Source organism: Cynocephalus volans, chromosome 1 (genome assembly GCF_027409185.1).
Source record: "Cynocephalus volans isolate mCynVol1 chromosome 1, mCynVol1.pri, whole genome shotgun sequence".
Taxonomy (NCBI): domain Eukaryota; kingdom Metazoa; phylum Chordata; class Mammalia; order Dermoptera; family Cynocephalidae; genus Cynocephalus; species Cynocephalus volans.
The window spans coordinates 226,231,830-226,376,008 of NC_084460.1; the positions used below are offsets into that span (position 1 = coordinate 226,231,830).

Here is a 144,179-nt window from a genome sequence, read left to right on the forward strand (position 1 = left end):
ACTCGGTAGAGTGCTGCGCGGGGAGCGCAGCGACGCTCCCGCCGCGGGTTCGGATCCTATATAGGAATGACCAGTGCACTCACTGGCTGACTGCCGGTCACGAAAAAACGACAAAAAAAAAAAAAAAAAAAAAGAAAGTAAATTATCTTATATCTCCTCGCAAAATGAAGGACAGGTAGAATGGGGAAATGGAAAAATTTATTTTATGACTTTTTTTTTTCACATGCATTTAACCACTTCACATAATTAAATGTGCAGACATTTAACCAGAAACATATGAATAGAAATTTAGTGATTGCTTAGTAAGAACATTTTATGTTTTCCACACCATGAAAATTGCCAGCCACAATTTTCGACAACCTGCTGACTACTCCACAGGTAATGCAACAGGATGTTGAAGGAGGCTTGTCCTATTGTCATGGAAATTCTGCTGAAGCTCCAATAGTGAGAAGAGGACATTCACCTTCTGAAAAAAAAAAAAAATACTAAATCTATGCTAGACTTAAATAAAAGATGAAACTATTTAGTAATGTTCAATGACCCCCTTTATGCTTATAGAGAGTAGAAAGTAGATTAGAAAGGGGGTTGAAAAGGATCATTAAGATAGAGAGTACTGGGCCATTCATTTCCTTTCCCCAACCTGTAAAGAACAGAAAGAAACTGCTCCCTGTCCACAAAGATTGAAGTGTCTGCCAGTCAGACAGGCATTTAATTTCCCGTCTGAATATTTGCTAACCTATGGTGACTTTGGAGAACCAGAAGTGAGTGAGGTGATAAGATGTTTGGAGGGTCTGTAACATGTCCTAGGGAGATTGGGACCATAGAAGAACAAATAAATTGACATCTGTCTCCTGCTTGGAAATTTTGAAGGCAGCTACCTGGATGGAGTGTCAGAAGTGGGCAGGGTGAGGAGACAATTCAGCTGTGAGGTCAGCCTGTCCTTCCAGCAGTCGGTGTGGTTAGAAAGTCTAAGTCTCCTTAGACTAAGTGATCACTACTTACAGTAGTCTGGGTTAAGAGGCTGCAAAATAAATGTCTCATGGGGTTTGCCCAGGGTCAGAAAGGAAAGAGGGTCAGGCAGAGCTCATTGCTGCACCAGGGAATGTGGGCAGGCTCCAAACAAACTGAAAGTTTGCCATACTATGACCCTAATCTCCTGGCAAAATCATCACATGTTCTGGGCTGGTGCAGATGACCATTTGTCAAAGGGCTTTAAAAATTCCAGACTTCTAGTATGAATTCATAGGGAATCATGGATGATTCTATTTAAGTCTTAAAAAAAAAATCTATCATGACCTGTGCTGCAGAAACAAATTTATGCTTTAAAAAAGCACCAAAAATCATGTGTTAGAGCATTCTGGCAAATTGTGTACTATCAATATTCTATGCCTGATATGGCTCTAAAGGCTGAGCAGTGAAAAGAGGAAAATATGAGCAAGAAAGTCTTAAGTCACTTTTTAAAATAAAATAAAAACTTGATTAAATGATAACAAACAGAGATATTTTGAGTAAGAACTTGGCTTTTTGGAAACAAAAAGCACAGACATTGAGGGGGCTCCTAAAGAGTAGTATGATAATTTTGGCAATACTCCCAAATTGGTAGCCTGTCACCACTAAAAGACAAGGACCCAGCAGAAGTGGCCATCCTCACTTATCCACTGACAGTGCAAAGATTAGGATTTACGCCAGGGTTAATCAAAATGTTACAGCTGATTTTCTCTCCTTTCTAAAAATAAACCTCCTGATTTAATACAGTGAATCCACTGAGTAAATGAAAAGACAACCCAAATTTGACATTTTTGAACCAAAATTAAATGAAAGCAATACTCCTGAAGCTAAAGTGATATTCAGTTTCAAATCTGAAACCAGGAAGATAGAGATCAAAATGTATGTTGTTTGTACAAGGTGGAAAATTTTTAAATTTAAGGAAATGATTTAATCATGTGATGAAATACTTCTTTATAAAGCACATGCCTTCTAATACTTTTACAAAACTTATTGTTCCTTTTCTAGACACAATTCTTCCAAGTTTAGATCCTTCTCAAATTTTCCAATTCCCATCTTCTTGTTTTCAAAATATTTTGAGTTCATTTGAACTACTATGAATAACCTTTTAAAAATACTACCTGGAGTATCCAACTGAAAAATCTACAAATAATCTTGAAATTAACCTTAAATCCAACAATTTGGGAAAATTAAGTTTCTTTTCTCTCCCAGGGTCTGGCAGGATATGCTGGGCAGGACTGGGTTGAGGGTGGCAGGACAGGCAACTAAGGGATGATTGTTTTTCTACCATCATGTCCAAGTGACAAAAGCAAAAGTCAAAAAAATAAAAAATAGTTTGCATCTGTGAAGTACCACCTACATCTGCCTACACATTTTTATGACGCAGATTGGGAACGCTAGGCAGAGGGGGCTGGGGTTCATAGCATGAATCCCATTGGCAGGGATGTATTTTAGTGGGTGGAATTATGCCTTTCCGGTAAACAACATTTGGGTTCACCACAGGGAAGATTTGGAAAGAGAGAGGCTGCTCACAAGGAAACGCTGACACTTGGGAAGAAAGCACTGAGGAAATGTAGCAGGACAAAATCCCCTTTAACTATTGATTATGGCTTCTCCAGCATGAGGTTTTTCTGCTCATTGCTGTCTTGATATTGATAATGCCAAGACCAAAAAATAATAGGCTCATTCCTTCAAATAACTATCACTATACTTTAATATTCTTTTGAAAAAAAGACACAAAAAAACTTCCAGAGAATTTTAAAGACATTTGGGATAAAATCTTCCCACACATTCAGTTGGATTAAGACTCATTCCACTTCTGAGTCTGTCTAAACTTTTGGATTTGGCGAGGTGAGTCAGCTAACACTTGCTCTTGAACCTTATTTCAGTCCTTGCAGTGTATAGTAGATATGAATTCAGTTTGCATCTTTCAGTTGCCCACTTATACAGCAACCTTGTTAAATTAGCTTATAAATTGCAGTAATTATCTATAGATGCCTCAGGATTCATTATGTATGCAGTCACATCTTCTTAAATATCATGACAATTGTATTTATTTCTTCCAAATTCTCATAGCCTCTTTTTCTTGGTTTACTGCATCAGTTTAGTTCTACAACACAGTATTGAAAAGAAGTGGTGGGGCCGAGCCCGTGGCGCACTCGGTAGAGTGCTGCGCTGGGAGCGCGGCGACGCTCCCGCCCCGGGTTCGGATCCTATATAGGAATGACCGGTGCACTCACTGGCTGAGTGCCGGTCACGAAAAAATGACAAAAAAAAAAAAAAGAAAAGAAAAGAAGTGGTGAATTTTTTAGCCATATTATTCCAGTCCCCAAATCAAAAGAAAAGCTTTCAGTATTTCCCATTAAGTAAGATATTTCTGGATGTTTTTGTAGATACTCTATCAAATTAATAGTTTCTTTCTATTCGTAGTTTGCTAGGACTTTTGATCATGAATTGGAATTGAATTCTAGCCCAAGCTAGATCAAAATGATGTATTTGTTCTTAAAATATTTGATAGAACTCATCAAAGATTACAAGTGGGTTGGAAGAATTCTTTACAAAAAGATTGGAGTTTATTTGTTTAGTTAGTTTAGTTTGGTTTGGTTCAGGTTTATTTTTAATTCAGCATTGAATATCTTTAATAGCAAAAGATATGGACTATTCATAGTCTTATTCATCTCATACTGATATTATCATTTCTATTAATATTTCTTATTTCTTTTTGCATCAGTTTTGGAAAGTTTTGATTTTTTATGAATTTATCAACCTTATCTAAATTTTCAAATGTATTACTCTATAATTGTTCATAATATTCTTTTTTTTTCTTTTTTTTTTCTGAAGGGTCCATAACAATACTTTTTAAACTTTTAAAAATACTTTTTGAAATTTATTATATTGTTTATCTGTGCCACCTTATTTTTTTCTTGATCATTCTTACCAGACATTTATAGTTTTAGTCCGTTTCTGTTGCTTATAACAACATACCTGGAACTGGACGATTTATAAAGAAAACAAAGTTTATTGCTTACAGTTTCTGAAACTGGGAAGTCCAAAGTCCATCTGGTGGTAGTGACAGTGACCCAGAGGTCTCACATTGCAAGACAGTGGAAGCAGAGTGAGCAGATAGAGACAGTTCCTTATGCACTGTCCTTGTAAAGCCCGGAACCACGCCCATGACCACCATTTTTAATCTATTCATTAAGGCATGGTCCTACAATCTAATCACCTCTTCAAGGCCTCACCTTTCAATTACCATAATAGGATTTCCCATCCTCAACATTTACAATGAAGTTAAGCTTCAATGAGGTTGGGGGGGGGGGACATCCAGTCTACAGCACTTACCTATCCTATTTGCTTCTCAAATTTATCTCTTTTATATGCTTATTAGAATTTTGGATTTATCAACCTCTATTTTTATGAGCATTTTCTATAACAATATTTTCTGCTATTATTTAATTATTTGTTGCCTTCTACTTTCATTGGGATTCATTTGGTGTTTTTAGTGTTGTGAGTTTGATGTTTACTTCATTGATTTTCATTGAATTTTTTCCATTCTTCTTTTCTATCTATTTCAAACTACAAATTTCTTTCTAAACATGATTTTAGCTGTACCTCAAAAGTTTTGATGTGTAGTATTTTTATTATCATTATTTATACATTTTCTATTTTTATTGATTTTTTTCTTTGACTCATGGGTTACTTGGAAATATGCTTCTTAAGCTTCAAATATATGGGGATTTTCTGGTTATCTTTTCGTGACTGACATCTTGCTCAACTGCATTGTAATTTGATAACATAATCTATATGAAAATACTTCAAATAGTGGAAAAATGGAATTAAAAGATAATATGAGCTGGCCAATTAGCTCACTTGGGAGAACATGGTGCTGATAGCACCAGGCTACAGGTTCAAATCCCCTTACATGCCAGCTTCCAACTAGGAAGCTTCTGCACAGCAATGTAAACAATCAACAGAGTGAGGAGACAACCTGCCAAATGGGAGAAAATATTTGCAAACTATTTATTGGACAAGACATTAATATCCAGAATATATGAGGCACTCAAATAATTTAACAGCAAAAAACCAAAAAATCCAGTTAAAAAATGGGCAAATTATCTGAATAGACATTTGCCAAAAGAAGATATATAAATGTCCAACAAATATTTGAAAAAATGCTTATCACTAATCATCAGGGAAATGCAAACCAAAACAACAATGAGATACCATCCCATCTCAATTAGGATGTTCTTTATTTCTTTCTTTTGCCTAATTGCTTAGGCTAGGACTTCCAGTACTATGTCAAATAAGGATGGCAAAACTGGGTGTCCTTGTCTTGTTCTAGTTCTTGAGAAAAAGCTTTCAACTATTTCCCATTCAGTATGACATTAGCTGTGGGTTTGACATATGTGGTCTTTATTGTGTTGAGGCACATTCCTTCCATACTTAGTTTGTTGAGAGTTTTTATCATAAAGGGATGTTGAATTTTATTAAATAATTTTTATGCATTTATTGAGATGATTGTATGTTTTTTTCCCTTCATTCAGTTTACATGATGTATCACTTTTATTGATTTGTGTATGTTGAACCTTCCTTGCATCCCTGGGATGAAACCCACTTGATCATAGTGGGGTCTTTTTGATGTGCTGTTGGATTTGGCTTACTAGTATTTTGTTGTGGATTTTTGCATCTATGTTCATCAGGGATATTGGCCTCTGGTTTTCTTTGTTTGTAGCGTTTTTGTCTGATTTTGGAATCAAGGTAATGTTGGCCTCATAGAATGTGGTTAGAAGAAACACATCCTCTTTGATTTTTTGGAATAGTTCAAGAAGTTGGGGTTCATTCCTTAAATGTTTAATAGAATTCAGCAGTGAAGACATATGGTCCTGAATTTTCTTTGTTGTGAAATTTTTTTTTTTTACTATTCAATATTATTAATTATTATTGGTCTGTTCAGGTTTTCTATTTCTCTCTGGTTCAATCTTGATGGATTGCATGCATTCATAAATTTATACATTTCTTCTAGGTTTTCCCGTTTGTTGGCATGAAGTTGTTACAATAGTCTCTAATGATCTTTCATATTTCTGTGTAATGTCTTCATTTTCATTTCTTATTTTACTTATTTGGGTCTTTTCTCTTTTTTCTTAGTTCAGCTATTGTTGTCTTGATTTTGTTTATCTTTCCAAAAAAAATGTTTTGTTTGATTGATCTTTTATACATTTTTTAGTCTCTTTTTTATTTCTGCTCTGATCTTTATTTTTTCTTTTCTTCTAGTTATTTTGGAATTGATTTGTTCTTGCTTTTCTAGTTTATTGAGGTGCATCATTAGGTTGTTTACCTGAAACCTTTATATTTTTTGTTGTAGGCATTTATTGCTATACACTTCCCTATTATTACTGCTTTTGCTGTACCCATAGATATTGGAATTTTGTGGTTTTATTTTCATTTTTTTTCAAAAATTTTTTAAATTTCCTGTTTAATTTCTTCATTGACCCATTAGTTGCTCTGGAGCATGTTGTTAATTTCCATGAATTTGTATAGTTTTCAAAATTCTTCTTGTTAATAATATCTAGTTTTATTCTCCTGTGGTCAGAAAAGACTCTTGATATGATTTTGATTTTTTAAAATGTGTTTGGATTTGTTTTGTGGCCTAACATATGGTCTATCCTGGAAAATGTTGCATGTGCCCATGCCCATGAGAAGAATGTATATTCTGCAATTGTTGGATAAAATGTTCTATAAATATCTGTTAGGTCCACATGGTCTACAGTGCAGTTTAAATCCAATGTTTTGTTGTTGTTGATTACTTGTCTAAGTGATCTACCCAATACTGAGAGAAAGGTGTCAAAATCCTCAACTATTATTGTATTGGAGTCTCTCTTTCCTTTTAAATCTAAGAATATTTGCTTTATATTATTGGGGTGCTACAGTGTTGGGTGCACATACATTTATAATTATATTCTTTTGCTGAATTGATCCCTTTATCATTATATAATGACATTCTTTGACTCTTTTTACTGTTTTTGACTTAAAGTCTACTTTATCTGTGTAAGTATAGCTGTTCCTGCTCACTTTTGTTTCCATTCATGTGGAATAACTCTCCATTCCTTCACTTTCAGTCTATGTGTATTGATAGTTTAGGACTTACTTCTGTTATTTTGTTGATAGTTTTCTAGTTGTTTTGTGTATCCCTTGTTCCTTTCTTTCTCTCTTATTGTTTATCTTCATAGTTTCATGGTTTTTTGTAGCAATAAAATTTGATTCCCTTCCCTTTCTCATTTGTGCATTTTCTCTACCAGTGAGTTTTATACTTTCACATATTTTCACGATGATAGTTATCATCCCTTCTCATTCTGATGTAGGACTCTCTTAAACATTCCTTGTAAGGCCAGTCTAGTGGTCATGAATTCCCTCAGTTTTTGCTTGTCTGTGAAAGACTTTGTTTTGCCTTCATTTCTGAAGGATAGCTTCGCTGGGTATATATTCTTGGCTGGCAGGTTTTTGTTGTTGTTGTTGTTGTTGTTTTTCTTTCAGCACTTTAAATATGTGAATATGGTACTATTCTAACCTGGCCTCAAGAGGTTCTACTGAGAAATCTGTTTGTGCAATAAGGATTCCCTTACATTTGACTTGAAGTATTTCTCTTAGTCTTTTAAGAATCTCTCTCTGTCTTGCACTTTTGACAGCTTGATTATAATGTGTCTTGGAGAGGACCTTTCTGGGTTGAATCTATTTGGGGACCTTTCAGCTTCCTAAACCTGGATGTCTTATCTCTCCCAAGACTTGGGGAGGTTTTGGCTAATTCATTAAATAGGTTTTCTATGCCTCTTCCCATCTCTTCTCTTTTTGGAACTTCCATAATGCAAAAATTTTTTTGTTTAATGGTGTTCCATATATTTATAGGCTTTTTAAATTTTCTTTTTCTTTTTCTTTTTTTCCTTTCTCCTGCTTTTTCTTTTCCTTTCTTTTCATTTTTGTCTGGGTTATTTCAGAAGACCTGTATTCAAGTTCAGAAATTCTTTCTTCTACTTGATCTATTCTGTTAAAGCTTTTGATTGTATTTTTTATTTTATTCATTGAATTATTCAGCTCCAAGATTTCTGTTGGTTTCTTTTTTATAATATCTATCTCTTTATTGAATTTCTCATTCAGATTATGAATTGTTTTCCTGATTTTATCACATAGTCTATTAATATTTTCTTGTATATCTCTGAGTTTCCTTAAGATCATTACTTTGAATTCTTTTTTAGGCATTTCATAAATTTTCCCCTTTGGGTTCTGTTACTGAAGAATTATTATATTTCTTTTTAGATGTCATATATCCTGTTTTTTATGCTTGTTGTGTGCCTACATTGATATCTGTGCATCTGGTGTAATAGGGTGCTTTAACTTTGGTTCTGTGTGAGTGTAGTAGTCTCTGTGTGATGTCTTTGGCAATAATCATCATCAGTGGTGTCTGTGAATGCCTCAGTTGCATAAACTGCAGGTGTTTGTGAAGACAATGGCACAGCCTTGCTGGAGTTGGGGGCCACCAGTTGGGTAAGTTCCCAGGCTTTGGGGGATGTTCACTGAGCTCAGTAGCTCTGCTGGTCAAAAGGGTGGGGTTGCTAGTACCAATGGGTGCCTGGCAGGTCAGTTCCTGCTCCCTGGGGAATACACACAACACACAGCCACTCCATTGGTTGAGAGGATAGGGTCTCTGGTGTTGTTGGATGCCAAATGAGCCAGTCCCCACAGCCTGGGGAGTGCATGTTTTAACTTCTGTGGTCTTGTGAGCAGCCTCCTCGTTATGTTAGACTGCCTGTTCCTTGTGGTTGAGGGTGCTGCATGGACTCAGGTAACATAGTCATGACTATTTCACTGAGTCTGCCTGAAATCATTGCATTGCAGTGTTTTGTGTGAGTGTGGTTGGTTGTGGTGGAGCCCCAAGGATGTGGAAATGCAGGGGCTATTGGCTCCCAGGCAGGATGCACTCTAGCAATGATTCTTTTCTCAAAATGGTACTGTGCTGTAGTAGCATGGGTCCTGGGGGGAGGGGGGACAAGGTGAGTTCCTTTTCTGGAGCAATAGCCAGATGAACTCCAGGAAGCTCCTTAGCTCCTTATACTGGGTTCAGGGCTTATGAAGACTGTAGGACTCTTCTTTAGCTAAGATTGCAGGTGACTGAAGTGGCAATAGGGGCTTCTGGGGATCTCCTGTTTACCTCTTTCCTGCAATGGGGAGTTTCTCTTGGCTCCTACTCAATCCCCAGAAGGACTATTCTTTAACAGAAGGAGTGGAATTATGATGATGCCAATTAGTAAATAATAGATGCCTATAAAGTAAATTATTGAACATTTACTACATTACTAGTAATGTGTTGTATCCTTTACATTCATTATTTCTTCTTCTCAACAATCCAAAGACAACTTCCCAAAGTCATTCAATTGCAAAGTGTCACAGCCAGAATTCAAATCCAAATCATTTGACATCATAGTTCATGTTCTATGTATGAACATGAGGAGCAGGAAAGTGGCTAGTTTTTGGAATTAACATTTGTTCTAAAGCTTTTAAATTTTCACTAGTATTCTGTATTTCTTTTTATAATTAAATTCATAAATTCAGTCCACTCAATGTTTGCTTAATTGGATCTCAGTTAAGCAAGTGATAACTAGACCTCTGCATTCTGTATGCTGATGTCTAAACCTTGGGCAATAGGTATATGCTAGAGGATGATGCATTGGAAGCCATGGTTCATAAAGCCAGGACAAAATTCTTGGAAAAAAGAGTAATGTTAAGCCCTGTGGACAATTCACAATTAAGGATGACAAGGAAGCCCTTGAACAGAGAGTAAGAGAAAGGTGAGTTCAGACACAAGCCATCTCTCTTCGGTGGTTCCCCTAAGCATGCTGATGCCCAGTTTCCTTAATATTTATTTAGTTATTTTTATTATGTCTGCTTTCTCCACTGTTAACCAACTTCTGGATAACCAGGATATCCCACGATTTTATCACTGTAGCAGTCACACAGATACGTAGGCACACAGAATGAATTAGAAAAAAGAAAAGGAAGGAAAATTGTGCAGATACTAGAAGATTGTAAAAAGTTTCCTGCTGTAAAATTCCTCTCTTCTTGAGTGGTGGAGTGCACAGGGTCTAGAGGTTTAAAGCTGGCTTCAATACAACATGTAGGACATCCTGACATCAAGTGTTGGCTATTTCTATATCAAAATGAAATAAGATCTCTTAAAAAGAAAGAAAAATGTGCACATTTCTGCCAATTATAAAGATTTCTAAATTAAATTTCCAATAGTACAAGGTTACTATGTCACTATCTTTCTATTTAAAAAAATTATCTGGGGGATAGGTAAAGGTGGAAGAATCTCTTAGAAATAAAAACAGCCTGTTATTTGGCACAGGTCGGTTGGAGAGCTGATCATACACACTGCTTCACAAGGAGTTCCCAAGACAATTCTCTGTACTTTTAAACTTTGTGCTCTTCACATGAACCTTGAAAATTATTTCTATTAGCCTGGCCAAACATTCCCACTGCAAGCACTATAGACTGGGTTTTTCTATAAATACACAAATTCCTGGCTATTTGAACATCATTTCCTTCCTCGAGAAGATAGTCATTTTTGCACGAACACGTTGATTAGTTTAGTACATACCCCTCTAACTTCAAAATAGCATAAAGTCTATATTTTCAACACAGAAAAATGAGGAGTTTCTCTCTTTTTTTGATTTTAAGTTTTATTTTGTCGATATACATTGTGGCTGATTATTGCTCCCCATCACCAAAACCTCCCTCCCTTCTCCCTCCCCCCCTCCCCCCAACAATGTCCTTTCTGTTTGCTTGTCGTATCAACTTCAAGTAGTTGTGGTTGTTAAATCTTCTTCCCCACCGCCGGTTTTTTTGTGTGTGTGTGTGTTTGTGTGTGTGTGTGTGTGTGTGTGTGTGTGTGTGTGTGTGTGTGTGTGTGAATTTATATATTAATTTTTAGCTCTCACCAATAAGTGAGAACATGTGGTATTTCTCTTTCTGTGCCTGACTTGTTTCACTTAATATAATTCTCTCAAGGTCCATCCATGTTGTTGCAAATGGCAGTATTTCATTCGTTTTTATAGCTGAGTAGTATTCATTGTGTAGATGTACCACATTTTCTGTATCGACTCATCTGATGATGGACATTTGGGCTGGTTCCAACTCTTGGCTATTGTAAAGAGTGCTGCGATGAACATTGGGGAACAGGTATACCTTCGACTTGATTTCCATTCCTCTGGGTATATTCCCAACAGTGGGATAGCTGGGTCGTATGGTAGATCTATCTGCAATTGTTTGAGGAACCTCCATACCATTTTCCATAGAGGCTGCACCATTTTGCAGTGTATGAGAGTTCCTTTTTCTCCGCAACCTCACCAGCATTTATCGTTCACAGTCTTTTGGATTTTAGCCATCCTAACTGGAGTTAGATGGTCTCTCAATGTGGTTTTGATTTGCATTTCCCGGATGCTGAATGATGTTGAGCATTTTTTCAGATGTCTGTTGGCCATTTGTATATCTTCCTTAGAGAAATGCCTACTTAGTTCTTTTGCCCATTTTATAATTGGGTTGCTTGTTTTCTTCTTGTAAAGTTGTTTGAGTTCCTTATATATTCTGGATATTAATCCTTTGTCAGATATATATTTTGCAAATATTTTCTCCCACTCTGTTGGTTGTCTTTTAACTCTGTTAATTGTTTCTTTTGCTGTGCAGAAGCTTTTTAGTTTGATATAATCCCATTTGTTTATTTTCCCTTTGGTTGCCCGTGCTTTTGGGGTCGTATTCATGAAGTCTGTGTCCAGTCCTATTTCCTGAAGTGTTTCTCCTATGTTTTCTTTAAGAAGTTTTATTGTTTCAGGGTGTATATTTAAATCCTTAATCCATTTTGAGTTGATTTTAGTATACAGTGAGAGGTATGGATCTAGTTTCATTCTCCTGCATATGGATATCCAGTTATCCCAGCACCATTTGCTGAAGAGGCAGTCCCTTCCCCAGTGAATAGGCTTGGTGCCTTTGTCAAAGATCAGATGGCAGTAAGTGTGTGGGTTGATTTCTGGATTCTCTATTCTATTCCATTGGTCAGTGTGTCTGTTTTTATGCCAGTACCATACTGTTTTGGTTATTATAGCTTTGTAGTATAGCTTAAAGTCAGGTAGTGTTATGCCTCCAGCTTTATTTTTTTTGCTCAGCATTGATTTGGCTATTCGTGGTCTTTTATTGTTCCATATAAATGTCTGGACAGTTCTTTCCATTTCTGAGAAAAATGTCTTTGGAATTTTGATGGGGATTGCATTGAATTTGTATATCACTTTGGGTAGTATGGACATTTTCACTATGTTGATTCTTCCAATCCAAGAGCATGGGATATCTTTCCATCTTCTTGTATTCTCTCTAATTTCTCTTAGCAGTGGTTTGTAGTTCTCATTATAGAGATTTTTCACCTCCTTGGTTAACTCAATTCCTAGGTATTTTATTTTTTTGGTGGCTATTGTAAACAGGCAGGCTTTCTTGATTTCTCATTCCGCATGTTCACTATTGGAGAAAAGAAATGCTACTGATTTTTGTGTGTTGATTTTGTATCCTGCTACTGTGCTGAAATCATTTATCAATTCCAAGAGTTTTTTTGTAGAGGTTTTAGGCTGTTCAATATATAGGATCATGTCATCTGCAAACAGGGACAGTTGACTTCATCTTTTCCAATCTGGATGCCGTTTATTTCCTTCTCTTCTCTGATTGCTCTGGCTAGTACTTCCAACACTATGTTGAATAGGAGCGGTGAGAGTGGGCATCCTTGTCTAGTTCCTGTTCTTAAAGGAAAAGCTTTCAGCTTTTCCCCATTCAGGATGATATTGGCAGTGGGTTTGGCATATATGGCTTTAATTATGTTGAGATACTTTCCCTCTATACCTAACTTATAGAGGGTCTTTGTCATGAATAAGTGCTGAACTTTAGCAAATGCTTTTTCAGCATCTATAGAGATGATCATACGGTCCTTGTGTTTGAGTTTATTAATATGGTGTATCACATTTATTGATTTGCGTATGTTGAACCAACCTTGCATCCCTGGGATGAATCCCACTTGATCGTGATGAATAATTTTTCGTATGTGTTGCTGTATTCTGTTTGCTAGTATTTTAGTGAGGATTTTTGCATCTATATTCATCAAGGATATCGGCCTGTAGTTTTCTTTTTTGGTTATATCTTTACCTGGTTTTGGTATCAGGATGATGTTTGCTTCATAGAATGAGTTTGGGAGATTTGCGTCCGTTTCAATCTTCTGGATTAGTTTGTAAAGAATCGGTGTCAATTCCTCTTTGAATGTTTGGTAAAATTCTGCTGTGAATCCATCTGGTCCTGGGCTTTTCTTTGTTGGGAGCCTTCTGATAACAGCTTCAATCTCCTTTATTGTTATTGGTCTGTTCAAATTTTCTACGTCTTCATGATTCAGTTTTGGGAGCTTGTGTGTGTCCAGAAATTTATCCATTTCCTCCAGATTTTCAAATTTATTGGCGTATAGTTGTTTATAGTAGTCTCAAATGATTCCTTGTATTTCAGATGAATCAGTTGTAATATAGCCTTTTTCATTTCTAATTTTGGTTATTTGAGTCTTCTCTCTTCTTTTTTTTTTTGTTAGCCATGCTAATGGTTTGTCAATTTTATTTATCTTTTCAAAAAACCACCTTTTTGATTCGTTGATCTTTTGAATTGTTTTTTGGTTTTCAATTTCATTCAGTTCTGCTCTGATCTTAATGATTTCTTTCCTTCTGCTAACTTTAGGTTTGGATTGTTCTTGTTTTTCTAGTTCTTTAAGGTGAAGTGTTAGGTTGTTCTCTTGCCATCTTTCCATTCTTCTGAAGTGAGCATTTACTGCGATAAATTTTCCCCTCAATACTGCTTTTGCAGTATTCCACAGGTTTTGGTATGATGTATCATTGTTTTCATTAGTTTCAATAAATTTTTTGATTTCCTGCTTGATTTCTTCTTGGACCCATATGTCATTAAGTAGAATGCTGTTTAATTTCCATGTGTTTGTATAGTTTCCAGAGTTTCGTTTGTTATTAATTTCTAGTTTTAATCCATTGTGGTCTGAGAAGATACATGGGATAATTCCAATTTTTTAAAATTTATTGAGACTTGATTTGTGACCTAATATGTGATCTATCCTGGAGTATGATCCATGTGCTGATAAGAAGAATGAATATTCTGAGGTTGTTGGGTGGAATGTTCTGTAGATATCTGCCAATTCCAATTGGTCTAGACTCTTGTTTAGATCTTGTGTTTCTCTACTGATTGTTTGCCTAGATGATCTGTCTAATATTGACAGTGGGGTGTTCAGGTTCCCTGCTATTATGGTATTAGTGTCTATTTCCTTCTTTAGGTCTAATAGAGTTTGTTTTATAAATCTGGCTGCTCCAACATTGGGTGCGTACATATTTATGATTGTTATGTCTTCTTGATGGATCAATCCTTTTATCATTAAGTAGTGTCCCTCATTGTCTCTTTTTATGGTTTTTAGTTTAAAGTCTATTTTGTCAGATATAAGAATAGCTACTCCAGCTCGTTTTTCTTTTCTGTTTGCATGGTAAATCTTTTTCCATCCTTTCACTCTTAGTCTGTGTGAATCTTTATGGGTGAGTTGGGTCTCTTGTAGGCAGCATATAGTTGGGTCCTCCTTTTTGATCCAGTCAGCCAGTCTGTGTTTTTTGATTGGAGAATTTAAGCCTTTTATATTAAGAGTTGGTATTGAAAGGTGTTGATTTATTCCTAGCATTTTATTGGTTGTTTGGTTGTCTTAGGTGTCTTTTGTTCCTTGCTTTCTGATTTACTGTTTGGTTTCTGTGTTTGTTGGTTCCTTAGGTTGTAGATAGCATTTTTCTTTGTTTGTTTTCTCTTCATGGATGCCATTTTTATTATACCAGTGGGTTTTGATTTTTCTTGGGTTTTTATGGCAGTGGTAGTTATTTTTCAGGAACCAACCCCAGACCTCCCTTGAGGATTCCTTGTAAGGGTGGTCGTGTGGTAGTGAACTCCCGCAGTTTTTGTTTGTCTGAGAAATATACTATTTGCCCTTCATTTGAGAAGGATAGCCTTGCAGGGTAGAGTATTCTTGGCTGGCAATCTTTGTCTTTTAGTATTTTGAAAATATCATCCCATTCCTTTCTAGCTTTTAGGGTTTGTGATGAGAAGTCTGATGTTAGCCTGATTGGGGCTCCCTTATAGGTGATTGGACGCTTCTCTCTTGCAGCTTTTAAGATTCTCTCTTTGTCTCTGAGTTTTGCCAATTTGACTATGACATGTCTTGGAGAAGGTCTTTTTGGGTTGAATATGTTTGGAGATCGTTGAGCTTCCTGGATCTGAAGATCTGTGATTTTTCCTATACCTGGGAAGTTTTCTGCCACTATTTTGTTGAATATGTTTTCAATGCAATCTCCTTTTTCCTCCCCTTCTGGAATACCCATGACTTGGATATTTGAGCGCTTGAGGTTGTCTGATATCTCTCTCAGATTTTCTTCAATGTCCTTGATTCTTTTTTCTTTCTTTTTGTCTGCTTGTGTTAGTTCAAACAGCCCATCTTCAAGTTCAGAGGTTCTCTCTTCAACTTCGACAAGCCTGCTGGTTAAACTCTCCGTTGTGTTTTTTATTTCGCTGAATAACTTCTTCAGTTCACCAAGTTCTGCTACAGTTTTTTCAGGACATTGATTTCCTCGTACATTTCCTCTTTCAGATCCTGTATACTTTTCCTCATTTCATCATGATATCTAGCTGAGTTTTCCTGTATCTCATTCAGTTTCCTTAGAATTATCACTCGAAATTCCTTGTCAGTTATTTCAATGGCTTCTTGTTCTATAGGATCTAGAGTTTGAAATTTATTAACTTTTGGTGGTGTACTTTCTTGATTTTTTGTATTTCTGGTATCTTTTTTTTTGGTGTTTATTCATTGTTGCAGGGGGTTTCACAGACCACCGGTTTGAGACTAATGACTAACTAGGATGTTGCTGTGGTTGCCAATTTCATATGGCTCCCTCCGTGACTGCTCAGTTGGCCTCTAGTGCCTTGTGTGTGTGGTTGCCTCGGGTCTTGGGCTTCTCTGGGGAGCCACCTTTCTGGTCAGCTTGGACTCTGCTGGGCTGGTGGATCACGTACCACAGGGTGTGTGATCTCTGTTGAGCTTTCACTTCCTGTGCAGGACTTCTCCCTGTTCCTTGTGCTCTGGCCCAGGCTGTTGGAACGTGCAGTGGCGACCCCACCAGGTGTGTGGTTTCTGTCGAGTCTCCACCTCCCAGGTCGCACTTCTCCCCACTCTGTGCGCACTGTGCTGGGCTGGGGCGTGTCTTCTGTGCCCCTCTTCTGTCAGCTGGGCCTTCAAGACCCTGCTCGGCACCGCCTCGCCCAGGACGTCTACCAGGTTTCTGCTAGGCACAGACAACTGGTTGCTCTGGATGCCTTTGTAGCACTGTGTAGATCTTTCTCGGGTCTTGTTCACCTTTGTATCCCCCTGGCATAGACCGAATCTAGCGCCCACCTGCAGCCTGCTCTCCGGCAGGTTCAAGTGGACCTGGGAACTCTCCTACCACACTATTCCCAACCAGAAATTGGTTAGGCTTTTTTCCGAACTGGCGGCTGCAGAGATGGTATCTGCCTCCCAGTAACAGGAAGTTTACTGGGGGCCAGAGTCCAGGGTGTGGTGGAGTGACAGTCGGCCCGCCCGTACTTTTTTGCCCTCCCAACACTGGCCAGGGACGCCCCCCGCCACCAGCCCCACCAGAGAACCGCGGAGGGAGTGGGAGGGGAGGCCGGCCCGTAGGCTCCGGAAAGCCCCGCGCTGGGCCAAGCAAGTGGGAAGGCTCAGTGACGGCCGAGCCAGGCGGAGCTGCCCGCACCTGAGAAAATGGAGGCAGCCCCGGGGCGGTGAGTGGCCTGGTGATGCAGGTGGGAGCTGGGTGGGCGTCAGCCCCCCGAACAGAACTGGGCCAGGGGTCACTCACAGGGCTGTGCCAGGTTGGGCGCTCACTCTGCCTCTAGTTTGCCGCCTTTCCCATTCTCGGCCGCTGCCACCTCAGGCTGTTCAGTCGTGGCGCGGCTCGGGCGCTCCCAGGAATCTTCTTTAATGCCAGCCTGAAACCTCAAATCCTGAATAGGGCAGCTGGCCGCCTTCAGCGCGGCCCCGGCCTCTGAGATCCTGTCTGCATCCACAGCAGCCCTGGCGCCGTGTTCCCTGTTTCGAGACTCGCTTTTGCAGCTAAGAAACAGTTCTTTTCCTGCTCCACACTTCAAAGCTGTTGCCTGCACGATAGCACGTAATCCATCATAGTGAAATTGCTCATCTGTAATGAGTGCTTGAGAACAGTGTAGAGGGCTGAATGGTGGCCCCAAAGATATTGGTTCCTAAACCCTGGAACCTTGAATGTTATGATTCTGGGACAGCTGCATCTGGCACGGGCCTCAGGCTGCTTCTACTCATGGCAGAAAATGGCAGGCAGCCAGCGGGTACAAGCAGATCACATGGTGACAGGAAGCAAGAGAGAGAAGCAAGAGAGCGAGGAGTTTCTGATTTAAGTGTTTAGATACTCTTCAAAGTTGTCACAATACAGAATGGGACAAATTATACTGTGTTGCCAGAAAGCTCCTATAGCTATAGCTAATGATTGAGAAGAAATCAAATTGGTGATCTAATATTTTATGTAACACAAAAGGAACAAGGGAAAAAACGAAAAATTTGAAAGGCTTATAATCTTTGGTGGTTATGCTGATACAGTGCATACATTTTCTGAGTGCAAGGAGGGTCATGGTCTTCAAAAGGATTAAAAACTAATATAGGTAACTTTTAATCTACATGTACAATTCACTTTTGCTATGAGTGAGAGCATGTAATCAGGACAAAATTATCGAAGCACAAATAGTCACAGCACTCTTCACCCACTCAACTCCACCCTCTAAGACTCAGTGCTGAGACTGGCCTTAAGTCAAGAACAAGAAGATCTCATGTTATTCTAGTTAATATGGACAATGTTATTGTGGTTTGTGAGAGAGAACGTTGACATTTACGTTACCAAGAGGAGACAGTGGAAAAGCACATGTTAAGGAAGTACAGAGTAATAGTCAACCCAAGCCAGACAAATATTGTGTGCTTGCATATGGGCAAAACTGCAGTATCACACAATTCCACGGGCACCATTCTCATAAAATAATGGTGCCTGCCAGAATCATGCAATGCATTTCCCCTAAGAACTTTGCCTAGTAACGATTTATGAAATCATGATCAAGACAGTAAATGCTACATCGGAAAGGAAAAAGAGTTTGAATGGTGACAAAGTTAAGAGTTCAACAATCATCCTTAATGTTGTAGACATATTAGAACATTGTTAGACTGAAGTAGGAATTGCGTATTTGTCCAGTGCTATTGTGCCTTTTGTGATTCATTTAAGCAGAACACTGGAATTTCTAGCAGGCTTTGAAATTAAAAAGAATAAGAACAATTGAGTTTTAACAAATAAATTTTTTGGTGTGGCAAAATCAATGACATCCTCAGACTGTGTGATTTAAGAAGAGGCCAAAGACTCTTCTGCTCACAGTGTCACCCAGGTCAGCCTACTTTGATACCACTGCATCCACAGAAGCCTATCTTCAGTTTAAACATTAAAGGATCACTTGATAGTAAAGGTACTGCTTTTTTCCTATTCTTTTTTCCAATGACCTTGCTTCAAAAAAAAAAAAAGAAAGAAAGAAAAGAAAATTTTTGAAAATGATTTACAAATATACATGAAATACTGGGAAAAAATAAAAAACATAAATTGGATGGGGTGTAGCCAAGAAAAGTGAGGCAATGGGAATATAACGGTGAAGATGTTAAGTATGATAATCCTCTTCTCGGGGAAGGTCAATATACTGAGCCAAGATAAGCCACTAGTATCTGAGAGTCAATCAATTAGTCAAATAATCTAACTAGTCATTAAGGTTTACAGGGCAGGAGGCTGGCCAATTAGCTTACAGCACAACCTTATAGTCACAGGCTTGGGTCCCTGTACCAGCAAGCCAGAAAAAAAAAAAAAATGGTGTAATGTACAGGGCAATTTCAGCTGGGAGGTATAATGGAAGGTTGAGGTAGATGGGAAAACAGTCATAACAGTCATCTCAAATGAGAAATCACAGGGGGAGAGTCTTGAGACACAGGAAAACATCAGAAGCGTTCTTAATTCCTAAATTTAATGTAACAATTAGGAGAAGCAAGCTAGATAGCAAAACAGAGACAAGGTTTGGTGGGTGAGGAGGCCCCAGAATCATTTGCAGAATAAGCTCTGGTTTTTGATCACATTATGTAATTTTATTACAAGCTCTTTGTCCTTCCATCAAAAACTCCACTCCTAAGGAGTTTGTGCTCTACATGGAACACAATAATGCTCTGTAGCATCAGTGTGGCCATAATGTATGGGGTTTCGTTGGGGAGCACAGTCAAGGCAAGGAAAAAAGAACCTGCAAAAGAGAATCTGTAATTAAAAACCCAAGTGATGTAGGCTTCTGAAGAGTTTAGCTCACTAACATACTGAGGCAACTGATACATTTCTCCCTGCTACTGCTGAATGTTTACACTCTTCTTCTGTTAGTATCCTGTAAAAACAATCTAATGACCAGGTTCTTGGTTATTCTTCCTGGTTTATTTACTGCTGCAGGCACTACTTTATAGTGTCATGATTACAAACAAATGACAGTACTTTAACAAAATTTGTTTACCAACAATTTCAACATCAAGATAATAATAACTTCCATTAATTGCTACCTAGCATTTCATAAGCATTCCTATGTACCAGACACAGAGATAGTGATTTACCCTCTTCATCCCCAAGTTTCACAACTCTAACAAATAGGCATTAAAATTCACAATTTACATGTGAGGAAACAGAAGATCAATCAAGATACTAGGGTGTCTTACTCACATAAAAAAAAAAAAAACTGGTGGAGCTGAGATTTGAGTTTGAAATTTGGTGACCTCAAATCCTACTTTTTATTATGCCCGGCTGTCTCCCTATAGAGAACTACTTTTCATACCTGTGGATCTCTGTGTTTTTGCTTCTTTGCTAAAAATTAAGAATGGGTGAGTACATATACTTTTTATGTAATTAAACCTTTAATGCACAACAAAAATAACAAACAGAATAATAAAAACAAAAGAAAATAATGCAAATTATAACCAGGTCATTAATGTGTAAACTAGTGAATCAAGAACACTTCAGGCAAACCAGTAGAACTCTGACTAGTCCAATCATACAGCCATGAAGAGACTATTTGTTGGTTTTCCTTTCTAGGATGGACTACTTCAGAGGCAGACAAATGAAAATCAGTAAAAGAAATTCCTCATAAATTCAAAATCTGGTAACCCCCCATTCTGGTAACCCCTCATTCGAGTTGGGTGTGAGATATACATGAGAAAAAAAATTCAGTTCAAGTTTTGGTTTTGTAGACCCTGATTTATTATTACTGTTTTTGTGGTGGTGGTGGTTGTTTTATAATCCCAATTTAATCCCAAAAATATTTTTCTGAGCACTTAACAGAATATTTTTTAGAGCAGTTTTAAATTCACAACAAAATTGAGTAGAAAATACAGAGAGTTCTCATATACTCCCTGACCATAAAAACACACAGTCTCCCCTATTACCAACATCCTACATCAGAGTGGTATACTAAGTGCTCATATTTGAATAAATTATAAGATGTCTCTATCCTTCCCATGGAACTTGTGAGTACCAATTCTAATTCCCTAAAAACTAGAGAAAGGATATAGAAAGTCACATATAGGTAACATGTAAGATGAATTCAAATAGCATATTCCCAGCCTTTTCAGAAACATCACAATCACAGCTGACACATGCTGAATGTGCTTTATATGTCTGCACTTTTCCAAGCACTTGACTTGTATGAAGTCCTTTAATCCTCAGAACAAATGTTGAAAAATAGATGAGTATAGATATTTTAATAAACTATAAGATGTCTCCCCTCTTGATGGAATTTGTGGCATCCAGTACATGCAGGTTATCTGTGCCAGAGGTTGATCAACAGATGCTTCCATGAAAGGCAGCCTTTCTCAATATATATTTACAAAAAAATACAATAAGCATGTCATGGGGAATGATATGGTTCAGTCCACATATTGCTTGTGTACTTGTGGTCAAATGGGAAAGGAAAATTATTTAAACAGATGGGATAAAATCAATTGGAAATACTGTTCATCATACCACAGCACACTTTAATATGAAGAATCTTGACTCTGTTTTCATAAAATAAATTAAAAATGAAAAGTAAAAAAGCTAATGTCAGGAATTTTTTTCTAAAAGCAATTTCTATGCAATTACAATGTTTTAACAGATTCCAATTAATCAAATGTGCCTTCTTGAACTGTCTTATGATAGAATGATCCTTAAAGTTTGTGACTACGACCTTGGGATATGCAAAATCTTAAAATGCCTTTTGAGTTAGCCTGTAAAAAGGTAAAATAATATTCAGTATCAGTGTAGAATTAAAAATGATCTGTTGTATGAATCACCACCTTTTCAAGCATAAGGAATTAAAGAGAAAACTTTTTCAAAATCCCATAATCCCCCACATGTTGTAGATGTATATGTTGTATTCACTTATTGAGCAAATATATAGTGACAAAACTGTTAGGACTTATACTCTATCAGTTACAACCACATCTGTGTGCCTGTGTGTGTGTGTGTGCATTTGCATGTGCATGTGTGTTTGCGTGTGCATGTGTGGATTACGGAGATGATCAGGTATATACTTGCATATGTGAGAGGTGGAGAAAGAAAGATTAATTTTCTCTTGCCAATGCCTAGTGCACGTGTGTCCGTTACCACAGCAGTTTCGTAAAAGGGGTCATTTAAGCTTCATTTAAGGGGTCTTTAGGCCACATTTTTGTAAATACTGGTTCATTATGTTCTAGTTCCCTAAAAACAAGTTAAATTATATAGAAACTCTTGTATAATCACCATGTAAGATGAATCCAAGTAGCCCATTCCCAGTCATTTTGGAAAAATTAAAATTGTAGCTGACACTTGTTGAATGTGCTTTGTGTCTGTGCTTTTCTAAGCACGTGACTTGTATTAGTTCATTTAATTCTCACAATAACACTGTGAGTTGGGTTCTCTTATCACTCTCCCTATTAAGATGAGAGAAAAAAATTTTAAAAGGTTAAAATACTTGTCCAAGATCAGAAAGCTAAAAGTGGCAGAACCGAAATTCAAACCCAGATAGTCTGTCTCCGTCACCTGGTGTTCCTCAGTGGAGCTCTATTGTCTTTTAGGGTGGCAAAATGCTTGACTGAATGGGACATTGCAGGACATTGGGCATTCCATCCCTTCTCCCACTAAATGCCAGTAGCAGTCCCCACAGCCCCCAGGCATTGTGACGACTGAAAGTAGTTCCCGACCCTCAGCATTTCCAAACATCTGCTTGGGAGAGAAATTGTCCAGGTTGAAAATGCTGCAACTTTTATTCTTCAGGCTATACCACAGTTCACTGAGAGCCTACACACACACACACATCCACACGCACACACACACACGCACACACACACACACACTCCACTATACATATGTGCATTTACATACTCATACATAGCCAGGATTTGACATGAAAATAAAAGTTAACTGAGTTACTTTTTAACATTTTTCTTCCTCATTGCTTTCTTGACAAATATTGCCTTCACGTCATCTCCTATGTCTAGAGGGCACATAGATGAAGAAAAAAATAGAAAAAAGAACAGAAAACACAAAAATTAAGGGTGAGAAAAAGAAGAGGGGAGAATAGATATCAAATAGAAGACAGAAAAAAAATAGCTGTCTATAGGACCTATTGAGATAGGAGTTAGCTGTTCCTAAGTCACTGAATAAAAGTAGTCAAAAAACCAAAACCATTATCTAACTTGCCTTGCCTCAAAACTTGCTTATGTATTTTTGAGAACCATTGAATTTCAGAATGAGGATGGCCCAGGTAATGCTGTAGTCCAAACTGCCACCAAATGGAAGAATGCCCCCTACAGTTTTTGTGACAGATGGCCATTCAGTTTCTGTTCTATGTCATTTCCAGGAGCAGGCAGGTCATTAACTTCTTCTAGAAGAAATCCACATAGTACTAATTGTTTGAAAGCCATTCTCATTTAGAACAGAAATCTGCTATGCCTCAGTCTCAGTTCTACCCTCTGGAACCATATGGAATGAGTTAAATCCTTCTTCCACATGATATCCCTCCAAAATTTTGAAGCAGTTATTATATTACTTCTGAGTCCCTTCTTACTCCAAATAAATGTGTGCAAATCATGTGACCTGCCCTCCAAAAACCTGCATACCTGGCAGTATGGCCAGTGTCCTCAAAAGCCCTGTTTTATTTCTTCCTCAGTAGTAATTTTTTTCTCGCAGAGCTCAAAATCAGCACATCTGGTGTGTATTTGTGTGGGTGTGCTCTGTGAATTCTACATATACATATGTGTATAAATATGAATATGTGCACACAAACATAAATGACACATGGAGTGTGCGCATTTGTGTATAAGTATACACACACATATGTGTGCACGCGTGTAAAATATACACGTCATTCATCCTTCCTTCTATCCCAAGTGCTCCTTCTTTGTATGGCTCCACTCCAGCACCAATCCATGGCAAGAATTCACATATTTCTAAGCTTCTTTCATTCCTCTGCATTCGAGCTCTAGTTATGTTTCTCAGCTCAACCAGGAGGAGTGAACACTTGCACGTTCCTGTCGCCTGTGTGTCCAGCCCTGGGGAGGTAATCCTCAGCTTCCAAGAGTAAAGAAAACACTCAGGCACTGCACATCAGAAGAGCTGAATGATATGTGATAATGCAAACGAAATTCCGAACCTGTGGTTCTGCAAGCCTGACATTAATCTGCACCCATTTTTCTCTTCCTCTCTTAGTTTTATTTCCAATTAGGTATTGCTTCTCCCTTTCCGGTTAGTTATCACTTGCCCATTTCCTATCCTATTTTCACAGGGGAGAAACAAAAACCTTTCTTTGATATTGCAAGAAACGTCCAAAGGGCCCTGAGTTCAAGTCTCTTTCATTTCTTTCCTTGTAATCTGAGTTTCACGGTTCAGTACTTTAGCAAACCTCACATGGAAGGGTGGTTTCCAGGTCATGATAACGTAATTGAAACCAAAGTCATTGTCATCATTTCATCCCACAGGAAGTTATTTTGAACTCTCTCCTGGGGGCAGGAATTGAGTGGGTGAGGGGCAGGGCAGGGGCCGGGGGAGGTAGGAAATAGCACCTAGCTCTTTTTGAACGACTTTCATTTCATTCCACGTCTTCACAGCACATGAAAAGTGCCCTCAAACGCCCTCCACAGCGCCTGTTCTCTGTTCCTCCCACCACGCTTCTTTTCCTACTCCTTCTTGCCTCTTTTCTTTTTTCTGCTAAAATAGAGGTCATAAAGAGAGTAGGTTAGTTCCAGGGTAGGACGGATGGGAAGAGGAAAAAGCATCAAGACTGCCCACATGACCTGTTCTGAAGGCATTTGTGGTGTAGCACCTGGGAGCCCACAGGAGCAGCACTGACCGGGGCAGAGGGAGCTCCTGGGGCTGGGGGTGATCGGGACTGAGCATTGGGCACCGCACTCACTTCACTCTGCAGGACAACTTTGGTCTGGCCAAGCTCTAAAGAGACTCACACAGGTCTTTGTTTTCTTATCTCAAGCCATACATGCAAATCACTGGAACTTTTAAATGAGTGATGTCAGAGAGCAGCTGAATATTAATCCAGTTTCTGCCAAAAGAGTCAGAGCAAGATTTTTATATCATTACTAATAGATTTTCCAAGGGCAAAATTCTAACAGGCCTGAGGTCATTAAAGAATGTCTCTCTCCACCCGTAAAACAAATTTAAAAACTCTAATACCTACTTCCTATCCTTGCTTGCAGAATTTCTGCTTGTGCTGAGAGATCTGGCAATTCCACTTCTCACAAGAAGCATTCCATGACGTCGCCCCCTTTCCACACCTGTCAGAAAGCACCACTCCATATCTATACTCCCAACACCTTTGGTCACTCCGTCTTGTGAATGCTGTGGGACTGTCCATGTACCAACTTTGTTCTATTGGCACTCAGTGTGTTTTCCCCTGGATTAGACACACCGGCTTAAATACCAGCAAGATGCTCAAAGCTCTCTGACCATCCTTCCTCTTGATCTGAGTTAGCAGAATTTCTTTCTCCTCATAACAGCTGAATCCAAACTTTAGCAAGCACATCAACCCCCATTATTGTTAAATAGAATTTATAGAAGGCCATTGATTTGGATTGAGCTCCTGCGGTAGGCTCCAACAAAACAAATCAAAATGGAGTCACTCATGCTAACATTCCAGGACACCAAAATAAAACTAAGTTGTTTTTCTGACCTTTTGAGAAATCAGGAGAGGGAGAAATAAGAGCCAAATCCCCAAACAGGCCAGTTTGAGTAGGCATGATAAAGAGTCTCCTCTGTTGTGACCCTGCAAGGAAAGTAACCTGAAGCTGATTCATCTGCTTTCTGTACTATGCTGCTTTTTTGTTCCTGCCCAAGCTACCTCATAAAAACCAACTATTCTGCAATGCCCGTCGAAGCACCGTTTCTAAAGTTTTGGAGGAGACGCTGCCCCAATTCATGAGTTGCTGAAAAAAGCCAATTAGATCTTCAAACTAAATTTGCTATAATTTTGTCTTTTGACACCACTCTCTCCCAATTCTTCACTGATTGCAATTGATCTACCTTGTCCTTCTCTTACTCTGAATTTCCCTTCTTTCCATCTTCACTCACCTTCATCTGCCTTGCAACAGGTGCAGTTTTAAGACAAAGGTGACCCTAGTCTTTTTCTAAAATGAAGTTAATAATCTACCTGTGCTTGTAAGCCCATTTCCTGTCTCCTCTGGAACCTCACTTTTATCTGATAAGGCTCTATCCACCCTTTATCTTCAGTCTTACTACCTCTATGCCTTATTCCTCAGAAACATTCAGGTCTTCTCCATCCTCAAATAAAAGGTAATTTCATCAAGCTACTAACTTACCCCTTTTATTTCTCTATGTATAAAGGAAATTTACAACGAAAGTCTTTATGAAAGACATTATCTATTTATCTTTAAAAATCCATTTATTGATAAGATTTACTTGTAAGAAAATTTTACTATAAAATTCCATATTTATGAAAGGTGTTACAGGATAGTGCATTCATCTTTCTCAGTGAGGTGCTGTTGCCCTCAAGGGGGTAAAAATTGGTTTTGGGGGGGGATAATCTTAAATATTCCAATGGTTTGTGGCTCCCCAGAGCTCAATCCTACTCAACAAGATAGTATTTCTTAGTTTCTTAAGTTTCTTTATCCTTTGAGAGAATTTTAATTTAATTTAATATTTTTCCTGGGGAATGGCGTTTAATAATAAGAAAGAGTTAGAGAAACACTGGTGTAGTGGATTCAGACTATGTGGGTTCACAACCAGAATCTGCCAAGATGACGTGTACATTGGCAGGTTGCTTAACCTCATTGTGTCTCAGTTTTCTTATCTACAGAATGAAGACATTTGCACCTACTTCACAAAGTTGATTTAAAAAAAGAAAGACTACACGTGGTCATATATGTAATGTTATGAATGTTAACTCACTCAACCAATTCAATCACATACAGAATATATTTGCTATAAAATCTGGCCCCTGCCCATCTCTCCAAATTCATCTCTTTGCACTCTTGTGACTGCTTGCTCCAGTCCTGCCACACTCACATTCTTACTGTTCCCTGAAATACCAGGCTTGTTTTCAATTCAGGGTCTTGGCTCTCTTTATTTTCTCCCTCCAGAATCTCTTCCCCCAAATTTTCCCATGGCTCACTTTATCACTTGATTCAGGTTTCTACTTAGATGTCACCTCTTCAAAGAGACTGGCCTGATTTATACCCTCATGTTCCTTACCTTATTCCCTTTTATTTCTCTTTCCAGCAGGCATCACTACCTGAAATTACACATTTTTTTAAACTTGGTTATTTAATTATGTATCCCCCACTAGAGTGTGAACTACAGGAGAGTGTGAACTACAGGAGAGTGGAACCATCTCTGATTTAGCTACTGTTGTATTACCAGTGCCTAAAACATTGTAGAAAACAATATTTTTTGAGTCCCAAACCCTAAGGATATAGTAATGAATAAAATAAGTGAAGTCCTTACCTTCATGGAACCTAAAATCTAGTGAGTGGTCAAACATAAAACCAGTAAACACATGATTAATTATAATAGCTAATCCACATTCTTAAAATAAAAGCCCATATTTCTTCTATTTACTTTCTGACTCTTTTTATCCTCACAACTCTTGTTAATGACTCACTTAACACTATTTACAAAAAATTAACTCAAAATGGATTAGTAACCTAAATATAAAAGTTAAAACCATAAAACTCTTGGAAAACACAGGAGTAAATCTTCATGATCCTACTTTTACCAATGGATTCTTAGATAAGACAACAAAAGCACAGAAAACAAAAGGAAAAAATAGATAAATTAAACTTTTTTCACAATTAAAAACTTTTGGGTATCAGAGAATATTGTCAAGAAAGTGAAAAGAAAGGACAATCTATAGAATGGGAAAAATATATGCAAATCATATATCTGATAAGGGTGCAGTATCCAGAATATATAAAGAACTCTTACAATTCAAAAACAAAAAGACTATCTAATTTTAAAAATGGACAAAAGACTTGAATAGACATTTCTCTAAAGAAGATGTGCAAAAAAAGGCCAACAAGCGCATGAAAAGATGCTCAATATCAGTAGTCATTAGGGAAATACAATTTAAAACCACAATGAGATACCACTTCACACCCACTATGATGGCTATAATTTTTTTAAAATGGAAAATAATAAATATTGGTGAGTATGTGAAGAAACTGGAAGCCTCATACATTGCTGGTGGGAATGTAAAATGGTTCAGCCACTGTGGCAACAATTTGGCAGTCCTTCAAAACATTAAACATAGAATTACCTTCTGACTAGCAATTCTCCTAAGTATATACCCGAAAGAATTGAAAACAGGTACTCAAACCAATATGTGTACAAGAATATTTATAGAAGCACTATTTGAAGCAGCCAAAAGATGGAAACAATCCAAATGTCCATCAGCAGATGAACAGATAAATAAATTGTGGCATTCACATACAATGGAATATTATTCAGCCACAAAAAGGAATGAGGTAACAATACATGCTATAAAGTGGATGAATCTTGAAAACATTATGCTGTGTAAAAGAAACCAGACACAAAATGTCATGTATTGTATAATTCTGTTTATATTTAATATTTAGAATAGGTAAATCCATTGAAACAGAAAGCAGATTGGGTTGTCAGGGGTTGGGGGAAAGAGAGCATGAGAAATGACTTGTTAGTGATTATAGGGTTTTTCGGGGGTGATGAAAACTTTCAAAACTAGGTAGAGGTATTGATAGTACAATATTGTGAATGTATTAAATGGCACTGAATTGTTCACTTTAAAATACTTAATTTTATGCTATCTAAATTTTATGTCAATAAAAAAATAAATTCACTTAAAGGTCACCAATGAACTCTTAACTAGCATATGTAAAGGACTATTTTTAGAATATATTTTGTTTTAAGTTTTAGAAATATCTGATTCTGTAAACCATCTTCCACTTGCTTCTGCCTGGAATTTTATATTCTTCTCTTCTAATCTTTCTCCCCTCTCTAACCGTTCTTTCTCTGTCCTTTTCTTAGGATGCACTTTTTCTACCCTTTTCATATGAATTTACCAGCATTTTTCTCAGCCTTTTTCTTGTCATGTGCTCTAGGAAGCATTGAATTACCTGAGTAATCTTATGTATGCAATATCAAACAGATGCTTATGAATCCACTTAAGCCTCAAAAGCCCTGGCCTCTTTTCTAAAATCTGAGCCAATTTATTTTTTTGGCACAGGATATTTTAATCAAATATCCTATTGGCACATCAAACTCAATATGGCCATAAGCAAAGTCATCGTCATCCCCCCCACCCCCAGACTTAGTTCTCCTCCAGGCTCCCTTATCTCAGCAAAAGCTAATGTTTCTCAAAGTATGATCTCCAGACTAGCAGCAACAGCCTCTCTAGGGAACGTGAAAAAGCAAATTTCTATTCTCCATTCTAGATCTACTCAACCAGAAACTTTGAGAGTGGGACATGCAAAAATCGGAAAACCATTGGATAAAAGCATAATATTCACCTAGTCACCCAAGTAAAAATCTTGAGTTTGTTCTATACCCCATGTCTCAGTCACTGAGAAATTATAATTGATCATCAAATGCTCCTAAGCTTCAAGTTTTCCCCACTCTCTCCACTCTCACTTTCCTTGCACTACTAATGCCCTTACCATGGTTCTTGGAAAGGATCTCTGGCACAATCTTGACCCTGTACCTGGGGCCTGGAGTCCCCTCCCCAACCCTGCCTCACAAATACCATACTTTACAAAGATTTTCTTCAAACAAGACTGTACTTAAAGTCTATAGGCCTTGTTATAAATGATATGCAACTCAGTTAAATACAACAAATTGAGTGTAGAGGCAGTGTTACACAGTTGAACACTAAGTTCGTGATTGGCTTCTGCTTAAATGATTTAAAAGAATTGGCGGGTACTTTGAGTCTGGGCACAAATTGTCAGTCGTGCAACCAGGGGGCCCATACAGGAAGTACACAATGGCCTGCTCCTCCAAACAGCCTGAGGTAATGCAACAGAACCTGAGATTCTGACCATGTGGAAACCCCCTGACAGAACTGCAGCTCCTTCTTAGGAGCAAAGAAGTAGGGACCTAATTTCTTGGAGACCTACAAGCTATAACAACGACTCCACCTGAAGTCATTTTTCCTGCCTGAAGTGGTAAAAAACTATAACACCAAGCTCATTTTCTTGATCAGGCATTATTTTTATTCTTCCTGAATGCTTTCTAAAAACAGCCATATTGAGGTATACATACAATGAACTTCACGTTTTTAAGCTGTACAATTTGATAAATTTTCACATTGTATATACCTATGACAACTTCACTGGAATCAAAATAATAAACATATCTATCATCCCTAAAACTTCCTTTGTGCTCTAAATGATAAGAAGACAAATCCATTAACAAATGGGCAAGAAAAAAATCAAACAGACTCTTCACCAAAGAATGTAGACAGATGGCAAATTAGCACATGAAAATCTGCTCCAATCACTCATCATTAGAGACATGTAAATTCAAACTACAAATAGATACCACTATATACCCACAAGAATGGCTAAAAGAATGAAATTCTGTCATTTGCAGCAACATGGATAACTTAGAGAAAATTACGTTAAGTGAAATAAGCCAGCACAGAAAGAGAAATACCGCATGTCCTCACTTGTAAGTGCGAGCTAAAAAAATAAACAAACAAGTAAAAAAAGAAAGACACAAAAATCACAATAATACACTGAAGTTTCAAAAGGAGAGAACAGAACTAAAGTCACCAGAGGTGGGAAAGGGGGATGGAGGGTAAGGGAGGAACAGATAAAGGGCCACGAAAAATGATTACGATGTATATTGTTCAATGTTCTAATTATTCTGCTTTGAGCATCACATATTTCACATGGGTATTGATATTCAATGTGGTACCCCACAGATATGTACAACCAACTATTTCAATTTTTTAAAAAGGCAAAAATTAGAAGCCAAGTATTGGTGAAAATGTGGAGAACTGAACTCTTATACACCATTGGTGAGAACATAGAGTGGTACAAGCACTTTGGAAACTACCCTGGCAATTTCTTAGACCTATAAAGAGAGGAGGTGGCATTTATGTTTGTGCTTTATGCGTATTCTGAGAGCCCGTGTCTTTAACAAAGGTCCACTCTTTCAGTAGGAAATGGCTCTGCTTTCAGTCTTCTCTCTTGACTTAGAAAAATAGCTCTCAAACAGACTAACTCCTACAATTAAAGTCTCGATTTTACTCCACGTGTGATTAGACTGATTGAAAGAAGGGCGATGAATAGGGACATTCATCTGAACATCCCTCCTTGAAAAGCTTCTATTCCATGAAAAATAAAAGACCAAAAACTTGATCTATGGCCCTTCATAAGCCAGGCCCAGTGAACAATCTGTGCCTCACTGCTTGCCAATCCACCATAAAATCTAGTCATATCATACAAATCACAACTATTCTTCCACATCATTCTCACACCTTCCTCCCTCAGTGTTTTGAGCTGGCTCCTCCCTCTGCCTAGACTGCTCTTCCTAAATTCCCTTTCTCCATCCATAAGGTAAATTTATACTCAGGCACCACTGCCAGGAAGCCTTCTCAAGGCGCCCTACCCACCCCAAATTAGTTGTTTCACTCTTACAATTTTAATTTTATTCATTCATTCATTCATTCATTCATTCATTCATTTATGTGGACTTAAAACATCAGAAATTTATTTTCTCACAGCTCTGGAGGGCTGGGGTATGAAATCTGTATCACTAGGTAAAACTCAGCACTGACGCTGGGTAGCAGCATCAGGGCTGCCCTTTCTCTGGAGGCTGTACGGGAGAATCTGTTCCTTGCCTTTTCCAGTGTCTGGTAGCTGCCGACTTTCCTGGGTTTGTGACTGTATCACTCCAAACTTCAAGGCGAGTATCACAGAATCTCTTCCTGCTTCATCTTCACATTGCTGTCCCCTCCATGGGTATGTCAAATCTCACTCTCTGTTCTCTTAAGGACACAGGTGATTGGATTTAAAGCCCACCCAGATATTCCAGGATAATCTCTCCATCTCAAGATTCTTAATCATATCTGTAAAGACTTTGTCATATCAAATCACATTCACAGGCTCCAGGGATTAGGACGTGGGTATTATCTGAGGGGCCATTTTTCAGTCTACCACAGGATGCTTAGAAAGAAAAAAAAATTATGATGATAAGGGATTTGGCAAGAGGTAATTTGATGAAGAATAATATAACTGACAGAATCACCACAACCTTTGAAAATGAGAGAGTTGATAAGAAGGAAATAAAAAGGAAGTTATAAAAAAGGAAGCGAAATATTTCATTTGTAGTCTAGGGAGGCAGACTCCATAACCCGTAGTTAAGAGCACAGACACTGGGACCCAAATGTTTGATTAAAATCTGGCTCTACCATTTACTGGCTGTGTAACTTGGGGAAAGTTATGTGTCTTCTCTGTGCCCCAGTGTCCTCATCTTTGTTATTTTTAAATATTAATATGTTTGCCCCTGCCACTAAACCAGGGAGCCTCAACATATGGTTTGTCATCCAGTTCTATCAGAATCATTCTACGCTAGTTAAAAAGCCATATTCCTGGGGCCTACACCCAACCTCACAATCTCTAAGGGGAAACATGAGAATCTGCATTTTAACAAACCTTGTCCATGAAATTCTTGATGCATAAACAAATTGAAAATAACTACACTAAACTATGGGCTTCCGCTTCTCTGTTTTCCCCGAGCTTAGCACAGAACCTAGCCTAGTATGTGGTCGGTACTCAATCAAATATTTGTTAAATATATGCATAGTTACATAATCTGCATATATTTCAAACCCAAGATGTTTAAATTTGAACTTCTCTTTTCTCTCAAACTATCATTGTTCCCCCTGCCTTTCTTGTCTGAGTTATTGAAGCCCTTATCAGAGTCACCCTAAGATATTTTCTCTCTTTTTTTGTCCCCAAATCTATAATTAACCAATATTAATAACTGCTAACTTAGGATATGAGTTGTTAGTCTTGGGCTCATTGGCAGTTTGTCCTCATCACTTTCTTTGTTCTAATAACTAGCACAGTTCTTTGTCCAAGGAAGACACTCAATTAATGTTTTAAATTTATTATTTTTTTCCTAATGAAACTAAAATATTTAAAAAATGAAAATTGGTTAGGGACTTGTAAAGCACAAGTGTTGGCTCGGCTCCACTCCTGAAAAAAAATCCATGAAACCTGAGGTCTAAGCACAATATACCGTCTTTCGAGGGTAGAGGCCTGTTTTCTTTAAATTCAGGCTTAACTGATTATGATTTATCACTAATATGGGGGACATTTCAAAAACAGATGTCTACGGGGGGAACACAGCAATTCCAATTCTCTGGGTCTTAGAGGGAAGGCCATTTCTTAGCCAGCTGTCAAATATGATACAAAGGAGACATACACCGACGCGTAAATGGCTGCCAGAAGTTGTATTCATCCATCTTCATTGGAAGAACTGGTTAAAGTAAAATAATAAAATGAAATACAAATTTCCATTTGTATTTTTACTCTATTTGTGAATTTTGTAATAGCTCCAGCCTTTCACATGATGATTTTTCAACATTTTCTCTTTTTTGTGGATTTGTTTTATGGGATGGTGTTTACCTATTGATTAAAATTTGTCTCTTCATCTCTTAAAAAAAAGAGGTAGGGGAAGGGGGAGAGAAAATTTTGGGAAAAAATGATCACATTAAAATAAGAAAAAATGGTTTTTAATATTTATTTGTTTTTCCCATTTAAATTTCCCAAATGAATAGTATCTCCATTCTATAATGTCTTGAACTAGAATCCTCATATTAAATCTAAATTGGAATTAATTCTTCTGCATGTGAATATCCAGTTTTCCAAACACCATTTATTAAAGAGATTATCCTATTTACTTTGTGTGTTCTTGGCACGTTTGTCAAAGATGAATTAACTATAAATGTGTAGATTTATTTCTGGGCTCTCTATTTTGTTCCATTGGTCTTTATTCATCTATATGTCTGTTTTCTTGGCAGTATTATAATATTTGACAACTATAGCTTTGTAGTATATTTTGAAATCAGGTAGTGTGATACGTCTAAGTTTTGTTCTTCTTTCAAGATTGCTTTGGCTACTCAAGGTCTTTTGTGGTTCTGCACAAATTTTACGATTTTTTTTCTATTTCCGTGAAAAATGCCGTTGGAATTTTGATAGGGATTACATTAAACCTGTACATCAGTTTGAGTAGTGTGGACATTTTAACAATATTAATTCTTCCAATTCATGAAAAGAGTATCTTTTCATTTCTTTGTATCTTTCAGTTTCTTTCATCAGTGTTTTATAGTTTTCAGTGTATAGATTGTTTACTTCCTTGGTTAAATTTATTCTGAAGTATTTTCTGATGCTATTGTAAATAGGATTGTTTGCTTAATTTCTCTTTAGGATAAAATCAACTCAAAATTTATTAAAGACTTAAACATAAGACCTAAAACTGTAAAACTAACTACTAGGAAAAAAATAGGAGAAAACCTTCTTGACATTGGCCTACGCAATGATTTTTTTTTATATGACCCCCAAAACACAGGCAGTAAATGCAACTATAGACAAATGAGATTGCAGCAAACTAAAAAGCTTCTGCACAGCTAAAGAAACAACAGAATGAGGAGACAAGCTATGAAATGTGAAAAACTATTTGCAATTCGTACATCTGATAAGGTGTTAATATCCAAAATATATAGCCATGTTTACTGAGCTTCTACTAATTAAAAAAGAATTCAAACAACTCAAATAACCCAATTAAAATTGAAAATAAATAACTCAATTGAAAAATGGGCAAAGGATCTGAATAGACATTTCTTAAGAAGATATATGAATGGCAATCGGGTATATTAAAAAAATGTTCAACATCACTAATCCTCAAGGAAATGCAAATTAAAACAACAATATCACCTCACACCTCACACCTGTTTGAATGGCTATGATAAATTTAAAAAAAAAAAAAGATAACAAGTGTTTGCAAGTATGTGGAGAAAAGGGAACCCTTGTACACTGTTGTTGAGACTGTAAATTAGTACTGCCATTATGGAAAAGAGTAGGGAAGTTCCTCACAAAATTAAAAATAGAATTACCATATGATCCAGCGTCACATTTCTGGATATATATTCAAAAGAAATGAAATCAGTATCTGAAAGAGATATTTGCACTCCCATGTTCCTTGCAGCATTATTCACAATAGCCTAGAGAAGAAATCAACCTAAGTGTCCATCAATGGATGAATGGATAAAGAAAATGCAGTGTGCATGTGTGTATATGGGTGTGTATAACAGAATATTATCCAGCCTCAGAAAAAAGACAATCCTGTCATTTGTAAAAACATGGAGGAACCTGGAGGAATTATACTAAGTGAAATAAGCCAGGAACAGAAAAACAAGTACTACATGATCTCATTTATATGAGGAATCTAGGGACATTAAACTCCTAGAAAAAGAGTAGAATTAGTGATTGTCAGGAGCTTGTTGGGGGGAAGTGGTGAGGGGAAATGGGAAGATGTTGGTCAAAGAGTACAAAGTTTCAGTAATGCAAGATCAATAAGTTCTGGAGAGCTAATGTACAGTATGATGACTACAGTTAATAATAATATTGTATACTTTAAACTTGCTAAGAGAGTAGATCTTAAGTGTTCTCACCACACACAAAAAGGTAACTATGTAAGGTGATAAACATGATAATTAATTTCACTGAGGTAATCATTTTATAATGTATATCAAGACATCACGTTTTACACCTTAAATACATAAAATTTTTATTTGTCAACTACAGCTCAATAAAGCTGGGAAAAAAATTACTGATACATCTATAGATGATCATTATTTTTTTTAAAATAATGATAATATATTTTCCCTTATAGATTATTCTTTATAGTTAGGGTTGATCAGTTGAGTAGATATCATAAAAGAAAACAGGTATTAGTTATTCAGAATATGCTCACTTAAACAAAGAAATATTCAAATACCCTGACAGAGTAATTCTAGATGCAAAGTCAGAAAATGGAACTAGCACTTTTAAGATCCTGTATTCCCGATGGAGAGGTTTAAGGCTAGAAATAAAACCAGTTTATTGAGCATCTACTAATGAACAAGGAGAATGATTCAAAAGTATTTGCCATGGGAGTAGAACACGGATACAGATTCCACTTATTACATGTGAGCTGTCCTGCTAAAAGTTTATGATATAGTCTGTGAAAACTAAATGTTGAGAATTAAATGAAATAATTAATGTGAAGTGGCTAGTCTAGTGGCAGATACTCAGTAAATTCTCAATAAATGCCTGCTATTAAAATGATTATCCTGATAGTAACCGAGTAGAGGTCGGGTCCTCCTACTATTATACTCATATCATAGATGAAAAAACTAAAATGTATTTTTAAATTTTTACTATACAGCTAAAGTCAGATTGATAATTGTAATGACCCCTCTAAAAGACTCTCGAAGATCATTTCAAAACTCCAGATTTTCAGACTGACATCCACTCCAGCTAAGCATATGCAAATTCTTGAGAATTTTGACCAATTAAGCTACCTGCATTTGATCATTTGGGATGACAAGCCATCCTCTCCAACTGTGAAGTACCTTAAATAACCAACCCACTTATATACTTATTTTCTGCTGGTAATATGGAAGTTAATACAACTAAAATAAAAAACAGTGTCATTTACGCATATAAAGGTTATCTGTGGGGCAATGTGTGTATTGGAAAGCTATAATTTCCTAATTTCCTTGTTTTCTATTCCTTTCTATCCATGCTTTGTCATTGGTCTAAGTATGAAACATCAAATGTGTCCAGAAAAAAGGTAAAAAAGAGGAAAGAGGTATAGTTGGTGGAGGCCACTAGAAGTTGTTACTGGGTCCCTGAAGATACAAAATGTTGAGTTTGTGCTATTTCTAATAGCCAACTTCTGCCATCCTTACAGATTCACATAAATTCACCAAGGGAAAAGACTGGGAAGAGAGTGGGAAGGGATCTTTACATGAGCTCTTTCATTTGTGACATACTTAGGAACATATGGCTAATAGTGGCCAACTCAGTACTTTAGATCAGGTCTGACTATCAGTGCATGCGCCTTCTCTCGGGGATTGGGTCAATGTTTCTTTACTCCCTTTTGTACTCTTCATGTCTCATTCTGAATTTTATGTCAACTAGGCTACGGACAAGGCTGGAGTTAAAACGTTGATTTGCTCATGGTAGAGAAGCCAAGACTCTCCTTTAATTTTCTTAACATTTCTCACTTCTGTTGCGAGTAATCTGTGTTTTGATTAGAAAGAACAAACCAGAGAAAAAGAAAGAAATCATTGTTCTTGGATCAAATGAATATGGAAGAGTAAGGCTATATTTCAAGTAGTGTTTTAAAGATGTCAGGCATAGTAAGGATGTAACAAGTGTTGACTTTTCTAAAAGGAGTTTGAGTAATTCCAGCTGCCATCTGGGGTGCAAATGTGGTTGAACAAGACTTGAATCTTGTAGAGTAAAATATTTTCAAAGCATTCTATTTTACTGTTTAAAACAATTGTAATTACAATGCAAACCATTTATCCATGATACTAAAAACAAAAACATTCTTGCTTTATTTTGGAATGTGGATCATAAATAGTTGTGCTGTTTTATGTTGATGGTGTTCTACTAAGGGGAGTTTTAAGATCATCGGGGCAGAGACAATGTCATCTACTTCATGTTTTTGGCACATAGTGAGTTCTCAGTGAACAATTGTCATTGATTGAATCCATAATAAAAGGAAATAAGAAAGGCGAGAATAAAATAAAATACTCAGATATACTTCTTTCTCCATTGCCAGAATCATATTAGTAACCAGTCTTTTATTTGATTTTTGGGAAGAGCTAGTGCATTGCCTCCCATGTATACCCCATCCTCCTATCACAGCAAAGTATTAGCAACAATATTAATGGCAATGGCTATCATTTATAGGGTACATTCAACATAACAAGAACTTTAAATCATATTCTCTAATCTTCACATTAACCTGCAAGGCAGAAAATATTTCTTCTTTTTATTGCTCAGTAACCACATAAAGTTAACTAACCTGCAAGGTCATACAGCTAGAGATGCAGTACTGTGCGATATTTAAGCACATGGACCAAGGTGTCATACAGTCATGTGTCCAAAATCCAACTCCTTCGTTCTGTACTGTAAGTTGCTTTACCTCTCTAAGCTTTCATTTTATGACTACAAAAGTAAGAATTATGATTTTATTATGATTTTATTTTTTCCATTGCATAATTATGAGGATTGAGTGAGATATTCAATGGAAAGAGCTTAGCAAAGTGCTTGAGACAGATTGGAGATACACACACACATACACACACAGGCTAACAACAGAGTTTCTGTTTCCAGTCACGACGGTTCTCAAAAACTTGTGCTTCTCCTAAGGCACTATGCTCTGTCTTCACTTCTATGCTTTTGCTATTTTATTTGGCTTTCACCATCCAAATAGTATTTCTCCATACTGGCTCACACAATACAGAGACTGAGAAGTCCTGTGATATGTTGTCTACAAGCTGGAAAACCAAAGAAGTGGGTAGCATGGCTCAGTCCAAGTCCAAAGTCTTCAGAGCCAGGGGACCCAATGTTGTAACCCTCAGTCCAAGACTGGAGGCCAGAGAAACTGAGGGGCTGCTAGTACAAGTCCTGGAGTTTAAAGGCCAGAGAACCTGAAGTTCTGATGTCCAAGGGCAAGAGAAGGGTGTCCCTGTGCCAGAAGAAAGAGAGAATTCACCTTTCCTCTGCCTTTTTGTTCTGTCTGGGCCTTCACCTAATTGGATGGCACCCATACACTTGGGTAAGGGAAGATCTTCCCCACTCAATCCACTTATCCAAATGCCAATCTCTTCCAGAGACACCCTCATAGACATTCCTAGAAATAATGCTTTACTTGCTGTCTGGGCATCCCTTAACCCAATCAAGTTGACACCTAAAATTAACCAACACATGGGCAATATTTGAAAATTAAAAACTTGATGTTGCGGCATTTCACTCTAGACCAGTGTTTCTCAATTTTGGCTGCATATTAGAGAGATCTGGTAAGCTTTTTAAAAACATAATAACAGACCAGTCATCATCTCTGCCTCCTTCTCCATCAATTAATCATGGTTTAATGGGACTTATTCATCCTAGTGATTCCAGTGTAAAGTCTGTGTGGGAACCACAGTTCTATAAGTCTACCAGCATCACTCGAAATCTGGACCAAGTCCTGGCACAATCCTCAAACTGTTTATTTCTGGTCCATGATGAAATAAGTACTGAAACTGAGAGTAAGTATGTCTTAATCCATTTGGGCTGCTATAACAAAATACCATAGACTGAGTGGCTTACAAAAAACAGAAATTTATTCTCACAGGTCTGGGGCTGGGAATTCCAAGACCAACACACTGGTAGATTCTGTGTCTGGTAAAGGCCCATTTCCTAGTTTATAGATGGCACCTTCTCACTGTGTCCCCACTTCATGGAAGGGGCAAGGCAGCTCTCTGGGACTTCTTTTACAAGGGCACTAATCACATTCATGAGGTTCCACCTTCATAATCTAATCACCTTCGAATGCTCCACCTCCCAATTACATCACATTTGTGATTGGGTTTCAACATATAAATTTGGGGGGTGGGGAGACACAAACATTCAGAACATAACAAAGTGTTTAGAAACTTTTATAGCAATATTACAAATTAAGTTTATGTCTATTGAATCTAACAATAAAAACAGATAGACTCATGGAAAAAAAGTAGTTGACTTACAAAGAAATATTTTGATACCGCCCTCAAGAAAAACTTCTGAATAACTAAACATCCACTTCTGGTCACGAGGATATTCCAGGCCCCTTCCTTAAGCTGTTATCTCTTAGAGCCGACACATTGAAGTCAGTGACTACTTGCTCAGTGTGAACACTTGGAGCACCTGGTTACAACAGGGTTAATGAGCAAGAGTTAGGTAGGTGGGGTTACAAACCAGGAACACATGCCCTCCAAGTTAGATAGCTTTTTTTCTGTTTAATTGCCCTTAACACATACACTCTCACATAACACGGAAGGTGAGAGCTGAATGAAGTTTTCTGGGTAATGGCTTGAAATGTTTTCCTTATGAGAAGTGGTGTTAAGTTACAGCGTTCAGACCGACCAAGAACTGGGAGGAGAGAAGCAGCAGCCCCAACGTCCCCGACCTTGTCTTGGGCTTGTAGGAGGGTGGACAAGGGCTCCCGGAGACAAGTGAGATGTTGAACTGTCCAGTGGCTGGAATCGACTGCTCCTGGAGTGAACTAAGGTCGGTGTTTACCAAGGTTTACCCAGGGCCAGATGAGCAGGCACAGATGCTCTGCTGTGAAATGCCACGCAGGCAGAGACTGACAAGCAGTAGGAGCTGAGCTTTCCCCTTGGACTGCTGTTTCCTGCTGTGTTCAGGGGAGGGGGGCACGTTCTGGCAACTCTGCTGCTGCTGCTGCTGCTGCTGCATTTCAGCTCTCTCTCCACTCAAGGTAAGCAGGCTCAAAGGGAGGGCAGGCTGCAAGAGAAACCTTTGTACCATGAACAAGATCCGAAAGTTTTTCCGAGGAAGTGGGCGAGTCTTAGCATTTATATTTGTAGCTTCTGTCATCTGGCTGCTCTTTGACATGGCAGCTCTCCGCCTCTCATTCAGTGAGATCAACACTCGGATCTTCAAGGAAGACATCGTGAGGAGGGAGAAGATAGGATTCAGGGTGCAGCCAGACCAAATGAAGATCCTTTACAACAGCATGAAAGAGATGAAGCCTCCACTGAGGGGACATGGGAAGAGGACATGGGGCAAAGAGAACTTTAGAAAGACTGAGGAGAGTGTGCTCAAGGTTGAGGATGAGTTAGACCAAAACCAGAGGGAAAGAAAAATGCAGAACGCCCCAGCAAAGGGCAAGGTTGTGCCTTTGTGGCATCCTGCACATCTGCAGACCCTCCCCGTGACTCCCACCAAGCAGAAGACAGAAGACAGAGACATTAAACCTGAAGTCTCTTCTCGCCGGGTGACACCAAGGCAAACACCAGCTCAGGAGGCTCAGAAAACCCCGTTCGTAGCAGCAAGAGGAACTCCATTGGTCAAAATATCAGTACATACAGGACCTGCCAGTATAAAACAGCAGGCCCTGAAGAGTCATAGTCTCAGCAGTGACACATCAAAACAAGCAGCTGAAAGGGACCAGAATGTGACAATCAGTCTTAGTACTGACAGATCAAAGCAGCAATCACAGGCAATAGCAAATGAAAGGACATACCCTGCCAACCCACCACTGCCAAAGTCTGGGGAAGCCATAGCCTTAAAAAAACCTGAGTCTCAGAGCAAAGAACTAAATGCAAATGAACACCAAGCCAATAAGGGTCTTCCTTTTTCCACGTTTATTGCCTCTTCAAATCGCTTGAAGAAGCAATCGATTAGTGAGACACGGTTAGAAGGCTTGCCAAAGGATGATGAAGCTAAAGTGCCTCATGAGAAGAAATTCAATTTCTCTGAAAGCCATGTGGTGATTGTAACCAAGGAAGAGCTAAAGACAGACACCCGAGAGGTCCCCAATTCTAAAACCAAAACTGTATTTCCTGAAGTATTGGGTGAAAGTGAAGGTAAACATATTTCCAGGCATGGAAGTAAAACATCTTTCTCTTCACCTGCTCTGCAGAGAGCAACAGAGTCTCACACCAACCAAGCTTTAGCTGTGGGGCTAAAGCCAGCAAGAATCAACTTCACTGCCAGGGCCCAGCCTACAGAACGCAACCAAAGTCATAGAAAAGTCCTTTTACCTGAACACCATGGAATGCACCATGTGTTAAGAATTGATGTGACACTTTCTCCAAGGGATCCCAAAGCCCCAGGTCAGCTTGGACGTCCTATAGTTGTTCCCCCTGAAAAGGAGAAGGAGGCAAACAGAAGATGGAAAGAAGGAAACTTCAATGTCTACCTTAGCGATTTGATCCCAGTGGACAGAGCCATTGAAGACACAAGACCTGCTGGGTAAGATCCATTTCTCTTCTTTTTCCTCAGTTCCAAATGTTTTGGCTCTTATGTAGAGAGGATTTATTTCTATGTAATTTTGTGTGGTTTTTGGTTACCTAGAGAATTAAAGCAACGTTAATCATTAGATACCATCTAAATATTCTACCGTCTACACAGAAAAATTCTGATGTCAGCATATGCACTGTGTTCTCTTTCCATACTTATTTCTCTGAGACTTTGTCCTGATCCCTCTTAGATCATGTTTCATTTCTGTTCCTCTGGTGAACGTGATTCATAATAAAGAATATACGAAAATTAGAGCTTAAAGTGTAATTACATTATAACAGTGACAATGAAGTAAATTCCCAATTTTGTAGCTTTTTAGCATTAGCAAGTTTGTTGGGAATATATTTGAGAAAAGAGTGCAGAGAAGGGGTCTTCTAGGCCTTCTTGCAATCATATTTTAACCAGCATGATTCTGCCTAACAGTAAGTAATGATAACTATAATAGCAGGGGAAGAAGTGACTTTCTCCCTAAAATTCAATATCCTTTGTAAGTGGGGTTTGTAGACATTTCCAGAGTTCAGTTTTGCAGGAATAATAACGTTTGAAAAAGTAAATCAGTCAATAATAGCAACCACCTGCAGAAGATACAAGAGCATAATAATAATTACTCAAATGTGTAGAGTTTTGCCATTTACGAAGAGCCTGCATACACATTCATGAACTTCGTAAGAGCCCTAAAGAGAGATAGTAGGTGTTATGGTTCAGATTAACAGGTGAGAATGCACAGAAATTATGTCACTTTGCCAAGTCTGTCCAATGAGCCTTCATGAAGCAGTTCTTCAAAAAATTTAATTTCTGTAACTGCATCACCAAAAGGGAGATCAAATCACAGATATTTGATCTGACTCAAATAAAGTTGGGTTTCAGGCTCTTTTTGGCCCACTCATAAGTGAGGGTACTTTGTAGCCATATGTTCACTATCCATTAATTGATAATACACTCCAAGTATTCCTTGATGTTCAATTCCCTGAGCCAAACAATGTTTGCCTGGAAGCTGGAATTAGGGAATGTCAACATTGAGACTTAGCATATGTCATATGTAAACAATGGCCTTCTTTGGCCTCTGTAGAGAATTCTTCTTTGTGATCTAAGTAGGCAGGGTTACATTTTAGTCGGTGTAACTAGGAGGAAGGCAGATACAGAAAAATCTTTTTTCATGTTAGTAGGAGGAGCCTCTTCATTGTGATGTCAGCAACAATGAGGCCACTTTCAATCTCAGCCATTGGTGAATGGCTATCAGCCATGCCCTAACTGCCTGCTTAGGCAGAACACTGTGTCATTCATGTTCCTCACCCTTGAGGAGAACATGAAAGTACTCAAAGATGAGGAAACTGAGGCCCTGGGAAGTTAAATTGTCTGTGATCATGGAGCTACTAGTAGTAAAGAAATGATTAAAATCTGTGCTCAAAATTATACTGTGCTATGTCCCATCTCTTTCTAATTACCCCCAAAAAGGATTCTAAAGATTACGTTGGACCAGCCCCAATCTGAAATCCCATATATCACAGGGTCACGTATGCCAGCTCCGAACACAAAATGTGGGGGAATGGAGAAGTTGTTAAAGCAGCATCATTTTAGCATGCTCTTGGTGGCCAGGCTATGGAGTCTGGGGAATAATCGGACACAGCACAGAAGCACAGGCTACAGTTCAAAAAATAGAGAAAGGACAAGTGTGTGAGGGCCAAAGGCAAGTAATAATGATGTTATCATCAATGTAATTTTACTGAAGATTCAATGGTTCCCAGTGCTTGTTAGTTTCCATAATTTGGCCTGTGGAAGTTAAGCATTGCAGCCTGGGAAAGTTGCAGTCAGGCTCTGTCTTCTGAAGGAGGCTGTCTCAACTGCCAGAGAAACTGACACGTGTGTCTGAGACATGAGTAAGACAGCATGTGGCCAGGCCCCCTCCCTCTTATCACACAACCCACCTTAGCCAAATAAAGGCGTGCTCTCGCAAGCTGCCTGGCTACGGCTCTGCTCTACCAACCAGCTGAAGGAGACAGTATAGCCCCCAGGGATCCTATGTCTGGGACCCCCAAAGTATTTACAGCCCCTTGGTGCCACTCTTCCTTGAAAGAGGATAAATCATTTTGAAAAAGGATAAATCATTTTAAATCATTTTTTCTTTTACCAAAACACTCTGACTATAAATACATGCAAATTATGCATTTATATGGATAAAGTTTGGAAGAAAATACAAATAAAAAAAACTTGATTCATTGGGTTGGCAAGATTTGGAGTAAAATTTCTTTTTTTTAACTTTGACTTTATTTTCAGCCTTGTTCAAAAAGTATTTGAAATGGCTTACAAAAATACATGCAATAAGATTTTTTTAAGGTAATAAATCTTGACATTCATGATAAGGGGAAGATTGTTATAAAATATAATAAGAAAGTGGGGGAGATGTATAAGAACACAAGAGGGCTGGCCATAAAATTAGCTATAGTTGCAGCCTACCACAACCTTTAATTTCAAGAGTTTGGGGACATATCTCCCTTAGCGCTCTTTGCATTGCCAAAAAATCCACCATTATAGATTAATTAACACAGTAAATAGCATATTATAACTATCATTAAATATAGATTGAACAGAAAAAAAAGATAAAAACCATAGATTTGCTATATTCATTTAAATTCGATTCCCCTCAGTAGAGATAACTAGTTACTAGTTAATATCTTCTTAAGGATGAATTAACTGATATGCTAGGATGAGGTTAGCATTCAGAAGTAGAACAGACAGGCAGGACTCCCAGAACAGCTTCCCCTACTCTAGTTCTAAAATCAGACTCTTTTTTTTTTTTTTTTTTTTTTTTTTTTTTGCTCTTCCCTCCTTTCCCTCTTAATGGTCCCAAAGAACCATTTCTAAGATGCTGGGATGCTGTCTCACAGCCTTTTCCAAAAGCATAAGAACTCCTGTCTGTCATCAGCATTACTCACACTGTCCTTTCTAGCATTACCTGTGTTTCTCTCCCTTGCTGTGTAGCTCCAGCACTCTGCCCATGACATTTTCTCCAAGGGGGGCTCTCAGCATAGAGAAATCTAGTCTCATGACCCTTTCCCACACGTTATTGTCATTACCACCCATGTTTTCCTTAATGAGTCCCTTTTCACAGCCTCCCTCCCTCCTCGCCTTGCATGGACTCACTGTTTTCTCTTCACATCCTAAGAGAACATTGCTCAAAGTGCAACTATAGAGTACCTCCACCTGGACCATGACATGGCTGTGACCTCTAAATTCCAGTGACCCATAATGTATGCAGCCCTCCTTGTTACTGAAATACTCTCTGTGGTGTGCTCTTCACTAACTGGACCCTTGGGCATCTGTTTTGCCTTCTTAGTAAAACTGTAGGCTTCTGAAAGAAACCGTCCTAAATTTTATTTTGTACTCCCTTAGCAGTAAGCACGGTGCTGTGCCTTCAAAAGGTACAGGTTTACACAATATGGATTTAAAAGTTATGTTTCTTTGAAGTAATTTTTGAAAACTGATACTACTTTAAAAAATAAATGAGAGGTAGCAATTCAAATGAAGCTTGCAATAGTTTTTTAAATAAATTAATAATGACTTTCTAATTTTTTATTTTGAATATTTGGGATATATTGGCATATATATTCTTAGCATATATATCTAGTTTAAGGTAAATATATCCTAACACTATGATCTATTTATTAATTCGTGTGTATTTGTTAGTTCATATTTTTGTTGTTTTGGTTCTTAATTTTGATGTCTAGAGTTTCAAAGGAGAAAAATCTCCTTTCTTTTTCGGCCTATAAAATATAAAATGCTTTTTTAGCAGTCATTTTAAAGTTCGATATTTAATCTTTTTTTACATAAAAAGTCTTTGTAGTTCTCACTCTTATTATTGAAGTTTGTTTTCCTCAGCAATAATCAATGCACACAGGTTTTGCTGAAACATGGTTTTATCTACTAAAAATGCAGGGCAATTTTACTTGCAAAAGTCTGTCTTTTGGCCTGCAGCTATCGTTAAGATGGAACTCCAAAAATGAATTCATTTTAAGAGTGCACTTCCTGAATCTGAATTTAGAGGAAAATGACTCAAAGGAATGTTTGCTGCCAGCATTTAGTTTCTCAAGTACAATAAGAATTATGGCATGCTGGTCTACCACTGCTGTGTCGTCATAACGTTACTGGGTCACTTAATTTAAAGCTTTGCTCTTCCTGCCAAGCTCTGGCAAGCCCCTTGATGAAGCAATTAAAATGTGTCTTTATTCCCTTAGTCTAGAGCTGGAACTGTGAACCAATAATTTGATTTCTTCCTGCACAGTTAAAGAGAGTTTTCTTTTCGTATATATAAAAAGCAAAAGATAGTGCTGTACATATGCCACAAACCAGTCTAAATTACTGAGGGGAAAGGAAAACCTTCTAGAACTTTAATTTTGACCCTAGTAGGGGCACAAACCATAACTAATGAGTTACTGGAGGAGGAAGAGAAAGTGGAGGAAGAGAAGCTAAGAGAGAGAAAATAAACTCACAACGTATCCTCCCAAACTTGGAGCTTCAAAAAGTTTATCAGGCTGAGGGAAAAGAGGAACAGTAAAGTTACATGAAATTCAAAGTTTTTACTTTTACATGAGATGAATCTTTTAATGGATGAAATGAGAGTGCATTTGTGATTAATAGTGATTGAAGAACATTATCTAAAATTGCCTGGAGAAGCTATGAGATCCCCCTATGAAACCAATCATGAGCAGGAAAGAAAAATTTCACAAGACAGATTCTAAAAGGTTATTAACTGTTTTCACTTGCACAGGAGAAGGCAACGCAGTGGTGCCTTTGGAATGGTGTGTGTGTTCACATGTGTGCATACCTGTGCATTTGTGAGAGTGTGTGTGTTTGTGTGTCAGGCCACAGTGCTCTTATTTCGCTGAAGAGTCCTGTAGGAGAGCAGAAAACAGAAGGGAAATTTCGTCTAACAGGTGCAGGCTAGACAGTAACATTACAAAGGTTAAATATGGCTAAGAGAAAATTATTGAGCTTTTGTATACTTTTATTTATCACACTCTCCCCATAACTAGGGGAATAACAAAGAGAAAGATGATCAGAGAGGAATGTAAAACACATTTCTGCTACTAACGCAAAGAGAAGAAAACAGTTAAACAGTGCCTAATTATAATGTAAAACTGAGAAATGTTAAAGCAAATCAGTTACTTTTCCTCGTAAATACTGTCAAAGACACAGAAATACTCCTGAGAGAGAGTAATTAGTAAATGTAGGAATCAGAACCTGTTTACACTGCTTTTTCACACATATAACCCAGGACCCTATTTAACCATCAGCCTAATTTTATCAAATTCTTGCTGCAATATTGCCGTAGGTACTATTGCCCCAGAAAATAACTTCTGTTGGGCTTTTCTGGCTGACCCATTCTGAACAGAGACTCTCAAATGAGGTGAACAACTATTTTTGCTCAAGGGTCAGAAAATTCAGGGAAAATAGCAACGTTTAGAAACTCTGTTGTGTTGTTTGCTTTCAAAACGAAAAAAGCTTTTTAAAGTCCCCTGTAAAAAAATCTATATTATTCCAAACACAAGTGCCTTCCAAATTATCCCTGCTTCTAAAATGTGGGTATATGGGCATGTGGGAGAAGTAGCAATATGGAAAAACTAAGTATTTACAAAGGCCTCTTCACATGCATTTGTGAGACTGTATGTGTTTGTGTGTCAGGCCACAGTGCTCTTATTTCGCTGAAGAGTCCTGTAGGAGAGCAGAAAACAGAAGGGAAAATTCGTCTAACAGGTGCAGGCTAGACAGTAACATTACAAAGGTTAAATAAGAAACAATTCCTCATACATACTATTATCATCCCAGTTTTACCTATAGAGAAACTGAGACTTACAGAGGAATCTGTTTCAGATTGTGGCAGATAATTCAGACTGCAGCAGCTGATTTCATTCCATGTGATATTTGCTTATTTCCTCTCTAGAGCCGGCACACCACGCCCAGGCAGCTGGAACCTTTCATTCTTCATGTAGGTCATTTCATTTGATCCTTATGACAGCCAAGCCAGGTTGACAATGTGTTATACCTCCTTATCAACAGATGAAGGAAAAAACATGGGGAAAGGTAAAAGAAACTGCCTGAGGGCACACAGCTCACAAGTGGCAGGGTTGGGACCCAACCCTTAGTCTTCTGATTCTTCCTCACTGAGTGATACGTGTAATTCTGCTGCACCAGGTTGGTTCTCTCCCCAGATCCAGCTACCTCCCATCACAGAGGCCATCATCATCTCCACCTCTCCTTGGCTTGCCAAGGCTCTCTGCATAAAGGAAAATTCCACCCTCTTAACACTGACATAGTTGAATTAAGTTTCTAATATGTGGAACTTTGGGAGACACATTGAACCCATATCTCTAGAACTTCCAGTATGAAGTTGAGTAGGAATGGTGAGAAGGGGCCTTCTTGTCTTGTTCCTCATCTTAGCAGGAAAGCATCTAGTTTTTCACTATTATATATGATGTTAGCTGGAGGTTTTTTGTAGATGTTCTTTACCAAGCTGAAGAAGTTCCCCTCTATTCCTGGTTTGTTTAGAATTTTTATCATTATCATGAATGGTTTGGATTTTGTCTAATGCTTTTTCTGTCTGTTAATATGATCATATGCTCATATAAGAAGAAAACTTTAATACACACCTAAAGTTATAAAAGTAGGTTAAATAAATGGAAAGACATTCCTTGTTCTTGCAAAGTACAAGTGAACATCATAAAGATGTCATTTCTCTAAATCTGTAAATTTAAAGCAATCCTAATAAATATACCAACATGTTTTTTACAGAAAAAAAAAAGGAAAAAGAAAATCCATCCCTTGCTGAGTCTCATAAGGAAAAAAAAAGTGCTTATTTATATTCCGGGCAGTGGTGTATGTGTGTGTGTGTGTGTATTTTTGCATGTATGCAGATTTTGTGTGTGTGTATTTTTATTCTAACTTATTCTCATAGCAACACTATGAACAAAAAAAAATCTTTCAAATGTTTTACAGATGAGAAAAATGAGGCTATAAAAGAACAAATGATATATCTGCTGTCCCATCAAGCAAATAGCAAATTTGGGATTCAAAAGAAAATTTCCCAACTTCATGTCCTAGTGCTCTTTCCACAGGCTACAGCTCCTCCTTCCTTCGTTTCCTTATAATCATAGGACTTTGGCAGAAATCAAACTCCTCTCTTCCTTATACGTAATTCAGAGGTGCATGAGGGAAATTAGTTTTGTATAACATGCACCTAATAAGAGAGAGAATTTATAGGAAATCCTTTTCTACAGCACTAAGCAAAGGTGATTCTTTAAAACTGCCCCACAACCACAGCCCAGCAGTGAACAAATATCCCTGGGCTGCTACCACGCAGTATAGCATCCAAGCATGGTGCCTGCCTTCAAAGCAAGGCAAGCAAAATGTTCTGCAGAAGCACAGCATGTGACTGGAGGAAAGAAGGGAAAGGCCAGACCCGGCCCGGGAAAGGGCAGCAAAATTTGAGCTGCAACCTGAAAGTGGAGAGAGTTACAGAAGTGGGGAAAGGGGGCAAACAGAATGATCCATTGAGAAACTGAGGGAAATCTCACATGGGTGGAGGAGAGTGAAGAGGATGTAAATGAGGCCATAGATGTAAGGAGAGTCCAGATCTCTCAGGACCCTCTTAAGGTTCTTCTAAGAGCCAGTGGTAAAATGTCAAAAGACTTAAAGCCATAGAAAGAACAATTTAATTTGCCTTTTCTCAGGGCTCTTATGACCCAGAGAAAAACATTTATGGGTAAATGTGGCTAAAATTGCATAAAAAATCACAGAATGTTAATACTAGGTGAAGATTCAAAAGTGATCTAATCTAGTCCCTTATGTTACAGAGGAGTCTAAGGAGGAAGTGACTTGCCCAAGGTCATACACAGCAGGAGAGACAGAACTACTGTGAAGGTCCCAACGTCCACCCAGTGCTATTTCTGCCACATCACACACCTCTTGCACTTTTCCCTGCCCTCCCAATGTCACTCTGACAGCTGCCTGCTCAAAATAGACGATCGAAAAAGTAGGGAATGTTGATGCTAGTGGTTTATATTTCTAAGCCTGAGTCCAGTCGCTTTGACGGATATGTGGTTACTTCAGCAATCACAGCTTCAGTTGGCTAAGGCTTCTGCCGTAGAGGTGATGAGTATGACAAATTTTCTAAATTAGTAGCCATGTGATTCTGACTAAATGTCAGGGATAGTCTCACCTAGAAAGAACAAAACATAAAAGTAAAATTTTTATGTCACCATACCCTCTTATCAGTGAGAGGAAAAGAAACCCCAGTAATTCTAAGGTCTTAGAGAAAAGAATGTAAGTTCCAGGCAGAGCTCCTCAACTAGATGCTCGATTCTCCTCTCGATGCGCCTGAAGATATCAGAGCTTGGGGAGCGAAGGCCCCTGAAGGCTCACATCAAGGCAGTAGTTGAAGTGCAAATAGAAGCTGAGAAAACATTCTCCTCAACCTTGTGTTCAAACCTGTGAAGACTGAGACTTGACCCAGATAGTACACTTTGACGGTATTGGAATAAAATGAAAAATTCATAAAATTGAAAGAATGTTATCACTCCCTCAATCTTTTTATTTAAAACCTTTGTTTGATAGGCTACATTTAAATCAGGTTTGTGGCTGAGAATTCAGCACACAGAAGCCAAGGGAGTGAAACACATCACTTTCTGAGTCTCTTGATAAATGACTGAGCACTTGATAGATTCAGATAAAAGGACTGCCTAGGAAAAGGGCAGTGTACCCAGTCAAAATATGTGTGTATGCATTGGTTTCCACTTGGGTGTTTTATCACGAAGCTTGCAAAGTATTTTTATATCTGTTATATCATCAAATTTTCACAGCCATTCTGTGACAAAGGCATTGTAATCTTCATCCTAAAAGTGAGGAAACTGAGGTTCTGTAAGGTTAAGTGACTTGTCCATGGTCATGGAGCCAATGAGTGCCATAATGGACTCCAGAAACTTAGTCTTGCATCATCTTTGTCAAGTCCAGAGCCTTTTTCTCCTATCACAGTAGTGTATCAGCTATGTGCAGGAGGGTGAAATTCCCCACGTTAGAGCCCCCATTTGTTTGTAGTACTTGAATTGGCTACAGTAACGTAAGCCTAGACTTCCCCCAAACAAAACAGACTGCATTAATTTTTAAGTATAGCATGGGGCTTAAAAACTCCAAATACCTTACTTGTGCAATGAATGGCCATATACAATAAAAATATGACTTAACGTCAAAAAAGCTTACAAACCCAGAAATGTCTTGCATTTAAATTAGACTTGAATTTAGCTGCAATTCCTCTCCTCACAAGAAAGCAGAAATCAGGTTTCCAATGGGAAAACTGGAATAAAGGAAATTTTCTCAATTGGGTCAGTGTAGGTTAACTTGAAATGGTTTTTATAACCTATGGAAACTAGAGGACTGTCAGTATGTGATATTGGTGCAAGAGCTAATAATGCTGAAAGCCTTACGAACTGGTTTGACCCACTGTGCCTTTGAACAAACCAAGCATGTTGGTTTTGCTAGACCCCTGGAAACATGTTTGATCTGTTCAGTAATGTAGGATCAGGCTCAAAAATAGATGTTAGAGTGGCCTCACATCTCAGCACCCAAACCAAGGTACTCTCTGAGACTTTGTGTTTGAAACTTCTGGCATCTCCTTCTGTGCCAGAGGTTTTAAATACAAAGTTTCAGAGTGTGCCATTTAAAACTGCCTTTTACCAGGTATTAATATGATCTCTACCATATAATCTTCCATAGGGTCCTCTTAAACACGTGATTCCTTAAACACATTCAAAATATATGCTTGTCAGGGCTTGGCAGGTGTACTACTCATTTGTTGGGATATTAGCATCTAGTGGAATCCTTCATGATCTACCTATGTGGGTTTCTACTGGTAAAATTAAGGCACCATGACACATTGTGGGGAATGGAAGATTAGATTTCTGATGATTGCAGGTGCCTTCCCCAAATCTCTGAGAGCTCTCCCAGCCTCCAATATCAGACTGCCTAGCTTTACAACACTTTTGGAACTTCTTTCTAAAACAGACCAAAAATCTACTGATTTATAATAAAAGAAGAAGAGTCTGTACAAGTCTGAGTAGTTAACTCTTCCCAAATTGTTTCCGTTTGTCACTGGGTATTTTTAAAGCCAACCAAATTTTAAACATAAAGCAACTCTCAGGACATCACAGCTAGGCTTTTTGGTTCATGTAGAATTTGCGCAACTGACCCTTGCTTTTTGGAAATGATTTATTTTTTTCTGCACCAAATGTTGTGATGAATATTTATTTTGAAGTGTGCATTACCCATTCATTTACATTATACTTGTAAAATTATAGATGATGAAGTCACAAGAAGTCCCGGTTGTCTTCTGTACTCTCCCTTTCACTAAGGCCGTTAAACTCCTTTTAGCTTTACTTCCTCTTTCCCCAACCCAAAGTCTATGATGGGACATTTAACCAATTTACACCAGTCCCCTCAAAATCCTCTACCACTTTTCTCTTTACCACATTTGTTTGGGTGACCCCTAGACTTGGATTCATCTAACAATTTTCTTTATCTCCTCCTACACCCATGCTGCCAGGCACTGGTGGAGCAAATCACACCTTGTCTTTTGACAAAATTTTGGCATCTCCTACTTCAGGCGAGTGCTCAGTGCTCTGCAGAAATTCTTTTATGTGTGGCTGGCGAGCACTCTGTCCCATTGCCCACAGAGTCTGTCCCAAGTATTCTTCATTCTCCTCAAACCTCTTACCTCCATTAGTAGATAACCTTCCTCCAGCATGAACTACAAGTTTTTTCAGCTTCTCATCCCATATGCATATACTTACCTCTACACACTGCCACCTTTTCTTCTTCCTGTCTCAAAAGGAAATATCTCTTCTTTTACTATTTAAGCTTTAAATTTAAGCTCCATTCCATCTCCATTTATTCATCCATTCATTCAATACATATTTATAAAATATTTATTTTGTACAACTGTGCTAGAAGCCTGTGGTACTGTAGTAAGCAAGGCAGACTTCCTCTGCCCTCAGGAAATTGTGAATGCCGAAAATAAGGAAATAAAATTGATAAATAAATGCTATGACAGAAACACAGGTGACTATGATGAAGAATAGTAGAATAGCTACATTTTGGTGGTCAGAGAAGGCTTTTCTGTGGAGGCAATATATAAGATAAGACCTAAACAGAAGAAGCCAGCCATGAAGGTGTAGGAAGGGTAGCAATAGTAAGTAGTAGATGTTAAGAGAAAAACAAAAGCTAGAAGTTTAATGTCCTTCAAGGAACTGAAAGAGGGCCACAGTGGATAGGTGGGGTGTGTGAGGGGAGAGTGGAATGACAAGCATTTGGAAAGATAGGCAGGGGGACTTCAGCTATGGTAAAGAATTTGGATTTTTTTTTTTTTTTTTTTTTACTTTGCCTCATAGGAATTGACTGAAGGATTTTAAACAAAAGAGTAGTATGGATGTGGCGAAGAGTGGAAATAGAGAATCCTGTTAGTAGACTCTAGCAATAATCCTGGGGGAAGGTGGTGGAAGCTCAAGAACTGGAGGTGGCACTGTGGAGGGCTAAAGAAGCTGGAGTGGAGATATATTTTGGCAATACAATGGACAGAAGTTGATAGATTGGTTTTACTTATGGTCAGGAAAGAGGGTCAAGTCTAGAACAGTGTCCATATTTCTGCAGCAAGGTGGGTGATGATGCCATTAATTAAGAGGGGAAATGCAGAGGAAATGGGTGGGCTATGTGGGGGAATGTCAAGATTTCCATTGCAGACACGTTTATTATGTGTAAGAAGCTGTGAGACACACAGTGGAGATGTCAGATAGCTGGGTGCATATATGAGTCTGGCATTCAGAGGAGATATCTGACTTGGATATAAATTTGGAAGATATTATCACACGTAAAACTGTGGGCATGGATGGGATCATACAGTGACATAGTACATAGAAGAAAACAAAGCCCAAGACCCAGCTCTGAGAATGGTCTGTTCATAGATTAAGAAGGGGAGGGGAAAGCTTAGAAGGAGACTGAAGCCAGTGATGGGTGAAAAACAGGAGAGTGCAGTGTCTCATGCGACTAAAAAATAAAGCAACAGGAGAGTGACTGAAGGAGGCTAGGCTTCTCAGCTGCATCAACTGCCCCTGTAAGGCTGACTAATTCAAGGAGACTTTGCTTCAATTGAAAATCCTATCAATCTTTGATTTTTTCAACCCTCAGCTCTATCTGTACCTGCCTCCAGACTCATAATGTGATTCTCTCCCTTTCTGCTCAGGAGAGAGAGGGGAAACGGGGATGATGAATTTGTCCTGCATCCTATGGGCTAGTCTCCTATTTTTTAACTTTTTACGTTTTCTTCCAAAGTAGTCTACAAAATTCTCCCCACTCCCTCATCTACCTTTTCGTCTTTAATTCATCATACTTCAGCCCCACCCCTTCCCTCCTTGAAGATCTTTGGTTCCATCACTCTGGTCTTTAATGTTCACCACCAGAGATTCTGAGAATTGGAGTCTTACTTTACAGATTTTTTTTTCTTTGTGGAAGAAATTTCAGAGTTTAAAACTTGTCTAGTTATAAAATTGTCCTTCAATTGTCGGAATTGTTGGAAATTATGCAATCAAATATGACAATTTTTATTTAATTCTTGGAAATCCGTCATTTCATATTTTTCTTCTCTTTTGGTATCCCCAAGTAACACTTTCATGGAGTTCAATGCATAAATTCCTAAACTTCAAAGATGTTCCAAATGAAGTTAAAAAAAAAAAAAAAAAGTATGACTACTTTAACAATTCTGTAAATTCAAAGTAAACCTACCTTTTGTTGGAAGGAAGGGAGGGCACCCACCCATTCAAAGAGATAATAGATGTGTCATTTCTCTGTCTCTCTCCCTCTCAGAAATATCATATTTCTTACTTTAACTTATTAAGCCATTGTGGCAGGCTGAAAGAAATGTTCCTCCCAAGATATATTTACCTCCTAATTCCCAGACCTGTGCCTATTATCTTACGTGGCAAAGAATGAATATTACTTTATGTGGCAAAATATGTGACTAAGTTAAGGATCTTGAGAGGAGGAACGTCTTCTGAATTACCTAGATAGGCCCTAAATGCCCTAAATTTAGGGCTGGGCAGGCCCTAAATCACACGCACCCTTATAAAAGAGAGCCAGACATGGTGTTCATACACAGAGACACAGAGGAGTCTGTGATGTGAAGACAGAGGAAGAGACTGGAGTGATGCTGCCACAAGTCAGGAAATGACAGCAGAAGCTGGAAAAGGCAGGAAGCAGAATCTCCCCAAGAGCTTCTACAGAGAGTGTGGCCCTATTGATACCTTGATTTTGGTCTTCTGGCCTCCAGAACTGTGAGAGAGAATGTTTCTGTTGTTTTAAGCCACCAAGTTTGTGGTAATTTGTATGGCAGCCACAGGAAATTAATACAGATTTTGGTATCAGGAAGTGGGGTGCTGCTGTAACAAATATCTAAAAATACGGAAGTGTTATTCAAGTAATATCTAATAAATTAAATAATGGATAGAAGCTCAAAGAATTTTCAGAAGCATGATAGAAAACACCTAGATTGTCTTCAAGAGCTTATTGGTAGAAATGTGGATATTATAGATGCAGGCTTAGAAGGCAGTAGAGAAGTCTGCTATCATCTTTGAGAGTACATATATTGTTGTAAACAGAATGTTGGTAAAAATAAGAACATTTTAAGTGCTTCTTGTGAAGGCCAAAAAGGAAATACAGAGCACATTACTGCGAACCAGAGAAAAGGTGATCATGTTACGTAGTGGCAGCAAGTTTGGCTAAATTGTGTCCTACAGTCACATGAAAATTAGCAACACTTGCAAGTGATAAACTTGGATATTTAGCTAAGGAGAGTACCAAGCAAAGTGTTGAAGGTGTGCCCTGGTATCTGCTTTCTGTTCATAGTAAAATGTGAGAGGAAAGAAATAAATTGAGGAAGTAACTGTTAAGCAGAATTTTGGGTAATGTCTTATAGCAGCCATCAGAAAGTAAAACAGCCTTTAAATAAAGTCAGGAATATCTCATAATATTCAGAAAATCCAATGCATTGATCCTTTGTGTAGAATAAGATTAGTTTAGGTAGCCTCCTATTTCATGGTAACATTAGGTACCTGGTCACTAGATCCAGATATCTGATCAAATTGTGTTATTTTTATGTTATATCACTTGAGAATTTAGAACATGTTCCTATCAGCACTCGTTTATTTTTTTAAGATTAGCTACAAATAATAGGAGAATAAATTAACTTTGTGTTAGAGCTCAAGTTCTCAAACTGGCATATTGACAACTTGTTAATCATTTTTTTGTTTGGGTTTTTTGTTTTTTGTTTGTTTGTTTGTTTGTGTATTTTTTAAGACACATATTCTCAAGCCCTATGCAAACCTTCCAAATTAATTTTCTGGTCTGATTAGATATGTATGTTTTCGTAAGGCTTTATTGGTTAGTATAACCTACTATTTTAAGGAACCACTGAAATTACAGAACTTAGCTGGATTTGTCTACCATTTCTTAAGTACCTGCTACATGTCATATATATACTTGGTGAGTTTTATATAATATTTATATTTAATCTTACAAGTGGATTTTTAATCTCTGCTTTGTAGTTGGCAAATTGAGGTTCAAAGAAGTTATATGGCTTCTCCAAGCCAGTAATTAGAGGAACTGATATTTGACCACATATCTGATACCAAAACCCATGTTCTTAGTACAGAAAAACCAGCATTGGAATGAAAACTATATTTGTTCACTTTCTCATATACATGCTTTTTAGGTGAATAATATGCGGTAAGCCACTTAACTCCTATAGCTTCAGTTTGCTCTGTTTAAAGAAATGTATAATATTATATGTCTCAAGCAGTTGTTGCTAAGATTAAGTTAAATTGTGTACATAATAGTATTTTGCCATCTATAAATAAAGTGCCATGCAAACTTGGTTTGTTTTACTATAGTTTTTACTCTTATCTATTTCTTATTTATGGAATAATCAAAGTGTAGCCATGTTATTTGGCAGAAGCACCAGCTCCACAAAATGCCACATCTACTGCCAGCTGCTCATATTCTTATGGACTTAAGACTTCCTGCATGTTTACTTCTGGAGCCAGATTAGAGTGGAGTTTGAGTCCCAGCTCTGTCATTTCCTAACAATATAGTCATGGACTAGTCTCTCTATGATTTCAGTTATTCATCTATAAAAAAGGAAAGAGATGCTGGTGGTTTGAGGTTTCAACTGAAATATGAAGAGTGATTATAATATGTATTTATGGGGCCGAGCCCGTGGCGCACTCGGGAGAGTGCGGCGCTGGGAGCGCAGCGACGCTCCCGCTGCGGGTTCGGATCCTATATAGGACTGGCCGGTGCACTCACTGGCTGAGTGCTGGTCACAAAAAAGACAAAAAAAAAAAATAATAATAATAATATATATTTATGACCATCATCATCGATTTTTTTTATATAACTAAAAATAGCTGTATTAGCAGGATGGTAAATACTCTTTGTGAGTTTCCACTGGGCACTGCTTTGTGAAGAGTAACACAGGCAGGAGATGGAAGAATGTCAGCAGTGAGGCAGTGTGAACTGCAGAGCCTGGAAAAAACTCAAGACCAGTTGCAACTTACCTACACTGACTCCCACAGTAGCCTTGTTCTCATTTCTATGCCCCCAAAATGATTTCTATGACAGCTACTCCTTGAGTCTCAGCAAGAAACCCCCATTCATATAGGGAAGCTGAAGAAAGTTTAATTATTTGGCATATATTATGCTATAAACACATTCACATGCAGAGTGGGAGAAAGAATATATCCTTTGTCACTTGGCAGATGGCCAAGTTGGAAGGGCAATCATAAACCACTTGGTAACTTTAAGTTAAAATGCTCTCCTTTAGTATATAATCTAATACTGATAACAGAAGCTACCATTTAGTGAATTCCTGTGTCAAGAACTGTGCTAGACATTTTATGTGCATTACCACTAGGCTATAAAACTCTATTAAGTACTATCACCTCATTTTTCATATAAGGAAACTGAGGCTCAGAGTGACTAAGGAAAGTATTAACAGTTAAAGATCTGAGAGATATTGGTGGTAGAATTCAAAATATTGTCTAATCACCTGTAAAGCCCATGTCCTTCCCACAGCAGAGTGATGCCACCACAGAAAGTTCTCATGTCTTTCATTGTAAGTTCCTTTACAGCAATTAACATTACTGGTTATTGTTCTTCTGCTCTTTTATTTTGCATGTACCCCTCACCAAGAAAAGGCACATGATAAAATCATATGATAGTCATTGATATATAAATGGATGATAGAGAGATAGATAAATGTCAGCATGTGTGTGTGTGTGTGTGTGTGTGTGCGCACAATTCCACTATGACTTTTAAAATGATCTTACAGATTTTGTTTAAATATCTCTTGTGCTCTGCTTATATTCTGGCCTAGGTGTGCAGAGCAGCTAGTTCACAATAACCTCCCAACCACCAGTGTCATCATGTGCTTTGTGGATGAAGTGTGGTCCACTCTCCTGAGGTCTGTTCATAGTGTCCTCAACCGCTCTCCTCCACATCTCATCAAGGAGATTCTGCTGGTGGATGACTTCAGCACCAAAGGTAAGAAAACCACTCAGGCTTCCTCCTGAAAAGTCAAAGTTTGGTATGAGACAATAGCAGTTTAGATGGCAAAATTGCAGCTTGACTTGATTGCACAAACATTTTAGAAATGCTAAATTGTTGTTCTATGCAGAGCCTTAGAGACATACATCTAAGCATCTATGGGATATTAAAAGTCATCCAGGACTCTATTCAGCTAGCTAGTCTCAGGCTTCCCCTCAGAGGAGCTGTCTGTGACTCCTACCATGGAGAAGAGATTTTCTAACTACAGCTCCTTGGAGATGGGCACTTTGAAGTGTCAGAGTCCAGAAGATGTTCTCTACAATTGCACAAATCCTTTTTATGGAATCTGATAAGTAAATGCCCCACAATTAATAGGATACCTTCTTGTAACTAGAATTAGAGTTATACTCTATGGAAAGCCAAGAAATGGAAGTCCTATGGCTTCTTCCTCAAGAGCAAGGCATACTATGTTCAGTTAAGTTTGGAGAAAACAAGTTGCCAGTGGTACCAGACACACATGGTTCCAACAGAGTTCAAAAGCAAAATCTACCATGGGCTTTAAGTTTGTTTTTGTTTATTACAGCAAAAAATCTCACTCTGGGTTGTCAAATAACTTGTGTATGTAGATGGTCTCACAGGTCCTCTGACTACACATTTTGAATTCCTAAAATGCAACCCATTTCAGAAATTTAGAAAATAGCAAAGAAATGGCAACATTAACCAAACAGCTTAGCCTTGGTCTGTGACCACTGTGATATGAGCCAGTTTCTTTAGCCTCAGAATTCCTATCATAATCCCACCAAGCTCAAGAAGCAGTGAGATGCCAGAGGAAAGAAAACTGGTTGAAAAATTTAAGAAGTGGCCTTAAAAGCATAAACAGAAATAGTATTCAATTACTAAGCATATAAAAGTCCCTTTATGCAGGGCAGATCCAGATTTTGTGGGACCTGAAGCTTATGCACTTTGCAGGGTCCTCTCTAAGAAAAAGAACACAAAATTAGTAGGAAAGTGAGCAGCAAAAGTATTTCTGGAAGCCGTTCCTACCTGGGATAGCTGTCAATAGCTTAATTATACACAGAAGTGACTGTAAACCACATAAGTATACCCTGTAAAAGCCCCAGAATGTTCCTTTAGCTGGATCCCTCTATAGCCATTGAAAAAGAGAGGAAAGGTATTTAGAGGAGATGTTAAAGAAGGAAATGATCATGATCTTAACCAACTACAGTTACACTAGCTTTCTTTTGCAAATTTTACAATTTGCACACACTGCTTAGCCTCTCCCCTGGGTGTTGGAGGAGGTCTTTGCAAGGGGTGGGGGTTGGGGAGGCATTGTGCAGAAGTCTAAGCTTCATTTCTTTTAAGGTAAATCTGCCCCTGCCTTGACAAATACTCAGAAAAGATGAGCCTTCCAATTTTGTAACAATGAAAAGAAGGATTTGGGGTTTGAAAAATCAGACAGCTTAGAATATTGAATCCAAATATAATCCTTTCAATAAAAAGGCCCGCTGAATAAATTTAGTGGCCATAGTAATGCCGTTAGAATTTGACACAGGGGTTGGGGAGGGACTTCTGCTACTATCCAGAGCTAGTTAATTAAAGTATTTCCCTGTTTATCCTTACTCTGATATAGACTATCTAAAAGATAATTTGGATAAATACATGTCTCAGTTTCCAAAAGTTCGGATTCTTCACCTCAAAGAGAGACACGGCTTAATAAGAGCCAGGCTGGCAGGAGCACAGAACGCAACAGGTAAGATGCTACTCATGTTTTGTTTTGGTTGCATTTTCATTTTAATTTAAAATGTTTTTCAAACAAAAACAAATTTGAGAAAATAGTACAGTAAACACCCATCTATCCATCACTTAATTCCATCAGTGTTTAACCTTTTGCAATATGTGCCTTGTCACACCCATACACGGACACGTTTATATGCCCACATTTGTTTTCTGAATCTGAAATTTACAGACATCATGACACTGCACTCCTAAGTACTTCAGCAGGCATCTCTGTAGTTGGTTAACAACTTTCGTATCTAAATATCACCTAATATATGCTCTTTTTGAATGTTCTCATTGCTCCCCACATGTTGTGTGTGTGTGAGTGTTTTTAAATTCAGTATCTAATTTGCACTACATTTGATTTGGTCTCCTTAGTCTCTCAATCTAGAATAGTCAACTCCACACACTTTGTTTACATGCTACAGTGATTGGGGGGGGGGGGGTTTGTTGTTGTTTCTGTTCATTTTTGGAGAGTGCAGGCTATATGTTTGGTACAACTGACTGTGTTCTGAAATTTTCTGTTTCTCATGTTTCCTATGGGATAAATGTTTTTAGCATGAATACTACATAGAATTCTACTGCATAGGTGATAGGAATTGTGTTCTTCTTATTACTTTGTATCAAGAGGCACATAGTGTCAGGTTGCCCATCTGTTGATGATATTAACTTTGAGAACTTGGTTAAAATGTTGACAGCTAGATCTTTCCTTTGGGAGTAAGAAGTAACTTTGGGGGTGGTATTTTGATCCATGATAATATTTTGTTTCCTCACAACACTTCACCCAATGACTTAGCATTCATTGATGATCTTTGCTTGAATCAATTATTACACTGGGGGCTACAAAAAAGTTTTTCTGAAATTCCTTCTTTTTTTAGCTGGCATTCATTTGTAATGAAGAACTATCTCTATCTCCCTCTTTCTTCCCTTCCCCTCGTCCCCTTTCATCCCCCATTACTATGGATTTGTGGCTTTAAAATTTAATGAGTATATGAGTATTATCACCATTATTCTTTTTGGTGCTCAAATTGTCCCAGATTTTACCACTAGGAGCCCCTTCAAGCCTGTGCCTTTTTGACGTGACCCCATCAGTACTTGATAACTTCACAATCTTTTAATTCTTAAATACTCACCCCTCTCTTCCATGACCTTTGTCTGTTCTTTCTATAGCACTTTATGTCTTCCCAAAGAGTAATATGCCTTCTTTTCCTCTCCTCTTTTTAGTGTGCGGGCATTGGTGAGTAAATGGGAGGAGGTAGATCTTTTCTGTCTATGAGTATACTAAAAATAACATCAAATATTTGGATTAATTTTTACATTTTTTTCTATGGAAGGATCTGTGCTCTGTAATAATAGTTGACCCTATATACCAGGTACCATTCTAAACACATTCTATGCTAACTGATTTACTCCTTGCAATGCACTTTACAGATGAGAACATAGAGGCTCAGTGAAGTTATAACTTTCCTGAATTCCCTCAGCTAGTCAGTGGTAAAGCCGGCATTGGCATCCAAACACCCTGGCTTCAAAGTCTGCCCTCTTATCTGCTACACTTTGCTGCCCTAGACATTTAGCCACCACTCTGCCGCTGCTAGCCCTGGTATTGCAGAACTCCACCAGCTTACACTGAAGCATGTTCGGATGGTGAGTTATCGGCTCACCTGTGTTTTGCTTCCTTGTAACTAGACCCCAGCTTTGAAGCTCTTCTTATCTCATTGGTTTGCTAACAAATTTCTTCTCTTTGTAATGAAAATTTAAAGTGAGCAACAAAAACATCAAACCAAAATTAACATTGCAGTGACAGCTACGATTCTTAATGAGAGACTGCATTTGGAAAAATTAAATGGCACTCCACGCTTAAGTTCCTTTGGAAAGTAATTATCTACCAATAAAGCAAAAATAGGAGTCAAGAAATATTTCAAATAGGTAACTTTTGAGCTGAGAGCTGGGTGTAAAATAAGAGGGGTCTTCAAAACGTTCATGGGATGATATGTGTTATCTTCCAATTCCAATAACTTTTTGAAGTACCCTCATATTCCCAGGCAAATGGAACAAGAAGTGCAAATGTCCTAATGCAAAAATGAACTTGGCATATTCAAGGTAAAAAAAGAAGTCCATTATGTCTGATGGGTACTGACCATGGGGGAAGAGTAGTAGAAGAATCATTTGTGAAGAAAGGCAAAAGCAGGCTTTCATAAAGGAGTGTAGGCATTATTCTTGATATAATATGAAGCCAGTCAGGGCCATTAAACAGGAGAGTAAAAATGTCTGATTGATATTTTGAAAGCTCGGATGTCTCGTTAGCTCACTTGGTTAGTGCTGATAACACCAAGGTCAAAGGTTTGGATTCCTGTACCAGCCAGCTGCGTGTGTGTGTGTGTGTGTGTGTGTGTGTGTGTGTAAGGTCACCCTGGCCACTCTGTGGAGAGTGGATATTAGGGAGTGAGAGAGGAAGTAGGGAGGCTATTTAGAAATCTAATATAGTTGTCCAGGAACCAGGCAGGTACCAGGGCAGACGGAAGAAGTTGTCAGATTCATAACTGTGGACATGAAGCTTATAGGACTTGCCATCAAGATATGAAGAGAGTAAGAATGGGAGAAATCGAAAACAAACCCTAGGATTGGAATCTGAACAACTCAGTGCGTGGTGGGGCCATAGTCAGAGGAGCAGGTTTGGAATCACAATTGAGTTCAGATTTTGTCCATGTAAGTTTGAGATGAAAATTAGACATTCACATGCAGAAAGTTGATGAATACAGAACTGAAAACGTGTTGCTTAAAAAAAAATTTTCTCTTCCTGTACAATGCACAAAATATGCTAGTAATGACCTCCAGAATATTCTAAACCATTAGACAACATGGGGGGTTGTCTCCAGATGGGGTGTAATGAACTTGATTAAAAGTAGTTGCAACTGCTCACTCAAGGGCTTGCAGTTTATTTCAACAAAATAATTTCTTTAACAAATCCAAATGTAAAATTTTAAATTTATTTCTCAGTCATTCATTAATACCCTTGAGAACATTAGTTCAGTTTTAGTGCAGAAATATTCAAACTATTTTAATGAGGACTCATGTTAAGATACAAGTTTTCACAACCCAGTACATATGTAATTACACATAGAACTACAATAGACATTTTGTCAAATAACATGTGCAGTGGATTCTAATATCTTTTCTATATTATTTATTCTTTAGTTTCTGGCCAATTTCATTAAACTGGTTTAATGATTCACTAAGGGGTGACAACTCTCAGTTTAAAAAACGCCAGTTAGGTGTATCTTAATTGCTTGCCACTACCTAATAGAGAGATGCTTCTCAAACTCTCTGAAAAGGATTTTTTTTTCTTAATTTCCAATTTTCTGTGATTCTACCCCTTCATAAATTATAATACAAATAAATTACCTAAAAGAGAAATAAAAAAATAGATACATAACAGATACATTTTTATTACATGTAGCATATATATGCATATGGCATATGTATATACATATAAATAAAAGCCGTAAATAAATAATAATTTCATAAACCCTATGGAAAATTGCTATAAAGCTTTAAAAAATTTCTGTTCCTATCTCGCTATAGATGGCAGGGTCTGTGGCCCACGCTTTTAGCAGCATTAGTCGGGGGTTGATAACAGTTTAGAAAGAAGCAGAAAGGTGTGTCTAGATGGGATTAGCAACAGCCTTGCCTAAGCATACATCATTCACCCTGAAGTCCACCTGACTTCTATGGGGAATTTAGAGGGATTCAGAATCCTATTTTAGCATTAGCCGAGAATGTAATTCACCAAGCTGGCTGGTGAGTCCTCTCAAACTCTCCTGTGCATTTCCAGCCCTCACAAGCAGAGATCGGCAGGAGACTGCTAAGGGCAGGAAGAGATCAGCAAAGACACCAGGCAGAAATGTTCTCTAGAATGTTTTAGCCAAGCCAACAGACTGAAGATAAGAATCTGAGTCCAGAATTTAAATCTGACAGGCCTTGACAGATATTGTTCCCTAAAGACTTATCCTTTAGTATTCAAATAAAAGGGAGGCAACAGACAAAGAGATGGGCAAGTCTGAAATCCAAGAGCACGCAGAAATAGAGGTCAAGTGGCCCATTGTGATCCCAGGGTACTATCAGCGTCTGTGAACTTCTGAAAGAGTCATCTACAAAATATTAAGGGGCCAAAAAGTAAGCTCTCTTACCATGAGCAATGTCCACTATGCATGCAGGTTTCTGGGTATGTTAGGTTCTTCATCTGAATCTGACTCAGACAAAAAGATCAGGTCCAATTAGTTGCTTGCTGTTAATGAGGAGATTGAAAAGACCAAGTAGGATTTCAAAATTTGATGAGTAGGCCAGGGGCTATGGATCTCTAAAAATCATTCACTATATGAAAGCATGCATCGGGCAGGTTCACTACTGAGTATTGAAGTAAAGATCAAATTCTGATTTCCTTCATGACATGGTATTTAGCAAAATTCTTGACATTACTATGAGCTTTCCAAAGACTCAGTGGCTAATTTTAAGTAACTGGACAACAAGTGACATCTAACTCCTGGACAACTCCAAGGCCTCTTGAAAAGCAGCGGTGGACATTTTTTTGTAAATTTCTACAATTTGTTTCTGCTGTAGGTAAAACAAGTGGTTTTCTTAGCATCATTTACAAGTCATTGTGTAAAATTAAAATGCAAGCCAGGTCCACATCCCTCAAGGAATCCTAAACATAACACTCTAGCACTCCGTGGTGCTGGCAGCAATATACCATGCTGATTGAATAAATATAAGTGGGAGTCAATATTCAACAAAGAGCCAAAGCTGTTTGGCACACTGAGCAGCTTCAAGCTGACCGAAAAAATTAAACAAACAAACAAACAAAAGTTACAATTAAACCCATCTGCAAACTGTTGCTTTGCCTCCCACGGACTTGTCACCCTTTTCTCCTGGGTGACAGAGCCGCCAAAGATTACTCAAAGCCCATCTCTTCTGAGCAGTCAGATGCCCCAGAAAGGGGTTAATATCCCATAACCCTCAAGCATGAGGCATTTCTTCCATTTGGAAAATTAACCACAAATTGGGGTTCTCTTCCTGCATTTATTCTCCAGACCAGCAAGTTATAGGAAGAGACATCAGTGGGGTTTTGCTAAGCACCATTTAACAAGTTTTATCAATAGAAGCTGGTAACATGCAATTTAGTCGATCCACTAACAAAAGCTTGATCTAGCAAACATTCCTTCTCCCTCCAGCAGCTTTTTAGTAACTTTCCATATCAATTTAGTGACCTGTCTGTCTTTGAACCAGCAGCCTTGCTGTGTTATGATTCTTATCTTACAACACAGACTAAATAGCCTGTGGAAAATTTCCTGTTTTTTGTAAGGTCAATATTTGAAACCACAACACTTTGGAAAACCAGGCCCTGTGAAGTACATTTGCTTTATGAATCCTCTACAGCAAACAATCCAGTGTTACTGGGATCTACTCTTAGGAAACATAAAATCCTGCCAGGTTACAATCCAGATTGGGTTAATTATCCTGAGCTTGAGCTTAAACATTATTTGAAAAAATAGGACATAACATTAACCATTTATTAAGAATTTAGGTATCAGGTAGATCTTAGAAATATCCCCATAAAATAAAATCAAAGTTAAGTAACATAGGAAAAGCAGAGTTGGGAAGTTGCATGTAACTTCTATCCTATGCTTGTTTCACTGTGCCTCTCAGCCTCTCATGATCAGGAATAGTGTGTACAATATCCATGGATAATATCCACCACAATTAGAAATCCCACCAAGAGTCAGCTACACAGAGATCTTCCTGTTTTCTTACCTAACACACTACTAACATCTTATTTTAAAATAGGATGTCTGAAAGTAGAGCAATGGCATTCATGCATTGAAGGATTCTCCTCTTTCCCCAAATAAATCAGTATAAAATTCCATACTGTGTTTTGGGCAGATGCTGCTTCCCTCAGGTCCTGGCAACAGTCGATGAGAATCTTTGTGAGGATCTGGGCCAGGTGGGAAGTTTATGTGGGTTTGGGGACCCATCCTGCTGCCCCTGGGGGCAGAGGAAGTTGATTCAGGACCCTTTGGCCTTTTAAACCTGCTATGGGGATAAGGATAGGTGGTGTGGTAGATACTGCTCTTTCAACTCTGAGTCTGAATGGACCATGAGCAGGAATGGTGAGAGAAAGGAGACTGTCTTTAGCACATTCTATACCAGTAGCCAAATAGGCCTTTGCAGACCATGCATACGTGCCCTACACACCTAGATGACCCTGTGAGCCTTCCTGCAACAGGGGAGAGGGCTGTGCAAGAGAATACCTTTAGGGGACAATGATCTTTTACTATCAAACAAGATAAAATGCCCTGAAAATAGGACTCCCCCAGCATGATCAGGATATACAAGTGCTATCTCCAAGAGTAGGAGACTTCAGGGAGGGGCTTCTGCCAAGCACAGCTGGTTCTGTCTAGAGAGACCTCTCAAGAACACTCCCCACCAAGACCTTGGCTAAGGTCAGACCCTTTACCATCATGCAAAAAAATTCCATTGCTGACCAGGCAATTAATGTGATACTGAGTTCTGTTAACTGAGAAGTAGTTTACAGTGACCATCAAGATGGTGGAATATATGGTCCCCAATGTCACTCTGTCCCACAATGGAAAAATTTACAACTATTAAAAAGCAAAGACTGCCAACCTGGAACCTCTAGGGTTCAGGGGAAGAAGAGGAGAAACCCACAAAATTCGTGAAGGTGGGAGAAGCTGTGGCAAGAGGAAGAAGAAACAGCTCTAACAGTTTCAAGCCCCGGCCACTTCAGGGCTGGTCCTGTGAGAGGTAGGAAGAAGCTGCAGCACATGGTGCAGAAGCCAGCAAAAGCTGCAGCTAAGGCCTTTGCATGAAGCTGCCTGGAATCTGCAGGGGAGAAGAGGGCCTCAGAATGTACCGTGCCAGCCCTCAGGCTAGGAAGACCACTGGGAGGGTACTGTGGACCCACATAGCAGCAAGGGCCACAGCTGACCAAAGGAACCACCCAGAGGCCAGTAAGCCATCACAAGGGACCTGCACAAGGCCCACCCCATGGGAAGCATTTGGAATGCAGAAGGAAGGCTGGCCCTCCAGGAGAACATTAGGGTGCAGTGTGGGCAGTGATCTTCCTTCTGATCTGCCTTCTGATCTGCACAGGCCCACTCAGTGGAGAGTGGTCAGGGAGATAAAATGGCAGGGGGCACAGTTTGCTGTAAAGACTCAGTCCCAGGGCAGAATTTCCACATAGATCAGGTGTTTCTGACCTCACAAGACCTGGAAATGATTAAAAGGCCAACAATTAAAATCTGGTCTGAACAAAAAAGCCTTTCCCAAAGAATCAGCTGCAAAACAGCAGTTTAGCAGAACCATAGAACTCAAGTTCTGGTTCCCACAGGAAATTCCCCCATTTTTGGAATTAAGCAAAACCACAGCCAGTGACAAAGCTCTAATATTAACCAGTAAATGTCTAATGCCACCAAAGAACACCTATAAAACCTAGAAGAGGCATCAGTCTCCTCAAATTCCCAGGCAGTTATATAAAGACACAAAGATTGAGAAAGAACAGAGAAATAAGTTACCAACAAATGAAGCACCAGCAATAGACCCAGAGAAACAGAGGATTTATGAAATGTGTGACAGAGAATTCAGAATAACCCTCTTAAGGATGTTCAAGGAGTCAGAAGAAAATACAGATAAAAAATTATATGATATCTAGAAAACAATCCAGGAGAAGAGTAAGAATCTTGACAAAGGAATTGAATCAATTTTTAAAAAATAGAAATTCTAGAAATAAAAAATACACTATCTAAACTGAAAAACTCAATAGAAAGCTCTAACAGTAGACTTTAACAGAAGAAAGAATTAATGTGCTTGAAGACAGAACATATGAAATTACCAGATCAGAGAAGCAAAAGGAAAAATGAATAAGAAAAAATGAAACAGAAATACAGCAAGTATGGGACTCTCTCAAGTGAAATAGCCTTTGCATAATTGCATATCTGAAGGAGAAAAAAGGAAGAGATATAGAAAGCATATTCAAGAAAATAATGGCTGAAACTTTCGCAACTATGGAGAAAGATGACAGCATCCAGGTACAGGAAAATCTGAGGTCACCAATCAAATTCAATCTAAGGAGGAATACCCCAAGGTACACCATAATCAAATTATCAAAAACCAAAGACAAAGAAAGAATACTGAAAGTAGCAAGAGAAAGGAAATACATAACATTCAGTGGAGCCTCAATACATCTATCAGTGGATTTCTCAGTAGAACCCTGCAGGCCAGAAGGGAATGGGATGACATATTCAGGGTGCTGAAGGGAAAAGACCAGCAGCCAATAATTCTGTATCCAGCAAAACTAGCCTTCAAATATGAAAGAGAAATAAAGTCTTTCCTAGACAGACAAAAGCTAAGAGAATTTATCAATGCTAGATCTGCATTATGAGAAATGCTAAAGGAAGTTCTTTAATCTGAAAAAAAGACAACACTAAGGAACAGCAAGAAAAAACTTGAAGGTACATAATTTTTTAGTAAAATAAATTCACAGAAAACCTCAGAATGCTCCAATGTCATAAGGGTGAAGAATAAACCACTTACATCCTTAGTATGAAGAATAAAGAACACCAACATATACAATGACCATATAAGAGATATGTCATATTAAAAGATGTAACTTGAAACAACAAATTGTCAAAAAGTGTGTGGGGGGGATGATGCCAAAGTGTAGAGTTGGTTTTGTTTTGTTTTGTTTTTTCTTAGATATCAATGTAAAGTTATTATTAGTCTTAAATAATCTGTTATAACTTTAGCATGTTCTATTATAAACCTCATGGTAACCATAATACAAAAACGTATAAGACATACTAAAAATAAATAGCAAGAAATCAAAATACACTGCTAGAAAAAACCACTCAATCACAAAGGAAGACAATGAGATTGGAAAAAAAGAAAAAAAGTATCAATAAAACAACCAGAAAAAAAAAATGGCAGTAACAAGTCCCTAGATATCAATAATAACTCTAAATGTTGACTGAGTAAATGTGCCAATTAAATGACACAGAGTGGCTCAATGGATTATAAAACAAGAAACAACAGTATGCTGCCTACAAGAAACTCATTTCACCTATATAAAACACATGCCATCTGAAAGTGAAGGGATGGAAAAAAGATACTTTATGGAAATGGGAACTAGAAGAGCAGAAGTAGCTCTGCTTGTATCAGATAAAATAGACTTCAAGAAAGGAAATTTTAAAAAGATAAGAAAGGCCATTAAATAATGATAAGGGGACCAATTCAACAAGAGAATTTAACAATTCTATATGTATATGGGCCCAACTCTGGAGCACCCAGTTACATAAAGGAATTACTATTAGACCTAATGGAAGAAAAAGACTGCAATGCAATAATAGCTGGGGACTTTAATGTCCCACTTTGAGCAGAGGACAGATTATCCAGACAGAAAATAAACTAGGAAACATCAAAAGTAATCTCTACTCTAGGCCAATTGGATGTAACAGACATATATAGAGCATTTTATCCAACTGCTGCATAATGCACATTCTTCTCAGTAGCATATGGAAAATTGTCGAGAACAGGCTATATGTCAGGTCACAAGATAAGTCTCAACAAATTTTTAAAAGTTGAAATGATATCAGCTACTTTGTCTGACCACAATGGAATGAAACTAGAAATCAGCAACAAAGGAGATACTAAAAACCACACAAATGCATGGAAATTAAACAACATGCTCCTGAACGATGAATAGGTCAAAGAGTAAATCAAAAAGGAAATCTTAAAAATTTTTGAGACAAATGAAAATGAAAACATAACTGGAACCTATGGGATACAGCAAAAGCAGTTCTAAGAGGGAAATTTATAGTAATAAATGCCTACATCAAAAAAGAAGAAATACTTCAAATAAACAACCCAACATTACACCTGAAGAAGCTGGAAAAACAAGAACAAACCAAACCCAAAATCGGGAGAAGGAGAGAAATAAAATCAGAGCAGAAATAAACCAATTAGAGATTTTAAGAAATACAAAAGATGGATAAAACAAAGAGATTTTTTTTTCAAAAAGTTAAGCAAAATCAATAAACTGCTAGCTAGACTAATGAAGAAAAAAAGAGAGAAGACTCATAGAAATAAAATCAGTAATGAAAAAAGGAGACATTACTAATGATAACAGAAATACAAAGGATCATAAGAGACTACTATAAACAACTTATGTGAACAAACTGGAAAACCTAGAAGAAATGCATAAATTCCTGGACACATACACATTGAACCATGAAGAACCAGAAAATTTAAACAGACCAATAACAAGTAATGAGATTGAAGAAGTAATAAAAAGTCTCCCAACAAGAAAACTCCAGGACCAGATGGCTTCCCTGCCAAATTCTACAGAACATTTAAAGAAGAACTACCACCAATTCTTCTCAAACTCTCAAAAAGTGAAGAGGAGGAAATACTTCCAAACTCATTCTATGAGGCCAACATTAACCTCATACCAAAACCAGGAAAGGACACAACAAACAAAAGAAAACTAGAGATCAAAAACACAGGTGAGAAGAGCCCCAGTAAAATACTAGCAAACAGAATCCAACAACACTTTAAAAAGATCATTCATCATGATCAAGTGGGAATCATCCCAGGGATGCAAGGATGGTTCAACATATGCAGATCAATAAATGTGATACATCACATCAGCAGAAGGCAGGGGGAAAAAAATGATCATTTCAATAGATGCAGAAAAAGCATTTGAAAACTTCCAACACTGCTTCATGATAAAACCACTCAACAAATTACATATAGAAGGAATGTACCTCAACACAATAAAGGCCATATATGACAAACCCACAGCTAAGATCATGCTGAATGGAAAAAAACAGAGGCTTTCCCTCTAATACATGGAACAAGACAAGTATGCCCATTATACCCACTCTTATTTAACACAGTACTGGAAGTGCTAGCCAGCACAATATGGAAAGAGAAAGCAATAAAGGGCATCCAAATTGGAAAGTAGGAAGTCAAACTAAGCCTATTTGCAGATGACATAATCATATACATAGAAAAGCCTAAAGACTCCACCAAAAAATTTCTAGAACTAATAAATGAATTCAGTAAAGTGGCAGGATACAAAATCAACACACAAAAAACAGTAGCCTTCCAATATGCCAATAATGAAATAGGTGAAGAAGAAATGGAGAAAGTAATGCCATTCACAATAGCTACCAAAAAATGAAATAGCTATGAGTAAATTTAACCAAGGAGGTGAAAGATCTCTACAATGAGAACTAAAACTTTGGTGAAAAAATATTGAAGACAGAAATGAAAAGACATCCCATGTTCTTGGGTGGGAAGAATTAACATCATCAAAATGTCTATTTTATCCAAAGCAATATACACATTCAACACAGTCCTTATCAAAAAAACCAATGACATTCTTCACAGAAATATTAAAAACAATCTTAAAATTTGTATGGAACCACAAAAGACCCCATATAGCTAAAGCAATCTTGAACAAAAAGAACAAAGTTTTTTCCAGTCTGGATGCCCTTTATTGCTTTCTCTTACCTGATTGTTCTGATTAGTACTAGCAATGCTATGTTAAATAGGAGTAGTGACAGTGAGCACCCTTGTCTTGTTCCTGTTCCTAAAAAGTTCTTTCAGCTTTTCCCTATTCAAGATGATATTGGTGGCAGGTATGTCATATGTGGCCTTTATTGTGTTGAGATATTTTTCTTCCATACCTAATTTGCTGAGAATTTTTAATCATAAAATGATGATGAGTTTGGTTGAATATTTTTTTCTGTATCTATTGAGATAATCATATGGTTTTTGCCCTTGATTTTGTTGATGTGGTGTATCATATTTATTGACTTGAGTATGCTGAACCATCCTTACATCTCTGGGATGAATCCCACTTAATCATGCCTTATAAATTTTGATGTGTTGCTGTATTCTGTCTGCTAATATTTTGTTGAGGATTTTTGTAACTATGTTCATCAAAGACAGCAGATATCTCTGTTTGCAGATGGCATGATCCTATATATATATAGAAAAACCTAAAGACTTTATAAAAATCTCTTAGACCTGATAAATTATTTCAGTAAAGTAGCAGGATACAAAATCAACATGCAAAAAACAGTAGCATTTTTATACTCCAGTAGAAAATTAGCAGAAAAAAGAAATCAAAAAAGCAAACTCATTCACAATAGTGCCCAAAAATAAAATACCTAGGAATAAATTTAACCAAGGAGGTGGAAGATCTCTGCAATGAGAACTACAAATCACTGCTGAAAGAAATGAAAGAGAACATGAAAAGTTGGAAAGACATCCTATGCTCTTGGATTAGAAGAATTAACATTGTGACAATGTCCATACTACCCAAAGGGATCTACAGATTCACTGTAATCCCCATCAACATACCAATGACATTCTTCACAGAAATAGAAAAAAGAATCCTAATATCCATATGGAACAGCAAAAGACGCTGAACAGCCAAAGCAATCCTGAGCAAAAAATAATAATAAAGCCAGAGGCATTACACTACCTGACTTCAAATTATACTACAAAGCTATAGTAACCAAAACAGTATGGTACTGGCATAAAAACACTCAAACCAATGGAACAAAATAGAGAACTCAGAAATCACCACATACGTATGGCCAACTGATCTTTGACAAAGGCACCAAGATCATATACCCTGAGGAAAAGACTGTGTCTTCAATAAACAATGCTGGGAAAACTGGACATCCATATGTAGAAGAATGAAACCAGACCTGTACCTCTTGCCATATGCCAAAACCAACTCAAATGGATTAAAGGCATAAATATATGACCTGAAGCTGTAAAACTCCTAAAAGAAAACATAAGGGAAACACTTCAGGAAGTAGGATTGGGCAAAGACTTTATGAATAAGACCCTAAAAGCACAGGCAACAAAAGAAAAAAATGCACAAATGGCATCATATCAAACTAAAAAGTTTCTGTACAGCAAAAGAAATAATTAACACAGGGAAAAGACAAACTACAGAATGGGAGAAAATATTTACAAACTACACATCCTACAAGGGATTAATATCCAGACTATACAAGGAACTCAAACAATTTAACAACAACAACAAAAAAAAACAAGCAACCCATTTAAAAAGTGGGAAAAGTTGCTGAATAGGCATTTCTCAAAGACAGATACACAAATGACCAACAAACACATGAAAAAATGCTCAACATCACCAAGCACTGGGAAATGCAAGTCAAAACCACACTGAGATATCATCTCACCCCAGTTAGACTGGCTATTATCAAAAAGACAGAGAATAACAAATGCTGGTGAGGATGTAGAGAAAGGGGAATCTTCCTACACTGCTGGTGAGAACTGTAAATTAGTGCAGCTATTATGGAAAACTGTATGGAGGTTCCTCAAACAGCTACAGATAGATCTGCCATACGATCCGGCAGTGCCACTGCTGGGTATATACCCAAAAGAATGGACATCATCATGTCAAAGGGCTACCTATATTTCCATGTTTATTGCAACTCTATTTATAGTAGCCAAGAGTTGGAATCGACCTAAATGTTCATTGACAGACGACTGGATAAGGAAAACATGGTATATGTACACAATGGAATACTACTCTGCCATAAAAAAGAATGAAATTTTGCCATTTGCAGCAACATGGATGAACTTAAGAGAAAATCACATTAAGTGAAATATGCCAGGCACAGAAAGAGAAATACCACACATCCTCACTCATAAGTGGGAGCTAAAAAATAAAACAAATACCTTTTTAAAAGGAAGAAAGAAAGATGCAACGGTCACAATAATACATTGAACTTTCAAAAGGAGAAAATAGAACTGAGGCTACTGGGGTGGAAAAATGGAGGGAGAGTAGCAAGAAATTGGTAAAGGGCCACAAAAATGATTACATTGTGTAATGCTGAATATACCAATTATCCTGATTTGAACGCAACATATTGCACACATGTATTGATATTCAACACTGTACCCCACAGATATGTACAAACGTTTCAATAGAAAATAATTAATTAATTAGAAAAGAACAAAGTTGAAGGTATCATAGTTCCTGTCTTCAAAATATGCTATAAATATATTGAAAAGCTTCTGCACAGCAAGGGACACTATCAACAAAGGAACATAGTCTATAGAATGAGCTACCTATTTTCTAATACCACACTGCCACTTATTAGCTGTACAACCTTGGAAAAATAACATAAGTTCTTTGTTCTCTTCCAGCCTCTTTCTGATACTGTTGCTGGTGCTTTTGTAGTCTTGCTCAAAAAAGTGCTGCCCACTCCCATTTTGAGTAATGTTTCTCCTGTGTTCTGTTCTAGTAGTTTCATAGTTTGGGGTCTACTCTGCTGCTCTGGTCCATCACCCAGTGAAATTCCATGGGTAAAAAATGGAACATTGGAGGAGCCAGGGCTTTCCTCAGCTTCTCAATGGTATTATAGGATTGTTAAGAGCTAAGCTGAGCAGCCAGGTATTGCAACAGTCAATTAAAACAATAAGCCAAAATGAAAAGAACAGTCAATTCTTATCTCTTACTGCAACAGTATCAGAAAGAGGCTGGAAGAGAAAGCCCTGGCTCCTCCGGTGTTCCATTTCTTACCCATGGAATGTCACATTGGGGGATAGATCAGAGCAGAGCAGAGTAGACAGATCACCTCACTGCCTGCTGAAGGAGTCCAGAACAAAGGGTTCCTTCTGTTTCATGGCCTCGGTGACCAGGGTGAGAAAGAGGTGAATGGCTAGGGGCAGGAAATTTATCATCTTATGCATTTTTTAAGTGTACAGTTTGATAGTGTTTAGTTCGTTTACATTGTTGTACAATCTCCAGAACTTTTTCATCTTGCAAAAATAAAACTCTATACCTATTAAACAACTCCCTTTTCCATATTTCCCTCTCCTGTAATTCTTTTAACAGTACCTCTTAGTCCTTCTTGTTCCTCCACTTCAATTTCTTTTCACCCCCAATATGTGAAAAGATTTTTCCTCTTCGTCATTCCTAAGGCCAAACTTGTAATTTCAAAGTCTCTCTTCTGAAAAGCAAAGTCCCACATCCGCCATCCCCATAGTTAATGGGACCTGCCCCCTTTAGAATGACTTTAGCAACTACCTTTAATACGAAGTATTCCCTTTAGAGTCTCATTACCCACTTTAAGTGGCTTATCAATTTTTTCCCAACATAAATTATGCTTGCCCCACATGACTCCTAGGATCAAAATTTCTTCCATTTTATTATAGAATAAAATTATAGGGACCAGGAATTCAATAAGAAGAAAAAACTACTGCCTTTACAACCACATTTCTGAAGCAATCCTCAACACCTTTGAACATGAAGTACACACACTCAGTACATCATGTTTTTGATTGATTGATTGACTGATTGATTTGGCTCTCTAGGTGATGTGTTGACATTCTTAGATTCTCACGTGGAATGTAATGTTGGTTGGTTGGAACCTCTTCTGGAAAGAGTTTATTTAAGTAGAAAGAAAGTGGCCTGTCCAGTAATTGAAGTCATCAATGACAAGGATATGAGGTAACATTGCCATATTCCACCAGATAATTCTAAGTGCACCTTTAACCACAGCAGCAGAAAGTGCTAATCATACTCCTAATATGCACATTTTTGAAAACCTAAGAAATACACAGTTTATCCACTTAAATAAATGGAGATATCTTGGGATCAGAGTTTGTCAATCCAATGATATATTTGGAGCGCGTTGGTGGTATAGTGGTGAGCATAGCTGCCTTCCAATGATCTGTTTGGTCTATAAATTTTTAACTCTAAATACCAATAAATCCTAATACTCACTATCTAGCTCTTTCCCCTTTGGATTCACCTGAACCCCAAAATATTTATTTTCCTCAAGTTTAGTTTTTCTTTTTGTGCAGAACATATATGTGCTCCTAAGTTGTTGTTATATTGTTTACTCAAAAATGGCTAGGATATTATTAAAAGAAAAGTATATGTTAAACACAAGCAATCCAATTAGTCACTAATGCAAATTGTGCTCATAAACTCTCTTGAACTATTATTATGATGATCTAAAATCATCTGCATGAGCACTTGTTTCATTCATTTGCATAAGTCATGAAGCCAAGTTGACAAAGTATGTAAAGATGTATATAATCTTAGGTAGCACTTTCTTTTTCCCTGGATTAGTTACATGACAGTGGACAACTTTCAAAGAGGAATCTTTACATGGCCCATGAACTTTGGTTGGAGAACAATTCCTCCAGATGTCGTTGCAAAAAGCAGAATTAAAGAAACTGATATAATAAGGTAAGTATGTGAAATTTAAGATGAAAAATTAGGATGTGTCTTTTTTGTAAAAGCATAGAAAACAATTCCACAAAACAGCTCTATCTTGTCATTCTTATACAATATCAAGAATTACAGCTCTAGCCAATAGATTACCAAAGCAAACACAATTTCCCTGAGAAATTAGTTTCCTACTATCAAAACTCATTTTTAAATGGTCAATTGCACCCTATTCAGCCCTGAACCCAGAAAAATTCACTAATGCTATTCCAGTTCCCTAGGATTTACAACCTAAGAAACACAAACTAATTGAATGGGCTGTATAAATACTATCTATACACACATGAAGTAGACTTATGTTTAATATAGTATTAAAGTAAACATAAGTAAAAATTAAAAGTAAATAATAGTAATAGAAATATTATTATAATAGATATGATTAGGATTTTTGTTAACAGTGTAATCCTGCCCCCTCCATGGGAAAAAAATGAATTAAGAAATAGACACAGAAGCTGGATGTGAATTAAAATTTGGGCTTTATTACTAGAGAAGTTGGATTGAAGAACACAACTTCGACCTGAAGCCAACATGGGAGCCTCCTATTACTTCCCCAGAGTCTAGACGTGCATCACAGACACTCAGTCAGCCATAGGCAGGGCAGCAGGAGTGCTGAAGCATTCCTTGTTGCAGAGAGAACTTGAGCAGACACAAGCTAGCAATCCCCAGGAGAAAGCCAAGGGCAGACTGCATAGCGGCATGCTTTCTCCAAACTTACCCTTCAATAAATCATTCCTCTTCCCTTGCCAGGTGTGACACCTTCAAATTAATACCCCCAGAGAGTGAAGAGGGTCTTCTACTATTTAGTAAGCACTGTGTGCCAGGCATTTAAACCTCCATAACTCTAGGAGGGAAGTGGTCATATTCACCTTACAGAGATGAGGAAATTGAGATCTTATAAAGTTAAGTAATTTTCCCAGGGTTACAACAGCTAATAGAAGAAAAATTTGGTATTCAAACCCAGCTCTGCCTAAATGTAACACCCTTGTGCTAATCCCACACCTAAAGAACTTCTCTGCGTTTTTTAGATTCCCATTTTGAGGGTCAATATAGTGGTTGAGCTCAGATCCCATTCAACATAATGTTAGGAACAGAATGTGTTCTGGATAGTCTGGTAAGGACAACTGGGGTACAGATAGAAGGTGTGCAGAAGTGGTGGAGGAGGGGAGAGAGGTGTGAATCACCTCACTTTGAGGTCACTGTGTACCCTAAACACAAAGCAGGCTCTCCACAGAAACGACTTTCAGCTGGCTCAGTGGTGACCACCATGAGAAGTAAATACTGCCTTGTCTACCTACTGACTAAAATATAGTTTCTAGCCTCCATGATCAGTAATAGCAGTGAAGATTCTGGAGTCAGACTCTTCTGGTTTGAATCTCAATACACTACTTACTAGTGGATGAACACAGAGTTTACTTAACCACCTTGAGTCTCTGTTTCCTCGTTTTCACATGAAGACTAATAGAAGCAGCTACCACTTAAATTGTTTTTAGAATTATATCAGCTAATATATAACATGCTTACCATATAGCAAGCTGTCAGTAAAGTCTGTCTCTGGCTGAGAGGCAGGAGAGTGGAGTGTGAGTGCATCAAGTCAAGGCAGACCACCTAAGTGTGAAGCCCAGATGTGTCATATACTTGTCTGCTGTCCTTAGGAAAGTTTCTTACATTTCCCATGCTGCAGTTTCTCAGTGATGGTACATACATGCAGGATTTTTGTGAAGTCTGAATTAATGCTTATATAATACTTACAACAGTGCCCTGAAGAAGTGTTGTTAAAAATAACATCCCTAGAGAGTTTGTGTCAGAGTACAATGGACAAATAAGAATTCTAGTTCTAGGCCACATCTTTGCTGACCCTAGTCAAACTCTGCTGCCATGAACAAGGGACTCATCACTTAAGCTATTTGTGACTCAATCCTAGGACCTCCCTGTACTTGGGAGCTGTTCCAAAATGCCTCCTAACTCCAACACAAATGTACAGGGGACCAATCCTAAAAGTTGAGCTCCCATGAGATACAAGTTTACAAGCAAATTTTTCTTTTTGTAGGTGCCCCGTCATGGCAGGTGGATTATTTTCTATCGATAAAAATTACTTTTTTGATCTTGGAACTTATGACCCTGGCCTTGATGTTTGGGGTGGAGAAAACATGGAGCTATCATTCAAGGTATTACCAAGTGTTTCTCAAATTTTTGTTACAATTAAGAGTTTGTCATTTTAAAATAGTTTCATTTTACTAATACAATCACATATGTGACTGCTACTGGGAGGAAATTTCACAGAAATTTTAGAGTCTTTGGATTAATTTTTTTTATATCCCAGATTGAATTTGGAAGAATCAATCACTGTCATTAAATTTATTAGAGTTTCCTACTATTTCACAACACCATTTCTGCATCTAAATATGGGGGAAATGACTTTCTGCCATTCTGTGTAAATGCTATGGGATTCGTACTTGATGCAAAATAACTCTCCTGTAACATCTCTCTAATTGTTGAAAGTAACAGAATTTTTCAGTAATAGGTTATCATGGAGATTACAAATGACAGAAATACAAAAATGTACCTGTACAGCAGGCCACTAACAAGCCAAGTTTGTCCCCTCATGCAGCTCCTTTGGACACTCTGTACGATCATTTATGCAATCATTTACTGAGATCTAAGAAAGCCTTAGCACCAGCAATAGTAGACAACATCCAAAAAACGACTGCTCCCTTATGGGGTTGGGTGGTCTGTATTAACTGTAGTGTAACTTTGGAGCTCCTGATCAAGAAGAGTGGCTTTTGAGTTGTGCACCACAAGCCTTATGGGTCTCCCCAGGATGAGAGAAGGGGAAGGTGAACAAATGGACATCTCTGCTCCTTTCCCTGATTCAACCAAAACAGGGAGTCATATTGCATATTTTATACATTGGGATTCTGTGAAGATTTCTTTAGGAAAAAAAAAAGATTTACACTGCAGCTCAAGAAAGAAAAAAAATAATATTTTATTAATCCTAAAATGATCCACAGCAATATGCAAAAATTAATAAACCGGCAGAGTTTACTTTACTATTACAGAAGTGTTTTCAGCATGGAGAGCGCTACTCAAACGGAGGGAAACAAAGTTGCCAGGTGCTTTCACGCTATTGTTCACTGCCTGTGATTTGTGGACAGTCATTTGATAATTGATGTTTATCATTAAATTGTTTCAGGTGTGGATGTGTGGCGGCGAAATTGAGATTATTCCCTGTTCCCGAGTGGGCCACATATTCAGAAATGACAATCCATATTCCTTCCCCAAAGACCGGATGAAGACAGTGGAGCAGAACTTGGTGCGGGTTGCTGAGGTCTGGCTTGATGAGTATAAGGAGCTATTCTATGGCCATGGGGATCACCTCATAGACCAAGGGCTAGATGTCGGCAACCTCACTCAACAAAGGGAACTTCGGAAGCAACTGAAATGCAAAAGTTTCAAATGGTACTTGGAGAATGTCTTTCCCGACTTAAAGGCTCCCATTGTGAGAGCTAATGGTGTGGTAAGTCCAAACGGTAATTTAAAATGTTACTCTGTAAAAGCAAAACACCAAAACTCTTTCAAAAATATGTAGGAAAGGATGAATTACTACATTATAAAGAAACACCAAGTACGAATGCCAATGGCACAAAGCATGGTTGAGAATTAAACATAGGTAAACTTGAGGAAGATTACCAGGGTGGTCATGTTCATTGATTAATTCAATAGATACCTATTACGTATCAATAGACCGGGCAGTATTTCAGATTGGATCACAGAGTGATAATAAAATAGTCTTGATCCCTTCCTTATGGAGCTTAATGTTGAATAGGGAAGAAAGAAACAAATAAGCAAGTAAAGAGTAAATACAAAATAAATTTCTCTCATTTAGGGAACATGCCACAAGTGTCCCCTAAATAAAATCCATAAAGAAATCCTCTTGGAAAAAGAGACTTTGAAACCTGGGCCTGAAACACAAAATGTCAGCCAAGCTCTTAAGAAGAAAGTGCTAGGCAGAAGATGCAGTGAGTGCAAAACCTAAGACAGGTCAAAGTTTGAGGCATTCAGGAACTGAGAAGAACGTGGACACTGTTGTCAGGGTGTGAAGGAGGGAGCAGTGGCACCAGATGAAGGTCAACAGGGAGGCAAGAGTCAGATCAGAGGTCCTTGTAGGCAGAGCAGGAACGGTCTGTCTTCATTCCCTCCCTCCCTCCCTTTCTTCCTTCCTTCTTTCAGTCTTCTAAGTGTAATTGGAAGTTTTGAGCATGGTTAAGCAATGGGATGGCATGATTTAATTAGGATTTTTTAAGACTTCAAACAGGGGTTAAAAATACCAGAAATTGTCAGAGAATAGCAGATAAAATTCCAGGGCCCAAGAGAAGGTACCAAAAGAGAGGCCAACCCAGATAGGTTGAATAGAGCACAAAGCTAAGAAAAAATCGAGGAAGAGCAGAAACTGGAGGAAAGCCATTTCAAGCACATTCTAGAAGTGAAGCTTCATTTGAAGAGGATGGTAAGACGTGAGAACATTTACCAAAGAATGGGTTCAGGGTGATGAGTCAAGCCTTCACCCAGAGCTCTTCCCCAGCTGTGTTTATTTCGAATCTCTTTTATTATATTTCTAATTTAATTTTTACGTATAAATATTCCCAGTGTTCTTTTGTTTTCTTTTAGAGATTCCTTTTTCCTTATTCAGGAAGGTCTCAAACTTGACCATCAGTAAGCCTGCTCTTTTAGGCCAAGTATTTTCAGTTCTTCCTAGAAGTAGGTTGTACAAACCAACCACTCTCTCTGCCTGGCAAATCTGGTAACAAGGACTTAATAAAGTCATTCCCCTTGACAATGTTGTAGATATCCAGGAAGGAAGAGAAAGACAGGAAACTAGTCCACAAATTTGTCTGTTTTTATTTAAATTCCACTAAGTATATGTGATCTGTTTACAAATAACATAATATATTATCAAATTGCCATTTTAATAGGTCAAAATAGAATAGCGACTACTGCAGTTGTCTCAACTTAATACTTTACCTTAGGTCACTCATTAGAAAGAACAGCATGAATTTATATACACTGTTCAAATAATATGTCTAATATATTTCTAAAATGAATTTGCATTTTTAAATTCCATCTACTGAACAGAAAAGAAAGGAATTCTTACCACAGTAATTTTTTCCTGTGCTAACACCACAGAATCTCAGCAAGAGCACTACTAAGCTTTGACCACCAGAGGGAACTAAAAAACTACCTTTTGTCTCCATTGTGATGCTAATTTGTATTTCCCAAGAATTTTTTGCAGAACTCTCCTAATGAAACTGCTTTCTGCCTCTGCCTGAACTATAATATATCAAAATACAGCAAATATTTTTAAGAGATTTTAACCAATGCATTTCTTCTGTTTTTCTCACAATTTGCTTCCTTCCTCAGACAAATTTCAATAAAGATATGTCATTTGCTCCCTTCTGAAGCAATCAGTAGGAAGTGTTACACCAAAAAAAAAAAAAAAAAAGGTGGCTCTTTCTCTACATAACTCGGAATATGATTAGCAAGACCATTATTTTGGATAAACAATCTTGCCAAAAGAATTAACTCCACAACTTCTTTTTGTTACTTGCTTCGTGTTTTCTCAGCTTTCAATCTACAAACTTAGGAATTTAAATCCAGTGAGTTTTTGTTTTATTTTTTAAGAGAACAAATAATTTATTATTGAACCAAAAATATTTAAAAATAATAAAAGAACCTCGCCAATGATGTGTTCTTACATTGGATTAAACTATTAGCAAACAGCCTAATGTTTAACAATTCTGTAATAAACTATGAGAAATTCTCACCTTCTAAATTGGAAAATGAAATAATTGAACATGGATAACTTATAATTTATGCACTGCCTGATTTTTAAAGAAAGTTAAAATGGTTTACAATAAAAGCATGAAAACAATTCTTTAAAAATAAAACAAAAAAGTTAAAAACCATTTATAATGAACTAAAGAATAACACTTTCTTAGTACTTTATAGACCATTTCTCTATGAAGAAAAGTAGTTTCCCCAGTAATTTCTGATAAAAAGTATGGGAAACAGGTTTTCAAATGAAGAGAGGGAGGAGGATGTAAGAGACTAAAAAGTTTTCTGTTTTCTTCCAATGCTTGGAGGAAAGGATTGTACAAAATAAATACAAAGAAATCGATTAAACTGAGGGTTCCCAAACACTGTCTGAGCAGTGTTAATTGTGCTGCCGTCGGGTTCTATAATCAAATAAATAGGGAAACTCTATGTTCTGAGCAGCAAGCTGAACATTAACACCCTGAGGATTCTGAGTTCTAGAGTTAGAACAACCTGTTCTGCCGGATTGAAACCAGAGTTTTCCAAACTCGTCTGAAGATAGGATATTTTCTGCATGATCCACAAATACAGATGCTTATGTTTATCTCTGCTAAGGTTCAGAGAACAATTGAGGCATGATTTCCTTGCATTAAACTCCAGGATTACTCTGCCTTCCTGCGTTTCTATTCACTCTCCTCCCTGAAGTTTCTGGTAGTTGAATCCTCTGGGGCTGTGACTGCTCACATTCGTTAATGGTGGATTGTCTCCTCCCATATTTATCATTTTTAATTGTGAATAGAGCTTTTTTCTGAGGATTTTTGATGGAGATTTAATCTTTCTAGAATTGCTTTGTGTTTTTCCTATGCCAGGCATCTCAAAAGTTTCCAACCTGGTACTATTTCTAATGTTTGTTTCTAGGCCTTGAAGATCTGTGAAGGTTTCTATCCAGGGTGTTATGTAACTTTTCATCTCAAACCCAAATGAAGGTTGGCATAAAGTTTCAGATTCAGGCAGAATCTAGCTTCCCTGTTGTCTCCCTGTGCTACTGGTAAACTACTTTCCTAGTACAACATTCCACTAAGGGTCTAATTCTTTAGTTTTCCATCTTTATGTGGAAGACCTCAGTTCCAACTCTCTGGCTTTTTCGTGCCCAAGTTTTTCTTCCGTCCTTACAAAGGGTTAAGTCCCTTGCTGACCAACATTTGCAATTTTCCCTCTTGTTTTTAGTTTTCTCCTGCATTTTCTGGTCCCCAAAGTTGCCCCTTACTTTCTTACAAGCTAAGCTATGCATGTAAAAGTGAGGACTGACACATCCAGCACCCTGTTATGAAGTCTGTAACTGAGCTACACAGCCTGCACCCAGAGTTAGAGCTCTTTCTTAGGACCATAGAACAGGAAGGAACACAAATAGTGTCCGTGACAACAAAGACCTCACCACCTCCCAGCTTGGGAAGCTTTCCTGGGACATATAACGTAGATTCAACTCTGCACAGCTCTTCTGGAAATCTGATAAGCCTACAGTGCCCTTTAACCCACTATCTCGTTAGCCCTGCCCACGATGTCAAAGAGGGCAAGGAAATCAACATTATTCTGCATTACATGGTGACTTATGGAAAGCTACCTCCATGTTTGACCCTGTAAATCCATTAAAAACCTGGGGACCTGCCAGAAAGTGCCTTTACGCTTGGCTCTGTATTAGCTTCTGTGATTTTCCTGTAATGAATTGTAGCTTGCTTGAGTCATTAGGAAGATTCTGACAGGGAATCAGTTGGAATCTGCTGTCCTTTGAAGATCTCAATTTATCAGTGATTCAGTGCCTAAGCAGACAAATAGCTTAGAGGGGTCAGCTAGGAAACACAGCCGTAACCCTTGGTTTGATTAAATTGCAAGTATGTGCATTCATTGCCTTTGAATATATGCATCAGATAAACCTAAGACAAGAAAATAACTACTTTCCATGCCACCTTTTATTCATTCACTATTCAGAATTCCAGGCAAGGGTTATTTAAAAGCTTCTGTTTGTTGGCTCTGTGGCTGAGTCACAGGCCTATATTGACAGATTGAAGCTATACTTTAGCAAGATTACATTATGTCTCTGTTAGAGATAGCGAACAATAAAATCATATAGTGCTAAGTAATGCTAATCTATTAAATTAACTATTTTTTAACCTTATTATAGTTTTATATTCTGTGTTTTCTGAATGTGTCTGAATGTTTTGTCTCACTTTAAAATATGTTTTTTCTTAACTCATATTTTATATTTTGCTTCCTAGCTTATTAATGTGGCCTTGGGTAAATGCGTTTCCATTGAAAACACCACAGCCATTCTGGAAGACTGTAATGGGAGCAGCGAGGTATGTTAGCTAGGGTTTTCTATCTCATGATAGTTGATAGGTGCAGCTCATGATTCATTCACTGCTCACTAGAGAAATTAATCTTTGCCCAATAGAAACACGTAACTAATCTCTAAATTTCTATGTAATCATAAGGCCAATGATAAGACAGTCAACCACTAAATGCAAAGACAGTGATTGAAAAAGTAAAGTTATGTTGAAGTCAACCCACTGGATCCCATCCTGGCCCCATCGTCACTTGCAAATGTATGTTAACTTTTGCAAATTATTTAACCTTTGGGACCCTGTGGTACTGATAGTAGTGCCTACCTCTAGAATTGGTGTGAAGCTGGAATTAGGTAAAATAGATGAAGCATGTAGAAGAATACCTAATGCTCACTGCTCTGAAAACATTTGCTGTGATAATAATAAAGTTAAAAATGTGAAAAATACATAACATATAAAGATAAAATAATGAAGAAAATAGAAGACATATTTCTACAGAAGTCAATGGAAGCAATTTTATTCTCTGATTCCATCCCCTCTTTTCCCCATTCTCCTGCATCTTAAGGGACTAATGGAAATCACATAATCCATGATCCATGGTGGAAAACCCTATAGTAAAATTCCCCAAAGCACAAAGTAGGGCCAGGAAGAACAGAACAGGAACTCCTTCCACAGTACTGGAGGTGAGCTCTGAGTGACCACATCTCCCTCTCCAACATATGTTCCCTAACAGTTCCACATTCTGTGCAGTTATTTGGTTTAGATGCAAATAGGACTCACAGGAACATTGATTCATGAGTAGAAATCAGCACCGCCCCCCCCTCCCAATTGCATATTACTGTTTGGTAGAGAACTTACTTTGTTATGATAATCTAAGCTTGCCAAGTCTTATTTCTTTGCTTTGATTTAGAGACATTGCTTACATTTTTGAGCATATCTCTACCTCTTAATTCAAAACTGCTACTGGAAGAAAAGTCATCTCTCTTGGTATAATTCAGCTATGAGTTGTAAACTTGAATCCAAGGGAACTCTTTTTTAATTAGGAGAAAGAGGAGGCACAGGTGAAGAGTGTCAAAAAATCAACTGAACGAAGTAACTTGTACTTATTAACAATTCCAAGAAAAAATAAATTCATAAATTATAAAACAAAACCACAATTAGCTCAAATTATATGAAAGAAAAGTTATTAAAGAATGCAATCCTTCAAGATATCATTGTAGGGATTTTTTGTGTGTGTGCTTGAGAAACCAGTATTTAATCTGAAAATTCTAGTTCTGTTCTTGACAACCATTGAATCTTTGTAGGGGATACCAGAGGCAAATGTATGAATTATGCAGCCTCTGCTGTCCACAAAGCCCCATCTCCTTTTTCATCTTGTTGCTTATTTTTAGCTTCTGCCTCTTCTGGTTTGTTTGCATAATAAAAAGCAAAGAAACATAAAGGAAGTTAACTTGTTTTTGTAAAGAAATTTAATATACACAGTTTTGTAACAAATGCTTGCTAAAAACATTTTAAGTAAAGCAGCTTCTAAGGGGCCGTACAAAGGTCACGCGGGCCTGAGCACGCTAAGCATTCCAGGGAGGGAATGACCCCCACCCGGTTCCAGGAACTGACTAGTTCCTTATCTAAAAGCCACCTGGCCAGACCCCAGGGAAGATAAACAATTGAGAAATGCGCTGTTCCTTATCGGGGTGCCAGCCAGCCTGCTAAAGCCTACCTGTAAATCTAAAGGCGCCACAGATCTATCGGGGTACCAGCCTGCTAAAGCCTACCCCTGAATCTAAAGGCGCCACAGATAACCAACAACTCATCCTGTCACAAAGATCTGTTCAGAAAAACTGTATAAAAGATGCTTGTACTGTAAACTCGGGGTCACTTCTGTCCAGGAGACTAAGTGACCCCAGCATGCTGGAATAAAGTCCCTCTTGCTTGATTGCACGGGTCTCAGTCTCATGGTCTTTGTGAAGTGAGCCATCCTGGAGTGTGTGTGGGATTTGTGCATGGAGCATAGGTCTTACAGTTTCTGGCAGAAATAATGAGGCTTAATTTCAAGCTAGTGACTACAACATTCATTCAAATAAGCTCAGAAGGAATAAAACCCTTGGACTGAAACATCAAACTTTATCCCTTACCTTACTTGAAAAGTTTCCTTAGTTATTAACTTTTAAATTAGTTTAGATGTCCCTTTTCAAGGAAATATCTAGCTTCTCTTTTTAGCAACATAATCTCCTCACATATAAAAGTACTTCAAAAAGTTTATAGAAGGATTCATATTATCTTTTAATTCTATTCATCCATGAACTTTTTGCGGTACCCTTGTATACTGTCATATGCCCATGCGCCTCAAATTTTAATGTGAACACAAATCACCTGGAGAGTTTGTTACAATGCAGATTCTAATTCAGTAGGTCCATGGTGAGGCTGAGATTCAGCATTTCTACTAACTCCCAGGTGATGCTGCTGTTAATCCAGGAGCTACCCTTTGAGTGGAAAGATCCAACGCAATGACTTTAATTTGTCCTGATAGTAAGTCACTATTACATTATAAATGATTCATTAGATAAAAAAGTTAAGATAAATTTTACCAGCAGCCTTTTTTTCCCCAAATATTTTTATATTAGTACAAAACAGCAAATTTCCCATCTAGAGCTTTAGAGTAAATTGACCAGGTGGATAATACTAGGCTGTAAACAACTGGAGAAAATATTTTTAAGGATTGCAAACATGGTTCCTATAGGGGCCATGGGAAAGCATCTTCCTCACCCGTGAAGTTTCTCTAAAAATCACTGACAAGTTCAGATTAATAGGAATAAAAAGTATAACAAATTTTGTTTTAACGTGCATAGTACAGGAGAATCACAGAATGATTGCCCAATAACCAAGTGTGGTTACAGTTGCTTACATACCACTTTTCATATAGAAAGAGGAGATGGGGGTGTAGGAGTAAATGATTCTTAGGGGGATGCAACAAGCCTGGAGAACACATAATGGCCTGGGACAAAGTCTATCTGGCCCTCAGAGCAGACAATGACTGGTAAATGGTTCTCATCAAAATACTGAATGGGATTAAAATAGAAAACAATGGTCTGACAAAATTAGTCCAGGTATATTGATAGAATTCAGTCTGTCTTCCTGTGATATGAGTTAACTTAATAAAAACTCAGGGAAAGGACCAGAGGTAATTGTCTTCTTCTTTGGTGGGTCCAGACTTTAGGCAGATAAGGGAACAGCTTTATCCTTTGTTTTAGGGAGTCACAGAGGACTAAGAGATTGGGGTGGGGTAGGGTGGGGTGGCAGGGAAGGCTAGAGAGACTTTGAGGCTGCTTCTTTACTCCAGCAGGTCAAAGCCCTATATTTTGGGGTAGAAAGATTCTGAGCTGCAGTATTTCATTACCTTAATTTTAGACACCGGCAACTCCCCAAAACTGGATTTCTTCAAGAGTAATCAGCTCCTATGGACTGGGGGATGCTAACACGGCAGCCACCTGATGATTCTTTGTGCTATCAGCAGAGAAAGATTTTAACCTTTTCTACAATAGAAAAAAGCCTCTAGAAGTCCAGTTGTCTAGACAGTCTTAAACAAGGAAGCATAATAATTTCCACCAAAGAAATTTAGGGCTGTGACTGGGATCTCCCTATAGCCACCCATAGCTTGGGGCCTTAATAATGTGGTGGTTTGAATATTATAACACTTGCAAGCACCAGGGTTTTCTGGAATTCAGAACACCTAAAATGCCATCCACATGCAGATATGTACTGATTGTACTAAATAATTCTTATTATTGCAACTAACATTTATTGAGAGCTTACTGTATGCCAAGCACTTGACAGTAATTACTTCTACCTTCTGAGATAGATAATATTGCTATCCAACTTAAAAATGAGAAAAATGAGATTGGACAAGGTAAATAATATCCGCATACTGTCGGAATTTCAAGTGGTAATAATGGGACTTGAATATAAACCATCAGATCAGAGAGCTTTTATTCTTAACCATTGCTGACAAAAATGTTTGCCAAAGCCCCTACCTGTGTTTGCTGCCTGAAGTGACCTTCTCTTTATTCATTTCCCCCACAGCTTCAACAATTTAATTACACCTGGCTAAGACTTATTAGACATGGAGAATGGTGTTTAGCTCCCATTCCTGAGAAAGGGGTCCTGAGGCTGCACCCTTGTGATAACAGAAACAAAGGGCTGAAATGGCTTCATAAATCAACATCGGTCTTTCGTCCAGAACTGGTAAGCAAAATATTTATACCTCTTCTTTACCACAAATTCAGCTTTCACTCAAATGGGACGTAAAACCCTCATTATCAGTTTCCTCAATCAGAAGCTTTAAATGTGTTTGTGATAATAGAGGCAGTGTAAAAGTTCACCCAGAGAGATAAACAGATATTTTTTTGTAAATTATCAAGACCTTTTTTTTTCTTTTACAAAATTTATTTCAAATGAGTTATTTTAAATAGAAGTTGCCAGGTTCTTATGTTATATTGCTATTGTCATCTCTGTTTCTAAAAGTCAATTGCTTCAGTCCATCAACATGCCAAAAGTCAGGCTTGTAGACTAGAATTGGGTCTCACTGGTCACCAGAAAAGCTTACGGGGAGATTACATGGCGAAAGGAGAGCAGTGTGCTTCCTACAAGCCCTGCACTTTAGAATGAATCTGGGTCCTCATTCTGCCTCCTTTCTATGCACAGAGACTTTTTCTCCTTTCCTGTGGTTCCCCACAGACCGGGGCTCTTGGGCATGTACTAGAGCCAGCTCTCACCAGCTCACAGGAGCTGACTGTGTGCATCTCTTGTCAACTTTACATTCAGTGATACTACATTGGCAGCAATGATGGGAGCATTTATACCACAGAAATCAGCCGATGCTGCTAGATTGGGGGCTGTTTTTCCACTGGTTCTGTTGTTCATATTTACCAGAAGACCCCTGTTCTATCATATTCATTTTCAAAGCCTCCTCAATTTCTCCTGATTATATTTTAACAGGATACAAAGTCATAAACTTTGGTGTAAGATCTTGGGGTGGCTTGAATAATCTCAGAACTGCCCTCTCAAAATTTTTACCAAATCACCAGCAGGTAGCCACCAAATCCACTGAATGCTTTGGGTATATGGAGACCATCATTTTGCCCAGGGCTGGCCCCAAAGTAAGCATCATTTTTCTTGAGGTGCTTTCATTTCTTTGATGTCACAGCCAGTGACTAATCTCTTCACAACATTTTTCTGCCTGCTCAGAGCTTAGATTAGGGCCTCGGCAACACACTCCCCAATCTTCCTCCCATTGGATCTTCTCTATTTTATTTCAATTCCTTATGGACAATTTGCTTTCTCTTTTCTTAACCCTGTGCCAAAGGAGGAAAGGATCAAGGGAGAGAGGACTAGAAGGAGGGAGGGAGAGAGGGAGAGAAAGACAGAGAGAGACAGAGAATGAGAACTAAAACACATTCTTCATCTCCAGAAGTGAATCTTGGAAAACATTTCAGGCTGGTGAGAAAACATTCAGGAACACGTCTTCCTAAATGGTAAAGAAGGTAATTTAATTAAGATAGCAAAAATCAGAAAGTTGTCCCCCTACAGTGTTTGTACCTATGATGTTGTGACATGCTCCGTAGCTGCCTTCTGCTTGGGTTCCTCTTTTGACGGTGCTAGATGTCATGGAGATGAGTAGCTTGGTGGTTGGCTTTCTTCTTTTTTCAACTTTTTGATACTTTTATACTAAACCTCCTAAATTCCCCAAGGCAAGTAAGTTTTAAAGAACAAGAGAAGCGGCGAACAAGACTATGAATGGCAGAAGCAGGTAGCTCCTTTGAGAAAGAAATAGGAGTTAGAAGCTTCATAGAGGGAGGAAGTGTAATAGTGAGTTTGACCCTGGATACCAATCAGTTGTTAAAATTATACACTTCTAAATCTGCCTTTAAAAGATGCTCTCTAGGTCAGCCCTTCTCAAATGCTCTGGATTTTGGCCACCTTGAAGGAAATAGTCTCACAGGTGGCTTCTAGGAATTTGAGCATGGAATGCCCCTCTACCACGGGTTCCCGCTTCCTTAGGTTGGGGGACAAATAATTTAGTTACTTCTTAACAATTCACTTCTAGAAAACTCAGAATGATTTTTTTCTCAAGGCCAGCAACTTTACAAGACCTTGAGCATACTCAAGCATCATATTTCCAAAGTCCTGCAAGGATGACAATATTTTAGTAGAAGCATCATTAAAATGAATTATTATGAAAGACAACCCTGTTTGATAATTTTTTAAAATATTCCAAAACAACATATGTATAATTAAGATTATCTTTGTGGTAGTCATAAATGATTGAGAAGATTTATAAGTAAAAATATATAAAGCCATGAGTAATTTCTAAGTAGGTTATCTACCATTTTCAGGATATTCAATAAATATTAAGCAGTAATAGAACCTCTGAAATACCTCTAACTCTTTTCTAATGACATCTGAATTCTGGATATCGGGCATTATGTACTATCAGAGATTACAGTGTGGAGCTCATAGATAAAATACATAATTTCTAGCATTTTGCAATCCAAATGTACATTCTAAGATGAACTTAAGAAATTAATTTACTTTTGGTCATGGCATGTGTTTTTTCTTTAACATCAATGAGGTAGCCAACATTCATCAAATGCAATAAATGTTTTTCAAAAATCGTTTTCTTTAAATAGTATACTTATCAGCCATATCGTCAGAAAATCCATTGTTCACTTCCTGGGGAATTAAAAGTCTTTTAGCTTGGAGAAGTATAATAAAAGTTTGAGACAGAGACAAACTTAATACTTTTCAAAGCCTGTGTTTATGTTGTTTACGTAGTTCAGGAGAATTACTAAGGAATCAAGAATATAATTGCCTAACTTTTTGTTATTGGTTTCCATTTTTCATATCTCAGTTGTCAAATTCAGTCTGTGGCTCATTCCTAGTTCCTCTTTCTCTCCAGGTGAATCACATTGTTTTTGAAAACTATCATCAGTTGTTATGCTTGGAAGGAAACTTTTCCCAGAAGATCTTGAAAGTAGCTGCTTGTGACCCAATAAAGCCATATCAAAAGTGGAAATTTGAAAAATATTATGAAGCTTGAAGAGGAACTGATGTTTTTATTTAGTGAGCTCATTAGATACTGTGAAAGTAACCGCAAACTTGCTGACTGTATTTCTCAGTGGTAGTTTAAATTTTCAATTTTAATAGCATTTGAACGGAAGATTTTTTTAAGTCACAATATTTGAAATACCAAAAGATAACTCAGGGAAACAGTCCAACATCAGCCTGGAGTCATTCTTTAGCATTGGGTGGTCTTTTGATTGCTCGATTCTGTGCTGGAACTCATTTTGCAAGTTTCCCAATCAAGCTAACACCAGAAATGAAGACAGAAGTACTTGGGGAAGCACAATGATACTCCTGATGACTGTGTTTGATAATAATCAGCTCTCTTGACACACAAGTACACATAATCAATCAGAACTTGGTCCTTTATTTGCTATTTTTTTAATCAAACAAAAACTGCTTGAGTTCCTATGGCTAGAAGACCGCAGATGACCGTAGCTATCGCTGTGGTGAAATCCCTCCAGACTACATGCATGTTTACCTAATAGTCTGAAATCATATTAATGACCCTACTTGATGGTAGCGTTTTGATCTAGATTATTGCATAATCTTTTACCCCAATGTGAGTCAGTGAAAAAATTTTTAAATGAGGAAGAAGAGTCCTTCAAATGCTTATATAATTCTAGATATAGACATTGTTTTAGCTCATTTTGTGCTTTTAAAACTGCACTTAAAAATGATTATACCAATAACTTTCTAGACTTATGTGGATATTAAAAAAAAGGCAAAGAAAAAGAGGCATAATATACCATAGTAACCAAAAATGCATTTAATCATTGAACACACTCTAATGCAGAACCAAAAGAGAGGAGTTGAAATAAATAAAGCAGAAACAAAGCATTGAAAAATATTAAGATTCTGTTATATGAAAATAATAAAACACTACTTTAGATTTAGCAGCATTCACAGGGATGAAGTACGCTAAAATGGGTCTAAAAGATTTCAAACTAGAAATAAAGTGAATGATACATAATGAAGGAAGAGGAGAATAAGGTAAGGAACTCTTAGGAGGAGGGTCAAAAAAATAATTTTCCTAAACATTGGCCAAAGAAGAAAGCATATCTGCTACCTCCACAGGGGAAAAAGAATAAAGCCCTCAGTGTTGACCCAATAACATTGACAAATTTGGGGAAAAGTTAATATTTCTTTGCTTCAAATTGAACCTCCAATCTTAAGTATACCGATACTTAAGCAAATCAGAAGAGATCTTAGAAATCAGGGTATACTTTACATTCATTTTGGTAAGAAAATTAATGCCTCAGAGACAAACTACGTGGCTAAAAATTCCAGGCCAGTTAGTGAGAAAATCAATATTAGAATTCAGATCTCCAGAGACAGGGCTTATTCTACTACTTCAAGCCTTTGCCTAAACAAATCTGTTCCACAGCATTCCAAAAAAGAGATACATAAACCTCTTTGTTGAGGTTGGGTCCCTGGAGGATAGCCAAATAAATATACGAATGTATATTTTTAGTTTAAAAAATAAAAGACTGTTTAGTTGAGATGATGGTAAAACTGAGCATCTTTAATTCTGACTTCCTATTTATCACTTAATTTTAACTCGCAACTATTTACACAAAAGCAACTATAACTAAGAATGGGAAAGGGAAACATTTTGCACATTTGTAACATATTTAATATGTTTTATTCAAAATAGTTGACCATTGCAAATCAGATAAGAGAATGTCTAGAAAATGAGATAATTCTTTTCAAAACAGAGCCATATGGGAGGGAAAAAAGGCACGTCAATTGCCGAAGGAATAATTGTGTTACTGACCAAACCGAGTGTGCTAGGTGCCTCCTGTAACTAATTCTTCATGTAAATGAAAAATGTGGAAAGGTTTTTCCTACAGTCTATATATTGTTTTTTAAGTTCAAAAACAGTTTCCACAAAGAAAAGTCACCTGTTCAGAAAAAGGTTTTGTAAAGACTTACCTTGGGATATACCAGCCGAAGAAAGTTGAATGTTAATCTCAAAAGAACCTTCTACAGTCTGCTCAGTGTACATTCCTCCTGACTTTACCTTGACATACTTATTATATAAAGATATATTTGAATCTATATTGTCACTATAACAAAGGACTGTTTTTGAACATTATATATTTGTTCTTGGGTAGAATTTTAAAAAGCACTTTTACCATGTACTTGCTCAATTACTCTAAAATGTGAGGAACTAATCACTGGTTGGTAATCTGTATGAGCCTAGCCTTAAGAACACTGACTAATTGTGAAATCTACTACCAATATTTTCTTAAGCATTGCCCTCTAAATTTTGTTTTCAGAAGACTGGAATAAATGTATAAATGCTACTGGATCTACTGGTACATCTAATGATAAATCCTTAGATGGGAAGATAGATTAGGGCCCTAATCAGCTCTGAATTCTTCAATAGGAGGCTGTGTTATTGGGAGATTCAGAATTTTTCCTGGATTGGCTTAAGTTACTGTCTTTTCTTAGAAAAGTGTCTATGCATCTTGTTACCTTGAACATAAGGGCAGTGTTGATAATATTTAATAGGACTCATTGGATCAAAAAACTAACTTACCAAATGATCTAAGTGCTTCTGAGCCTTTGAGTTTGCACAGTTCCTTTCTCTCTTTCAACAATTACCCAGAGCTTTTACCCTATTCTCCCATAAAATGACACAGCTGTTGTTGGTACAACCATGTGTTATCACCAGCATCAGACGTGTTCAGTTCTGCTTGCTCACGTTCAATTGGCGGTCATTCACAGGGCTGCAAAACACCACGTGTCATGATCACAATGTGTTGTTAGCTTCACCACACTGGTTTGGAAAAATTCACTTAGATATTAAAACACCTTGCTTCTAGCATTCCCTTAGGGATTATAGAGGAGCATAGATTCCATGTACAATGTAATGAATTTGATATTTCCAGTCAAACCTGATTTCATGAATGATTTTCAAGGGGTTCTTGTACAAGAGAGTGGGATTGACACACATCAGATAGTACCATCTTTATTTATTCTAACATCTCTAATTCAGAGCTCAAGAATAATATTATATTATTAATATAATACCTTATATTAAGATATAATTTCTTTATATCTTGGGTATAACTTTTATTCAATGTCTTGGATAAAGACAAGAAAATTACAAGAGGTAAAGGGAAAAGAGAGAGTAACTAATTATCTCTGAGTACTTCCTATGTGCTAGGCACTGTATATGCCTCAGTTCACTGATGTGTGTGACTCCATGAGGTGCGTCTCATTCTTCCCGTTGTACAGACCAGGAGGATGATTCCCCAACATTATCCCACTAATAAGAGATAAAACCAAGTTTCCATTATATCTGGCTCAAAAAAAAGGAGTTTATTTCACTACACCATGCTGCCATAATTCTTTTTTTTTTTTTTTTTTCATTTTAGTAGCACATTCAGCTCAGGTGAGCTCAGTTAGAATCCCTTGGTTGCAGATTATTGAAGCCACAGATGACAGAATGAGGTAGAGTCAAACTTCTTTGCTCTTGGATGTTGTATAGACAGGAAATAGACGCTGGGACTGTCTCTGTTAAACAACTGGTGTATAGGTGCGAGGGTAGCTACTCCCACAGGTTTTTCTGTGATCTAGATCCTTGACTTCGTGCAAGACCTGTTCTTTTCCATCTCCTGGACCAAATATGAGGGGAAGAAGTGGACATGTAGAGGGTTGCTTCTCTGAATATTACTAACTCTTTCTTCCTCCAATTTTTAAGCAGAGGTGACAGATTGCTCAATTTGGACAGAGATGGAAAGTAAAAAATTGAAGAGTTCTTTGATTTAAAACACAAGCCAGGACTTTTAACTTTCACTCATTCTGTAGAATGCCACTGTAGTGCTTTTGCAACAACTTTTGCATGGGGTACTCAACAACTGCTACAAGCCAAAATGCCTTAAAATGAGAAAATAAACACTAACCAAGGCTATTGTACAAAATATTTATTTTTTGACAAATGGCCATTACATGAACAGATTTGAGTAAACCATATAAAGTATTATATGCCCTTGATGAGGCTTACTGGATGGTATTTTAGGTGTTGATGGTGACTGTGTCATAAAGAAAGAAAAAAATACTGTCACACTAAACAGATTTAATGCCTCCGTTTCAAGCTACTAGGTCAACTAATATGTTACAATTATAATTAGGGTCCCTTTGCAAGTTTATATGAATCTTTGCTTTGCAAAAACACAAGCAAAACACAAGTGAAAATCTCACTTCTCAGCAGATAGAACAACTTCTAACATGTTGAGTTTATAATGATGGCAGTTGCCACCAAACAAGTAACAAATAATTTCTTTGGAAACCTAGGTTTTCTATTTTGTTAGTAACTATATATATTTGCCAGTTTAAGGATATCAGTCATAAATCTTTATATAAATAAAGCCTTTATATTAGATGTTGAAATTAAAATTTTAACATAGATAGAACTTTACCTTCAAAAACATTAATTTTTGTAAATATATACATGTATATACATATATGTGTACGTGTGTGTGTAATATATACACAAGTACATATATTTGATGCTTTGAATTGGGAGAAAGTAAAACCAGAAGTTTCTACTTATAATGTAAAGAAAATTAAGAAATGATTTCAGGTATTTTTAACTCTTTTTTAGGTGCCTAGCTTTGTCTGCATATGGCCTTCTCCACAAAATTATTTCAAATAGACTTTCACTCTGGACACTGTTTTCCAGCCTTGAAGCAGGAATCAGACTGTAAATTATCAGGGTGCTTGTTATTCAGTTTAGGATTATGCACATGCCTTAATATTCCTTCAAATAACTGCCCAAATTTTTCTAGTTTTATACATACTAGCTATAGGAAGTGGGCTTAAAAACAAGAGAAGGCGAAGATCAAGTTAGTCAATTTTGTTATTGACTACCCGAAAACGTTTGTTAGTGGGAGAATAAGACTAAAAAACTATGGGGGATGAAGGATTTTGGAGTTAATTTGAACATTTTTAAGCACCCATTTTCTCTGCCTCTGACCAACTGTAGTTATTATAAAGAAGGGGCCAAATATGTAATTTTAACTTTCTAGGTAAAAGTCCACTTACTTTCCAAATTCATTTCCAAAATTCTCCTGAGCTGGCAGCTTATTAATAGATATCATCATCTGAGTTTGTAGTTTGCCATGGATCTGGGAGACTTCTGCTGCTCATCACTACCTGTGTCATTGTGTTTGCGGTGATTATATGGTTGAGTCATCTCGTGTTCTTCATGAGCTGAATACACATTTTGGTCTTCATATTTATTGTGTTATGTTACTGTCTACTATTTTAATATTGGCAAATATAACTTTTGGCATTACTTTTTATAGCCCTCTTGTTTTTATAGAGCAACGACAGTTCAGGCTTTAAGAGAAGTGGTTGCCTTTCTCATGTGGTCAAACCAATTTCTTCTTTATGACAATCTGATGTTTTATCCTTTTTCATAATTCTCTATTATTACTTATTTTAAATTTTTTACCTATCGCTTTGAAAAACTTAAATGTCCATTCTTAATTTGAAAATGTGCCAAAAATACTACCACATGTAAATGCAAAACCAGTTACTATTAAAGTGTCAGCATAGTTTAAATATATTACCTTGAGGACAATAAAGATAAAATTTTTTCAAGCCATTGGCATTAAGATGGCTTTAAAACAATATCTCACTTCCTTTAAAAATAACAGAAATTTTTCATGTACACTATATATCTACCCACTAGAAATTCTATTTGCGATTTTATATGCAGTCATTTTAAGACCTTTTTGAAATAAATAATGCAAATGAATTAAAATAAGGTGTTCTCTTGATTTCTGAAGAGGCATTTATTGATGGTAATAATAGCTGTTGATATGCAAGCATTCTAAATTTTAAAAGACAGCTAAAAAAAATAAAGTCCAGAAACCAGAAACAAAGACACAAACTTTTATTGAGAGCAAAAGTCAGACACAGCAGTTCTTTATTTAAATAGTTTATTAACAGATATATAGATTCTGGCAAATTCTGTGTCTTCAAATCTTGCATTATATAAAAGGTAAATTTTATATTGACAGAGAAATAGCTCTATTATTCATTCCTGTTCATTAAGCAACAAAGAAAAACAAAAAGTCATGTAAAAAAATATCAGCATTCACACAACAAATCAATTCTCCCTCCTGTCAGGTACCAGAGTCCTTACCACCTCTGAACCTTGGATCACAAAAGCTCAGGTAAATCTTCATGTATAGTTACCAGTTAGTGTTCTCAACATATCCCATATGAGTTCCAAATATGTTAAATATCACCCATGCAATCTGAGCCAGGCCCTTGTCTTTCCTAGGCTCAAAGGCCGCCTATCACCATCATGTCCCTTAACTCTATGGTCTTGGTGTAAGATGGCAGGACAGGGCAATGGACACCAATGCTAAAGAATAGTTTTCGGGCGAGCCCGTGGCGCACTCGGTAGCGTGCTGCGCTGGGAGCGCGGCGACGCTCCCGCCGCGGGTTCGGATCCTATATAGGAATGACCAGTGCACTCACTGGCTGAGTGCCGGTCACAGAAAAACGACAAAAAAAAAAAAAAGAATAGTTTTCATGTTCTTTTGCAACTACATCGCCTCATCTGTGAATATGAGCATTTACCTATTGAACATACCCTAAAATAGTCTTTGTTGACAAAATGTTTCACAGTTGGTTAATTGGTGAGAGTACAAAGCTGAAAGGACCAGGGTTACTATATACTGGACCCCCATAAGAGCCAGTTGCTCTGTCAAGTCACATAGCCATAGACAACCCACTTCACTCAAGCTCCACAGAAATTCATCAACTCTGTTGGAATAACTCAAAATACAGGTTCTTCTGAAGGTAAGTTAATAATCTGGTCTGGTTTCATGATGGATAACACAATACTGTGCTCTCAAGTTAAGTAGAAAATTGTAGGGTCATCAGTAATCCAGAAAAAAAAAAAAAAAAGGTTGTCCAGGTGGAAAGATTTAAAGGAATAAACTAAACAGGAAATTGTCCTAGTGCATTAGTCTTCTACCTACCTTTGTCAGTAAATACCTGATTTTCCTCACTTTATTCTACATACTTGCATTGTCACAAATGAAATCTACGGGTTCTATAGATTAAGGGTAACAGAACCTTTTACATGGTCAAGTTTTAAAGTATCTGTTCAAAAGAATAAAAGGAACACCTCAACCCTGAATTCAAAATTTGGGTCTTGTAAACACTAAATGGTAGTACATGATACAATGGAAATATATTCTATGACCAGGAAGAAATAAAGAAGTTGCCATTAGAATGTGAGGATTTGTTACACATAAATAAGCAATAATCTAAGAAGGACTAACCCAGGGTTTTTCACAAAATGGAAAAGAAATAAACAAAGGGTTGAATAGGACAATGAAGACTGTATTACATTCAGACAATAAGGAATTGTCTTTTTATTTGCAGGGCCGAAAAATATCTTTATCTGTGGTGAGAGAAAGTTCAGGGTAATATATATGGAAGCATGAAATGAAAAATTGTGAAACAAACTATCTAAGAATATAAATATAGACTATCTTTTTTCATAAATATTCAATACATTATTTGATACATTGGTTTGAGCACAATTTTTAGCATCTTGATTTGGGCCAAGGTCCAGTAAATTATATATTCTCAACAACTATCAGAACTTTCTCACTAAAAATATATGCTCACACTCTACTTCAAAAATATTCTAGGATAATTATTTCCATTTTCATAGTAACTGGTACAGTTATGACTAGTGTTGTTTCAGGTTTCCAAGGAAAGAAAATTATTCTGAGATACTGTTAATAAGAGAAAGTGTGATGGTAGAGAAGGGGCATTTTCTTAAAATTATGCTAAAGCTGTCATTTTTATTTTTAATGACTCTAACTGTGCTAGACAAGATTTTATTTTCAGTCACAGAAATAAAACTATCCAATACAACTCTTTAGTCTATTGCCCACCAATCTTCTCTCCCTGTATCAAGCTCACAATGAGTTTAATTCAGTTTGAAAGCATAAAGCCAACATTTAGCAAACAGAATTCTCCTAACAACTGCTCAGCCCCTCTAGTGAGAATATTCAGTGAATGATAACACCTAAGAAGGAGGCCTATACAATTTTTACTCTGTAGATACCAAGGAAAACCACTTAAAATGGTCTTTGATGATATTACAAAAGGCAAAGAATTTTGGAAAGTTTATTGCCATAGTCTATAAAACCATGTTTAAAAGCATGAGAGGTTTAATACCAGATTTTCCATCATCTTAGTATACAGGTAGAAAGACACCAAAAGAAATACAGGAATCATTTTAAATAGTCTCCTGTTTCATTCAATGACTACCTTTCTCAGCATTGCTACTTTTAAAGCCAAATCATGCCAGATTCCCCAGAAGGGCTGGCTGTTTGTTTAGTGCTTATCATACAATGCTATATTAGTGAAGTTTACAAAAGCAAATGCCCAAGAATGTATCTAACAGTTTTTGATCTGAGATTACCAGACTGGATTTTGTCTAGGGTTATTTCCATATTATTCTACAGTGAAAAAGAGAGTAAGCTTCCACATCTTTCAAGGGGATGCCTCAAATAAGGCATAGAAAGATGCATCTCAGGGCAACAGAATTAGTTTTGCTTTCGTGGGCATGAGAATTTCTCAGTTCCAGTTAGTTTATAAATGCATCATAGACTCAAATTCATCGATTCTTTGCTTGGTGTTCCCCTTCCTGATTTTCCGGTAGGATATTGTATTGTATCTCGAGTAAGCATTTCTGGAGATGTCGTTCTTCCGTCCTAAGGCTGGCTGCTCCTCAGGTGTCACCGGTTGAGAACAGGGGCTGCTCAGTGGGGAGACCTCACTTGCATCACCTTCCTCTTTAAAGTGAGAACCCTCTTCATGTTTTTTCTTAAATTCTATCACTCGAACTTCATCCTCATCACCATTGAAATCACCATCATCATCATCATCATTAGTTTCTTCATCCCAAACCTCTTGTTCCTCATCATGTTTAGAATGCAACATGTCAACCTGGCTAGGTTTCTGGATTCCCAACCATTCAATTTCAGTTGCCCGGTAGGCTGTGTTCTTCCCGTCCTCACCTTCTCTCTCTTCTAGAGGTTGTTCAGCAATCCTTTCCTTCTGTCTACTTCTTCCCTGGTTACTGCTGCTCAGAGGAATCTTCTCCCACTGCTGCCCTGTAGCAAAATCAATTGGTAGTTGAGATGTGCAGAGATTCCAGAGGACCCAGCTGTTATTTTGTTATTTTCCAAATTATCTTTCTGGACAATCATTTTCCAACATGCTTTTATTTGGCATGATTCTGTGGATTACTAATGTTGTACACAATCAAACAGTCTACATGGTCAAATTAGTTTAGAAAATACTGCATTAAATATAGTTAAATAAACTTCTTCAAAATTTATATAAGCCTTTAAAATGCTAATGAATATTGTAAAGTTGCAAGAAAGTGGGCAACCCAACCTCATTTGATGATGAAACTCTGTTGTTGTGGACTACTTTATTTAGTGAGACTAGTATTTCCTGAGACAGTTTTTAAAATCCTGTCTAGCCTGTCATAACTGGATATGTAAATATATAAAATAAAACGTTTGGACCTATCTCTCTCTCTCTCATACACACACACACACACACACACACACACACACACACACACACACACACACACACACACACACTCACAGAGAGAGAGAGAGAGAGAGAGCTCAAGGAAAATTAGAAAAAATACCTCAGAAGGGAAAAAGCTTCTTCCAATAGTAAAAACAATGATTGCCCTTGTCTGGTCACACTCAGAGTAGTACACTTGGCATTTGACACCATGTTTCTCAGAGTTGCTCTAAAGTAACCAGATATAGAAGGAGAGTCAAGGGCCCACAGATGGTCAGGACTCCTGTGCTGGCCTAACTTAGGCACCAAGCCCACCAAAGCACATACAATTTGATTGAAGATCTGCCATTGATTTTTACAGAGCCAGGATACATCATACCTACATAATGCTAGATTATCCTGTTGTTTTAGACATGTTCCTAAGGACAACCAATGGACTTACTTTACTTAGTACCATGTAGAGATTTTTAAAAAGCTAATTCACTGCAGTAGTCATTTTTCAAACAGCTAGATCATATCAGCATACCCTGAGCAATACTTATTGAGCATGCTAAGAATTAAGTATCCGGAAGCAGAGGTTGTTCTCTGAGTTTTCACCTTTCAAGGACTCATGCAGGAAGTTTCAGTTTGTAGTACACATGACTCAACAACGTTGTCTGGGTTATGACTCTTGTCAGGCCTGGATTCACCATTCCCTTTTGACACCATAACAATCTATGAATAGGATAAGGGGCTATGTTCCTCTCTGTCCTTCTCTTCCACAATTTTCTACTCTCCCTGAAAGATGTTCACAAGATGTCCATTTTCACCAAAGGTTTTTAGTTCTCTTTTCATTTTTTTTTGTTTTGTTTTGTTTTCCCACTCTAAGAATCAGATTGCAAACTTGTGAGAGAGAGAGAAATAAAGATAGATTATCACCCCTAACTAGGTACATACAACTGCTATCAGGTCATTCATATCCAATCAATGTTCTTTACATGATACATAAATACACATTCAAATGTTTGCTATAATCTTAAGCTTTGTTTTGTTTTGTTTTCCATAAGAACCAAAGAAACTCATTGTTTTGTTCATATTTATGACTCAGGCATGGAATTGTCATACATGAAATTACTCCTTGAATTTAAATTATAGATTTTCCTCAATATTTTTAGCATCTTAATATTTTTCAATCCAGGAGCATTCTCTTTGAAGATTTTATAGCTTTTTGCCAATGTGAAAATAAAAGACACCAAAATCTGTGCCTTTATCATACAGAAAAAAACATATGTCCCATCAAACACAAAAGGATTCATTTAGGGAAAAATTTACCAGTGAGACTATGTAGTTTAAAAATGCAGACTGCTTTCATTCTCCATTTCATCAAAATGAAAGGTCCTACAAAACTGTTGTCTACAGTGGATCTCCTGATAAGGAATTTTAAAGGTGCTATAGATGGAAAATTGAGATCCATGCCTCTGAGAGATTGCTGCATTGAAAGCAGAAAGATTAGCACAAAGTAAGTTATTTAGTTCATTTTGTTGGGTCTTAAGTCTCATAAATTAGTTCTGATAATATAATAGCTTGACAATGGTTATTACTTGCTTTATTCTTCCTTAAATGTCTATACATTTGGGAGTAAAATAATGGTTACCAGAGGCTGGGAAGAGATGGGTGTGGATAGTGAGGAAAAGGGGGTGGACTAATGGGTACAAAACTCTGCTCTCTGCCCTAAGTGAATCATTGTGCAGTATATGCATATATTGAAACAATACACTGTACCCCACAAATATGTATAAGTAAATGATAAAATTTTTAAAAAGGATTCTATACATTGGTCAGCAGACACAGTCTGAGATTTGTTCAGGCAAAGGGAGCAAACACAGGAAATTGCCAATCATGTCCATGTCCTTCTTGGCATCTACCATTTTATGTGATCTTCTAATATCTCAAGTAACAGTCTCCTCAAAATTTTGCCTGTTAAAGGCCTAACTAAGCTAAATTGGATAGATATAACAAGCTGACTTCAATTTTGAGATAAGATATTTATTGCTGCAAGAGAGAATTGTGATAATTAATTAATAGATTTTTATTCTGCACTTTATTTGGAAACTGAATTTAGATAACTTCTTAGCAGAAAAGTCTAATGGATTTTGTGTCTCTAAATCTACTGAGTTTATTTGAAATTTAATATAAGCACTTCAATGTTGTCTTTATCTTCCCATTTTCTTAAAGAACACAATTAAACTTAACTCCATCCTCCTGGGAGCTTTCTTTGACAAGAAATAGTTAATCATTCTGTACTTACATCAGAGGTCTAAAATTTCCCTACAGAGTAAATCAATTTAGAAGATTACTTTAAAGTATATGCCAATAGTAGACTTTCAGGATAAAACTATCTTTGGAACATTTGCATTTTGCAGGGTGCCTGACAGATTTGGAGAAACCAAAATCAAAAAGAAAGGTTGATTTACTGGACTAACTTAGTAAGAGACAAATATCACATTGGCATGCCAATCAGCTCTAGCGATCCATGCAGTCCGAGTCTTGAACTGTTTGGAATGCTTTCTAAGTTGGAACCCACAGATAAGTCAAGACTTTCTTATCTGCCCGCAGCAGCTTTGAGGTTTTGAAGTCATTGCCTGGATTGCTTTCTCAACACCACATTCACACAACATCCCATGCAAAAACTGTCATCCATATCTGGTCAAAGTTACAAAACTGTAGCTTCTGTCACCTTCTCCGAAAGTCATTTCATCAGCTCTTGTTTCTTGGAGAGAAAGATCTGTGACAGCCTTATGAACAATAAAGAGGTTCTCTTCTGGGTTTTCTGGGAAAAAATACAAGTTTACTATTTTAACATTTAAATATATGGTTCAAGGGTTAATCAATTATTAATTTACATTCTAGGGAGATTTCTTTAACTACAATAACTACGAGTTACTATTTGGCTCTTCTGATTCATTTCTTTACTGATTCCATTTATTTATTTAATGGTTATTTAATTAATTTATTGATAATATCTCCTTTAATATTTATATAAGGTACAGAATCATGAATTCAGACATCTTCAAGTATACTTAGAAGGATATCTTAAAATTCTGTATTCTTTGTTAAAATAATAATGGCACTGTCCATAATATGAATAAATAACAATAGTGAGCATTTAGCCAACACTAAGTAGTTCTTGCAACAACCCTACACAGATAGGCACTATTATTCTGCTTTCTTTTAGTATAAAAAACTCGGGCTTAAGGAGACAAAGGAAGTTGTCTAGGGTCACAGAGCTGTCAAATAGATAAGGCTCGTTTTAACCAGAGGCAGAGGTTTAGTCTTTATGCTATATACAGTCTTAGTAGAATAAGGGGCCACATTTTGGGGGTGTCTAGCCAATTCCTGTAATAACAGTCCTGAGTGAATTTAGAAATTAAAAGAAGCAAATTGAGAAGGGAAACATTTTACCTTTTAGAATCTTCTCATCCATTGACCAGTTGAGCTGCACGTTCCCTTGTAATTTTCCACTTTCCTCCTGATTTTCTTCTGTGGGTAAATCTTCAAGACTCGGTTCTACCCTGCAGTATGGTGGAATGCCACCCACATCAGTCGTTTCCTTATTGATTTTAGTAAGTGGTTGTTGATCATTTTCAGGCGGTTTATCCCCATTACACTCAGCCTGACTAAATGTTGCTGGAACATCTGTCATGATGTACAGTTGAGTCCGACTTGGAGAGAGCTTTGGGGAAATTGAGTGAGCAGATCCTTGACAAGTGACCTTCTCTTGCTTTCAAGTCCTATAGTTTCAACTCCTACTCTAAGAGTATAAATTATTCACTTCGGTACACGATAACAAGATTCTTTTCCTAAAGGTGTCCAGACAGAGCTTAGAACAAAAGCAATAGGATTTGTCAGACTTGCCACAGGCCCATGAGCAAGAATCTAGCCAATAAGAGCCTTCTTTGGTGCTTAGCAGTTCCACTGGCAGAATTAATGGCACCCTTTTGATTTACATAAACAAACAATCTGAGGCAATCAGGCTTTTGTGCTGGCATGTAGAGAGGGACTTTCAGCTTGTCAGTCCCCCTCTGGGAACAGAGATTTTTGTCCCTTTTCATAATAGCCCATTGTAACTTCCCTGTAACAGGAGCTCCAATTGTTCCACAGCTTTAATCCAGAGAGAATGACCACCTTGAGGCATATTAGTTCTATGTAACCAGCTTAACATTTCCAAACAGATTTTGTTCGAGTAAAACCTCAGCTATTTTGCAGGGAACAATGGCATCATTTCTTATTTATTAAAGAAAAAAACCAGCTTATCAAAACCCTGTAAACAGGACAACTTTATTATAAATGGTTCTGGCAGCAGATTTCATGGTGTGTCTTCAGGAGGCAGGAGATGGGACCTAAGAGAAACAAACGAATTAACAAATTCTACCAACTTGCTAATACTAAAAAGTTTACAATTTTAGAGTAATTCATTTAGTCTATAGTCTCTTATGCTGTAGTTTATTTATGACTATGAAACCGAACCTGTCTTTTAATACTCTAATATAATTTTCTTCATGAAGTTTTCCCTTCCCTCAATCAGAATTATTCTCTGTATTCCATATTAATACTACATGATGCTGGAAAATGATACAGCAACAACACAGTCTACCCATGAGGGAAATGGGTGATTATGTAAAACATCTGCTACCAGCCACCCCTTCCTTTTCAAAGAAAGATACTAATCCTTTTTCTTTTGTGGATTCCACACAGCACAAAATGGTTTCAGAGCCTTTGCCCAAGCTGCTCCCTCGGTTTGGAATGTGCTTCTCTTCCTCAAGGCCAAACCCTTGGCCTAACCAGCTCCTCTAAGTTCTCAGTTCATAGACTTACACATCATTTCTTTAAGGACACTTTCCCTGACCCACAGGATTAGGGAGGGACTCTTCTTACACGTTACCTTTGCCCTTCGGAGTACTCATCACAGTTGTGATTAAACAAGCACAGTGATCTGTGGAACGTCTCTTTCACCACTAGACTCTAAGCATCATCTGGGCAGGGGCCATTTTAACTTGTTAACATGTGTCCCCAGCATGTAGCTCCTGCCTTGAACTAGGTAAGTACCTAACAAGAATAATTTTAAATTATATATATGAATAAATGAATAAATTTGACTCCCAAGAGAATACACTTCAGATCTTTTCTAAAGGGAAGAAGAGTAGAGGTTGGAGAGTGATTGTAAATTTATCACCCTTAAAATTGTGTCTTGGTGGGGAGAGAGGGAGCGGGGTTGGGGAGTGATAGGTCAGGTAAAGGGCATAAAGAAAAATTACAATCTGTAATGATGGATATGCTAATAATAAAAAAACATAATAAGGAAAAAAATTGTGTCTAGGGCAGAGCCCACTAGGGTCTCTATCAGGGATTACAAATACATAGCAGTTGGGTATCACCTCCTCTCTCATGTCCTTTGGAGACTAGAACTATCTCTAATAGAGCCTAGAACTCCCTCCCTTGTCATCACCAGCTTTTCTCTCTCCAGCACACTAATTATTTGTTTGTCTGATTGATTGCTTGTTTCTTTTCTAATTTCTTTAACAAATATATGGTACTTATTATATTCCAGGAAGTGTTCTAATTGCTTCAAAATAGTAAAACATTTAATCTTCATAACAGACCTGTTAAGTGCTATCATTATTCCCATTTTACAGACCAGAAAAATGAAGCACAGAGACATTAAGGAACTTGTTCAACATCACACAGCAAGTAAATCTCCTGATAAGAGTTTGCAGCATAGATGAAACCAAATGCCATCCCTGGCCTGTGTGCCACGCACGTTTCCTCGGGCCAGAGATACCACAAGGATCCAGAATTAACCAGCTTAGCAGCAGAGATAGTTGTAGCCATGAGAGGTCAGTAGAGGGCTTGGTGACGCAGTATGAAGGCTTTCCGAAGAGACACACCACAGCAGCTGAGGACAGTTTTGGAAGGGAATCCTCCCAGGAAATTCACCAGTAAGCCTACTGATGAGAAAATATGGAATGGAATCAAATGGTGCAATGCAGAGACTAAGATCAAAGCTTAGGAACAAACAGAGATATACAATATTGTGAAATCCTTAAGTGACAGCAAGTGGCACTAATTCAACCAAATGCCCAGAAAAAAAAAAAACATAGAAATATAGATATGCTCATATTAGCTTTAAAGGACCTGTCTCTGGTCACTCCTAATTCCCTCAGGACTGCCAAGAACCTCAATTCAGGAGATTTCTATTACCCTGTAGCAACATGCAACTTATACCTATAGCCTGGTTTTATGGGGATTTATTTATTTATTTTTGGATTGTCTTCTTTCTAATGCCATGCTTGACACTTTTTATGGCATTAGAATTATTTCAGATTTGGAAAGATAGAAAAATGATCCAAATCCTGTCAACCTTGGCTAACCAGTGTGTTCACTTTTAGAAAAAGCTTGTTTTTATTCTGCCTACAGAATAATGGAGGTCAGGTAAATGGTTCATAATATATATTATTTTCCTGCAAGTAGGTGGCAACACAAGACACATTTAGTACCAAGATGAGTCTATCTAACTACTAAATAAAAGGCAGGGTATTTTGTTCACAAAGGGGTAAGTTGTCACCCATTGCTTGTAACAACCTATGACTTAGAAAGTATGTTGGAAGTTGCACAAATGATCCTTAATTTAAATACTATTATATAATATCCACTTTATAAAATGTGACTTTTTTTTTTTTACATAATTTGCTGGAATATTTGGCTTTTTTCCCTAGTGACTATTCTTAATGGTAAAGGATGTCGTATAAATGTAACCATTGTCAAACCTGTAGCAAAATATGATAAAGAAAGGACCTTCACATGGAAATGTAAAGTATCAAAATAAAATTATCTAAATATTCGCACTCCATTTGTCAAATGCCAAATGCTTAATATTAAAGATATATTAGGTCCAGAAACAGAATTTGGAGAAAAAGCATAAAATCCTGATCTTTAATAATATCTGAAAAGCTAAACCACAAGTTAATGTTATGACTAGGAGATGGCCAACGAGCAATGAATCAAAACAAGAAATAAAATTAAAAGATAAGTATTTTTATCCTGGCAGCTTGGAGCCAATTTTTATACAAACAGAGGTTTACATACTCAGGACAAAGGTATTGTTTCAATCAGTATTGAGACAGATAGAACCACTAAGAGATCAGTTAATAGATCTATCCACCCATCTATCTGATAGGATGTGACCTGACAAATTGCGTGCGCTGTTAAGCTGTCTCTATAAGTTTGCTGCTGCATCTGATGCTGGAGCATGAAGTCTCCAGGGCAGGAAGTCAGGAGGGGAAGATGGATGTAAAGGAGGAGCCCAAGAACAAGCTGGATAGAAAGGACAAGCTGGAACCCGTGTCAGCTCTCACTGCCTCTGACCTTGTGGTATGAGTGTCTTCCAGGAGAAGCTGGTCTCCTTTGTCCTGGCCCAGAAATCAGAGATGCAGAAGGGAAGACCCAGGGGAAGGAGAGGCCATTGCAGGCCCAGTTGCTGCCCCCTGTACCGGGGAAGCCAACAGACCAGCAACAGTGAGTGTGAGCTACAAGACAGCTGCTGCCTCACTTCTGCCCTTCCCAGCTCTCACAAGAATGTCTCCTCTGCCCCACCTTTCTTTCTCTGGAAATATACAGAAGAGGAAATTCGGAGAACCGTAGTTTAGCCTAGTTAGGTTGACACATGACAAAGTCACCAATCCTACCAAGAACCCATGGAATCTTCCATAGGGAATAGAGTAATGCCTCAAGAATGTGCGACCGTGAAAGACCCTGAGGAGACAGGATAATCCGAATGGGTTCACTTAAGGGATTAAAATTCCAAATCAAAGAGACAGCCTAGCTAAAGTAAACTGTCATAGAAATATAGAGTATTATAACATAATAAAATTAATCAATATCCATATATTTCACTTTAAAAAATAATGACTGCCTGCTGCCTAGCATAAATTAATGTGCCATGTTACATGTGCCTGTGCACGTTTCTTGAATGTACAGTATTTTTATGCCTTGTGTGAAAGTACAGCTGCCACTCCGGTGATATAAGATCCTGAAGTAAAGAATGATTTCTTCCAGGAAGCCAATAATGAAGTCTATGGGTAGCCCATGAGTTTTAAGAATTTAATGTAACAGAATTTGAAAAATCAACTGCATCTTAAAAGAAGCGTGCTTTCCAACCAACCTCGAAGGCAGGGGAATGGAGGATTGCCTATTGTCTCTCTCAGGACAAAGCCTTTCTTATTCCCCAGGAAAGGTATATCTCTTTGTGGTCCTAGAATCTGGAGCCTGGCCTCCCAGTGAGTCACTGCAAACTATTTTAAAGAGAAGTACTGAAAGAAGTAAGCTGGATATTTGGCGAGGATTAGAGACAGTATGGCCCTGAACAGAGGAGCCACTTCCAGGTCCTTGTCACCAAGACTGGCAGAAGTTGGGGGTGGGGAGTGAGAGCACTAACCAACAATTAAGAGGCCCCTGCAAGTAGAGGAGAAATGAGCATTTTCATCAGTGACCCCAGTAGTGGTCAAGAGGGACCCAGCCTGCTCCTTTGTGACCTTGAGCAAGTGTACAAATCAGACCTGTTTGGGTTGCAGGTTACAGAAACTCAATTCACAGAATCTTAAACTATGAGACTTTAGCAGCTCACTTAACTTATCCAGAGTTAGCTTCGTACTTGTCTGGATCCAAGGATTTATACAATGTTACAGGTAACCTGTCGCTCTCAAACACAAGGAAAGCACATATTAGGAGGTACTTGGATGGACCTGAGGGTTCATCTCTTCCTGGGTCCCCCAATACTAGCTAAGTGTAGTAAGCTAATGATGATCACTGCCCCCCGCCCCAAAGATATCCAAATCCTAATCCCTAGAACCTATGAATTATCACTTTACATGGTAAAAGGGACTTTGCAGATATAATTAAATTAAAATTTTTGAGATGGGGCGATTGTCTTGGATTATCGGAATGGATCCAATGTAGTACTAACAAAGGTTCTGATAAGAGGGAGGCAAAAAGGTCAAAGGGAGTAGGGAGAGATGTGACATGGAGGCAAGATGTTAAGTGACACAAGAATGGGACCAGGAGCCAGTGAACATGGACAGCATCCGGAAGGTGAAAATGGCAGAGAAATGGATTGTCCCTTGAAGTCTGAAAAGAACGCAGCTGTGCCAACAACTTGATTTTAGACTTCTAACCTCCAGAACTGAATAAAGAACAAATTCGTGCTGTTTTTTAAGCCGCTAAATCTGTGGTAATTTGTTTCAGCAGTAATAGCAGACTAATATACTGAGTTCCCTCCATCCCTGCCTTCATTTTCACTGAATGGCTAGGGGCAGAAGATTCTGTTTTTCCACCATTTAAAGAATATGTATTTTTTAATCCCTCCTATCTTGAACTGCTTCCTGTTGGTGGAAAACAACTCTCTCAATGAGGTTTTATTTTCTTCTCTCTCAGTTTTCTAGCAGTCCGGGTTTGACTGAAATATTTGTAGCAGTTTACTGAAAGCTACAAGAAAATTGCAAACTCTCCAGCCTCCTGATATTTTTCTAACAAGTCTCCAAAAATTCAATCTTCAATAGGGAATTAACTCAATCAAGATTCCAGTGAGCAGTTTCTATGGGAAGGTCAGTTTCACAATTAAGAACGGACACATTCTCTGTGCTTCTTGTTGCTGCTCTAGTGATCCAATCCCACATGTTGAGATCTATACTCTGTATTCCATTATTGGGGTTAATTTCTTTTCTATACAAAGTTTCATTGGTTGAAAGTGGAAGAGATTCCATTCAAAACAGATTCAACAGAAGTGGTACTTATTCTGGCTTCTGGTAAGTTCTCTTTCTTTCTCACTTCTTACTCTCACTGTTGGGTTTTTCTCAGGCAGACTCTCCCTAGGCCATGGCAAATATTTCTCTGCATCTCTAAGCTTACATTATCAAGATAATTAATGATGCAAAAGAGGGAAGCATTTTCTCTCATTAATTCCAAAGCCCCTGGGATGGCTCTCATTGGGCTAGTGTGAATATGGCTTAGTTCCTGAACTACTTGTTGTGACTAGAGGGGATAGAATACACCATTTGGCCAGGTCTGGGACAAGTGTCCACCTCAAGCAGAAAAATGGGCATAGAAACTGAGAGAGACTGTAGGACAAACACACAAACAAACGAACAGAAGACATCTACCACATTGAGACTCAGATCCCTCATGTGTTAAAGGTAGAAAATAATATGATAGAAGTCTTAGGATGATGTAAAAATTAAATGAGCTAATCCAGGAAAAGTGACTAGCACAGCACGGCATTGTAGGTGTTTACTCGGTATTTGTTTTTGTTGTTTTACTGTTATTTAATTATATTGCTCTTATTATTACTAGCCATATAGCTTTGGAAAAGTCACTTAACTTACTTGATCCTCATTTCTTCCTGTATTAATAGGGCTGGCACATGGTAGAGAGCCATGAATAGTAGACATTGTTTTTATGTTATTTGAGGAGGAAAGTCTCCAGGAAGAATAGGATACATGTATCCCTTCTACATAAACATGGATTTTTTTACAAGCCAAACTCTGAAATTTGACTTGTGAGAGGGGCTAAAGCTGGATACTGAAGAGCTCTTTCTACTCAGTAGGAGGCAGGGTGGGTGTTGAGATATGTGCCTGCTCTTGAGACTGGTCTACAGACATGGAGTCCAGATCTAATGTAACTTCAGCCTTATTTCTTCCTGTAATCCTGGGAAAGCTTCTGTGGTCGGCTTCCCTTAGAATGGCTTGTTGCAGGCAGTTATCGCAAGCAATGGTGGCACCTCTTCCAACTAATTACACAGCCAGGTGAGTAATGTGGCTTTACCCTTCTCATCTTTGTGGGAGTGCACCAGTCTAGGGTCACTACAAAAACCTCAGTGCTGACCCTATGGGAGTATAAAATAATAGGGTGACTCCATAGACCTTATCCCATATGTCTGTCTCCCACAAGAATCCAGACAGGTGGAGAATAAATTGTTTTCAACTATTGCATAGCGATCCTAGAGGGTGGTGGCTGCGGCGGTTGGCGCGAGTAGCTGAGGTGGAAAAGGCGGCCACTGGGCCTTAGGCAGCCGGGAAACTTGTGGACCTTCCTCTTGCCGTCTCTTAAGGGAGGACCGCTGCTGGTGGCCGGTCGTGGGGGCTGACTGCCACTTTGCCCTAGGCAGGAGAGGCTGCCTCATTTACAGGCAACAGTTTGAAGTATAGAGCAGGAAAAGAACTGTTTCTTAGCTGCAAAAGCGAGTCTCTAAACAGGGAACACGGCGCCAGGATTGCTGTTGATGCAGCCAGGATCCTGGAGGCCGGGGCCGCGCTGAAGGCGGCCAGCTGCCCTATTCATGATTTGAGGTTTCAGGCCAGCATAAAAGAAGATTCCTGGGAGCACCCAAGCCGAGCCGCAGGACCGACTGAGCAGCCCGAGGCAGTGGCAACCGAGAACGGGACGGCGACAAAGCAGAGGCAGAGAGGGAGCAGCCCGACCCGGCATAGCCCTGTGAGTGTCCCCCGACCCAGCCCTGCTTGGGGGGCAGACGCCCGCCCAGCTTCCGCTTGTGTCACCGGGCCACTCACCACCCCCAGGGCTGCCTCAGTTTTCTCAGGTGGTGGCAGCTCCGGCCCGGCTCAGCCAAGCCTGTCCTCCTCACCCGGCTCAGCTCCTCACAGAGCCTTCCCACTTGCTTGCCCTGGCGCGGGGCTTTTCGGGACCTGCGGGCCGGCCTCACCTCCCACTCCCTCGTGGTTCTCTGGCAGGGCTGGTGGCGTGGAGCATCCCCGGCCAGCGTCCGGACGGCAAGGAAGTACGGGCGGGGCCGACTGTCACTCCACCGCACCCTGGGCTCCGGCCCCTGGTAAACTTCCTGTTACTAGGAGGCAGATACCATCTCTGTGGCCACCAGTTTGGAAAAACGCCTAACCAATTTCGGGTTAGGAATAGTGTGGTTGGAGAGTTCCCAAGTCCACTTGAACCTGCCAGAGAGCTGACTGCGGGTGGGCACTGGACTTGGTCCGTGTCTGGGGGGATCCAAAGGTGAACCGTGTGCTGCGGGCTCCTCCCCCGAGGAGCTTACGCTCTGGTGTGGGAGATAAGACAAGTACACAAATAACCGCGATACCAGGAGGAAGGTGATAAGTCCCGAGAAAGATCTACACAGTGCTACAAAGGCACACAGAGTGACCAGTCCTCTGCACCTAGCAGAAACCTGGTAGACTTCTTGGGCAAGGCGGTGCTGAGCAGGGTCTTGAAGGCCCAGCTGATAGACGAGGGTTGCAGAAGACACGTCCCAGCCCAGCCCAGTGCGCAAAGAGCGGGGAGACGTCTGGCTAGGGAGGCGGAGACTCGACAGAAACCACACACCCTGTGGGGTCGCCAGTGCACGATCCAACAGCCTGGGCCAGAGCGCATGGAACAGGGAGAAGTCCTACACGGGAAGTGAAAGCTCAGCAGAGACCACACACCCTGCAGTACCGCCCCGTGATCCAGCAGCCCAGCAGAGTCCAAGCTGACCAGAGAGGTGGCTCCCCGGAGAGGCCCAAGACCTGAGGCAACCATACACACAAGGCACTAGAGGCCAACTGAGCAGTCACGGAGGTAGCCATACCAAATTGGCAACCACAGCAACATCTTAGTTAGTCAATAGTCTCAAACTGGTGGACTGTGAAACCCCCTGCCACAATGAATAAACATCAAAAAAAGATACCAGAAATACAAAAAAATCAAGAAAGTACACCACCAAAAGTTAATAAATCTCAAACTCTAGATCCTATAGAACAAGAAGCCCTTGAAATGACTGACAAGGAATTTCGAGTGATAATTCTAAGGAAACTGAATGAGATACAAGAAAACTCAGCTAGACATCATGATGAAATGAGGAAAAGTATACAGGACCTGAAAGAGGAAATGTACAAGGAAATCAATGTCTTGGAAAAAAATGTAGCAGAACTTGCTGAACTGAAGAAGTTATTCAGCGAAATAAAAAATACAACAAAGAGTTTAACCAGCAGGCTTGTCGAAGTTGAAGAGAGAACCTCTGAACTTGAAGATGGGCTGTTTGAACTAAGACAAGCAGACAAAAAGAAAGAAAAAAGAATCAAAGACATTGAAGAAAATCTGAGAGAGAGATCAGACAACCTTAAGCGCTCAAATATCCGAGTCATGGGTATTCCAGAAGGGGAGGAAAATGGAGATTGCATTGAAAACATATTCAACAAAATAGTGGCAGAAAACTTCCCAGGTATAGGAAAAGTCACAGATCTTCAGATCCAGGAAGCTCAACGATCTCCAAACGTATTCAACCCAAAGAGGCCTTCTCCAAGACATGTTATACTCAAATTGGCAAAACTCAGAGACAAAGAGAGAATCTTAAAAGCTGCAAGAGAGAAGCATCAAATCACCTATAAGGGAGCCCCAATCAGGCTAACATCAGACTTTTCATCATAAACCCTAAAACCTAGAAAGGAATGGGATGATATATTCAAAAGACAAAGATTGCCAGCCAAGAATACTCTACCCTGCAAGGCCATCCTTCCGAAATGAAGGGCAAATAGTATACTTCTCAGACAAACAAAAACTGCATTAGTTCACTACCACACGACCACCCTTACAAGAAATCCTCAAGGGAGTACTGGGTTTGGTTCCTGAAAAATAGCTACCACTGCCATAAAAACCCAAGAAAAATCAAAACCCACTAGTATAATAAAAATGGCATTCATGAAGAGAAAACAAACAAACAAAAATGCTATCTACAACCTAAGGAACCAACAAACACAGAAACCAAACAGTAAATCAGAAAGCAAGGAACAGAAGACACCTAAGACAACCAAACAACCAATAAAATGCTAGGAATAAATCAACACCTTTCAATAACAACTCTTAATGTAAAAGGCTTAAATTCCCCAATCAAAAGACACAGACTGGCTAACTGGATCAAAAAGGAGGACACAACTATATGCTGCCTACAAGAGACCCACCTCACCCATAAAGATTCACATAGGCTAAGAGTGAAAGGATGAAAAAAGATTTACCAGGCGCACACACAAAAAAACGAGCTGGAGTAGCTATTCTCATATCTGATAAAATAGACTTTAAACTAAAAACCATAAAAAGAGACAATGAGGGACACTACTTAATGATAAAAGGACTGATGCATCAAGAAGACATAATAATCATAAATATGTACGCACCCAATGTTGGAGCAGCCAGATTTATAAAACAAACTCTATTAGACATAAAGAAGGAAATAGACACTAATACCATAATAGCAGGGGACCTGAACACCCCACTGTCAATATTAGACAGATCATCTAGGCAAAGAATCAGTAGAGAAACACAAGATCTAAACAAGACTCTAGACCAATTGGAATTGGCAGATATCTACAGAACATTCCATCCAACAACCTCAGACTATTCATTCTTCTCATCAGTCATGGATCATTCTCCAGGATAGATCACATATTAGGTCACAAATCAAGTCTCAACAAATTCAAAAAAATTGGAATTATCCCATGTATTTTCTCAGACCACAATGGATTAAAACTAGAAATTAATAACAAACGAAATTCTGGAAACTATACAAACACATGGAAATTAAACAGCATTCTACTTAATGACATATGGGTCCAAGAAGAAATCAAGCAGGAAATCAAAAAATTTATTGAAACTAATGAAAATAATGATACATCATACCAAAACCTGTGGGATACCACAAAGCAGTATTAAGGCGGAAATTTATTGCAGTAAATGCTCACCTCAGAAGAATGGAAAGATGGCAAGTGAACAACCTAACACTTCACCTTAAAGAACTAGAAAAACAAGAACAATCCAAACCTAAAGTTAGCAGACGGAAAGAAATCATTAAGATCAGAGCAGAACTGAATGAAATTGAAACCCAAAAAACAATACAAAAGATCAATGAATCAAAAAGTTGGTTTTTTTAAAAGATAAATAAAATTGACAAACCATTAGCATGGCTAACAAAAAAAAGAAGAGAGAAGACTCACATAACAAAAATTAGAAATGAAAAAGGCGATAGTGCAACTGATTCATCTGAAATACAAGGAATCATTTGAGACTACTATAAACAACTATACGCCAATAAATTTGAAAATCTGGAGGAAATGGATAAATTTCTGGACACACACAAGCTCCCAAAACTGAACCATGAAGACGTAGAAAATTTGAATAGACCAATAACAATAAAGGAGATTGAAGCTGTTATCAGAAGGCTCCCAACAAAGAAAAGCCCAGGACCAGATGGATTCACAGCAGAATTTTACCAAACATTCAAAGAGGAATTGACACCAATTCTTTACAAACTATTCCAAAAGATTGAAACAGACGCAAATCTCCCAAACTCATTCTATGAAGCAAACATCATCCTGATACCAAAACCAGGTAAAGATATAACCAAAAAAGAAAACTACAGGCCGATATCCTTGATGAATACAGATGCAAAAATCCTCACTAAAATACTAGCAAACAGAATACAGCAACACATACGTAAAATTATTCACCACGATCAAGTGGGATTCATCCCAGGGATGCAAGGTTGGTTCAACATATGCAAATCAATAAATGTGATACACCATATTAATCAACTCAAACACAAGGACCATATGATCATCTCTATAGATGCTGAAAAAGCATTTGATAAAATTCAGCACTCATTCATGACAAAGACCCTCTATAAGTTAGGTATAGATGGAAAGTATCTCAACATAATTAAAGCCATATATGCCAAACCCACTGCCAATATCATCCTGAATGGGGAAAAGCTGAAAGCTTTTCCTTTAAGAACAGGAACTAGACAAGGATGCCCACTCTCACCACTCCTATTCAACATAGTGTTGGAAGTACTAGCCAGAGCAATCAGAGAAGAGAAGGAAATAAAGGGCATCCAGATTGGAAAAGATGAAGTCAAACTGTCCCTGTTTGCAGATGACATGATCCTATATATCCAATACCCTAAAACCTCTACAAAAAATCTCTTGGAATTGATAAATGATTTCATCACAGTAGCAGGATACAAAATCAACACACAAAAATCAGTAGCATTTCTTTTCTCCAATAGTGAACATGCAGAACGAGAAATCAAGAAAGCCTGCCCATTTACAATAGCCTCCCATCATCGGATGAGTGGATATGGAAAATGTGGTATATCTACACAATGGAATACTACTCAGGTATAAAAATGAATGAAATACTGCCATTTGCGACAACATGGATGGACCTTGAGAGAATTATATTAAATGAAACAAGTCAGGCACAGAAAGAGAAATACCACATGTTCTCACTTATTGGTGGGAGCTAAAAATTAATATATAAATTCACACACACACACACAAAAAAAAAAAACGGTGGGGGGGGGAAGATATAACAACCACAATTACTTGAAGTTGATATGACAAGCAAACAGAAAGGACATTGTTGGGGGGGAGGGAGGAGAGTGAGGAGGGAGCGAGGTTTTGGTAAGGGGCAACAATAATCAACCACAATGTATATCAACAAAATTAAATTTAAAAAAATAAATAAATAAATTTTAAAAAGTGGTTTTCATAGAAGTGAAGAGTTAGAATAATGGTAACCAGAGGACAGGAAGAGAGAGGGGTTGGGGGAGGAGACATGGTGGACTAATGGCTACAAAACTCTGCTCTCTACACTAAGTGAATCATTGTGCAGTATACACATGTATTGAAACAACACTGTATCCTACAAATATGTGCAAGTAAATGTTAAAATATTTTGAATTAAAAAATGGAAATAGTAAAAAAAAAAAACTATTGCATAGCAATCATACAGGTAAGAAAATGTAAATCCCTATAAAATAAAATCGTTTCACTTTCTTGGCCATAATTTTAAAAGTATATCATCCTAAGTGCATAATGGAGTGTTCCAATGGACTGCTCTCTATAGTGCTTTGAGCTAGGCAACTATAATTCTGTTCTACTTACAATCGGATTTCTCTTGATGCATTTTAACAGAAAGAATGGTTTCTCTATTCAGGGAGACTCCATACACATTAAATAGATAGAAATAGAATTTGTGTGGGTATTTATAAAACCACAGCAAGAGAATTTTGAACTATATATGTGTAACAGTCTTTGGTAGTTGGAAAGCATTTTATAGTCCTCCTGGGGAAGCAGAGCTCTATGAAAGTAATATTACTGTCAGCGTCGTTCCTCTCAAACTATTTTGAATGTCACTAGGAGTTAAGGCAACATGTTGTTTTTCAGGAAAGAAAGACAAAAAAATAATTACACACATTTTTCCTTAAAGAAAAAAAAAGAAAAAAAAAACATGTCTGCTGTAAGTCTCTGCTTTTGTGAGAAAGGGCTAGTGATGTGACTGAACAAATACAATTTCTCCGAGGACGCTACTGGTACTTTAGCTACATAAACTTCGTCTCAGGGTAAGTAGGAAAACTTCACATGCTCTCAGTGAGTAAAATAAATGCAGATATAATGGGATCTCTTGTAAAAACCTTTGCACTGATTCCAAGAAAGGAGCATTGGACAGCTGTGCAGGTTCCACTGACTTGTAGATGAAGAAAGCAATGACTTTACAGCCCTCTTCTGTGATTAGCTCACTCATCTCCCAAGAACGTGAAGCCAGATAGGCAATGCACTTCAGGAGCCATGACACTCTGAGAAATGTAGGAGAAGAGAAATGTGGGGAGAGGAGCGACACGCTTGGTGGGTTCTACACAATAAATTAAATTTAGGCTCTCAGAATTATTCATCTGGACCATTGTGATAGAAATCTAACTGTTCTCCCACCTCCAGTCTCTAATCCTTTATCCCCACCTCCATCCATCATTCCCACCACCACCAGATTTCTGACAGCAAGCTCTTCTAAACACGGTCAGAACAGAATAATTGAGATAACATTGTAAATATCATAGCATATTATGGGGTTTATGTAAGTATTCAATAACAAAAATAAAATCCCAAAAGATTCTCTGTTTGCCAAAATCCCTTATAAACACACACACACACACACACACACACACACACACACACACACACACACACACACACACACACACACACTTAAAAACTCAGCTTTTGTCCTTTCTCCATTGCTTTTACAAATCCCTTACAACACAAACCAGCTACTTTTCAGGTTTATCACTCAAAATTACCCGATTCTTGTTTTCTACATTTTCCATAGTGAGCTCTTCTGTATTAGCAAACATGGTTCCCCATTTCCATGTCTCGGCTTATTCTTCTCCCACGTCTGGAATGACTACTCCTCTCATCACCTAGCATCCTTCCTACTCTTTCTTCCAAAGCCAGAGCCACAACTCAACGCCCGTCTCAAACACTACATCCCCCACAAAATACTTTATGACATTTTTACCCAAAGGCTCTACTTGTACTTTTTTTTTTTTTTGAGCCCTTATCAATGTATCTTTATGTTATTTTAATGACACGCATTATTTTGCCTTGCATTTTTATTTATACAATTGTCTTACTTTGCTACCAGAACAGCTTATGTTACAATAAAAAAAACCTCGATTTACATCTCACTTCTGCCACTGAAAAGCTATATGAACTTAGTTAGGCAAACTCCTTACATTTTCAAAATCTTGGGGCATCTGAAAGATGCCTACCTCATGGAGTTTTTGAAAAGATTAAATTACATGACAAAATATATGTGGACCCCGTGGTCTAGTGCCTGACACCTAGTGAGAGCTGAATAATGGTAACAATGCTACTTATTAATATATTGTCAGCTCCTTGAAGACTTTATGTGATTCATTTCTGCATTTCTGCAGGGACAAGTGTAGCACCTGTTCATAGTTTATGTTATATAAATATTCCTTGAGTTGACAATAACTAGAAGTCTCCAGCATTAGAATGTGACAGTGAATTCATATAAACATATCCCTGGCCTTATTTTCCATCCTTCCTTTATAAATCTGTTTCTGTTTAAATGTCAGAGATTCAGGATCTCAGCATTGGACTTTACGTAGTGTAGGATTGCGGTGTGGATTTACAAGACGCCACCTGCTGGCAGATAGGCAGAGTTTAAGTTAAAGGATGAAATAAACATGTAACTCCATGGCTCCACAGAAGACAGTTCCCAAAGAGTTCTGATCTTCACCCATCATCCTGGCAGCTTACTGAACAGTGGAGTATACGTTGGCTCATACAACCTTCAAGTGGAGGGGATGCTTTGTCAGCCTTGACTAACTTAGAAGTAAATATTCCAGGGCAGATTTCCTGGAGCAGAAAGCCTCAGAAGAAGAGGGGCTTGTGGATAACACAAGCTTTAGACATGAACCTGTTGCTGTGATTTAGCAACAGCAGGCCATGCTCGATTTACTCAGTTGTCTTCAAACTCCAGGGTTCCTCAGAATGCTCTGGGCACCTCATTTAAAATGCAGTATACATTTCTAGACCACACTCCCAGATATTCTGATTTTGTTGAAGCCCAGAATGTGTATTCGTTATAACCAAACACCCAGGTGATTCTGGTGCACATTCTAATAAGCAATGCTGTACTTTATAATTTCCAGTCCACACCCAAACACAAAAAATGAAAGGCATCACCTCTTTTGGAGGACATAATCTTTTTCATTCATATTACTTAAGAACTTAAAGACTTGGGACAAGTAAACTTCTGGGAATAACACTGAAAATAATAATAATAACCAACACCAATACAGCACTGATTGTGTGCCAGGCACTGGTCAAAGAGCTTTTCAGACAGTATCCCTTTAATCCTCACAATAATCCTTTGAGGCAGGTACTCCAGTTCTCATCATTTTATAGATGATAAAATTGAGACACAAAAAGTTTAAGTAACTTGCCAAGGTCACCTAAGGGATAGAGCAAGGGACAGCTTTGGGATTTGAACTAAGGAAGTCTAGATCCAGAACCTGTGCTCTTAAACACAAATCTGTACTTCTTTAAATATATAGTAAAATTCACTGTCTATCCAAATCACATGGTCTCCTTCAAAATAAGAGGCCAACTTTCCGTGGCACTCTTCTACTTAATGGTGTCCCTAGGGGAAAAGGTAACTTATTAAGCAGTCACTGACAACCTTTCTAATGCATTCTATCATTGTGTGTGTGTGTTTTAGTTTATCCTAATTAGGATGGTGGATGCTTCTTCCTTTGCAATCTCCCAGTATTGAATTCCCATTGTTAACAGTTCTTTAGACTGGTATTCATGGATACAAACTTGCAAAGATCTTTATACTTGCTTGTATTTGTAATAAAACATGAGTTGCCTAATAAAACCAACCCATCCTTTCTAAAAGTCAAGGTTTAGAAAACTGAAGAGATGAAGTTCTAAGCAACCTCCATAAAAGGCCAGTTTTGAGGGAAACAGCTAACATACACCAGAAAGCCTGAAGGTTATATCTAGATTTTACCATCAACAGTAAAAGACAATTTAATGAGTAGCATCTCCCAGTCTATGTTCTAGTGATATTTTATGACAGAATAAAATTCAAGCCTAGGGCAGGCTTTTGTAACTAATTTTAAGGAGCAATTTGCCACTTCTCCCAACCAAAATCCTGAGTGAAACGAGGAAAACGAGTAAAAGAATTAAAGGAATCAAAACTCACAGTGATCCTGAAGGGGAAATCGGTGGCAATTCAACAATAATTTATTTCCTTTCTCATGTATAGCCCCTCACGTGCTTTGTGCACAGACCTTCAGATCATAATAATATGCATATAGATGGTGTGTTTCAGTATTCACTCCCTTTCACAGTCATTCATTTCATATGATTGAAGCAAATCATTTCAGGCTGAGTGCAATTGTGAGCTTTTCAAAGGCAACACCTGGCAGCCCGAGATCACAGACACCTCATCACCCATGTGATGTGGGCTTAGATAACCTGAAGGTAAGCAAGGATCGGTGTCTTTGCATCACACACAGAGAGCTGCTATCAAGTTTCAAACACAGGGCCTGCTACCAAACATGCACTTCATAAATGTTTGTTGAATAAATAGTATCTCACCCAACCACCTCCTTTTATAGATGAAAAGCCTGAACCTCACAAGGCAGAAGTAAAGGCATGAGAAAGTAAAGGCAGTCAGACAAAAATAACCCTCTGCCCAATTCCCTTCTTTTTTCCAGCTCTCTTCCATCCTTCTCTCTCTGTACATCTCTGAATATTTCTTATCCCTCTTTGATTCCTTCATTGCTAAATTAACTGACATTAATATGTAAATAAAATGTTTATGTATTGAATTAAGAAAAATTTGAACATTTGAAAACTCTTCCTAAAAATTAAGCTGAGCTCACTTTTGAGTTGCTCTGCACTTCTCTGTGGTAGTGACTGCTTTTAAATTTGTCTCTCTGATGTTGATGGGGGGGATAGTAGAAGGAGGGAAGAGGAATTGGTAAAGGAACACAAAAATCAATTCCGTTGTATATTGATAAATTAAAATAAAAAATAAAACTTATCAGCACACTAAAAGTAAATAAATGAATAAATAAATTTGTGTCTCTTTGGATTAGTAACCCTCATGCGTGAAGAGTTTCTCAATTAATATTCTAACTTACAAGCAGCTTGTCTTCCTAGTTAATTTACGTTTTCTGCTCTTGTTTTTTTTTTTTTTTTTTTTTCAGGGCTAAAATTGAGAATAAACTTGGCATAATGTATTAAATTAGTTCATGGAAATTCCAAAATTATCACTGAGAACTCCTGCCTCTTGGTCATAGAACCAAAGATGCTCAGAGATAACCTCTTGGAGTTGAATCCATGAAACTGACTATCCAGTAACTGTATCTCATCTACAACATCCACACCGGGCACTTGACTATTGTCTTTTTGAGGATCTTTAAATAATGGAGAACTCAGTGTGTCATAGGGGCAGCCATTCTTTGAACTGCTCGGAGTTCTGAAAACTTTTCCTTGTGTAGAGCTGAACTTTCATGCCCTGAAGCTTTCACACATTCATTGTTCTTGATTGAACCCTTTGGAGACACACAGAATAAGTCTAGTCTGTCTTCCACCTGACAATCCTTCAGAAATTTGAAGATAGGTTTCATGCCCGCCTCCTTCCCCCAAGTCTTCCCCTTTCTGGAATAAACATCTCTGGTTCCTTTAGCTTTTCCTCATACATCATTTTATTGAGTACCTTTACCCTGTTAAACATCCTTCTCTGAACATATTCTCAATTGCCTATGTGCAAGGCTAATAGTGGGCACATACGTACTAGTATAGATATACAATGTATTAAAATGTCAAAGTAGTTTCACTGTAGCTAACTTTTAAAAACTCGTTCTAATTCCCTGAGTGCCCACTCTTGCCCATCACGTGAGACCCTCCCGACATAGTTATAACCAATAACCAAGGGTTGTTCTGGACTAATGTCCTTTTCCATTGGAGAATGGACAAATTATGCCAGTAGCTTAAATATCTTAAATAGGGCCAATTTCTAAATATCTTTTTAAAGGTAATGCCTGGATAGAATAATAATAATAATAATAACTTTTTAAAAATCTGACATTTACTCAACCCTTCTTATGTGCCCAGCATTATGGCAAGTATTTTCAACTTTATTCTTATTTAATTTTCACAGCAAGACTGTGAAGTAGAAATTATTATCTTTATTCTATAAATGAGAAAACTAAGATTCTTGGAGTCTTTTGCCCAGTGTTTCACAATTATTAAGTGTCAGAGCCAGAATTCAAAAACAGATTTATGGTCAAATAAATTCGGGAAATGCTGAAGGTTCTTTATCCTCGTACAAAATCTTGATGAACCTGAGCACCTTAAGGATTCTAAGTTCTTCAATAAAGGAAGAGGTTTAACCCAATGTATTTGAGGTTTGATCTTTCTCTTGTTTAATACCTATAAGCACTTTAGTGAACTGATGCATGAATTATTTTGCAAGCTAATCCTCACCGTTGACTCATGGTAATCAAAATGATGACTCAGAGCCACACATCTTTTTCATGGATGTCATTGTTAAAGATCAGCTCACCTTTTCTATCCTTGAAAAATGTATTTGGACCCAAAGGCAGGAGCTTAAATCTATCCTTCTTATGATACCTTTGATTAAATTCATGCCATTATTCCAGTTTAACAATATCACAAATCTGCCACCTCATGTATTGACTGTTTCTCTTGGTTTAATTCATCTTTAGACTGGCTAACCATATTCTTAACATCACCTAGACTGATAATTACAAATGTTAAACATATAAGATTGAGGATTTCTAGTTTCAGGTCCAATATGTAATATGATTGGAAGTCATCACTTCCATTCTTACAACAACAAAAAGCTGGATAAACTGCAAATCAATGACTTTTCTTGGAACCATCAAAGAACTGAAATTCTAGGGCAAAACACTACCCCCAAATCTGGAGAGACAGGGTCATCCAGAGAGACACAGCTGAGATCTGTTTACCTTGAACAGAAGCTACTGGAGCCATAAACTGTTAGGAATACTTACAAGATAATTTTGACAAATTGCTGGAGGCTGAGTATGGAATACTGTGAGAGGAGATATTTATGAGGGCTATAGTCTCAGGGCTACCCCCATGTATTGGGGGGCTTTGCATCCAGGAACTTAGCCAGTTTCTCATGGTGAAGATCTGAGAAAGATCTCCTCCTAGATCTGACAGGAAAAAAAGGAAGATTAATTATTGTGTGTAGAGGGTTAGAAATCTTGATTCTTGTTTGATTTTCAGACAGGGCTCTTTAGCTAAAAAACTTATGGGACAAAAGTCCTCTGTTACAGGGCAACGGCCTACAGCTAATGGGTAAAAAGCCCATCTAATCAATTCTAATCACTGTTTAGGGATGGGATTATGTACTTTGATTAATTAACATACTGACTGTTGTTAAAAGATGTTGAAAGAATTGCTATAGGGAAAAATGTGAAAAAATGTTATACTTAGATTTAATCGTAAGAATGTAACTTTTGCTTAAATCATTTAAGGAGAGGTTATATTTTAGATTAGATAATGATCACAGTTTGAACAACTTAGCTTTTCACAAATTGTACTTTGAATGTCACGTTGTCAATTTAAATGATGTTACTAGTTTCTATTGTTTAAGCTATACTTAGCCATAGATAACTTTTGTCATTTTGCCCATGTCTTTGTGTTCTTTTGAAATGAATTCAATCATTTTGAAATGATTGAATGATTTTTCTTGTGAAACTTCCTCGTCTTTACAATAAAAACAGAAGCTGACTTTGAATCAGGGCTGTACCCAGTTTCTCCTTCTAACAGAGGAGTTGCTGAGGTGCAGTCCCTTCAGGCTTCTCATTGCATTCATGTTGCTTTGAGTAATCCTTTTTGCATCTCCATTACTCAGCGAGAAGTGTAACAATTGTGAAAAAACCCCAGAGTCTTCTCCATAAAAAGGTCTTCTTTGTGGGGGGAACGGGGACTTTCCCTGAGCCTTATTCCAGTGGGGGAAGGGTATTCCTCACTCTCCAACCTCCTCTAGTCTTTCAGTTTCACCTAAGGAGGAAATTAAAAAGCTCTATCACTGGAGAAACTCTTGTAAAGGTGATAGCCCAGAGATAAAGTTCCCCCCACACCCCAGCAAAAGACTGAGATTTAATAATAAAATTATTGCATTCTTCCCCTTACCCATACCTTTCCACCACAGCAACAAGTCTACAGTATAATAACAGTGAATTACAGCTTAAAAATCTGCAAGATAAAGATTTTTTTTTTTTCTGAGAAGTACTTGGGAAAGCCCAGTGTCAAGAAGGAAGACAAAATCAAGGAAGAATTTGAAGCTTCTAGCACCTACACCGATAACAAACATTAAACAAGGCCCAACTCTTAGTCAGATTAACTTAAATTCTCACACTAGAGGCCTATCTGCTGATTTACCTATTTACCTGTTTGGCTTTCAACAAGAAATTACAAAACATGGCTACAGGAAAAACAAAACAAAAATATACAGTCCAAAGAGACAAAGCAATCTTCAGTATAACACAGATGTTGAAATCATCAGACTGGAAATTTTTAAAATAAAAGGTATAATTAATAGGTTAAGGACCTTAATGGAAAAGGTTGACAATATGCAAGAACAGATGAGTAATGTAAGCAGAGAAATGGAAACTCTAATAATCAAAAAGATGTGATCAAAATAAAAAATACCATAATAGAAATGAAGAATGCCTTTGATTAGTTCATTGGTAGACTCAGTACAGCTAAGGAAAGAATCAGTGCACTTGAAGATAGGTCAATAGCAACTTTCCAAACTGAAATGCAAAGAGAGAAAAGAATTTTTAAAAAACCAGAACATGTAAGAACTGTGGGACAATTTTAAAAGGTATAACATGCATGTAATTGGAATGCCAGAAGGAGGAAAAAAAAAAAAAAAAAGAATGAAGCAGAAGAAATAGTCGAAGAACTGGAACTATCCAAAATTAGGGACAGACACTATTTTTCTTTCCATTTTCAAGTGTGAATCTACGTTTGCATTTTCCTATCTTCTGTTTTCCTTTTATCCTTCAAATTTCTTCACATATCACTGTCCTCATTCTTACCTTCAGGTATTATACTATGGGGTTTAATTTGGCCACAGCAGGAAACTTGAACAAATTTTTAGCCATAGGATTATCTCTTATAATATTACTTTACCTCCCTCTTCTATTTCTTCTAACTAATATTTATTCTGCAGTGTTTGTTTAATATAGAAGTAAGTCTCTTTCACACAAAAGAAAACAAAATAGGAATTAAAGATTTCTACTTTCCTATGTCAACCATCAGCTGTACTCCCTAAACCACAAGCACTGAGCCTGTTCCTTTGATGATCTTATTCTTGACCTAAACGTAACTAGGATTTTTTGATTATCGTTGGCTTTATTGAAAGCTGCAACCCATTTTGGACTTTAGTCTCTCTATATCTGATTTTTAAATCTTGCTTTCCCCTCTGCTGTCACCTTATATTTTCCAGCATTAGGAGACCTCCTTTTCATTGCTCTAAATATGAGCTCATTGGAGAGTCCAGTAGATTTTCTATAGTGCCACCTGGGATCAAATGTCTTCCCTCTCCACACATCTATTGCACTATATACAAAAGCAAATGAATAATATTTACTTACCAACCTAGATTCCTCTTGAAACAAATCATTAGCTGAGGCTGAGTATTTCTCTAATTACTGTAATAAAATGCCAACCACCAGGGTATTGAAATAAGGGAAAATCAGCTTCCTATCTCTCGATGAAAAAATATCTGATATAATTTCTATTGGCACTTATTTGAGACATTTAATAATAAAAGAGCTTGAGCAATTGTTGTATAATATATAATATAAAAATGTACAATATCACATAAAATAATAATTATATAATGGAAAGGGCTTTTATTTCTCAGAAATCTGGGCTTGTGTCTGCATCTAACAGTAACTAAACACAGGAAGGTTTTTTAAACTTTTCATGTCTTTGTTTCCGCAACTGTAAAATTGGGTTAATAAATGTATATGCTGTTAGTCTTATAAGGCTAACCAAAATTATGTACATGAATTTGATTTCAAAAGCCTTAAGGCAGTGAATTCCAAAGTGTAGATAGAACACAATAATTTGAGATGACTATTAGACATGCATTAAATAATATTAAATCACTTAGTAAGAAAATTGCTTCAATTTTCTCTTAATCCTTCTTATCGTGTAAAGAAAATCTCTGTTCGGTGCTGGCATAGTTTCACACTTTTCTAGAATTTATTGTCTTCCCTTTTAAGAAAACGGAGAGTAGCTTACAGCCTTCTTTCAGGAACCAACGATGTTTTCCTAAAATTTAATTACATTATTTCATTTAATTGTACTTATTTTTACAATTACATTGTATTATGGCAAGCGATATTTGTTTTCAAGTTCCCATTTCTTTTTCCAATAAACTAACTTAAATAAAAAGAAACATGATTTGTTTAAAAAACAAGTAAATTTAGTGTCGTTGGTTGAAGTTTGGCAAAAAATCATGAGGTTAGTATATAAAAGATAGAGGAAACATTCTGTAGTGCAACGTACGCATTATTAAATGTATTATACTGGTATTATCAATAAAGTTATATTATTATTAATTATTATTACTAAGAAAGAATAAGTCTTTGAAAAATTTGTGCTTGGTACACGTTCCTAAGCCTGATTCCCAAACCTTCTTACACAGAATTTCTAAAGAATTCATTAGTAAGTAATAAAAATGAAACTTGCATTTGATGTCTGACTTTTATCTTCTTTAAATTAGGGGTAATATCCTACCTTCTCCGTATGTCCTACAGCAACTCTCAGAGTGCTAAGTGCACAAGAGCTGCTAACTAAGTACTCAAATGTATTGAACTGGCATTTAGGTGTGTCAAGAAAGTTTGTGTATGATATATTTTTGCCTCCCCAACTCTGCCCAAAATACCTCCAGGTGTTAACACTCCCAGGACAATTTCCATACCCAACTCACACTCTCAACTTTGAGGTTAGCTCGGATAATGTAGAAACCAGTCTGGCTCACAGAATCTTTAGCGATTTGTCACTTCCGTAATGTCTGCCAGTACCCTGTAAGCAGGCTGTGTGATGTCCAAAACTAGATAGAGGAAATGTACTTTTCTCCATAACTTATATATGCTAAGGCCCTTTACTGTGTTATAATGTCTTCTATAATCCCTTCTCAATTCAGTCCACCACCCCTATCTTCCCCATCACCATGACAACACACATTTTATAAAGAGAGCCTTTATCGACAGAGTCATAAGGTAAGACCTTTTGCCATCTCTCTTCCGGGATCTTATCCACATCCACAGTGTCTGCTTGTGGGTTACTGACATTTTAATGTCTGTAAGATTTCAATCCTGTGTAACCAATAGAGGAATGAAAATAATGCCTTTACATTCCAATCACAAAGAAAATGTTCAAAGTCCTAAGCGAAAAAAAAAAAAAAGAACGCAAAATGTTTCCAAGAGCCTCATCCTTGGGTAAGATATTTCAATATTCATGAGAAGTATGATTTACTATTAAAATATCTAAGCAGAAAAAGGAAGGCTACAGAGGAAGGGAGGTCAACAGTAGATTTAAAATCCTCTGCCCTTGAAATTGTGTTAGTAGAGCTCACACCAATTCCATTTGATTAGCTTCTTCTTTAAGCCTATGTAATCCTTTCAACTAGTACTATGCATTCCCTTTATTTCTAACTCTTGGTGTTAAGGTCCTTAATTCAAAAAGTGACATGAATGACTGCCAAAAAACAAAACAAAACAAAAATAATTGGCTAGAATCCAAAATTCAGACATTTGTCTAGCTTGCTAGATTGTTCATTGGAGCCTAGATTTCTAAACCTTCTGAACACTGGCCTGACTGACTGCAAGCTGATAACTCAAACATTCAGCTACTCTTCTATTTGCCCTCAAGAAGGCATCTGAGAAAGGCCAAGCCCTACTTTTCCTTTTATATATGATTTCTGCCATCATCCTCCCAACAGCCCAATGAGATACCCAATGAGATAGGTCTTATTATCTGTATTACGTGGAATAGGAAACCTGAGCCTAGAAAGTTAAATAAGATGTTCAAGGTTATGAAACTTGTGAAGAGCAGAGGAAGATGAAAATTCACGTCTGTAGGAGGACAAAATCCATTCTCTTTCTATTATCCTAGCCAGCTCCATAATAGTGCTATTCATAAAGTCAATCTTAAGAATGTTTTAGAATATTGAGAGAAGTATTTCAATTAACTTGCATGTAATATTTGCTTATCAATTGTGTTAAGAAGCAACTATTTTTCCTCATCAATCCAATCAGAAATTCAGCTCTCAGCAGATATTGAGTATCTTCTCTGGCAACTTGTCACAGCAACTTGAAAAACAGCTCCTCTGTTCAAATGCTGTTACTGTCACTTCACATACACATGGCTGGAATTGAAGGTGGCTGCTCTGCCCTTGTCCCTTCTGCAGAAAAAAGAAACAAATGGACTTCCAGATCTTGCTAATGCTTATAATTTGTCCATCATTCTAAGCTTCTATTTAAATTCTGTTTTTCTACCCACCTTCTGTGGTTTTTCTTCTTTTTTATCACTATTAACTTTTGACTGTTGCTTTTTTTAATTCAATTTGAGAAAGCCATACTTCCTGGAGTTCATTACCAGCACTTCCCACAGGCCAACAGCAGTTGGGAATGTAATAAGCTTAAGCAGTCTGTAAAGAATGCTCCCCCATGTTTGTATGACCAAGTCTTAGGGAAATATTCTATGATCCTTTCAGCTTTCTCAAATAAGACAAGCTTTCATCTAGAGGAAAACAAAGCTTGGAACAATTGGCTGCCTGTTAAAGCTTCCATATGGAAGTCTGTAATTCCCAAATTTTCTGACCAGTACCGCATGTCGGCATCTATTTATTGCATACAGAGGAAGCCTAGGGTACATGAATTTTAGATCCAGATTATTTTTTTCTTTATGTCCCTGAGCAGTGTTTTCTTCCTTCACAGTATCTTTAGGCCAAAACTCTTTTTCTATTTACTCTTTCCAAACATACCCTCCTTCTACATTTGTGTTACCCTCTCCGATAAATTCTTCCAGCAAACCAAGTGTTAGAAGAAAACCCAACAGGATCTCCTACCTCGAGAATGCGTTTGTGAAGTTCTAGAAGTCCATACACCACAGTTTTCAGAAATACCAACAAAACAGAAAGGAGAAACACTCATCATTTAGCGGGACAGCTTGTTACCACCGCTCCTTAGTTCCCATGGAGAACAGACTTCCACCCCTCTCACAGGAGAAAGCAGTACTGAAGGATGTCTCTCTCTCTTCTTCACCATTTACTCCGAAGGAAGGCCTTGACTGTTGACCTTGAGGAGATGGAATTAAACATGTGCAGCCCGATCTCTTCTTGCATTTCTTATCTCTCATGTTGGGACCTCCCCTGGCTATGAACTGAGGGTTTTCTTTCCAGCTCTTCCTTCTTTTACGCCTCTCTCTCCTCTTCCTTCTGCTCTTGACCTTAAAAGAAGCTTACTGTTGTCCAGCTTTTCTGCTTCTGACTAGGTGCATAAGTTCAATTCAGGGAGGAGGTAAAAAAAAAGAAGCTCATTTGGCCTTTGATCCAAGCCACATTCTCCATTATAATGATGAAGCCAATCTTTGAATGCCTATTTTACTCATGTGATTATTTCTTAATTGGGACAGATATTGGCTGGGAAAATAATATGATTGATTAGCACCATCAGACCCCAACTCAAGCATTCCCGGAGGTTTCCCATTGCTATTTTGTAAACAGATTCTTCAAACAAATGCTGCTTGCCCTGTCCTGCCTTCAAAATGCGGATTGAGGCTCAGTCTTTAATTCCCCAGGCTGCATTTATTAAAAGTTTGAGAATAATTGAAGCTTAATACGTAGAGAAAAAAATGAGTACTCTTAGAGAACTACCAATCCCCACCAAATCTCCCTCTCCTGGCTTAGGATCCAAGTCATAGGGAGCCCACTATCTCCTCACCAGTGGGAGTACCCAGACATCTCTCCATTTTAGGGACATGACCATAATTCTGTATGCATCAGAGAGAGAAGGAAGCTATTCTGTCTCCTGGTTTCAGACTTGCTTCCTTTCCTGCCCTAAGATGGTTGGCAATGGTATGTCCATTCCCTTCAGAGGAAATCACCATCTGAACTTATAATGTGTTTTGTCCTCCATGGCCAGACCAAAAAAAAAAAAATAATAAATCAACATATATGAGAGTGCATTTCCCAACATCTGACTTAGTTTTGAAAAACCATGTGAGGTGAACTAAACATTTATTGTGGTGTGCCACACCCTATCTAGCTTATTTTAGTAGTCTTACACCCGGGATAATATGAAAAGAAGGTAAGCAGCACATCCTTGCACGTGGGGCTCTGAATCACCTCCAGATCTCCAAGGCTTAAACCAAGAGACTCACATACCACCAAAGACTAAACAGTTTAGTCCTAAGACAGAAGAGATCCAAATTTAAGAAAGGAGTGTCTGTAATTCTTCACGTATATAGCTTTGCTAACATGTGTGAAATTTACATTAATAAATGTAATTCCGTATTTCTGTGTGATGAACCAGCATTGGTTCATTTTACCCAAAGCCATGGAAGTCCTTCCCGGAACAAATGTAACATCTGCCTCAAGGATTCTGTTTTCATTTCCAAACCACTTTATAAGCCTCCAAAGTGACAAATAGCCTGCTACAATAAAAATTAAGATTTAGCTTGCTCTAGGCACCCCATTACATTATTAGTATAAGATGCCATTACTGGTTACTTGATCTGTTCAGAACTTTTTGTATATCATTTAATTTTCATAATCATGAGCCAGAACTATTATAATCCCTAACTTTATAAATGAGGAACATGAGAACCCATGGCCTGAATACCTTTCCCATGTCCTCTGTGCCAGTCCTTGACTTGTTTGACTGCAAATCCATCCTTTACCCTTCCCTGCTCTGTATTGCTTAGGGCTGCATTTGCTAGGCTTCTATGTCAACTGGATTATATGAATGGGAGATTGCTGCAATACTGAAAACAAAAAAGGTGAAAACCATAGTATTTTCCCCTCCCTCTCTACTTTGCCTAGTGTCTCCAGAATTAGTTCTGCCCCCTGTGGGCCCCAACTCCTGACACAGAGACATACCAGTGTTTCAGCTTCTGCCTCCTGTCCTTGGATCCTGGACTCTGGGCTCCTGTGATATCACCTCCCACCTTTGTCTTCCATCCAAGGCTGGTTTCCAGCTTTTGCTAATCTCTGAGTTACCTCACCATTCCCTGTTGGCCTCTCAGCTCTTCTGTTGTTTTAGTGACCAGCTTCCTTCAAAAACTTCCCTCTGTATTAAAACTCACAGTCATTTCTATTTTCCCAGTTCAATCCTGATTGATCTAGTGCCATAATAAATAAGAAGTAGGATTGAGAACCTATGCCCTGAGGCCCATGCTCTTTCTATCAAGAAATAAGTGGCATACTTTATATACCATCACCTTACTACCCTTAGCTAGCTAAATTTTAGTGTAGTTAGTACTGGATGGCACCTTAGAAGTTATTCTAGTCCAATGCCCCATTATATAGATGAGAAAACTCAGGGCCAGCATTATTAAGAGACTTGCCAGAATCACCCAGATAGAAAGTGGCATAGCTACATGATCGCAAATATTTTAAGTCACGTAAAAAGAAATTTAGTTGGTTAACCCATTAACTTCCATGTCACCACACAGGAAGAAAGAGTCCTAGGAATAAGTATAAGAGGGAGACGGGTTGGGGCCTTGCTAAGATGAGGGCAAATCTAGATAAGCTTGTAGTTTATAGAGGAAATAGAAGTAGATGCGAGTGTGAAAGATTAATGCTGTCTCCTCCAAAATTTGCCAATATAATACACACACACACACACACACACACACACACGCACACACACACACACACACACACCCCAGATATTTATCAAAACCACATCACTTAGGGGAATAAAAGTATATATCTTACGCAGCTTCCTTCTTCAAGACTGAGGAAACACGTCTGCTTTGAAGTCATAAAGGATGCTTACAGGCCTGAAAGGATAGAAATACTGACTTCCCATGCATGCTTGAGAAGGATCGGGATCATCTGCATCCGTGACAGGGCAGGGGAAGTGCTGATGGATAAGCGGCACATATAAAATGTCCAGAGCAGTGACATCCAGGGTAGGGACTACAGATTCCCAAAGGGGACGAAAAGGCGGACTCAGAGTTACTTCCAAAGTTCTACTTATACACATGAATTCCTAACATAGTATTTTCTGTAGACTAATTATTACCAGGGGAGGCAATGAGAAAATAAAGTAAAATAGATTCTAATACTCCAAATGATTACGAGATGTTATTTAAAAACAAATGTGCTGTCTCGGCCACATCTTCTCCCTGCCACTAGCTCCCTTTCATTCCCACCTTGCTCATTTCTGGATCACTGCATATCACAACTGAAAGAGGCAGCTGGGCATTCTCTGTGACTGCCCCAGATGCCGCGGTGGGAGGCACAGGGGAAGCAGTGCTATGAAAAGAGAGTCCACCAAAATAGGGAAGTTGTAAATATGGTCCTAATCCCTGTCTCATTTTTGCATTTCTTTAATTCTTCTTTCAATTTCTACCACGTTCAAAAAAAAAAAAAAAATTTGCAAATATCAGCCAAGATCACTTCGAGAGTAAGTTCTCATTTAGAATAATTACTGTATTGTCAACAGCTATTCATCTCAGTAGGCAAGAGCTGTGTGTCTGACTTAGATGTTGGGTTGAGATAGTCAAGAAAATCTGAAAACCCCTAGACCCAATGTGATGCCACTCAGAGAAGTGAGAAAAGGAATAGAGAAGGAGAATGATTCATGCTGCATGTCAAGGAAGACCACAGCCAATGTGCTTGGCAAGAATTTTCAAGAAACAGCTGTTGAATTAAACTAATCAAAACTAACTGATAAAGTGGAATTTCAATTTGATATTTGAATAGAAAACTAAAATAATTCTAGAAAAAATTGCATACTATGAAGAAAGTGAAAGAAGCATAAAGAGAAGATGTCTGGTACTTCCACCAAAAAAATTAAGATAAACATGAACATATTTGTGGACTTAGATGACTAAACATAACGTATCAAGAGGAAAAAAATTAGAAATATTGTGAGCTAAAAATCTTAAAAGAGAATAATGAAAAGAAAAAACATTGTTTGAGCCCTTTCTATGGGTCCAGCACTAACTAAGAGAGGCACATCAAATACATCAACTCCTTTAATATTCACAATAACCTATGAGACAAATATTATTATCTCCATGTTATGGATTAGGGTTGCTAAGATGTGGTTGTCAGTTCTTATAGTGATAAGGATATTCAGATCTCCTTAAGTCATAAGGATAATGGTGTCAAATTATTTCATATTCTTCTAGAGTCCTGGACTAGTACTAACAAATTACCATTATAAGGAATTAAGTTTTACTTTTAACATAAACTAAAAATTTCAACAAGCTCTCTCAGAAGAAAATGGCTGATGAGAAATTAGTGAAAATCCAAACAAATTAGATCGTCTCTTAGAGGCATGATCCAGCCACCCTACATAATAGTGGTCACTCTGGAAATTTATTAGTGACAAAGGTAGTCTCAGAAATCTCATAGCCATGATTAAGAAGAAATGGGATTTTATTCAATGTGCATGGTTCAATAGCATCTTTGGTCAACAGCATCAAGTATGCTTGTGACCTCACTTCTCTTTTCTGCTCTGATTTACCTGCCGCACAAACAGCTGATGTCTTTGCTTCTCATGGCTTCTCCTACTCATGGCTTCTTATGCTTCAAGGTTTCTCCTGCCCCATGACTTCTCCTCACAAGTTTTTTACCATGTTGTTAGGCTTCTGTCATCTCTGCTAGCTGCTGATTCTCTCCATGACTTACTCTAAAGCCTCCTTTTCCCTTCCACTCCCCACTTTTCTGCCATTTGATTTCCCTGAATGATTCATAAGCATAGAACCATGAATTATTTTATATTTCATATTAAGTTCTGCAAGCCAAACTGAGTTACACTTTAGGCAATAAATCCTCAAGGAAATACCCAAGAACTCATGATCTAAGTAGGAAATGCCATGTATCTTTTTTTCTCAGTGCATGACTCTCTTTACATATTCATTCTTCCAACACACATTTGTTGAACACCTACAATGTACCAGTCACAGTTCCCAGGGCTGAAGACACTGCAGTTAACAACCCAGTTTAGTGCATCCCTGTTAGATTTCTCAGCTGCCCAGTCATACTCCACTCAGCTGTGACTAGGATGTTTGGGTCACATGATTGCAAACACTGCAGCCTACATGAAGGAAGTTCTTAAGAGAGCATATAAATGGCAGAAACTCTTTTTTTTTTTTTTTTTAAAGGTGACTGGTAAGGGGATCTCAACCCTTGGGTTGGTGTTGTCAGCAACACGCTCAGCCAGTGAGCAAACCGGCCATCCCTATATAGGATCCAAACCCGTGGCCTTGGTGTTATCAGCACCGCACTCTCCCGAGTGAGCCACAGGCGGGCCCAAAATGGCAGAAACTCTAAATGGCCTATCCAGTGCCACCATCTCATAGGAATACTTTAGAAGGTGCTTCAGTTTTGTATTAAGGCTAAATAAGATCTCCTTTATAGGTCCTTTCACTGCTAATATTCTATTACATTAGTGCACAACTCTGAGCCATTATTTTTTCTCCATGCTCATGAATCTTAGATCTTATGGAAATAGCAGGTTTTCTGACACCGTGTATAATACAGAACCTAATTGAATTAATATAACTACTTCCAGCAGAATCCTCTAATTCAGACCAGTTATTAACAACTGAGACAAAATAGAAATGAGAATAACATGTAAATATACACAGACACAAGTGTGTATTTTATAAGTTCTCCCTTGGCTGTTACTTGCTGAATTTAATAAAATCTCTTTATCTCTTTGAGATACGGTTTCCCTGTTTGAAAGATGGAGATAATGTCACCTGACTTTCAGGGTGTGGGAATTAAATTTTATAAGGATAATAATTCTTTATAAATTGCAAATCTTTGTAATACCCTTAACCAATAATCCAGAAATAGTTAAAATCACATGATTTTGCTTGCCTCAGTATCCCCAATTAGCAAAGTAGTTTCCTTGAAGCAACTACAGAGTACCTATTTAGTAAACAAAAGAAAATTAGGTGTTTGGAATTTTCAAAGGAGTGAAATATTCAGGCATCCTCCTAGGGGAATGAATTACTGCCAGCCAGCTCTTCTGTCTCGGTTCTCACTTTTCCTTCCCACTCCCCACTTTTCTGCCATTTGATTTCCCTGAATGATTCATCAGTATAGAACCATCAATTATTTTATATTTCATATTAAGCTCTGAAAGCCAAACTGAGTTACAACTTAGACAATAAATCCTCAAGGAAATACCCGAGAGACTGTCATGACACATTTCTTGTTCTCTGGCATAAGCAGAGATAATAATTAAGAATCACATGACATACCACTCTAAAAATAGATTCCCTGTGTGGTTTTTGTCATACACGCATCTAGGGATTTTTCAATGTTTATTTTAATATGCTACACATTTAGCCTCTGGGAATTATTTCACTGAGTAGCTGAGAAGCTGCAGTAAATTCTTGGTTACTAAAATCACATGTGGATGGGTTATTTAAATGTCTTTATGTTCATAACAATAGATCTGTTTGAGAAAAATCTTTCTGCTGCAGCTAACTCAAGAAGAACTCATGATCTAAGTAGGAGATGCCATATCTTTTTTACTCAGTGCATGACTCTCTTTAGATATTCATTCAACCAACAAACATTTACTGAGCACCTACAATGTACCAGTCACAGTTCCCAAGGCTGAAGACACTGCAGTTAACAAGACAGATGAGTATCCTGCTTTCATAAATTTACAATTCTGTTTTAGAAAGGCAGACATTAAACAAGGCAATTAATTAATAGATAATTCCAGATGAAGATACGTGGTATTAAGAAAATAAACTGGATAATGGAATAAGGAAAACAACAGAGATGGGAACAAGGAAGTGCTTATTTAGACCAGATGACCAGAGCAGGCTCTCTGAGAAGTGAAGACTGAAAGACAAGAAGACTGCCAGTCAAACACTGGGAGGAAGAATGGCTAAAGCAAAGGAAAGCACTGCAGTAAGCATGTCATATTTACATGACAGTAAAAAGAGGCCAGCGTGGCTGAAGCACAGACGTTAGGGTGTGTGGTTAGAGATATGGTCAGTGTGATAGGCAAGAGCCAGATCCTGCAAGGATATGTGCACCGTGATAATGAGTTTAAATTTAATCCAAGCCCAGTGGGAAACAACTGGAGAGTCTTAAGCAATGGAATGATGTGATCTAATTTACATTTTAAAAGCTTGCTCTGGTTATGTGGAAATGGGGATATGAATGGAAGAAGGAAAAATCATTTCGGCATTTGAAACATTCAGTAGTATGGACAAAAAAAGCTGATGGCTTGAACAGCTGTTGCAGGTCAGGGGAGGGAGGCAGAAATGGTGACTTTAAGAAGTGGTCAGATTTCAGGATATATTGTGGAGCCAATGTGTTTTTTTGATTGAGGTGACATGTGAAATCTAAAAAAAAGGAATCACGGCAGCAATTTCTGTACTTTATTCCGCAGTCTGTTCCATACTGGTCCCTGCATTGCATGGTAGGAGTTTAAAGTTGATATTAAAAATAAAGAGTAACCACATAACAGAATGTTTGAGAATCAGGAAGATTTGACCAAATATTAGAGAATACAGAACAGCACATTGTGAGACCCCTATAGAAACAAAAGTAAATACTGTCTCTAGTTTTTGTAATTACTATAGAAAGACCAGGAATCTTGGGCTTGTGGAATTTTTCATGTCATGCCTATATTACAACAGGTTATTTTACTCTGTCTTTACATTTTGCACAAGGCCATAAGTTTTGCAGTGTTCTACTATGTCCCACCACCATATTACCTAATTTCAATAAAATTTGGTCAGTAAAGATGCAGACAATGCAAAGAGAGAAAATAAAAGTGAAGAAAAAAATTGTAAAGGCAAAGAGGATGAAAAAAATAGAGGGTAAAAGTCTGAAACATACCTGGAAAATGCAAAGAAAGTTCATCTCTAATCATCAGCTCCTGTGTACTTTTGAACTGAGGAAGTTTCGAACAGAGTGAGTTCAAAAGGTGACCAAGGCTGATGAAGTGTCTTTGTTAACAGAAAAATTTAAACCTAGTCTACTCAAGACAGGCATATTTAGAAACCCTTTAATGAGCTGTTCAGTGGGGAAAAAAAAATCTGAATCTAATCTTTTGATTCAATAAGTTAGTTCTCTTAGAGAAAAAGGAGTCTAGTGAAACAACTTTTATGAAACACTGAAAGAAAAACTCTGCAGAGAATTGGGGCTCCAAACCATTGCATTTCAGGCCTTTCCCCTCTGTCTTTTACCCTCTTTGTTGGCTAATCTAGGAACCTTTCATCAGGCTGCCAGGTAATGCAAAGGTCAGAACTCTTTGTGAAGAGAATTTGAAATAATCACATTGTGTCTGTCAAAACTTTGTATTTGTGGAGGTGAACAGTAATAAATAAGAGAAAACATCTGCAACCTGTGTTTGTATCACAGGATAATGCCCAGGATTCTTTGTACTTAGTAGAAGAATACCTTGGGATCTCAGGTTATATCCTTGAAGTACAAATATGATTGTACAAGGTTTCCTATGAAAAGCTTTTGCCTTGAATTTCATAGCCCTTGGTATTTTGGTAAACTCATTTTGCTTAACAGTTACAGAAGACATCCTGTCAACATGAATAAATAAAAGTGTTACTTGAGTCAAAATTGCAAATATTGCTTCACTAAGTATTTATACAGAACTTTTCATGGTAAAATGGCCTAGGTAAATTGGATAATGGGGCTGGAGTAGGGGCACATTACTTTTTGTGATATTAAAAATAGAGAACATGTTTTTTTTTTCATTGATCATCAGCAAGTACCTGTGTGGCAATCCAGAACAATATTTTCCATTAATGGAGGGGGAAAATCTAGTATAAATAAGTGGTTAAAGGGAATCTGGGAATAAAAAAGATATCAAAAGCAAGCTCATGCATTATAGCTTAATACACGTATTTAGACTACTTGATTGGAAAGCCATATGGTATTGCCAAAAGAGCACAGAATATCTAGTAAGAAAGTCATGCTAGTATCTGTACTCCATCACTGACCAGCCAGGTGACCTCAGGCCAGCTACTTCACCTCCCTGAGTCTCAATGTCCTTAAATCTAAAATAAAGGTTAAAAAATCAATCTCATGGGGCTGTTGGAAGAAATAAATGAGATGCCACCTTAGAGGCACCTGACCCAGAGTAGGTAATACCTACAACTCCTTCACATTCACTTCACAGCGTCTTCACTAGTATAAGTAGCAAGAGTATATCGATTTGTTTTTAAAGAAAACCAGTATCAATTTATGAAATAAGAAAACTACAGAAATTTCATCTTTTCATTTTTCTTCAAAATACTGCATCTTCCTCTGTAATTACACCTGGAGCATTTTATTAGTGGCAATAAATTAACCACCTCTTTACAGAAGTATACGTCTTCCTGTTACCTTAGAAGCTCAGGATAGAAAATAATGGACAACTTGCTTTTTTTTAACAGGGTTAGAGAAAAAAAGAATAAATTAAAGTAAGAGGCTAACAAAGGCAGGCAATTTCTTCTCTCTTTGTAATGCATTTTTAGAGAGGCATATCAGAGTTTCTAGAAAAGAGCACCAATAGTGGATTTATCTAAGGTGAATTCTATTAGTTGACAGTAATGCTCTGGGTTATAGGGGCTCAAATAGTATTATATATACATAAAGAGAAATTCTAGACCAGTGAAAGAATTCTCAACTTTCATTCTCTTAAAAGAGTTGGGAAGACAGATGTCAAAGTGTGGCAGTTTTTAAACATAATTAGCATTTACTGAACCTTTATTATGGACCAGGCACTGTCCTGAGGGCTTACAATAATGATCTCACTTAATCATCCAACAGCTCTGTGACTTACAAACTGTTTTTATCTCCATTTTAAAGATGAGAAAATAGGCCATGGTCTTATAACTATTAGACAAAGACCTCTGTCATCTGATGCCAAAGTTCAAGTTCTCAGCTACTCCACCACACTCTTTCAGAGCACTGATAAATCTCAGGAGCTTCTGCTCAGCATCTCCACTTACCAGTCACAACCTCCTGGTGTTTAGTTGTGCGTTAGGGAATTGAATTCCTCAAAAGGAACGGTATGATATGAGATGTAGCCTGACGATTTGTTATCATTTTCTCTGGCAGAGCAGAGAGAACAGAGAGTGATAGAGAACAGAGAGAGAGCAGAGAGAAAGCAGAGACAGACAGACAGACAGACACTCCTTTCTCTTCTTTTAAAGCCTCAGAACTACGCCCGACCACCATTTTTAATCCATTCACTATGACATGGTCCTACAATCTACCTCTTAAAGACTCCACCTTTCAATTACCATACTTGAATTTCCCACCCTCTTAACAGTCACAGTGGGGGCCAAGTTTCTAAAATAAACTTGGTTTACTATGTATGGAAAAGCCTGGGGACCCAGGAACAGATCTGTTGCAGGAGCAGATTCACCACATAGTGCCTTTGCTAGAGCAATGCCAAGCGGAAACATGGAGTCAGAGTAACAGCAGAGAAACCCCATCAGTGCCATGCCTAGTGGAGCCATGGGAATGGGACTGTCATGGAGACCCCAGAATTATGAGCTACCAGTGTCCAACGCCAGCCTGCAAGAGGTAAAGCATCACCCGAGACTAGCAAAGCCATAGAAACAGAGAGGCCCAAGGACTTGGGGAGGCCCAATCCCCACACCAGCATGCAGAGGAGGTCAAACATGGAATCAAGGTAACTGATTCACCAACTTTGAGATTTAATGCCTGCCCTCCTGGGTTTCAGACTTGCTTGGGAGACGTTACACCTTTCTTTTGGCCTATTTCTCCCTTTTGGAATGGGAATATGTTCCCTATGTTTGTCCCACCATTGTATCTTGGAAGTAGATAACTTGTTTTTAATTCACAGATGGAACTTTGAACTTTGGACTTCAGAACTGAAATCAGTTAAGACTTTGAGGATGAAATGAATGTATCTGCAAGTGAAAAGACATGAGTTATGGGAGCCAGGGGTGAAATGTAGTGGATTGAATTGAAATAGAGCTCCCCACACCCTCATAATGGATGTTATCTGCATCTGTAGAATTGCTTGCTTAACCTAAGTAACTCCATTTTACCCCCATTACATAGAAATAGGAGCCATACACAGTAAACTATTGCATGGGAACAGGAACCATACACAGTGAACTATTACATGGGAACACACACAATGAAAAGTTGTACACTTGATTGCTCTGACAGCTCATTCCTGGCCTCTGTGACCTAGCTCCCTAGCTTGCTTTGTGCACCTAGACAAACCCATGTGCCAACGGGATGTAGTTTTTGCCTTTAAAAACCCCACAAGACCGAGGACTGACACCGCTCTTCTTTGGTTGCTCCTTGGGAGTCAGTTGCTGGTCAGCTGGAATGAACAAACTGCCCTTTTCTGCACAAGTGGCATGTAAGTGCATTTCTTGTGGGAGGAGGCCTCACAACAGAATTATGTTCCTCAAAACTCACTGAAGCTTGAATTGTGTCCCCCAAGTTTTATATATTAGAAACTTGGCCCCTGCTGTGACTGTTAAGAGGGTGGGAAATCCTATTATGGTAATTGAAAGGCGGAGCCTTTAAGAGGTATGGATTTAAATGAATGGATTGAAAATGGTAGTGAGGGGCTTGGTTCTGAGGGCTTTAAAAGAAGAGAGAGGAGAGTCTGTCTGTCTGTCTCTGCTTTCTCTCTGCTCGCTCTCTCTCTCTGCTCCACCATTGTACAATGTGATACCCTGCCATCGCTGAAGTCACCACCAAAGTAAAGCTTCACCAGATGTGTTCCCCGGACTTTGGACTTCTTAGCCTCTCAATCTGTAAGCAATAAATTTCATTTTCTTTATAAATCACCCAGTTTGAAGTATTTTGTTATAAACAACAGAAGCGGACTAATACAGACATATAGCCACAATGTTCCACAGTTTCCTGATATAAAAAATAGGAACAATAATATAACTGTCTCTCAGAGTAAAATGAGCAGAAATGGTATAATACAGTGTAAGATTTTTGAACAATGCTAAAGCATAGATTGTAAGCACTAAATAAATGTGTTCTATTCTACCCAACAGTGTTCTTTGAATAGAAATACTAAATCCTGTACAAACATGTTTGGGTATATCTTGGGTCCCATGAAGCATCAAGTTGCAATAATATAATGAACAGGACCTTCTGTAAAAACTCCAATCTATTCACGTACTATTAACATGCTACCATTGTTTGCGGTTACTGTTGCTTGAGTTTTTCCTTTGGCTCAAACCCCACTCTCAATGTGAATTAGTGTCTGAGTTCTGCAGAGAGGGGAGGCTATAAGTGAAGGCTCACATGGTGTTTCATACCCCAAAATATCTGTAAGACTGGTGGGTAGAAGTGGAAATACAAAGTTTCACTTCTTTGTGATTGAAATAGCATGGGAGAAAGAGATTCACCTAAAAATGTTTTTCTGGGAAGAAGTTAATAGTGTATGCATTCTTTTTCTTGTTCTGCTATTTGGGTTGGCTACCTTGCTGTTTGGATTGTCTAGCTTCTCACATCTTACCACAGCAGAGAACTATTCTGCAGGTTTTCATTGAAAAATAAGAAGGCTGGTTTAAATTTAGCCCTATCCTAATAAAATTATTTGGTTTGGAATTTAAGGAACATATGTCAGATTAAAAGCATATTTATTCTACACTCTTCCTTGGAATCTATCAAAAGCACCAAAATTTCAAAATAAGGAAGAACATTATATCTACAAGTTCAAGAAAGAGCTACAAAAAAAAACAAAAAATGATGAGAAGACACACACACACACACACACACACACACACACACACACACACACACACACACACACATCTACTGATTTCAGTGAAATGTGAACCAAAATGAGGGAGAAAGCAACAAACCAGTACATTTTAAAGTAAGCCAGAAGATCACTAAAGACATTTCCAATGATATTTTATATAAAATAAGAAGGAATAAGGGTGACCACAAAACACTCAAGGGATAGGCCTAAGAAAGTCAAAGTCAGTACTGCAAATAGCATGAGAGAAATTGCCTCTGAAGCTGGGGTATTTGACCTCAAAAACCATCTGGAGGTAACATGAGGAGGAAAAGA

The 144,179-nt window shown here is 37.9% G+C and overlaps 2 protein-coding genes across 3 annotated transcripts; one reads left to right on the top strand and one right to left on the bottom strand.

Annotated features, from left to right (window-relative positions):
- The first annotated feature begins 40,322 nt into the window (after positions 1 to 40,322).
- Positions 40,323 to 91,832, top strand: GALNT5 (polypeptide N-acetylgalactosaminyltransferase 5). Its single transcript, XM_063077091.1, has 10 exons — positions 40,323 to 41,773; positions 58,287 to 58,453; positions 60,087 to 60,206; positions 75,671 to 75,806; positions 76,434 to 76,553; positions 78,640 to 78,757; positions 79,783 to 80,106; positions 84,674 to 84,754; positions 88,817 to 88,978; positions 91,692 to 91,832. Exons 1-10 carry the CDS (start codon positions 40,323 to 40,325, stop codon positions 91,830 to 91,832), a joined length of 2,820 nt encoding a protein of 939 aa, XP_062933161.1.
- Positions 91,833 to 100,498: 8,666 nt separating this feature from the next.
- On the bottom strand, positions 100,499 to 105,158 carry ERMN (ermin). Of its 2 annotated transcripts, none has more exons than XM_063080609.1 (3): positions 104,894 to 105,158; positions 104,169 to 104,261; positions 100,499 to 101,022 (listed from the first exon to the last, which is right to left on the bottom strand). In XM_063080609.1, exons 1-3 carry the CDS (start codon positions 105,132 to 105,134, stop codon positions 100,499 to 100,501), a joined length of 858 nt encoding a protein of 285 aa, XP_062936679.1. In that variant the 5' UTR covers positions 105,135 to 105,158. The 2 variants fall into 2 exon arrangements, with proteins under 2 accessions (XP_062936679.1, XP_062936669.1); XM_063080599.1 differs by having other exon boundaries at positions 104,169 to 104,201; positions 104,894 to 105,134.
- Between the last annotated feature and the right edge of the window lie 39,021 nt (positions 105,159 to 144,179).

Excerpts from the sequence above, each read along its gene's own strand:
- GALNT5 (XM_063077091.1), top strand. The coding sequence starts at position 40,323 with ATGAACAAGATCCGAAAGTTTTTCCGAGGAAGTGGGCGAGTCTTAGCA. Across the intron at positions 76,554-78,639 it reads AAAGAAACTGATATAATAAG|GTGCCCCGTCATGGCAGGTG; the intron begins GTAAGTATGTGA and ends TTCTTTTTGTAG. Across the intron at positions 84,755-88,816 it reads ACTGTAATGGGAGCAGCGAG|CTTCAACAATTTAATTACAC; the intron begins GTATGTTAGCTA and ends TTTCCCCCACAG.
- ERMN (XM_063080609.1), bottom strand. The coding sequence starts at position 105,134 with ATGACAGATGTTCCAGCAACATTTAGTCAGGCTGAGTGTAATGGGGAT. Across the intron at positions 104,262-104,893 it reads GGATGAGAAGATTCTAAAAG|AAAACCCAGAAGAGAACCTC; the intron begins GTAAAATGTTTC and ends ATTTTTTCCCAG. Across the intron at positions 101,023-104,168 it reads TGAAATGACTTTCGGAGAAG|GGCAGCAGTGGGAGAAGATT; the intron begins GTGACAGAAGCT and ends ATTTTGCTACAG.